The sequence below is a fragment of the Mya arenaria genome, chromosome 2 (genome assembly GCF_026914265.1).
Source record: "Mya arenaria isolate MELC-2E11 chromosome 2, ASM2691426v1".
NCBI classification, from domain to species: Eukaryota; Metazoa; Mollusca; class Bivalvia; order Myida; family Myidae; genus Mya; species Mya arenaria.
In genome coordinates this window covers 68662476-68768287 of record NC_069123.1, presented here as the reverse complement: position 1 = coordinate 68768287, position 105812 = coordinate 68662476, and the positions used below count along the sequence as shown (strand labels likewise).

Below are 105812 nucleotides of genomic sequence, written 5' to 3'. Positions count from 1 at the left end.
ATACAGGCTCAATCTTACTACACAATTAAAAGTAAATAACAAAAATATGACACTAAGATCATTTCAATTTACGACCTGGATTAGGCCTCAGAGCTCAGTTTCATTCCATGATTTCAGTCATTACTTCCCAAAAATTTGAATTCATAGGAACATAGAAATGGTAAAAAGGTGCTGTATTTGTTATCTCAACCTTGTTTTTAATCTAAATATTGGCTTAAGTTCAATTTACACAAAAATATCGCAAATTCATCAAAATATGATACTAGGACATTTCCACTTACAGCTTTTAAAGTGGAATTTAACTATTCAATAGAGTTACTGGTTTCTATCTGAACATGGTTTCTTCATCAACAGAAAGAAGAAGAATTTGTGGACAAGGGACCCCACAAACATATAGCACCAAACAATACAATGGTAGGTGTAATAAATCCTGGGAGAGTAAGCAGGACATCATATATTCTACAAATAACCACCTCATATTTAACTCTGGTTCAAACGACTAAATGTACAACAGAAATAAGTGAACTTAAGCGAGCACTTGCAGCATTGAAGCCTTTAAGACTTTCAAAGCTGACTCACAAACTACGATCAAGCACGGATAGAAAATGATGGTAGAATGCTACATGTAAAGTTTGCTGTTGTAGTTGACTCCAACTTGACTTGGAGAGATAGCACATGGATAGCTGTTCCATTCTCCTTCCTTATCTAGGTAATCAGGTTTTGTCCTGTTTTTCAATGCTAGGGTAACTGCTTGGCCTCACAAACTTGTCACCTGAGGACCGCCTCTGAAAAAATATTTTCATTCAATTTTGCATCATGGTTCATAATACTTGAAGTAATTTGAACTTGTTTTTCAAAATTTTACTACTGATTTTCATTTTAAAGTGTTTGATTCCTTTTTATTTAAAAAAAAACATGTATGCAGCTACCTATCTTATGAAAAGTTAAGCCTTTCACAATAATGTATCAAAAAAAATACTGATATTAAATTTATTATTAATCATATAACATAATAATAAAAATCAGAAATAGGAAGTTATTTTTTAAAGATGGAACAAGAATTTCATAAATCAGATGTGACACCTGTTGGGAGTGCATATCACATTTAAGTACAGGTCACTATGACCTACTGACCCCAAATCAATAGACATTATCTACTGACCGTGGTCAATATACAAACCAAAATCACACAACAAGTCATTCTATGTTATTGATCAGAAACGTAAATGTGACGCCACCCAACAATTTGACAAAATAATCCCTATATGTCTGCCATGCAGCTGACAAAAAGAAATAGTTACGAGCAAGACATAAAGTGGAAAACAGATAACTTCGCTCTTTATACATATATACTATTACAGAGATACTAAGACTCTTTTCATGCTATATATGCCTTTAATTTTACCTTTTCTTTTCAAAGATGATGTATTCTACCAATTGTAAAATAAAAAGTTAAAAATGTTTTTGTATAAAAGCTTAAAATTACTATAAAATTCATTATTTGATGAACAAGACAATCTGCAAATGATACATAAAGATAGCTTAATTAAGTTTACCTTTAAGTTTTAATTAGCTAACTGATGTACATAATTATAATCCACTGCTGATAACTTAAATGCTAATGTATTTCATGGAGTATGACTGGCACAAGAGTACCGAGGGATGTAATGTTTAATGAAATGCCAATGTTTATCTCTTTATTTTTTATTAAAAAATCAGGTCGTAATAAATAATTTTAAAAGTCAGAGTTATGGACCTTGCTACACAAATGTGTTTTGTCAACAGTACCATGTGTGACTTGAGCTTTTTGGCTGGTTACATAACTTGTCAAAGATATAATGCCCATACACATACATCTGACCAAATTTGGTGATGATTGGACAAAGGCTTCTTAAATTATTGATTGGACAATATATAGGACACCGAAGGCATAAATACTAATCAATACTGAGACACAGATTAGATAGACAGTCACACTATTCATATCCTATAATTGACTCCTGCCATATCATTTCAAAATCAAACCATGAATAAACTAGAAGCACCTTCATTAAAGAAACTTCTGCCAAATAATTTTAAAATCCAACCTAATATGGACCAGTCACAAACTATTATCAGAAGGGCAAAACATACTATGTTCAAAAGGTTGCTGTGACCTTGACCTTGATGGTATGGACATGGATCTTGTGTGCGTCACATCCTCATGCTATGGTGGTCAATTCTGCCAAATGATTTTAAAATCCGAACAGGAAAGAGAAAGATATGGACAAGACAGAAATGGACAAACAAAAATGGGACGGATGGATATAACAACGTCCATTGATTCCTAAATATTCCTATAATGATTCCTATAGCCCCACTTCACTTTGTGAACTGGGGTATAAAAATAGCTTTTATCAATTAATGATTGATATCATACAATAATGCAGAAACTGTTTGACATGAAGCTTGACTACAAACCTGTGGCCCAGAGCTGTGCTGCATGGGTACATGTCCGTGTACAGGCGGTGAAGTGCCATATCCTGGTGGGTGGAATGCAGACCGGCTATTGCTACAGCTTGACTCTCCTGTGTTACGACGCATCGGACTTGGTGGATTGAATATTGCCGGCATCCCAGATGCTGTGAAACAAACACAAGATTTGTAATAAAGATGTTAATTTATGTTCTTATTAATGAGACCGTCATTTCATTTCTGATACAGAGACATAAAAAAGACTACCAAATAAATGTGAAAACTAGACACCAAATGGTGACAGGTCGAGCCCTTTGAAAGAGCCATTGACAGAGACATAATACTCTTCCATGCAATTGCATCAAAGAAGATCATTTCAGCCTTTGACCTCCAACCCTGACTTTTGAGGTCAATCTTTGACCACTATGTGTAACCTTAACCTTTCAGGTGCGACCTGGGTCTTATGCATGACACCCCTCCTCATCATGGTGAACCTTCATGGTAAGTTTTTTGAAAATCCTATTATGCTTGGTCAAGATTAACCTTGGGCAAATTCATTGTTGTGACAACTATTTCTGGCTCGCAAATGTGGGTTTGACAATAAAAGTATATCTCTCAGATTTATGACTTGCTTAAAAAATATTTTACATCTCTTGCAGCTGGTGTTATATTACTCATAACTATTAAGTAATCCATGCCTTCATTGTATTACATAGTTCTGGAAAAAAATGAATAAACATGTACCTGGAGACAGTGGTCGTGACGAGTTAGGTGAGATGTATGGTATGGGGCTGGAGACAGTGCGGGGCCGCATATGGCTGCTTCCCGAACTGGGGCCGCCGTAGCCAGACGAAGATGCGCTACCACGCTCATGTCATGCTGCTTTGTCATCTCGTTGAAGTGCCTGTACGAGAAAATCAAGTTTACATGATGAAGATGATGACAACAACAATGACAACAATGACTGAGATTAAGATGATGATTTTGACCATAAGGAGCATAACTTCTCAAGAATGTTAGTTTGTAATCAAAGTAAAATTTGTCCTGAACTTTATGGTGTTAACATGTGTACCAAAAATTCTTTAAATCTATTGACCCTGTCATAAGTTATTGTCCTGACAACTTGTTAAGGGTTTTAAAAGGGGACATAACTCAGTAAGAAATTGTGAAACTTGACCTGAATTACATGGTGTTAAACACATGTACAAAAATATTTAAATGCTTCAACTCTGATGACCGGTTATTGTTCGGACACTGCATATGTGGGGAAAATCTGAGTTGAAAAAAGGTCAGAACTTTTTTAAAAATCATTGGTTTGTAGCCTAAGATAAACTTGACCTGTTTTTAATGGCGTTGAACATGTGTACCAAAAATCATTTATAGTCATCAACCCTACTATCAGTAATTGTTCGTACAACACATTTTCTTAATTGAAAATCAACCATAACTCAATAAAAAGTTAGTGGTTTGTAACCAAAGTCAATCTTATGCTGTACTATATGGTGGTGAACATGTACACCAAAATTATTGTCCAATGACCATATTTTTGTCAAATTAACAGTTGAAAAGGGGCCATATACCCCCAAAACTTATCAAGTGCGCTAAGCACTGTCCTAACCAGACAACTAGTAATTTTTGAGTATTTAAAAAGTAGAATCCATGCTCTGGCAGTTTTCTCTCACAAAATAATGAGTATTGATCTATATAAACTATCCATCGAAGCAAATTCACTTGTAACAAATCAAAATATTTCAGAATCAATTTACACCATCCCATGTTTTTTTAGTAAAAGGCTACTTTCACAAATTTACATTTCACAAAATACTTATATAAGTGTAGAATAAAAGATGAAGCCATTAGCTGCAATCGAACCTCTTTCCTAAAATCAGGCAATTTGGTAAAAGCTTTGGAAAATGATGTTGCACTGCTAATATAAGGACATCATACAACTTTACCATACACATGTTGTCCAAAATACAGTCAATTCAATAAAAGTTCATGTTGTAAAACTTAACGGGATGTAAGAGTACAGGTATATCATACCACCATTATTTACTAATGAGACATTAGATGTTCAGTGTTTAGAAATGTTATTTGTGAAGGGTAAGAGCAAAAAAATCCAAGTGACATACAAATTTCATCAACTTAAAACATTAAAACATCCACCCAACAACATTTACCTTTCATCATCCATTTCAAGTGAGGACTCACTCTCTGACAGGTGTCTACACAGACTCTCCCTTCTCTCCATCTCCATCTGTAGTTTACGCTGTAGACGTAGGTTCTCTTCCCGGATGTGCCGCTCTTCCTGGGCATAGTGGGCCATTTTCTCCTCATCTGGAAACAGTGGTACAGGTTGACAATCATACTAAAGTTGCAATCAATAATTACAATACTCTAGATTGGGACTTAGATATTTGAAGTGCTAGCCAAAATCTTGAATTAAAATTAAAGCAGAAATAAACATGTATGATTGGCTTGAAACACTAAAGGAGCCATAGGTGATAATGGTAATTGGGAGGTCTAACATAAAATGATATACTAACCGTAAATGCCTGGATCAAACAGACTTAACACACATGCATAACAAATCTTCAACAATGACATCACTGTCAAGCCCAAATACAAGAAAACGTAAACAACCAGACTTAAGTCCTGAATCTAAAACTGCATCAAACCTTGCTCAGTGTGTACATTATACTGGTTTCAAATTCAAAACCATACTTGTACTAAGATCATATAATAACATACGCTCATGTTGTGCTGATTGCAACATCCTGCGGAGGCGGGCCACCTCCCCACGGAGTCCTTCAATGTGGGAGGAAAGATTCTCTGCGGTGTCCCCATTATTGATGTCTCGTGGAGACGGGGGCTCGGTCACAGGCTGCTCCAGCTTCTCCTGTAGCAACCTAGAGAAGACAGACTTTAGTAAGAACCAAAAAAACAGACTTAACGAAGAAATTCACATCCATCAAAACCATCAACTACATGTACCATCAATATTGATGTAATTACTTTCCATTTTTAATAATACCTAAGGACATGCATTTGAAATCTTACCATCAATCTAAATAATCTAAGGCTATGGAAATATCACAATTCTTTGAAAAGAACATCTTTCTTTTTGCCAAATGTTAACAGCATCTGTAACTGATATTAAGAAGAGCCCCAACCTTTTCTCAGCCTCCAGTTTGTCCATACGTTTCCACAGGCGGTTGACGAGTGATTCCTGCTCCTGTTCAAGGGCATTCTCAAGCTCAATCTTCTCACGACGTAACTGGAAATACATAAATTAAATATAACTTATAAAAAACTCAGTGATTTTCATGATTTCTCGCATAAAAATCGTCTTAATCACATTAAAAAAACATTAATGTGAGATTTCTGCTTGCTTGCAGTTTGTGTATTTTGTGCCTTTTTGCTTGTTGTTTTTATCAAGTTTCAGCAGCCTAGTTGCCTATGGCCTTTATCAATGTTCATAATATTTAAGTGTTGCGACTATGGAATGCTGGTGATTATTGATATTGCTCATCAAGTGTTTTTTTGCGACAAGGATTAGGACTGTTTATGCGGGTTTCAATCTGCATTTAATAAGCCTCTACAATATCAGTAGTGTTCTGAAAACCTCACAAAATGTCAGTCCAGTCAGTGTTTTTTTCATTCATAACTTATTAAAAATCTCACTGAAATTAAAATTCTCTCACCAATTTTGGACAAAAGGGAGTAATTTTCTCATTGAAAGTCAGTCACATAACAATGATGTTATGATTACTTTTTTTAATGTTCATATTCATTTAACAGTCTGTAAATGAAAGCATAGAAGTCTATAAGATACATGAAAATGGAAAAACATAGAAGATTACTTCTGTTCTAGTTAAACAAATTTCTCCTCTTCAAATGTGAATGCGCAATTTATCTAGATTTACAAAATGACAAGTTGTAGGTCAAGAAATGGTTAGCCCTACTGACTGCAAAACACTTCTGCTACCCAGCAAGCCCTACCTGTTCAAGTGTTGCCTGTTTGGTTACGGTGTCTCTCTCCAGCTTTTCTATCTTCCTCATGAGTTTGTTCACCTGGTACTCTTGTTCCTTCTCCAAAGTCTGCTCCAACTCTACCTTCTCATGACGCAGCTGTTATACAGGTGACACGTACAGTCATGTTCATGCAAGCAGCGATATAAAATGTTTCATGTTTTGAAAATTGTTACTACTGATTTTGCAAATAAACTTAGCAAAGCGAACTCATCACTCAGCCTATAAAAGCATGCTCATAATGCCCATTTGAAACAAAGACAATATCTATTTCTACTGCTGACTAAAGTAATTGGAACAGTAAGTTTTGGCACTTCAAAGACAGTAATTGAAGGCTGATAATTTGATGTGAAACCAATGCAAACTGATCATAATTATATGGATATCAGGTGTATGAGCCCATTCCTTGACCTATGAATAAGTTCCACATTGAAACTTTAAAGAATATGCTCAAGGCCATCCTTAAAAAATTGTATGTTTGCTGTAACGCTACCCATCATTTTTACAGTGAGTAGGTAGGTAGGGATTATTTTTTTTCCCATTGTGTGCCTTAAATTACTCAGTAAATAAGTTTCTTATCATTTCAGATTGCTTGACACTTCATTTTGGACAGACCTCATCCATTAATCCATTATCATGTAGTACAGTGTGATGACTATCATCAGACATGTCTCATTCCATCATCCTCATTTGAAAGACAACACAGTTCTGGATACTTTTTTATTCATGTCAGAATATCCTATCTATTAAAATGCCCGAGTTGTCTGCAAATTGATTTTTTCTACATAATTAGATTCTGTCTTGTACTTTGTATTCTGAAACAATTAAAAATGCCAGGCGAATAATAAATGACTGCCGGGAGTGATCCCCGCCTTAATAAATGAATATACCTATCGAATCAGGGTATATCGAGGCGCATATCTAACGATAAAAATTCCCTAGCCTGAATCTGCCGAATCAATACAGATGGTACTAGCCAAGCTCTTTATGTATGTAATTCAATATAAAACCAATATTAAAGACTAACTTTTTTTGTCTGGAATCAAGTATAAAACATACCATTGAACCTGGGTTTATCCGTTGGAATTTTTGAAGGTTTTTTTAAGATAGGATCAGTCCTCATCAAGATATCAAATGCATTGGCTTGAAGTGCTGGTGCAGAAGCTGAACACTGTTCTTCCTGTTGTGGTGTAGTTTTAATTGTGATCGTGACATACTTCAGAGTCTTGTCAAAGTCATATAAGACACTTATTTTATCGTAAGTATCTGGACTGAATTGTGTAGGATTTTCCAGATTCGAGGACACCTGCACGGACGCAATTTTCTCAAAATGTTCATCTATTTCAGGGTCATTTTCAGTTTAAGCGGAAAAGACATCAAACCAGGACTCGTTTGTGCTGAATTTTCTAATGGAGTTTCGAGCATGGAATATGGTTTCAGGCCCCTTTTTCTCGATAACTGTAACCGCAAAGGTTACACGCTCGCCTTCGTCGGCCATTTTGTCGATAAAAACAAAAGTCAACCGCATGACGTAATATAAATGAGCCGAAGGAAAATAATGAGCGGAAAGAAAATATAATGAGCGGAAAGATTATTTTCCGTACGCTCGGAGATGCGAAAAAAAAAATCGTCCTGGAGGGCCTAAAAAAAAGTTGAGTCGCGGTAATTTCGTGAGTCGGTCGCGTTACAGCAAACATTCATTTTTTTAAGGATGGCCCAATTGCTAATGGTGGCACTACGCTTTCTTCGGTGCGGGGTGATACAGGAATCCAGTGGATTTCACGTGAAATCCACTCAAAACGTGAAATCCACTCAGAACTCAGTTATTTTAATTAATAATTTATTTATTTTTGTATACATATTAGAAAGTGCCTCATGAAGGGTTTATATTTCAAATTTTATTGAAATTGGTCAAAAAATAAAGAAGTTAGAGCAATTTTTCATTTTTTTCCAAAAATAGATCGGAAATCAAAGTGAAATCCAGATTCCGATAAGTGAAATCCACTCATTACTCATTATTTTAATAAATAATTTTCTGTTTTTGTATATTTATTAGAAAGTGCCTCATAAAGGGTTTATATTTCAAATTTTATTAAAATTGGTCAAAAAATGAAGAAGTTAGAGCAATTTTTCGAAAATAGATCGGAAATCGAGGTGAAATCCAGTTTTCGAGAAGTGAAATCCACTCACAACTCATTAATTTTAATAAATAATTTTCTGTTTTTGCATATTTATTAGAAAGTGCATCATAAAGGGTTTTTATTTCAAATTTTATTGAAATTGGTCAAAAAATGAAGAAGTTAGAGCAATTTTTCGAAAATAGATCGGAAATCGATGTGAAATCCAGTTTTCGAGAAGTGAAATCCACCCTCAACTCAGTTTTATTAATTAGAATTTTTTATGTTTTGTATACATTTTGGAAAGTGCCTAATGAAGGGTTTATATTTCAAATTTTATTGAAATATATCAAGAAATGAAGAAGAAAGAGCAATTTTTCGGAAATCGAAGTGAAATCCACATTTTGGCAAGTGAAATCCACTTTTTCAGACGTGAAATCCACCCACAACTCATTTATTTTTAACAAATTAATTTTTCTGTAGAACAAATAATTGAAAGGGCTTCATAATGGGTTTATATTTCAAATTTTATCCAAATTGATCCAAAAATAAGAAAGTTGTAGACCTATTTTGAAAAAAGATCGGAAATCGAAGTGAAATCCACATTTTGACAAGTGAAATCCACTTTTTCAGACGTGAAATCCACTCATAACTAATTTATTTTTAACAATTTTTTTGTTGAACAAATATTGAAAAGGCATTATCATCGGTTTATATTTAAAATTTAAATGGAATTGGTCCAAAAATGAAGAAGTTTGATAAATATATTTAAAATTAAAAATAAATGAGTTGTTAGTGGATTTCACGTCTGAAAAAGTGGATTTCACTTGCCAAAATGTGGATTTCACTTCGATTTCCGAAAAATTGCTCTTACTTCTTCATTTCTTGATATATTTCAATAAAATTTGAAATATAAACCCTTCATTAGGCACTTTCCAAAATGTATACAAAACATAAAAAATTCTAATTAATAAAACTGAGTTGAGGGTGGATTTCACTTCTCGAAAACTGGATTTCACATCGATTTCCGATCTATTTTCGAAAAATTGCTCTAACTTCTTCATTTTTTGACCAATTTCAATAAAATTTGAAATATAAACCCTTTATGATGCACTTTCTAATAAATATACAAAAACAGAAAATTATTTATTAAAATTAATGAGTTGTGAGTGGATTTCACTTCTCGAAAACTGGATTTCACCTCGATTTCCGATCTATTTTCGAAAAATTGCTCTAACTTCTTCATTTTTTGACCAATTTTAATAAAATTTGAAATATAAACCCTTTATGAGGCACTTTCTAATAAATATACAAAAACAGAAAATTATTTATTAAAATAATGAGTAATGAGTGGATTTCACTTATCGGAATCTGGATTTCACTTCGATTTCCGATCTATTTTTGGAAAAAAATGAAAAATTGCTCTAACTTCTTTATTTTTTGACCAATTTCAATAAAATTTGAAATATAAACCCTTCATGAGGCACTTTCTAATATGTATACAAAAAAAAAATATTAATTAAAATAACTGAGTTCTGAGTGGATTTCACGTTTTGAGTGGATTTCACGTGAAATCCACTGGATTCCTGTATCACCCCGCACCCCGCTTTCTTTGATGCGTGCAGTAGATTAACAGGCTATAGATGTTGCACTTAATTCGAATATTTTAGGGGTGAATCAAAAGCAACAATCGTTTAATGCACCAGAACCTTCAAACACTACAATAATTTCATTTGCAAAATTTTTTATCAGTATAAGGTGCTTTTGATAGTGCACAAGCCACATGGTAACAGATGCTAAACCTGATTAAGACCAGCTCTTTCAATATTCATTGAACATTACAATATTCAGACTAGAAAAAAAATAATTACATGTACTACCTACCTATGACATATCAGTTGACAGGGTAAAATTAAATGTACAAAAACATTTATTGTCTAATAGATTGATACCTGAAGAAGTTTCCTGGAAAGGTCATTTGTAAGAAATTCTTCTTCCTGTTCATAGTTCATGGCTAGAGATTCCTTTTCTTTTTTGAGTAGTTGTATTTTCTTCAGCAATGTGTTGCTGATAAATTCCTCTTCTTGCTCTGCACGAGCTTGCTGAAATAATAATTGAACAAAATGTAATGGAAGACCTGAGACAAAACTCTATTGATGTCCTTACTTTCTGCAGATCAATTTCTTAAGAAACTTCTGTATGTCCAATATTTACAAAACCAAAGCAAAAACAGGATAACCACATAAAGATTTTAGATTATTTAAAAAAAAAAAATGCAGTACCAAAGAAATTGCGACGTACCAACAGGAAGTTGACCCAAGTTTGAAGTGTATATCTTAGTGTTAAAATGCGACTTACAAAATGGTTTTTCAGACTTTTAGTGATTTTTTTTTATCATTTTGCATTCTCTCAACATGGAACATTAGCATACTCAACAAAATAGTATTCTTATCTTCAATAATATTAACTATTTTGTTCAACTTTGTGTCAGTAAAATTTCTCTTGTAATCAATAAATAAATAATGATTGACCCATTTAAATTTTAGCCCAGCATAAGAAATATATTTTATTTATCAAAACATGTAGACCAAGTAAGATCACAAAAGAATTGGTAGCAACACAAACACTTGCCACAAAGTTATACTAGATTTTGAAAGGTCATCCCACTGGTGCATTGTGTAGTTAAACTTGATAGTTATGTATTCCTTTCATACAATATCAATTCTAATAATTACAGCTACATGTAAGTGCATGTGCGCAATATTTAATTTGTTGATCAGGAATTAAAAAAAAAAAATTTCATTGTTTTAGTATGAATTAATTTAACAAATAATGTATAACAAACACTAGTATTGCCGCTACATAATAAACATTACTAAAGTTGATATACTCAGATATACTTTGTGTTAAATACATGTACATAGCCCTCATGCTAAAAAAATCATAAGGCCTAAAAAGAAGAATTCATTCAATAAAATATCGTCATATTCTTTAACCCTTTAGCACATAGGCAAGTGGCCAGATTACACCTCCCAGTCAATAGCCATCATAGATGTACTGATAAGCAGTCCTATCTGTATAGGCCCTTTTTAGGGGTATTGAAAAGGAGAGAAATTAACAGTACCATGATCTTTAAATCAATATTACTTGCAATAATTGCGGCCAAATTTTTTTATGTGAACTTATTTTTTACAGATAATTAAATTATCTAATAAATGGTGTCAATGATGAAATATTAAATTATTTTGTTTCATCTATAAATGCATTTCGAAGATGGACATGTACCATTACTTTAAAATGTCATAATTTCATGCAATCAAGGGTTTAAAAGACGCTTGGATCGATCTAAATTTTATTACCCCTGCCATAAAAAAGACCCATCTGGATAAAAAAGCCAATAATTGATGTTCTAGTGTATAATACATAGAGATATGGCAGGAATATCCTGTGTCATCCAGCAGATTGATCAAGTCCATGGTGTCTGTTTTACTTTATGACCCTCCTCATAAAATGTTGTCAAAAAGAAATCTGAGACCGTTATTTTTTCTGTATGAATAGTGATCATGATCATCCAGACACTTGCAAATTTGACAGACGACAAAGGTTAACCTGAACTATTTTACGGCTGGAACCATGCTGGACATGTATCAGCTTCACAGCAAGTTTATTCATTATTTTCTCAGCTACACATCATTTCTATTGTTTTAATTCAAACTTTAATCTTTAAATAATTATAATCTTTATTTATTTAAATGCTTAAGTGATCTGACGTAATATATTTGATGATTTATGCATCAATAAATTTGGGGAATTCTCGGGGATTTTCAATTCACGGCTCGTGGTCTTACGTCATAATTGGATATCACACCTGTGATTGGCAGTATAAATAAATACTTCCGTAATTTTGTGAGACAATATTTGTCATGGAAATTCAATATCTTTAATGCAGAGCTTTACCTTTATAAACTTCCGGGATATTGTTTACAAAAAGAAAGATGCAAAATTGAAATATTAAATTGACCCTTTGGCCATATGTTTGTAAATCAGCTAATGGGCAATGTCGGCCATACTAGTATATATGTGCTAAAGGGTTAATAAAATAAAAAAAATATATACTTATACAGTTCATATATATGTGTACAATTACTGGAATATTAATGGGAAACTAGACTTTGATTTGTCATAATGGCAATGCAAGAATGTTAATACATGTATGTAAGTGGTAAAGAATTTGGAGCCACACTTTGAAGTGGTCAGGGTAAAACAATGAGTGCTCTTCAGGGCTCGACATTAACCACTGCCCGATTGCCCGGGGCAAGTAATTTTTGCAGACGGGCAGTAGTTTTTAGAATCTACCTGCCCGATCGGGCAGTAACAAAAAAAAACTTGTCATAGTGGCGACTTTTCGGGTAAAAAATAGTAGTCCGTACTCTCCTTCTTTGAGAGTATTTATCAAACCGAAACTAATGCACTCATTGGTTGTTGACTCGAAAAATCGGGTCAAACGGAGCTCCTCTGACATTTTCATTCGAAACTACGATGGCGAAGACTGCCGAATATTTTCCGATAGAGCTCGAGTAGATCCGTTGGCCAATCGCGTGAGCTGCACCAAATCCATATAGCTAGCATTCCAGTTAATGCCCTCACAATGTACACAAATGGTGTTTTGACAGTCGACACTGTCAAGTTTTTTTAATGTTTCAAACGAAAAAAGGCTAAGTCATCCGAGAAAAAGACCAGCTATGAAAATAAACCAAAACGCCGCTGGGTCGAGTCTTGGGGGAACAATTTTCCTGGACTCAGACACAGCGAGAATGGTCATTTTGGCTATTTTTCGGATTGCTCCAATTTTCGGATGCTCGGTTTTGGAACTTTACGATTTCACTTTACATTGCGATAAATTGTAATTTACTTCTAAATAAATGTAAGATTACAAGGCTAAGATAATAAGAGGTTGACTGTTCGTTCTTATAATTCAATTTTATTTCATCCTTAATAATTTGAATGTATGTGCTATTAGTTACAAATTTCATGACAACATTTATTTCAAATACAGCAAGCCCTGATGTGCAGGTTGAATCTGGAAATGGGTTTTGATGTGAAGTATAACAACAAAATGAGCCCCCAAAAATTGGGCAAGTAAAAAATCCATTCGGGCAAGTGAAAATGGCTAGGTGGTTGCCCGAAGGACGGGCAAGTGAAAATGGCTAGGTGGTTGCCCGAAGGACAACCAAGTATTAGAATAAGCGTCAAGCCCTGCTCTTACAAAAAAAAAATGTGCTGATTTTAATTGGCTTCAACTATTCAGGCTTGCTACTACTCCGATTGGTTGCACCTTGTAGAGGTAGTTCATATTGTGACAAACATGTGACAATGACTGAAGTTGTGATATGTACATACTCAAGTATTGTTATCAGTTAAATATAGATATGACTCACAAAAGGATGCATGAACATGTGTGACACACAAGTGACAACGATCACATCTAAACACCAATCATTCGACATGACAGTCTGTTGAAAATGTAGACAATTAATTTAACTTTAAAAGTATTTATACTTTATTTTCATTTGGTATACCAAAATCAAATAACAGACTCTTACAATGTTCACACTCATTTTTTTCAGCTCCTGTTTTTCCTCCGCGAGTTGCTTGCATTTTAGTTTGTACGTTTCCAACTCAACTTTTAACACTCGATTTTCTTGCTGCAGTGATTCAACACGCTTCTTCAGCTGCTCTGTCTGAGACTGGGCCGAGGTTTTAGCAATAGTTCCCCCGTCTAAAGAGCTCGTATCGCTCTCCAACTCGCTCGCGCTGTCCGCCATTGCAAATTGTAAACAATGTGTATGAGGCGCTTTATCGAATACATAAACAATGTGTAGTCCAGAATGTATTCTTCTGAATATACATTTTTTCTATCAGTATTTAACTGATATTGTATATTTTCATGATTGATATAAAATATCTTTGGTTGTTTAATACTAAATTACTTTGGTTTTAAATTCGTACGTGCGGCCTGGAGGTTAAAGGGTAAGGGTCAAGGCTGTGACCCTGTCGTGTGGACAAAGATTACTTCACCAACGATTCTCTGTAATTAACCATGGCAGAAGGCGATGTCGAGCAAACTGTGAGTTTATTGCGTTAGTGTATACTCTAATCTGTCAGGTTTTATCATTGTCAATTTGATGTTCGGAGGGATGTATGCTAAAATCAATGTTTATAAAATTTGACGATTTTCGGATGAATCCCTTTTCGGACAACAGTATTGTCGTTTAAATTCACTTAGAAATGCTTTGAAAATGATGTTGGAATAATTCATCCTTCTTAACATTAAAAATAAAGATAAAATAAATTAAGACCATTATTTAAAGTTGCCATTGATTGCAACAGTGGACTGACTGTTGACATTCTTTTGCTACATGTATACTATATACATATGTGGTACATGTGTCTATCATTCAATGTATGCTGTGTTGCATGTAAATTTGTTTACAGGAAGGTGTGTGCGCATGCGTCAGACTACTAACACCTTTCTTCTACCTCTCTCTGCAAATCGTGTTAAAACATTATTTTTGGCTATATCTATAGCGGATTTTCAGTGGATTTGAGTTTATATATAAATATTATTTCTAGTTTCACTCATAGTTTTGCTTGCTGTGCAGTTTCCTGCAGTTTTCAGGTATTTTACATAGTTGTCATTATCCCCCTCGAAACGGCCTTGACCTCTGACAGCTTCCGGTGTGTAAAATCAAAACGTAAACAAAGATGAAAACCGGCATTCTGGTGAGTTGTTTACTCTTTGCAGTTGTCGCAGTTCTCACAAGTAAAAGATGTATCTGCTGTCAAATTGCTTCCGAGAATATATTCAGTCAAAGACCGCTATAACCCAGATAATTCATTTGCAAGTGGCATGGTAGTTGTTGGCCTAAAAACTAGATTTAAATTCTACATGCAACCTATTAAACCACATAAGGACAAATCTTTGCTATACCTCACAATTCTGCTCCTTTCTCTTGCCAGCGATATTGAATCGAACCCTGGCCCTGATTTCCCCTGTGGTACCTGTGGTGCAGAGGTTCTGGACTCTGACCCAGCTGTAGAATGTGACAAGTGTGGACTATGGTTTCACATCCAGTGCCAAAACCTAGAACACTCATGGTACCAGGACTTAATCCACACTGATGCTTCTTTTGCTTGGACATGCACAGTGTGCGATAATTCAAACCACTCTATCACATCCAGTATCTTATCAATCTCTTCGACAAACAGCTTTTCAGCCCTGTCTCATGAAAATACGCCTCTAAATCAAAAATCAGAAACTCAAAACCCACACATCAAAAGATTTGCTTCTAAACTAAAATTTCTATTGGTAAATTGCCAGTCAATTGTTAAGAAGAAACATGAATTCCATAACCTTCTTTCAGACCAAAACCCAGATATTGTGGCCGGTACTGAGTCATGGCTTACTGCTGACCATTATTCCTCTGAAATTTTTCCTGAAAGTCTTGGGTATACAGTATTCAGACGGGATAGAAAATCAGGCAAGGGAGGTGGGGTCTTTATCCTTGTAAAAAACAACTTAATCCCATCAGTTCAACCAAATCTGAATACAAACTGTGAAATCCTCTGGATCAAACTTGAAATCACAGGTAGCAAACCAATTTATATATCTAGCTTCTACAAGCCACATGAACTTGATATTGATAGTATTTATGAATTGGAAAAATCCTTATTGCTTGCTCAAAAACTTAAAGGTCAGAAGATCATACTTGGAGACTTCAACTTGCCAAAACTATCTTGGGACACAGAAAATAACCCAATTTTACAAGCAGGTTACAACCATGCTGTATATGACAAGTTCCTTGACATTTTAAGTGACTTTAATCTAACACAAATGGTTAATGAGTACACACGAGAAGGAAATATCCTAGATCTCTTACTACTCTCCAATCCGACCTTAGTACAATCAGTAAACATTATATCTGGAATCTCAGATCATGATATTGTTTCTGCTAGCATTAGTGCACGTCCGACTTCTCTTAAACAAAAACCTAGAGTATGTAGCGTTTACAGCAAAGCTAACTGGCCTGAATTCAGGAAATATTTCTCTACAGTTAAAGTTGACATCCTTCATAATCATGAACAAATATCTGTTGAGGAGCTTTGGCAGAGGTTCAAAAGTGCAATATCTACAGGGATAGCAACCTATATCCCTATCAAGCATATACGACCTAAAAGATCACTTCCCTGGATTAATAAATCCATTAGAAAGCTATTGCGTAAACGGGACAAACTATATCAAAAAGTCAAACAAAATAAAACAAACCACCAAATATGGAAACAGTTTAAGAAATTGAAATGTACTATAAAGATTCAAATTAAGCAGTCATATGACCGATACCTTGAAAATATATTGGATATCTCAAACTGTGAAAAATTGGAACCTGGAGTTCAGAGCAAATTCTCTACTAAAAAGCTGTACAATCTAATAAAGAACTCCAAGCAAGACTCACAAGTATCTTCCCCACTTATGGATAGTACAACTGCACTTTGAAAACAGACAACACTGACAAGGCTAACATCCTCAACAAACAGTTCCAATCTGTTTTCTCTCCAGCTTCCCCATTGTCTCTAAAACAGTTATGTCTTCAAAACCTCCGTCGCCTAAACCCCCTGCAGTTTTGTAAGTACACCCCCATGAAGGACATAGTTGTTGACAAAAATGGGGTTCTAAAACTTCTCAAAAACCTTAACACTGGGAAGGCCTCTGGCCCTGACCTCCTTAAACCTGTTGTCTTAAAAGAACTAAGCCATGAAATTGCTGATGTTGTGTCAGTCTTATTCCAAAAGTCCTTGTCTTCTGGAAAAATCCCATCTGATTGGACTTCTGCATTTGTTTGCCCTCTTTTTAAGAAAGGAGACATCACTGACCCAGCAAATTACCGCCCAATTTCTTTGACCTGTATCTTATGCAAAACTCTCGAACATATAGTTGCGTCTGCCCTATCTTCTCACTTTACAGAAAACAAAATTCTTTACGACCTCCAGCATGGGTTCCGAGAACGGCGTTCTTGTGAAACGCAGCTTCTTCAATTGACAGACTTTCTTGTTAATAATCTGGCAAAAGGGAAACAGACAGATCTGATATTGCTAGACTTTTCGAAAGCTTTCGATAAAGTTAACCATCTTAAACTTCTATATACACTTCAGGAACATGGTGTTTCATCCCAGATTCTTAATTGGACTAGATCTTTTCTTATTGGTAGAAACCAAACAGTTGTCCTAGAGGGCGATCAATCTAGAGCAGTACCAGTCACTTCAGGTGTGCCCCAAGGCTCTGTCCTTGGGCCCCTCTGCTTCCTGATCTATATAAATACACTTCCCCTTACAGTACAATCCCAAATACGACTTTTTGCCGATGATACGGCAGTTTATCTTACAATAAATTCACTGTCTGACTCTCAAATGCTTCAGGAAGATCTGGCATGTATGGAACAATGGGAGAGAGATTGGGACATGGAGTTCAACCCCTCTAAATGTCAAGTACTCCACATCACCAAAAACAAAAAAGTCATTAAGCACAATTACATACTCCATGGTCAAACACTCCAATCTGTCCCCTGTGCAAAATATCTCGGCTTAGACCTTTCATCAGATATTTCATACAACTCCCACATTACAAGAATAACAGCAACAGCCAATAAGACCTTGGGCTTTCTTAAGCGTAACATTACCACAAGAAATGAATCTGTGAAAGCTATGGCTTACAAAACCCTAGTTCGCCCGCAAGTTGAATATGCATCAACAGTCTGGAGCCCCTACACACAGTCAAATAAAAATAAAATCGAAATGGTCCAGCGAAGAGCCATCCGCTGGGTTAAATACAACTATTCCCCTCTTGCAAGTGTTACTGAGATGCAAAACAGCCTTGGCTGGCGGTCACTCGAATATCGCAGAAATGACATGCGGCTCATCATGTTCTTCAAAATCTTACACAACATCGTGGCCATTAACCTTCCACCCTATATCCAGAAGCCTGTCAGACTTAGCCGGCACGTTCATCCCCATAGCTTTCAGCAAATCCAAGTCCAATCCGATTATCACAAGTGGTCCTTTTACCCCCATAGCATAGTTCTTTGGAATAGCCTGCCCGTCAATGTAGCAACTCTGCCAGCAACAGAACTTGATAGGTTCAAACAGGCAGTGTCAAGCTTACAATATTAGTTTTACGTACTATCATATTTTACTTTTTAAAAATGTTCTCACGACTAACATGTTTTAACCATGACTGGATTTTGTTTTTCTATTCCATGTCTCACAATGTTATCTTTTATTTCTTTCTTTCACTTTACTAACAGTCCGACGCGCACCTGCCAGTAATACTCGAAAGAGGGGTTCGGCAGTATTCAAAGATAGCATATAAAGCCCCTGTCACACCTAGCTGCATTGTCACTCGATTGCACAGCGTTAAATTTCCTAGAGCGCCGTGAGGTAGCTGGAAAAAATGATATTTTTCATAAATATAGCAATGTCTTGGCGTTCTCGGCGACCTTGGCGTTTCTACTGAATTCCATCAGTTCTTGATTCTTCCATTTGTTCTTGAACAATTTGAGACCATGCTGCAACCATCTGCCTTTGTCTAGCCATGGTCAAACCCAAGAATTCTATGCCTTTGAACCCACCTCTGTCGTCATCTCTGATTGAGATCCAAAGCGTCTGCATCATCCGGGATATGCTGGACCTACATGTAGGCAAGCAGTAGCCTAACTTGCTGTTGCACATCAGTAATGGTGAAATGAATGCTTATTTGTATTTATATACTTTATTCACTATTTGGTTGGTTTGTTGCCATATACTCTATTCACTATTTGGTTATTCACTATTTGGTTGGTTCGTCGCCATGCGAATGCCGATTGACCCAGTAGAAGAGCATAAGGAGCACAATAATCGCCAAGGCTGCTCCATAAAATTGTTGCAAGAGCGCAGTAAAAAAATAAAACTCATTGTAAGCGCCTTTAGATGCGTCCCATAAGCGCGATAGGGAGTGTGACAGGGGCTTAAATGAGGAGAAAAATTCAGTATATTTTGTACAAATATAAGTATGAGTATAAAAGTTTAAAGTTAATTCTATGATTATGAGGGTGTAATAAAACTATGACACCAGAAATTGATCTGATTTTGTCTGATATTTACTACCAGCTTTTAAACCTAAATGTACATTCAGACAGATTATATTTATGTGGGGATACACTTGTATGATTTCAAATAAAGAATTGTCATGATAAATTTAAAAAAGTATAGAATTGTGTTTATACTTTGTGTTTTTTTTTTCAGTTTTGGGAGTGGTTTGTGGCATACAGGAGTCCATCTGACATTAAGAAACATCACCCCGATTTCTTGACAATGGAGCTTTGCTGCTTTGCTTGCACATTTCTGACATTCCTACATGGTATGCTACAAAAATGTGGAGATATTTTTAGCATATTTTCTTGTAAAATACAGTACAATGAATGGTACCATTATTATTGCTCAAGGTTAAGTGCAATATAAAAATGCGATGAGAATATGTTGACTGTTGTGTTTATTTCCCATGTAATTTTCACCATATGACCTACATTTTGCTTCTGGTGCTTTATTGAAATGTAACATTGGATTATATTTGGATTAAATTGCCATTTGGAACAGCAAGTCAATCTAAATATAATTTCACTTTGTCCTCAGACTTGAACCATTTCATTGTAAAAATGGTAATGCACCAATCATTTGTAACCACGGCCCCCCAGGATAGGGGTGGGGAGCAGGGAATGAGGATGTCCACGGGGCATTTGGGGGGTATTTTACCAGCAGTTTGTCCATTTAATATGGGATTGGCTGGACCGCAAGTCAAAGTCCCTGCATATCCCCAGACCGAGGGGGTGGGTGGGGTGGGGGCGTGGTTACAATTGGCTGGTGCACAACATAAACACAATGCCAAAAGAAAATGCAATGACATAATTTAATTTTGTTTCTGGTATGACATCATTGGGTTGAAGTTTTGCGTGGTTTTCGTATTAAAAAGCAATGAAATTATGTTTTTGTAAAATTATAAGCATGAAAGAAAAAAATGTTTGTTTCAGTGTAAGACTGAAAATATACATGTATATTACCTTGTGAACACCAAAAGTAAACATTTCACCTGTGGCAAAGCCTTGAAAACTCATTTTCTAACTATTTACATATGTTTGTATTATATTTTTGGCAGCCCAGCGTGTGGGTGGTAGGTTCAAGTATCTTTGGGTCGGGGTGATACTGCATGGCCTGTTTGTTGAGATGGTAAGTTACTGGATGCCGGACATTGACAGCTTCTGGCACGCTCAGGGAATCTTCACTTTCCTCGGAAAGCGCCTACCTCTCTACATTGTCTGCATTTGTAAGTATTTACAACAAAATCTAGTACCGAAGTGAAAGGTATTTTCTTCATGTACATGCGTATGCTTTAATGTGTTAATATATTTTCCCAGTAACAAAATGAATCAGATTAATTTATTGTTGAGTCAAAAGAATGAACCTCATGTACAATTTGCTTTTACATAAAGACCTATACAATATAAATGTATATTCTTCTGCTGACAGGTTTAAAACAAATTAATTCAAAGTTTTCAGAGGCTCGTTACTTATAACACTCTTGGAACTTGATTATGATATTTTGTCTTTCAGATGCAGTATTCATTTACACAGCTAGTGTGGTAGTTGCCCATTCAGGCATGAAGTGGTGGGCCCTGCCACCAGCAGGTGACTATCTTTCAAATGTTTTAAATAAACCCATAATAATTATATTGGGTCATCCAATTCTTTTTTCCGACTGTTATTGTTTATATTGTGTAGAATATTAGCATTCCCCTTGTCTGTTGTGTAGGGAAAACATGCTATTGTAGGAATTTCAAGAGGTAACAGTTAGTTTCATTGAGATTTTAACTTGTTAAATTAGTGTTTTGCCGCATTAACTAATAACTATTAACTATTGCGAGTTCAATCTAATGGAATTGATTGTTAAGTAAAATGTGTATTTAGAAACAAAGTGACTTAGTGTGGTTTTTCGCATTGCCCACTGTCAGGCGTCAGGCAACAATTGCTTCTAATGATATCTCGTCCTAAACCAGATAACCAATTTAGATGAAACTTCACTGGGATGTTCCTTGGATGCTGCCCTTTCAAAATTGTTCAAAGAAATGAAATTCATGCAGAATGTTATGTTCTCTTCAAGTTTGTTCAAATGATGCCTCTAGGGTAAAAACTGGCCCCACCTCAGTTTCTTACACACTTAAATAGGAAAATGTTGGAAAAAATTCTTTTCTGAGATTGCTAGGCCAAGACCTTTGATATTTTGTATGTAGCATGATAGGGTGATCCTGAACCTGATCCTGAAGTTTGATTGAATATTGCCCCTGGGTTCAAAACTGGCAATGACCTGGAGTACCGTACACAAGTTTCCTATAGATTTTTAAAACAAATATCAGTGTTGTCCTTTGATTACCTTCATTGTGACCTTTTGACTTACTCTTTTTTGTAGCTTCAACACTAAAATTTGGACCATTTGCACAATTTGCAAATAAATGTCAATGTAGTCCTCAGATGAGCTATACTGTGAACTTTAAGCCTACTTTCGTATTTTTGAAACTACAGCAGTGAAATTTAGATCATGTGTTCAGTTTTGAAAACAAATATCAAAGTTGTGCTTGGATGTCCTTAAACACCTCAACTTTTGAAATTACTTGATTATGTTAAACTTCTTATTGTATTGCCATTAACCAATAAATTCAGTCATTCTTATAAAAATTAAATGTTTAAAACTTTCTTTCAGGTGAGCAATTTAAGGCCGTCCTGGCCCTCTTGTTTTGTGTACTTGTTATTAAATTGGTTATTAAAGCATTTTTGAATAGATGAAACGAACATGGATAATCCATATAAATATTGAAATACTTGTTAGTTTGAAGTACATAACAATTAATTGTTTTATATAACACAGTTGGCTTGACCGTGGTGATGCTGGACTTGCCGTATGACATCCTCGGCATCAAAAACCTGTTCTGGACTTGGCATGACACTGACCCTAACATCTATGATCGTCACTACTGGGTGCCGTGGACCAGCTACTACTTCCATGCTACCTTCGCTTGTGGCTTCACTGCTGTGTTCCATCTCAGTCACAAAATCTTTGCCCCGGACAAGGAGACCTATCAGTATGCTGGGTAAGGCATTTGTGGAGTGCTGTAGGTTCTATTGTTTGAAAATATTATTAAAAGATATTTGTTTTTAGTTTGACTCTTCGTGCAATGAGAAAACCGCACTGATGATTAAGTACTTAATAAACTTCTTAATTTCATTCATAAAAACATTCATTTTGATATTTGAATTGTGAAAATGAAAGCATTTTTATTCAGTTGAACTGTGAATTTAAAATAAATTTTCTTTTAAAAGTTTCAAGAAAAGAAATTTTTCTTACTCTTGAAAGTTGAAACTGTTCAAATGTTCATGTCATTACAGATTATTTTTTCAATATCATTTTGATGTTTAAACATTTGGTTGAGAATTGTTGATATTTTTATCATAAATGTTAGTTTATTTCCTTTGTATTTCCAGTGTATGTCGGGAGACACTTTGCATGTTGTTGGCAGCCATGTTTGGGTTCCCTCTGGGTGTTATACAGTTTGTGTTTATCTACCATCCCCTGCATGACACGTACGGTATACACACGGAGGTGTGCGTCATGCTGCTCGTCGTTGTGTTCGGCCTGATTGTGTGGATGGGAGACAGGAATGGTCACAGGGCAGAGACATTCAAGAGAAGTAGGTGGAAAACAATGGGACATTTCATTAAGAATTATAGGAGAGGTTTTCTACAGTACAGAACTTCTCCCATGCAAGATTTTAAATCATACTATGCTTTCATGTGGTAAAATGGGTTGAGATGGAGATTTGTCTCCAGTATTTTCGTGATAATGAGGCTTTCAAAATTAGTTTAATCTATAATCTAAATACATCCCTTAAGCTTATAATAAAACAGTTTGTTATTTGTGGATATTTCTTTCCAAATCCCTCTCTAGATTGATATCTAGGTATTTACTGTCAGTCAGTCAGTTATGATTTACATAACAAGCATGAAGACAAGCATGTGCACCCTTCTGCCTTCATAAAATAAAATAAAAACTTAAGATAATTAAATAGTTTTGTTTGTTCTATTGGACCCTATACAATGTGCACTTATTTGGTAAGCACCCTGTCATTTTTAAAAACTAGCTAGAACAATTGAAATGTATCTACACTTTATAATCTTTATTTCAGGATGGTTCTTGGATGAGATAATGACTGAGGTGATTCTACATTACACCTTCTTCCTCTACCTGGTGTTCACATCAAAGCCGGAAAACAATGTGGTTACCGGCCTACATGAACCTGTGGGGCCATGTAATGAGACGAATGCTGTGCAGACTCCATTTGGAGCGGTAGGGATTTCAATTCTTGGTTTTTAGCCTAACTATTCAAAGGATAAAGAGAGCTATACTACATGCCCTAGCGACTGCCTCACACCTTTTTTGATGTTTTGGATGTAATCATCTTGAAGTCTTTATCTCAGCAAATACCTCATGTATTGCATTGAAACTTAAGATGTTTGTTTCCTACATTTACATCAATGAAGTTAGATAACAAGATTTTGAATATAATGTAAATTATGGGCCTTTATTATTTGGCTTAGAAATTCTAATATTAAGGTTTTTTGAGCACACATAGATTAATATCTCAGCAACTACTTGATGTATTGCATTTAGACTTTATACAACAGTATTTAACAATCCAATTTACTTGAATCAACAAATTAGTTAACTCTATTATATTTGCATATGATGCAAATAATGGCCCTATATTATTTGACTTAAAATTTCAGGTTAAGGTTTTGCATTTTACCAAATTTAAGTCAATATCTCAGCAAAAACATTGTGTATTGCATTGAAACTTTAGACATGTGTTTCCAACTATCAAACCTACTTAATAAGCCAAGTAAGATAACTCTTTCTTGCATATAATGCAAATTATGGCCCTTTATTATTGGACTTTGAAATTCTAGTTAAGGTTTTGCATGTAACCACATTGAATTCAATATCAAATATACTATTAAGCTGATGCTTACTTGGATTTTTCGTGAAAATGATAGAGACAGCTCATTTTAGCGAAATAGAATAACATTTTGTTGTAAACAATTAAATGAAATTTGAATCCATGGCAACCGAAAGGAAAATCATCTTCTCAGAAACCTCTGAACCGATTTCAAGTAATTTCTCAAAAATGCCCAAAAGTGGCTCTGTATCAAATTCCTTCAAACCATATTGATTCTTAAAAAAACTTGGCCGCCAAGGTGCGGGCTACTTCTCACCATATGTCTACATGTTCTAGTCTATGTAAAACTTTGAAAACCTTCTCCTCAGAATCCTGATTTTAAAATAATTTAGCAGAAATGTTCCTAGGGTGACCTTTTTATCAAATTTCTTCACCCCCTCTTCTTTTAAATGTGTTAGATATGAACCTACAAGATTTATTCCATCTGCAGATTCTATCCAAGAAGAAGTACCTGTGTTTGGAGAACTATGATGAGGCCGTGTTTGACTTCCATTGTGTGGATGAGAAACCAGCCCCAGGCTCCCACTGGTACACAATCTGCGGCACCCCATATCAAAACCACATGGAGTATATCGTGGTCGTGTGTGCAGTGTGTCTCCTCGGCCTCGTGTGGTGCCTGACCAACCTGCGTTCCACGGGGCTCCCAGGGCACAAACACCACAGGGGACCTCACATCAAACATGACTGAGGAAGGAGATGGCTCTATATGCAATAGTTCCCATTATGTCATGTTAACAGCATTGCAGTGCTTTGTTAAAATGGAACGATTTCTATGTAATGTGTGCTAGGAAGATTGAATGGCGGTTGCCCTAGTATAACAGTGTGAGTGATAGTGTGTTAGGATTAATACTTGAAGTAAACAATAATGTGCTCAAAGAGTTTTCCTACCTTTTTTTTGTACTCATTTATTTGTATTTTTATTGTGTATTTAAACTAGTCATTGAATGGTCTTTGAATTAATGTTTGAGTGACTATTAATGAAATAATGAAAACAGCCATCAATCCTTTATTTTTTATTATGATGCTGATTGTTTACAGAAGAAAAAATAGAGAAAGAAAATCAGTGATACTTTTTTTATGATATATTTGAGTGTTTTACAACATAGGAAATAAAGCACATTTTTATATTCAAGTATTATCCACTTTGATAGTTGCCATTTGTGAGTTATTTTATGTCCTTTTTACAAGATGAATGTTATAAGACACATGGTTTGTAGGTTACATGATATGGGATATATTGGGCAAAGGAAACAATATCGGGTAAGAGCGAAGCCTGAATCAGAATATGGTTTCCAGCACCTCGTATATCCCATATCGGGTCACCTACTAACCCCGTAACGTATCACATCAACAAGGTATTGACATGTTTAAATGTTTCATTTATTCATCGGAATATTCTTCAGAATCGGAATATATAGACGCCATTTTGGTACGATATAGATTTGGTGACCCAATATAAAAAAATATGGGGTCACCACGGGACCAGTTCTAGACCAATGGCAATGCATCATTTAGGTTGGAGGCGTGATGTAAATAAACATGTGTGCTATCAAATGTTAATAAGGCCATAACAAATGGGGGTAACATTTGTTTATCATGGACATATTTTTCACCATAATTCTCAAGTAAAAACTGTCAATCAAAATGATCATCATGTTTTGACACATATTAATGCTCAAAAATGCTTTTTTGTAATGCAATGTTGATTCAAATGACATTTGTTGATTTTGGGAAGACACTAAAACTATAAATTGCCTGCCAATATTCTTTATATTTGCTTAGAACTATATGTGAAAAGGAGAATAAAGCTTGAATATATTATATAACTCCTTTTTTCACTTACTGGCACTGTTTTCATCTTTATTTTAATCAGTGCTTCCAATGTTCAAAAAATGAAATTGGTGTGGCTCATTCCACTGATCTCCACTTAGCTTAGGAGTGTAATGAATGTTTCAAATTGATTTTATAACTGTTAAATTTGTGTGCATGTATAATTTTATTTATGTAAGCACTTTTTACGTCAAACCAGTGTCATTTTCTATTATCAAATATTTATTAATAGGCTTTCTGTGACATTACTTTTTAATGCAATGAAAAAAATTTTTTTTTTTTTTAAATGTATTAATTTGTATGTAGCTTTTTATGTCAACTATGTGCCAAATCAATTAAATAGGAGTATAAATGTAATTGTTTGGAGGGAATGGCTTTAATCCGGAATTCAATCTTTACTGTATGGGTTTTTCCAGGATTCCCACAAGCGTGAGGGGAACGAACAAAACTATGCTCTACTGTTCATGGAGAAAATAAAAAACATCTGTTCAAAAGTTTGGAATGTAATCATGCTGAATTTGAACAATTCATGGAGTAAAATCAAAAAGATTTTGTGTTAAACTTCCATTGTTTATTGCATTGAGGGGTGAGAGTGGTCTAGGGGTGAGAGTGGTCTAGTGGTACAGGTGTCCGCCTCTCATCCAAGAGGTTGTGGGTTCGATCCCCACTAGGGGTACTTTCTCATGGCCTCTCAAAAAGGACACCGTACTGGTTTCTGCCCAGGAAACGGACTCGGGAGTGATCTTATAAGCTATCAGCTTTCGTCTCAATCGAGCTAAAATAAATTAGTATAAACCAAACTTGCATTGAATTGATAATATAAGAAAACTGCAAACCTCCTCTCCCCAAACCTCCTGAGCATGGACAACCCATGGGATCCCATTGTATTGATAATTCCGGTTTAAATCCCTTATAAGTACAGTCTGTTATAAACAAGACTAGCTAGTTTAGGGTTCCTCAAAACAATTCGTTATAAATATTGTTTATTCTAAATTACTAATTTATTTATAATAGATATTAAAGTTAAGAATAATAAAGGTATTATTATAATGGTATGCTAGCTATGGTGATATGTATATACAGAGCCAGTTTGTATGATATGTCTAATAAATAGGTGGAAGTTACAGATGTGCCTTGAAATAATTTACAATTACTTATTATATAATTATAGATGTAATTATTATTACCTGATTTCAAATACAAATATATATGTGAATATTTTATGTTTGAGTAGCAGGATTGCTTTGTCATTCTTAACATACTTAAACCATAGTCACACCATTTAATACTATTTATTCAGATTTACATTGCCCTCCTGTACTTTCTGTACAAAAATAATATTAATCATTTCCATAAACGTCTCTCAGTAATAAACCAATGCAGTAATATTGTCCATATAAGGTTTCATTGGAATTGCCAGTTTGACGTAAGTGATAGGAGAGTCTTTAGTTAAGTGATATCCCAGTAATATCCCTGTCAGTAACATTTTCAATAGTTTTGGCCTATTGTTTCGTGAAAAAGATTTATGTTTTATTACCTTATTTTAAACCACCCAACATTACTTAGGTTTCCAACGTTTTGGAGTAAGGAACCAGTCAGGAAGCAGATACATCCGAAGTTAGTGGTGTATTATTATGACTTATTTACTTAAGACCATGGTCAAGATATATTTTGCAAACTGATATTGGAACAAGTTAAAGACTTGCTGCATAACGGCTCATAGAAGGTATTCATTAGCCAAAAAAAGGTCAACAAAAATGCTTTGTTATAAAGACTAGTATAGAAAACTAGGTCAATTTAAAGAGAAAAAAATACTAGTTAACACTATCGAAGTAATTTGATAATTGTATTATCGTGTCACAGTTTTACAAAAATTGGTTAACTTAAATTACAAGTAATATTGACTGATGTTAATTAATTCAAATTGGAGGCATATTGTATTGTGTAGTAATGCTTCTGTTAGCTATTGAAAAGTATATCTTTTGGAAAGGTTATTTAAAGTGTTTTAATTCAATTCAGCGTATACTACATATAGGGTTGCCACGATACGCCAATACCGTATCGCGATACAAGAGCAGCGTATCGCGATACGTACCGCGATATTTTTATGTATTAATAATATTGTTTCGAATTGGAACATTTTTATTCAAAACAGCAAACTGCTTAAACAATTTATAGATATGATATCATATGCTGACTAGAACATATCTAACTAAAAACAAATGAACCAAACACAACAATAAAACCATCACGGAGTTCAAAACTTCTATATCATTTCACTCTTTAATTAGAAATATGTAAACAATTAACACTAAGACCACACATAGTAATTAGACTGTCTCAAGTCCTTCGTTACTTAGTCACATTTCTGACAGTTGTTCTTACAACAGAGTAACATGTCTACAAGATCTGAAGCTAGGCAAGATCTCTGGGCGGTAACTATATCTCCCGCTGTGCTTATTGTTTATCATAACGTAACTATAATGAAACACAATTATTAACTGTTACGTTTAAAAACAACACTATAAACTGTACGAAAACACAAAATTGATCGGTAACAAATTGATCGGTACGGTGAACGGCGATCCGGAGACATCCAAATTATGAAAAGACCGATAAGTTTTGAAAATTGAATTTTAATGGAAAAAAACCGGTACGCTAATGTTGTACCGCGGTACGATTTTTTTTGGCTTCGTACCGCGATATACCGGTATACCGGTATATCGTGGCAGCCCTAACTACATACATTATCATCAATGGATGTTAAGCATGCAAAATTAATCGCAGGAAGATAATGAACCACATGTTGTACGTAGAGTCTATTTTTGTTTTCATTAATTAAACAAGTGATAAATAAATAATTTTTCATCAGTACATGTACATAAACTGCTTTTCTTTGGTTGTCTTTTGTGCGAAGAAAAAAGGTCGACGTCGGCAGAATCGTGATGAAACTGAACAGAACCGGGCATTTATTAGGCATAAACCATAAACGTGTCCATAGCGCCCCCCCCCCCCGACCCCCCCCCCAAAAAAAAAAAAAAACAAAAAACAAACAAACAAACAAAAAAACAAACAAAAAAACATATAATATAAATTCACAGTAAATATTACAATGTGGTAATGATTTGTTTGATTACATAAAAAGATGTACATAATTACATAAGATTAACTTGCATCTATCAAGATGTAGCATTTTTTTACATTTTCAGTGTCGAAATAAGCATACTTCGCATGTTTTCGAATCAAAGATGTATTCTCAGAGCACTTCACAAACTACATTTTTGCTGAACTAACCAGTGGCGATATTATAAAAGTACACACATATTTTTAATATCAGTTTAAAATGGGCATACACGAATTAAAAGGTGTTCATTTTCAATCATATTCAGATTACAATTGACACATTTTATCATATCTAGGTATATTCCTAAATCGTCCTTTTTCCATATATCCATACCAATTTTGCACATGCTGGTCGTATAAGCATTCTATAACTTTTGACTTAGTAATCAGCATGATATCAAGTTAATTGAATCCAAAATCCAAGATCATTCAACCTTTTTTTAACATTCGAACATTAATCTCGGCCAATACAAAATAATCAGTTCAAGCTGTTCACATGAAACTTGGTTGACATGTTACAAAAACCAATATACACAACGCTGGCTCAGGAAATCCCTTTGATGGTCTGAAAAGGCTAGGCGAATCTCTAACCTTATAGGTTACCCAAAAATCTTTGAAGATATTCGCATGAAACTTAAGTTAGAAGTGACAATAACTTAATGTGTTGTAATGCCCATGTAAACTCGCTCATGTTTGGCGCTAAACATAATTATCCCGGCAATTCACCTGAAAGAACTTACTAGTGAATTATGATTTTTAATCTATGATACCGAAAATGCAGCAAAAAAAAATACAATTGGAAAAACAGTATAAAATAACCCTGGTTGTAGTGGGGACCGAACCAACGCCGGTAAGGCCAAGAACCTCCTTAGAAAGCTATGCTTTATCCACTCACCAACAGAGACTCTTACTCAGCAGATGGGTTGCATCACATGATAATCTCAATCAACCAAGATACAGTATTTTGTTGAATAGCGTTATAAACGTTTTTCAAAATCATTGACTTTAAAGACAACATTTGTTGAAGGGATCCAGTGCTACAGTCCAGCATCGGTCCAGTATTACAGTCCGGCATCGTCCAGTATAACAGCCTGGCATCGGTCCAGTATTACAGTCCAGCATCGATCCAGTATTACAGTCCAGCATTGGTCCAGTATTACAGTCCAGCATCGTTCCAGTATTACAGTCCAGCATCGGTCCAGTATTACAGTCCAGTATCGATCCAGTATTACAGTCCAGCAATGGTCCAGTATTACAGTCCAGCATCGGTCCAGTATTACAGTCCAGCATCGGTCCAGTATTACAGTCCAGCATCGGTCCAGTGTTACAGTCCAGCATTGGTCTAGTATTACAGTCCAACATCGGTCCAGTATTTCAGTCCAGCATTGGTCCAGTAATACAGTCCAGCATCGTTCCAGTATTACAGTCCATCATCGGTCCAGTCATTGGTCCAGTATTACAGTCCAGCATCGGTCCAGTATTACAGTCCAGCATTGGTCTAGTATTACAGTCCAGCATCGGTCCAGTATTACAGTCCAGCATCGGTCCAGTCATCGGTATTACAATCCAGCATTGGTCTAGTATTACAGTCCAGCATCGGTCGAGTATTACAGTCAAGCATTGGTCCAGTATTACAGTTCAGCATCGGTCCAGTATTACAGTCCGGCATCGGTCCAGTCATCGGTCCAGTATTACAGTCCAGCATCGGTCCAGTATTACAGTCCAGCATTGGTCTAGTATTACAGTCCAGCATCGGTCCAGTATTACAGTCCAGCATCGGTCCAGTCATCGGTCCAGCATTACAGTCCGGCATTGGTCTAGTATTACAGTCCAGCATCGGTCGAGTATTACAGTCAAGCATTGGTCCAGTATTACAGTTCAGCATCGTTCCAGTATTACAGTCCGGCATCGGTCCAGTCATCGGTCCAGTATTACAGTCCGGCATCGGTCCAGTATGACAGTCCAGCATCGGTCCAGTATTACAGTCAGGCATCGGTCCAGTATTACAGTCCAGCATCGGTCCAGTCATCGGTCCAGTATAACAGTCCAGCATCGGTCCAGTATTACAGTCCATCATCGGTCCAGTCATTGGTCCAGTATTACAGTCCAGCATCGGTCCAGTATTACAGTCCAGCATTGGTCTAGTATTACAGTCCAGCATCGGTCCAGTATTACAGTCCAGCATCGGTCCAGTCATCGGTCCAGCATTACAGTCCGGCATTGCTCTAGTATTACAGTCCAGCATCGGTCGAGTATTACAGTCAAGCATTGGTCCAGTATTACAGTTCAGCATCGTTCCAGTATTACAGTCCGGCATCGGTCCAGTCATCGGTCCAGTATTACAGTCCGGCATCGGTCCAGTATGACAGTCCAGCATCGGTCCAGTATTACAGTCAGGCATCGGTCCAGTATTACAGTCCAGCATCGGTCCAGTCATCGGTCCAGTATTACAGTCCAGCATCGGTCCAGTATTACAGTCCAGCATCGGTCCAGTATTACAGTCCAGCATCGGTCCAGTCATCGGTCCAGTATTACAATCCAGCATTGGTCTAGTATTACAGTCCAGCATCGGTCGAGTATTACAGTCAAGCATTGGTCCAGTATTACAGTTCAGCATCGTTCCAGTATTACAGTCCGGCATCGGTCCAGTCATCGGTCCAGTATTACAGTCCGGCATCGGTCCAGTATGACAGTCCAGCATCGGTCCAGTATTACAGTCAGGCATCGGTCCAGTATTACAGTCCAGCATCGGTCCAGTCATCGGTCCAGTATTACAGTCCAGCATCGGTCCAGTATTACAGTCCAGCATTGGTCCAGTATTACAGTCCAGCATCGTTCCAGTATTACAGTCCGGCATCGGTCCAGTCATCGGTCCAGCATTACAGTCCGGCATCGGTCCAGTCATCGGTCCAGCATTACAGTCCGGCATTGGTCTAGTATTACAGTCCAGCATCGGTCGAGTATTACAGTCAAGCATTGGTCCAGTATTACAGTTCAGCATCGTTCCAGTATTACAGTCCGGCATCGGTCCAGTATTACAGTCAGGCATCGGTCCAGTATTACAGTCACTGGCATCAGTCGAACGAAAGTTTATTCAATAAAAGGCCGTCTAGCCCATAATACATGTTACAATGCAAATCAAATATAACAAAATACATATATGTCTAGTGCTAAAGACCAGCACCATTCCAGTGCTCCAAGAGAACGGAGCATGCTGTTACCGTGACGGTAATAAATGATGGCATCCAAGAGAACGAAGTATGTTGTTATGGTGACGGTAATAAATGATGGCATCCAAGAGAACGAAGTATGTTGTTATGGTGACGGTAATAAATGATGGCATCCAAGAGAACGAAGAACGTTGTTACGGTGACGGTAATAAATGATGGCATCCAAGAGAACGAAGAACGTTGTTACGGTGACGGGGATAAATGATGGCATCCAAGAGATCGGAGTACGTTGTTACGGTGACGGAGAATAAAAATGATGGCATTCAAGAGAACGGAGTACGTTGTTACGGTGACAGTGATTAATGATGGCATCCAAGAGAACGGAGTACGTTGTTACGGTGACGGAGAATAAAAATGATGGCATTCAAGAGAACGAAGTACGTTGTAACGGTGACGGGGATAAATGATGACATTCAAGAGAACGGAGTACGTTGTTACGGTGACGGGGATAAATGATGGCATCCAAGAGAACGAAGTACGTGTAACCGTGACGGGATTAATGATGGCATCCAAGAGAACGAAGTACGTTGTTATGGTGACGGTAATAAATGATGGCATCCAAGAGAACGAAGTACGTTGTTACCGTGACGGAGATAGTTGATGGCACCCAAGAGAACGAAGTACGTTGTTACCGTGACGGGAATTATTGATGGCATCAAAGAGAATGGAGTACGTTTTACGGTGAAGGTGATTAAAATGATGGAATCCAAGAGAACGAAGAACGTTGTTACGCTGACGGAGATTAAAAATGATGGCATCCAAGAGAACGGAGTACGTTGTTACGTTGACGGAGATTAAAAATGATGGCATACAAGAGAACGGAGTATGTTGTTACGGTGACGGAGAATAAAAATGATGGCATCCAAGAGAACGGATTACGTTGTTACGGTGACGGGGATAAATGATGGCATACAAGCGAACGGAGTATGTTGCTACGGTGATTAATGATGGCATACAAGAGAATGATGTACGTTGTTACGGTGACGGCAATATATGATGGCATCCAAGAGAATGAAGTTTGTTATTATCGTGACGGTGAAAACTAACAATAAATACGCGCCAACAGAATAATGTTCTTTTCATCATTTAGCCGTATTGGCCTATCCAGCACGTGTTAACGTCTAAAAAAGTACAAAATAACTTTTATTTGTTTGGGATAAAAGGGTTCACAAATAAATTAGATGTATAGAAAGATATCTTGAAGCCAAATCAAGAATGCAATTAAATGCAATTATTTCGAGTTCGCATGCAATGCTATCCCATAAACACTTTTTCAAACAACATTTGATAGCTCCCTCCGTTAATTAAAATCACAACTGATGGCGCATTTGCACAGCTATTACACGGAATGCTTTATCATGTGTCTTTTCAGGGACGTTGTGAATTTGTAAACATATAAATCTTTAATGCCCTTTTAGGCGCTTCCAACATATATAAGACAGCTCTCACACTCACCAAACCTATATGTTCAGCTACCTTATCGACTGCACAGATCTTGTTCACCACTTCAAACAACTACCAAGGGGAAGGATATGTAAGTTTGTTTGTTTGTTTTTGTCTGAAATATGATAATACATTAAACATGAATTTTGATAAGAGATATCGCTCTGAAACTGAAACTGAAACTATAAACATATAAATATGTGTGTGCGTGTGTGTTTGCGTGTGCGTGAGTGTGTGAGTGTGTCATACGAGAAAGTCATGCATGTAAAACTGCAACTTATCCATGAAGACGTCCTAGTTAACTGCAACAACATGCGAACTGTCTTCAAGCCTTTACCATCCTTAAATTGTGTATGTATTTAGTTAATTCATTTTCTTTTCAGAAGATGGCAACAATAGTTGCCCTTGTTTTGTGCCAGTTCTTTGCTGCCTTTAACAGCGCACCAACTACCTCTACCGATATCATGGAGGAATATATGGACAAAGTTCTTATGGTCGATCCGGCAGAAGTTCATAACCCACTTATTAACCACCACACGTTCACTTATCTCCTTGATACGGAACCCTGTTCTGACTCTGTATTTACTCTAGTTTTGGTCAAAACCGCACCGCAACACTTCGTAGAAAGGAAGGAAATAAGAAACACCTGGGGATCGGTTAAGAACCACAAAGGAAGGAACATATTATCACGTTTTATTGTTGGAAAGGATAGATATGCCACCAACGACTTGAATGAAGAACTATTTAAAGAAAGTGCCCAATATGGCGACATTATTCAAGGTGACTTTGTCGACAGTGTTAAGAATCAGACATACAAAAGCATTATGGGGTTGTCTTGGTTGAAACAAAACTGTAAATACGCGCAGTATACTCTTTTCACAAACGACAAAACGTTGGTGGATCCATTCCATTTAATTGAATTCCTTCTCGCACGTGAACAGAACCAAACACAAGACTTTCTGTATTGTTCAACTTTCTACGACCATGGACCGTCTAGAAATCCAGCTGATGAATTCTTTGTAACAAAGAATGACTACCCGTATGACAAATTTCCTCCACACTGTGAGGGTTTTGCTTACATTATATCTTCTGAAACTGCGTCCAAATTGTTAGACGCAACAAAATTGGTATCATATCTTTGGCTAGACGACGTTTATGTAACTGGGTTTTTACCATTAAAGGCAAACATTACCCATACGGATATGGTGAACACTCACAGTTATAATCTCATGCAGCAAGAACATATTGACCACGATATGGACACTTCAATGTTTCTGTTTGCAAAACATAATGCATTAAGAACGAACTGGGGTGAGGCTTGGAGTAGAATTATAGTTAACCATAAAAAGAGGTAGCATGCATCAAGGGAGTTCGCTGTACTATTAAGCATACTGAACCATCCCAACCAGTTTGATGTTGATGCAAAATATTTATGGATAACAAAATACAATGTATAACTTTCTTAATAAATATCTCATACATATTTCATGTCTTTGAAGTGCTTTTAAGGTGTTTATGTAAATAAAACAGACGCTTTCAGAATGTTTTGTTGCTGTACGGTTTTATTGGGACCTAATATATGGAGGTGCTTTTTTCTGGTTCTGACTGTCCGGTTTATTCATTCATGACCACAATATATGTTATGATCTTCTAAAGTAGAGTCACGCATAACAAAAGGCAGGACACATACAAACATACACAAATTTAGCGGTAGCACAAAAGGGTTGTTTCATGGTCTTGGAACGCTCAGCAAAACCATTTTAGGCCAAAAAAACGGAATTTTTACATCACACCTAGCGAAACACCGTACCACTTGGCGTAACTTTTTGCTTGAGCATTTTGGTCATCTATTTTTCAACGTTTACATCTATCTGAATCGATACTGTGTTTTAGCTCGTTGATAAGATAGCCAAACTATTGTAATAATTAGCGAACACTCCCAAATATTACAATACCTAGCAACCTCTCCTAAATAATGCAACAACTAATGCCCTCTCCCAAATACTGCAACAACTAACGAACGCTCCCAAATATTGCAACAACTAACGACCTCTCCAAAACACTTCATCAATTAACGCCCTCTCCCAAATACTGCATCAACTAACGAACGCTCCAAAATACTGAAACAACTAACGACCTCTCCAAAATACTGCATCATCTAACGCCCTCTCCTTAATACTGCAGCAACTAACGACCTCTCCAAAATATTGCAGTAACTAACGACCTCTTCAAAATATTGCAACAACTAATTACCTCTCCTAATATTGCAACAACTAACGACCTCTCCAAAATATTGCCACAACTTACGACCTCTCCAAAATATTGCCACAACTTACGACCTCTCCAAAATATTGCAACAACTAACGACCTCTCCTAATATTGCCACAACTTACGACCTCTCCAAAATACTGCAACAACTTACGACCTCTCCAAAATATTGACACAACTAACGACCTCTCCAAAATATTGCAACAACTAACGACCTCTCCAAAATATTTGCAACAACTTACGACCTCTCCAAAGTATTGCAACAACTATCGACCTCTCCCAAATACTGCATCAACTATCGACCTCTCCCAAACACTTTGCATCATTTAATGACTTCTCCCAAATACTGCAACAACCTACAACCTCTCTCCAAAAATGCAACAACTAACGACCTCTCCCCCAAAATGCAACAACTAACGACCTCTCCCAAAAATGCAACATTTAACGAGCTTTTCCAATTACCGCAACACCATCTCTTTTAAATGTTACAACAAATAACAACCCCTCACATATATTGCAATAATTAGCGATCCCTCTTTATTACTGATACAGCTAACGACCTCTCTCAAATGCTGCAACAACTAACAACCTCTCCCAAATACTGCAACAACTTACGACCTCTCCCAAATATTTCAACAACTAACGACTTCTCTTTTGAAGAAATCGGCATTCTCTTTACGAGGTCCAGAATTTTACTGCTACAACTATACTGTTTGACAAATATTGGATTGAAGAAAAAAAAAATTTGAAGACGCGGTACATGTGTATCCTTGGTTACAGTTTACATCTGCAAGTCAATCTTTGCAGCATGCCGTCTTCAGTTTTTAAGTTTTATAATGTTTCTAGAGTTCAACATATTTAACCAACTCATATGATATGCATAATCATGCCTAGAAATCTGCTTCACATGATCAGTATACTTTTTGACTTAAAGTAGTTTCTAATATCCGGAATAACCCCAACATGGACTCGAACTCTATGTTTGCCTTCCTGTTCAGATACAATATATTTGTCATACATATTGTATGTGCCTTTTTGTATCTCGCTATACTGAATAGACACATATTTAAATTAAATATCGATTCGGAAGGATGGAGGTGATATAGAAAACAACAACAGCATAACAGTAAGGTTGTGTGTATAACCGAACCTTATACGTGACGAGTAAATGGTCACACCTGTCAGTAGAACAAATAGATTATGGGTCAAACTATTATCTCAGTTTTGTGGTCAGGACTAGTTGTGTCCATAGAAGTCTCTTAGGCCAGAAGATCAAGGTCATTATCATAAGCACACTCAATTATTAATGCAAGATAATTTCGTACTGGACTAAAATAACTAAGCACTATGACACACCTTATTTCAGAACAATCACATACATAAAACCTTCACGATATACAGAGATTTGATTAATCAAATAACATTTAATGAATATTGACCAATCAATACTAATTTTGCTAACTTTGAAGACGCCTAATAATTATTATATTAGCCTAAGCAGGCAATTTCTTAAGTCCCTTATTGCAGGAACTTGCTGAGCTCAGTTTTTTTCTCTTTATAATTTGCGGTATAATAACTTATTTTAAACATTTTGAGACTTAAAAGTTAACTTATATTTATGATTATTACACTACACTATACATGTACCAATTTTTATATGTCAAATTCAAATTCAATATGTATTTTGGCTAATTGAAATAAGCTACTTATTCCTGTTAAATTAATGAAGTTTCGAGAAATCGGGGCCATATGTTCAAATAAACGCATATGTACATGCGAATTTGATGGCCCATTTAATGGTTATACATTTGAAGTAATACATAATAATAATAATAATAATAATAAATAAATGTTTTATTTTTCATATAAGTACCATGGTTAAAACGGAAATTATAATATTATATAAAAAAAAAATAAAGAGAAGGAAAAAACGGTTAACGTTAGTATTGGCTAGATTCGAACTCAGGACCTTTTGGTCGCTAAATCTGCAAGTAAGTTCCAGGGGCCAGTTTCACTAAGAAAAATTAGACGAGACTATATTCCCGCCTAAAATCCCTTAAACCAATCAGACTGTTATAATAACAATCCAATCAGGCGGTCGAACATTCTTAGCTAAGTTGCGACATAAGTTCATATGTGGAATCAGGCGGTCCTGTTTACACACGCTATCCAGTAATCAATCCACATATGTCCAGTAGAAAATGATAGGTTCTCATTCGATAAATTGGGAGGTTTAAATAAAGGGTTAAGCCTGACTTCAATGATCTCAAATCTGTATACACGTGGCAAATGGCCGTACGTCGATTTTTTATGTTGGCCAATGTACAAAAAATATTTAGCAAATTAATGAAACTATGGCAGTAAGGACATGTTCTTTGTTTTATTTCAATTTCCATATAATGAACCTTCTCGATAAGTCGTGGTACTAGAAGTATCTACAAAGCAATCTAATATTGATATATATGTACTAGGAATGTTTGTTGTAGTATATTGTTGTGTGTCGGACGTATTTGTATGGCTTCGGTCCCTGAGGGTTTACACATGATCTTGGTACAAGGTAAGACTATTGGGCTAGTCCCTGTTGTTTTTATTGTTTTAATACAAGTATCTTGAATATAGATACAGACGTTTAGGGTTTTCAATACTCATACAGTACTTGATATCATTAGAACGTTCAAACGCTCTTTTGAATATACTGCTGTGTGTTTGAAAGATTTACCAAAATGGTTAAATTATACCTGTGTTTTGAGCCCATATTGTGTTATATGTACTTGAAAATAAATTCTACCATACGGGCAATATGCAATTATCAATGTATTTTTAGAAATTTAAAAAAACGGGCGAAGATAAAATGCCTGGATGGAACTTCTTTTAATGGTCACCATTATAGCATATCAACGAATTATTAACAGGAACTGGCCATTGGTTTTCCGGTTTTAGATCAAACACCTTGGTCACTTCTTACTACGTGTTCAGATGGGCTACGAACTATTTTTTTTCTCTTGGGTGGACGTAGAAAAGGAACAACGAATATATAAGTAATGTTTTAAATACAGCAGTCAAACACATGCATGTGTGTATGAAACCTAGGCTGTACGAAGGTGTGTATAATCATTGAAAAAGCAACAACCAAACCTACACCAGGACTGAAGGGTTACACGTGTCAGGTTTAACATTAACATTAACTCTGTTTTACGGTCAAGTCTATTAGAATGATAGAAGCCTTTTTACATGGTCACAAACGTCATCATTAGCATACTTCTGGTCGTGATAAAACTATGACCTTTTCTCCAAACATAATTTTATGTAATAATAATAATAATAATAATAATAATAATAATAATATAGTTACTAGAACAGTAACCGAGGTGAATATCATGATTACAATGCATGAGGTAGTGTTGTCTTCAAGTTTCATTTTTTTCATGCACGCTTCAAGTCAAGCTACTTTGATCACAATTGGGAAACTAAAACAATAAACCATTTGAACGATAGGATTTTAGATCTGTCTTTCAACTACACAGCTTTGGTTTTAGATTTTTCGTATACGAAATATTCTAATGCATAGAAAATTCTATGAAAAAAGAGGATTTTGTTTCCCGATCGAGAACAGAGAATGAGAAATCCCTTTGTTTCTCGGTCGTGCAATTTCCTCCAATTCTGGTATAAAAATAAGTAAAATTTATATTTCTTGAGTGAAAACATAAATGGACAGTATATTTTTACATGAGAAAAGAAATAACACGAACAAATGTCAGTGTTCGAAGTTACAATCGGGTTAAATAAAAGTGAAACACGGACAAGCACAGAGCACATACAGTGGTGGGCATTTTATCACTTTTTATGAAGAGATTTAATATCATCCCATGCCCTGTCCCAATTTGGCCTCATGCTGTCATATTTAGCAAGCAAAAACAAAGAAGACTGAACTATTTTTGAAAGATTGTCAGTATCTAATAATTTATATGAATGACCACTCTCCATATTCGTGTGTGTTATCCGTGCTTGGATAGCCGCAAGTCCTGTTAGATAGACATCGTCAATCCAGTATATCTTTACGGTTTCTGTTGCTTCATATAGCTTTTTACTGACATCGTAGGACATGATGTACGCAAATCCTTCGCAATAAGGTGGATACTTAGAGTAGGGATATTCAGTCATTGGAACAAACCACTTATCATCAGAGCGTCGTATTGGGCCTTGGTTCCTAAAAGTTGAGCAATAAAGGAAATCCTCGATATCACCATCAGGCGACCTTTGCAACAGGTAGTCCACAAGATGATACGTGTCAATAAGTGTGTCATCGTCAACTTTGAGCACAAACTTTGTGTGGTTGCAAAACTTGTGAACCCAGTCGAGTCCCATCACGGTTTTATATGTTAGGTTTCTGTATGAATCTAAGAAATTACCCTGTATGATATCGACGTATTGCTTACTTTCACTTTCAATGTGTGATTGCAGCTTGTCATCCTCGGTCTGAGCAATAGCAAAGAGAGTCACAACCGTAGCTCCGGAGTGAAATCTAACAGATCCCCATGTGTTCCGTATTTGCATTCTTTCCGAGGGTTTGTCTGGAGCGCTGTTAACCAAAATAACAGCGAGGACATTTCCGTTGCAGGCGTATTTATTGTTCAGAGTATATTCGTACTTGTGTAAATTTACATAGACATCTTGCAAGTCATCTCTCACAGTATCAGAAATATAGTATCGATAACTGTCTCTAGAATTCAATTCCTCGGGAGTCCTCTCCTTCAAGTCAGACTTTGTTTTGTTAGAAATGTTCGGAAGGTTTCGCGTAAAGCTTACAGCGTCGTCTTTTGCCTGGTCTGTAAAATGTTTTGACTGGAACGTATATTTCCTTTGAAACGAAGCAAAGTTGCTTGATATCCTTTTGATTTTCGCAAGGCTCTTATCTTTTTCTAATTGTCTCAAATGCTCCTCATGTCTTATGTGTCCTTCCCAAGTGAAGTATATTGTTTTTTGTACCAGGAAGATTAGGACCACTGCACACAGTAGCACCCCTACTTTTGGTCTGCAAGACATTGTCAGAGTTCTTCTCACTGAAATAAAATAAAAATCGTCAGTCTTCTACCATAAACATATCTGTTTTAAAATATATTAATGCAAACTTTGAATAAAAGACAAAAACAACCTGTTTACAAGTTCTTTAGATTTTGCAATTCGTCTCATTTGTATAAAAATATTCAGTTTGCAAACCATTTCCGTATATATTCAGGAAACGTGTTTTAAATAATATTTGCAAAGCATGGTTTTACCGTAAGTACTTACATGTCATCTGGAATTAAAGTGTAGACATTCCACAGCACGCAAAACAAGCATATGTCCACTACATCTTAACATACTGGTTGTATATTCCAAAGATATTTATCCATATACTCTGTCTTATCTGAGTGCCAAGTTTCAATGATTCTTACGTAGTTCCATCAGGTCGCTTTTATCATCTGTCGACTAACAACCATCAGGGAGAAGGGGCGGTTACAAATTATCGACATTATAACGGATTGTAGAGTCTATACGCCTAAATCATTGCTTAACCACGACATAACGTTTTGCATTGATTTTACTGCATTAATTAATCTTAAGAAACAGTCTTAATCGATATGCACAATGTATATGCGCTGATAATTTAACTCGAATACGTTAAAATTTAAAGATGCACTATTATTCCCAAATAAGATTTAACATATTTAATAAAATTGTTTTAATTAAAAAAGGATGAACAAATGTCGAAAACAATGGTTCTAAAGACGGATACCAGTTTAATTTGAAAGAATTGTACAGAAAACACGGTATTTCTACCTTATGAAACAATAGTAGATCATAGTAAATCTATTAGCACTCACCAGGCATTTAATATTTTAGCGTTTTCAGCTATTAAATACACGGTTATAATATTGTTATTAGTAGTTAATATTTTTTCCATAAATGCATTATTTAGGAAGTGGTCTAAGAATATCACTCAAAATTTATTTTTTTGTTATACATGTGTATGTATTGATTATGAATAAGAGTGTCACTTTAAAAATAAATGGTAAACACCAAATCATACTATTATTATTATTATTATTATTATTATTATTATTATTATCATTATTATTATTATTATTATTATTATTATTAGAAATAATAACAACAACAACTACAACAACAAAAGCAACAACAAGAGCAATAATAATAATGATAGATGTTCACATTTAGTACTATCGGAACAATCAAAATTGCATAAAACACTGTAACTTTGGAACAACCCTTTCATTCTGCACCATATCAGGACCAACGAATCGCTGTTAACGGCACCCCGGACAAGGTGATTTCCACACGGGTTGGCTAGAACGCTGTAATGATACCGATCACGCGAATGCCAAATTAAGTATTCATTACAAATAAAAGCTCCACGATTCGAGACCTTCTGATAAAAAATGTATATCTTCTTTACATTCAAAGAAAACAACAACACAACAATACCATATGGACAGAGAAACGATACATACACAACTTATAATATATATGTTTATATGAGGTCATATGGAATATGTATATAACATTAACATTCTACTTTTATATATTGCGTTGTGTTGAAAAAAATATTTTTCAGTAGATTTTATATTTACTTGGCCATAAATACGTTTTGAAGATACATATTTTTTCACAATTACCTTTTAATTGTGTTAAAATAAATAATATAAATTTGTTATCATCTGGAACGGAATACAACTTTTCATTATGCTTTACAAAATAAATTTGTTTTCAAATCGTGTTAGAAAAAGATATACATATATTGATATATATGTAAATGTATTTGTATGACAGAATGAATGAATAACAACGTGTCGTACATACATAATATACACTGCTAACGCCAGTCACAGACCTTGTTACTTGAAAGTAATGCATGATCAATTACATGTGATGTTATTTTGATATGTATGTTTTCTTTTTACAATATATGAAATGCCATATGTAACAAATAAGTTCTTACAAAATTGTTATATAAGAGTGTTGTACTTTTATGTCATCTGTTTAGTAGACAATATGGAAGTGTAATACACACATTCCATTTGATAAGTGTTCCCTGAAAACAAAATTCAAAATTTCCATTTGAAACGCAATATGTTGACGCATCGCTTGAATCAGGCACCAATTTAAGAGCGTTTACATTGTTATACACGAGATTAAGCTTTTTGTTGTAGCTGCCATCGTCCCGTGCTACTTCCTACCTGAAATGGACATGAATGTGAATATTTCATGGGTTAATTAGGTGGAGTTTTATAATTACACAGAATGCCCTCTCTATAGTCATGAAAAGGACCCAAATAGTTAGCCTATAGTAGAACATGATTTGAGCATTGACGTCTCTATCAACGAATCTATAATTTATCTGTGGTCCAATAACTGTGGCATTCAAGAAGCATTACCTGACGCAAGATATCATTGTATGAAAGGTGACGATGACCTAAGTGCACATGGGTGATTCCAAGATTTCGCGTTAGAAGGAGCAACCATAAATTCAAGAACCAAACAGTACATTTGTAATTTTAAATATGGGCATAGGGGGATGAGGGTCTGGGTGACCTTCACTAATATGTTGGCTAATAACAGTCTGCAATGATGAATTTGGTGTATTTTTCTCCCTCAGATATTGATTTTTATAACTTCTCTGACAATATTAAGACGGGGTGGTGGCCTCCACCACACATACACACAAACACTAAATCCGCTAGTGGTGCAATGTTAACTTAAAATATATTTCTAGACTCGCCCATACCTGGTACTGCTTTATGCACAAACTACGGAAACATGCACCACGATGAAGCTTATAAATATTTTAGTAGGGTGCTTTGTGGAAACGAGGTTGACTGTGTTTACGCAGACACACCCTACACGAGGGTTAGGAGTGTACAATTGAGAGGATTTGTTAATAAGTTGTGATTTTTTGGTCTTTGCGAGATATAAGTTAAGAAAAAAATGCTATTTAATACGGTGTCCCGTTAGGGTCAGCGCGGTTTCGCGCTATCGTTCTAAGGGCGAAATCGCGAAAACACGATACCTTGACGCGAAAACACGATGCAATAAAGCGAAAACACGATAAGAGATCGCGAAAACACGATGCGAAAAATATCGCGTTATCGCGCTATTAATATCGTGTTTTCGCGTTTTCGCCCTACTGACCGCGAAGGCGAAAATACGAAAACACGATGGAGACAAAGCGTAACACACACTGAAACATAGATAACTTTTCTTTTACTACACCATTTTAAATGAAACAAAGGGCAGTCTATGCCTTTGAGGAGTCCCGCATTTGCTTTATTATCGGAGTTTGATATGGTAATAAGTTTCATCAAACATTTCGACAAACCTGTTTCCAAAATCATGTTTTGACAGTACTCCTTCAGACTGTTGTGGAAAGGTTTGTCGAAGTGTTATAAGAAACTAATCAATTCTGGACCGAAGGCAGGGCTCTATAAGCGGCGAAGATTGCGCTTTGTTTCATTAAAAATGGTGAAGATCTTTGTTTAAAATCTTCATTCGAAGCATAAAAAATGCCTTCCGACGTAGCATTATGATGTAATTTATCACGTGGTATACTCACACTGATGTCGGCAGAAATAAATCCACGTTCTGTACATGTAGGCGATGCGTGGACCCTGCAATTTTGGACCGGGCCAATATCTGTCTATATTCTTAAAAATTTATGTCAAAACCCTGCTGGGTTAAAAAAAAAATAAATATGCACTTTGTACTGTATTATACAGTACAAAATGCATATTTAAAAAAATACTTTTTCAATATTTTTTCACATATTCGGTATTAGAATTTTTAGTGAGGAATTATAAGATTTTTTTTGATTTAAAAAAAAAAATGTTTTGAGTTTGAAAATCCGGTGCCAGTGGTTCAGATTAGGTTAGTAAAAGAAGTTTGATAACTCCCTTCAATGGCGAGACAGTGTTCATTCTGACTGACAGCCTACATGGTTGAACTGTTTCAGGGTAGGGCAGGCCACTATGTTGGGTGGGAAGTTGTTCCAATGGAAGACAGCTCTTGTGAAGAATGGGATTTTATAGTTGTCTGTGGTAGCAGATACAAATCTGTAAGAGGAGCTGTGATATATATAGTGTTTGGAAGGGTCTGTCATTGCGATAAGGTAGCCCCCAGAGATGGGAATGGCAATATAGTTCATGTGTTATTTTGTACATAATAGAGTGCCTATTATCTATTCTTCTATGATCAAGTTACGCCACTGTTGAGACTGCATCATGTCTGTGACACTTGATCCATAATCATAATTGGCCCATCAGGCACCCATTCATGAGACAGATTCAAGTTGGTAGTTTATAGTGAGTATCAGTGAAAGGACACCAAACTATTCAAGCAGGACCTTTCTGCCGACTGGGCCGTTTGGCCCCATACCGCCCCAGAATAAACAGTTTCCCCCATTTTCTATTTTATTGTACGAAACGAAAAGTAACATAGGGTACCAGTTTACAACAAGACAAAAGATTTGGTTCGAATTGAGTGAGTGCGGATTGTACCTTACTGTACACCACGTGGTTTTGTTTACAAACAAAACATGGGATTCGACAAAAAGAAGAAAAAGTTAAGAAAAAAGAACAGACAGACTAAATCTACGATAGTTTTTGATGAAAAGGCTAGAAAGTGGGTATTTCCAGATTCTTAACTTCACTTTTTCGGACATAAATTTCTTCCCTAATTGTTTTATATGTGAATTGACTAGTACCTGGATAACATCTGTTTTCGGACAGCATAAACAACCTGGTCCCTGCGCATATAATACTATTGCGAACATTTACAGCATTTGCATAATGATTAGAGGATTTTTCTTTTACAGGTACACGTTATTCATTTTAATATTTTTTTACGTTGATTTTGACATTTCAGGGACTATCTGACTGGTTTTAGGAAAAGAAAAGATGAAAGAAGGAAGAAGGCGCAGGAACAAGTTCAAAGAATGATTAAAGAAGATAGAAAACTTTTAAAGCAAAAGGTGATTTCTTTTTTGACAGTAATGTCACAGATTGAAGAAAGCAACGTTTAGGGTTTCCCTGAACCTAGTCCATATAAACAGCCGCTTCAGAGTCTTTGAAGATTTTTTATTTGGCGACTCTACGCGTCCATATCGCACTTGTTGTTTTCCTAGCCAAGAATGACAGGTCCCAGTGCTAAGCATATTTAGCGGAAAGATAACGGGCACCTGCTGGATGGTTTAAAAATGGCGATGCTTTATTGACAAAAGTCGATCTGAATTAAACTTATTATTTGTGTTTCATTAAAAACTTTTGTGTAATAAGTAAAAGGTATTGGCTAAAATAATTAAAGTGTTATTCAACAGTAAAGTGTTTAGTATTAAGGAGGTTCAGTTCAAGAATATATTTGACATTGATATGAAATAGTCGACTTGTGGCATTTAGGGAACATAATGAATATCCAAATGTTAAAAAAGTTACCTAAATGCGCATTATTGTGGCTACCCTGAACCAAACATTATGTACCAAGGACCGGGGGTATACTGGGGATAGCCGGGGAAATGGGCCGTGTTTTTATCCCTCCAGTGCCGCGTGCATGCGGTGGTTTTGTCGCGCCCAAAATAACGGGGACTGGTCCCTGGGGTGTGGAGGCATTTGGCAGCGATTTAGCCAGTAGTTTGTTCCAGCAGGATGGGGATTTTACCTTTGGCTGGACTGAAAGCCAAAGTCTCGCTATTCCCCAAACCTTGGAAAGCTATGGTTACAATTGACTGATGCATTAAGTAAACCTGCCATTCACAGCTGCAACCACTCATTTTTAAACCTGGGAGGATAAGGGTGCCAAGTGTGGTGTTCGAACACACAACCGCCGGAACAATAGCACAGTGTTCTTACCAAATAAGTTCACTGAGAGGCTGGTTATTACCCACACACTCTACAAACTGCAAATCATTATAAGTAGTAACACTAAATCAGTGAAAGCATGTAACATGCAGGAAATGTCTATAAGTGGTCAAATTCTGTCCATGAAGTTGTTGCCTCTGTACTGCATTAGTTACACAATTATGGCACAAATGGAGGACCACACAAGCACAGCTGCCAATGTTGTTTTTTTGGGTTTTTTTAATGACGTGCATTATTTAGTGAATGCAGTTTCCATCTATTTCATATCTATGTATCAGAACAATTCAGAGACTGAGTGAGTTACAAGGAGATTTTAGTGAATATCTTTGCTATTTAACAAATCTATACTTACCTTGAAGTTTGTTCTTTCACGTGCCCATTGTAAAGCACTGACACATGGGACTCAACTTTCCTGGGTTTTTACTAGTATGAAGTTGTTTGCTACAGAAGACCTCTCTCATGCCAAGTGCCTTGGGAATTGAGCCTGGGACCTTCCATGCACTTCCACTAGTAGGCACTACAGTATCAGGGTGGTTTATGCATCTAATGGGCCCCAACACACCATAATAAACTTGCTGACAAACTAAAGTCTCTACCAATAAATACTATCTTGAAACTGTGGACTGGTGCCTGAGTTTTAAACAGTTTGAACTTACCCAATAAGTTATGGTGATACTTCTGATCTTTTTGACAATAATAGTTTTTTTTATAATTTTGCTGGTTGCTATTTACATTCATCAAATTAATGATTTTAATCAACATAAAATCTAACACACTAAATTTTGCTTAAAAAACACTGGCATAGTATGTCAAGCCAGAAGACATTTTATCAATGATTAACTTGCGGACTTGTGCTAATTAGAACACTGATTGATTTGTAAAAACAACACCAAATTCCCAATACAATGGGTACTGTATGGGTAGTTTCCCCAAAATACCTCCTTCCAAAAAATGATTATTTTTATTATACCAATGAAATGCTTTAGTGAGGCAGTATATCATGATATGGGCTACAGTTAGTATCCTCATATTATTAAATTAAATAGAGGATAATTGTTTGTTTCAGTGTAAGATCATAATATCTTTCACCAAGTGAGCACCGTGATGTTCACAAGGTTTCTTACACTGAAACAAACAATTTTTTTATATGCCTGAAATTGGCATTAAAGGTAATTTAATTACACATATTTAGAAAAATAGGCCAATTTGTATGTGCACATAATGTAATTTTGGAAATAATGGCGTTGAAATTGTGTCCCAGCCTTGTGTGCGCGGACTTTGATTTGAAACTGAGAACAGACTTAAATTTCAAAAGACAAATATCCAATCGATATTTTCAATGATTGAAGCTATGAAATATCAATTTTATTTCACAGAAAAATCTCTATAAACCACTTGAAAACTTCCTGCAGCTTAAAAACCCCAATCTATTGCAACTAGTTCTTGACTCTTCTTTTACAGATGAAGGAGTTTGAAACGGTGAAGACTCGGTACCAGCAGTTGCCCACAGATCTTGAGCTGATTGCGGAGAGACAAGTGACAGAACTGCCAAACCATACAGTCACCATCACAGACATTTCTGATATTGACCTTGCTGGACATGCTGGAACAAGGCTTGGACTAAACCAGGTAAAATGATTCATGTCAGACATCTCTGATTCAATCTTGCTGGGCATGCTGGCACAAGGCTTGGACTTAACCAGGTAAAATGATTCCTGTCAGACATCTCTGATATTGACCATGCTGGGCATGCTGGCACAAGGCTTGGACTTAACCAGGTAAAATGATTCATGTCAGACATCTCTGATATTGACCATGCTGGGCATGCTGGCACAAGGCTTGGACTTAACCAGGTAAAATGATTCATGTCAGATATCTCTGATATTGACCATGCTGGGCATGCTGGCACAAGGCTTGGACTTAACCAGGTAAAATGATTCATGTCAGACATCTCTGATATTGACCATGCTGGGCATGCTGGCACAAGGCTTGGACTTAACCAGGTAAAATGATTCCTGTCAGACATCTCTGATATTGACCATGCTGGACATGCTGGCACAAGGCTTGGACTAAACCATGTAAAATGATTCCTGTCAGACATCTCTGATATTGACCATGCTGGGCATGCTGGCACAAGGCTTGGACTTAACCAGGTAAAATGATTCATGTCAGACATCTCTGATATTGACCATGCTGGGCATGCTGGCACAAGGCTTGGACTTAACCAGGTAAAATGATTCCTGTCAGACATCTCTGATTCAATCTTGCTGGGCATGCTGGAACAAGGCTTGGACTAAACCAGGTAAAATTATTCCTGTCAGACATCTCTGATTCAATCTTGCTGGGCATGCTGGCACAATGCTTGGACTTAACCAGGTAAAATGATTCATGTCAGACATCTCTGATTCAATCTTGCTGGGCATGCTGGCACAAGGCTTGGACTTAACCAGGTAAAATGATTCCTGTCAGACATCTCTGATTCAATCTTGCTGGGCATGCTGGCACAAGGCTTGGACTAAACCAGGTAAAATGATTCCTGTCAGACATCTCTGATTCAATCTTGCTGGGCATGCTGGCACAAGGCTTGGACTAAACCAGGTAAAATGATTCATGTCAGACATCTCTGATTCAATCTTGCTGGACATGCTGGCACAAGGCTTGGACTAAACCAGGTAAAATGATTCCTGTCAGACATCTCTGATATTGACCATGCTGGGCATGCTGGCACAAGGCTTGGACTTAACCAGGTAAAATGATTCATGTCAGACATCTCTGATATTGACCATGCTGGGCATGCTGGCACAAGGCTTGGACTTAACCATGTAAAATGATTCCTGTCAGACATCTCTGATATTGACCATGCTGGGCATGCTGGCACAAGGCTTGGACTTAACCAGGTAAAATGATTCATGTCAGACATCTCTGATATTGACCATGCTGGGCATGCTGGCACAAGGCTTGGACTTAACCATGTAAAATGATTCCTGTCAGACATCTCTGATTCAATCTTGCTGGGCATGCTGGCACAAGGCTTGGACTAAACCAGGTAAAATGATTCCTGTCAGACATCTCTGATATTGACCATGCTGGGCATGCTGGCACAAGGCTTGGACTAAACCATGTAAAATGATTCCTGTCAGACATCTCTGATATTGACCATGCTGGGCATGCTGGCACAAGGCTTGGACTTAACCATGTAAAATGATTCCTGTCAGACATCTCTGATTCAATCTTGCTGGGCATGCTGGCACAAGGCTTGGACTTAACCAGGTAAAATGATTCCTGTCAGACATCTCTGATATTGACCATGCTGGGCATGCTGGCACAAGGCTTGGACTTAACCAGGTAAAATGATTCTTGTCAGACATCTCTGATTCAATCTTGCTGGACATGCTGGCACAAGGCTTGGACTTAACCAGGTAAAATGATTCCTGTCAGACATCTCTGATTCAATCTTGCTGGACATGCTGGCACAAGGCTTGGACTTAACCAGACTGGACATGCTGGGACAAGGCTTGGACTTAACCAGGCTGGACATGCTGGCACAAGGCTTGGACTTAACCAGGCTGGACATGCTGGCACAAGGCTTGAACTTAACCAGGCTGGACATGCTGGCACAAGGCTTGGACTTAACCAGGCTGGACATGCTGGCACAAGGCTTGGACTTAACCAGGCTGGACATGCTGGCACAAGGCTTGGACTTAATCAGGTGAAATGATTCCTGTCAGACATCTCTGATATTGACCTGGCTGGGCATGCTGGCACAAGGCATGGACTTAATCAGGTAAAATGATTCCTGTCAGACATCTCTGATATTGACCTGGTTGGACATGCTGGCACTAAGCTTGGACTAAACCAGGCTGGACATGCTGGCACAAGGCTCGGACTTAACAAGGGCTGGCACAGGTAAAATAAGTCATGATGCCTTAACCATGTGTTACAAAGTTTTTATTTTTTCCTTGACTTTCATGCTTGCTAAATATACAGTGCCATTTATTTACACTTTTTTCCAAGATCATGATTGTAATAGCAACATGTAAGTCAATATTGGCAACTTGAAACAGTGGTAGCAGTACAATTGGTTGAGTTGCTTATCCCCCAAGACAGTTGAGACAAAAGTTTGCCAAGTACCAGTAGACAGCGCAGTAGCAAACTCACAGAAAGTGAGACTGAGTCTGTGTCTTTTTAAACAAAAATTGTAAAGAAGATTTGAAGCTCGAAACAATTAATCCGAGTCCAGCCTCAGATTTAAACTGTTTGTAACCACTGCCCAAGGCTAATTAATTCAAAGTCTTATTGTAATGGCTGTTTCAGGTGCTTGATTCAGGCAGTGAACACAATGATAGTGAGCCTGAGGAGGAGAAGCCAGTCTCTCTAAATAAACATGACAAGGCTCTCAAGTAAGTAGGGAGTAAAATATTAGTTATGTTATAAGAATAAAGGCAAGGTGAGGCGAAGCATTATGTATCTGTCATTGAGCCATGATGAAATTTTACATAAAGATCACTGTTGATCAAATTGCCCTTTAATAGTGGAGAATCTCAGAAATATGGCAAGTGTAACCAAGTGACCATGTTTTATAAATATTGAACTGGAATGCTTAAGTTTGATTACAGTGTCAATCAACAGTTCAGTCTGCCAGGTTAATGCCATATATGCAGTAAAATGATCTTATATTAAACTTAGATAATTAATGTTGTGTCATACGATCAAAGTGCAGTAGTTCTAAATTGCGGGCAAAAATTGGGATTGTATGTTATTTCTGCTTAAAAAGGCAGTTGTTTCTTTAATACCATAATATGCATGTGTTATATTTTTTCAGGAGCATCAAGACCAAGATTTTCAAAACATCAAAACACGTAAAAAAGAAGTCACAGAAAAAGACGACAAAGACATTGTCTAAGAAGGAAAGGCACAAGAAAACTTTCCAAAATTAACATCCTAGTTTTCAAAATGTTGACATTAAAATCAGTAAAACTTATTTTTCACCTAATTTAAATAAAACGGAAACAACACCTCTGTATGGCCTTGACAATTAAGTCCTTCACCTTTAAAGTCCCATAGCTTTGAAGGCCCTTAAGCGGTGTTTTTTTGTGTATTCAAATGTAAATACTTTTGTGAAAATTTCTTAAAACATATCAAGGTTATAAGTTAAGACTTGAATATAGTTTTCTAAATTTAATTTTAACAACTGTAAATAAAAAAAAAACATCTGCCAGCGGCATTATTCAAAATGGTGGTACTCTTGGTTGGCATTTTAGGACTTTATGCCACAGTGCACACTTAATTGAGAGGGTTTTTAGTACTTTTTGCTATTAGGTAGTTGGATAATGAGAGGCTTTCATGTGGCCCATCTCGGCCGCCTGTTCATTTATGTTTTTACTGAATATGAAAACATGCACTTGTCAAAGCTTTAAGGTACATTGTCGAAACATGTGCTCTGCAGGTCATCTCGGTGGTTCAAGCATTTGGGTCAAGTTTATCATAAATCTTTCAATTGTGTGAGAAGTAATGAAAGGTGTATATAAAATGACTGTCAGACCTGGCAGGTACATGGCTGGATCATGTAGGTGTTGAAAAGTCAAATCAAAGTCCTTCATTCAGTTGAGGAGTTGAGGTTGTTTCCTGAGATCTGTCCAATAGTCACTTTCTTGGCTTTGAACTTCTTAGGTTTTAGGTTTTAATTCAATCATTATTGTTCACATTTTTTTCAAATGAAAATTTAGATATATAATGTAAATAGCATCTAGGAAAGGACTTACAAACTGTTTTGTTTTTATGCCCCCGAAGGTGGGCATATTAAAATCGCACCGTCCGTCCGTCCATCCGTCCGTCCGGCTCTGTTACTTTCCCTTGTATGGACAGATTTTAAAATAACTTGCCACATGTGTTCCACATACCAAGACAACGTGTCGCGTGCAAGACCCGTGTCCCTACCTCAAAGGTCATGGTCACACTTAGTGTTTATTCACAATGGAGTGCTGCATATAAGGACATAGAGTATAGGTTGTCGTGTCCGGGCTGTAACTTTCCCTTGTATGGACAGATTTTAAAATAACTTGCCACATGTGTTCCGCATACCAAGACGACGTGTCGCGTGCAAGACCCGTGTCCCTACCTCAAAGGTCAAGGTCACACTTAGTGTTTATTCACAATGGAGTGCTGTATATGAGGACATAGAGTATGGGTTGTCGTGTCCGGGCTGTAACTTTCTCTTGTATGGACAGATTTTAAAATAACTTGCCACATGTGTTCCACATACCAAGACGACGTGTCGCCTGCAAGACCCGTTTCCTTACCTCCAAGGTCAAGGTCACACATAGTGTTTATTCACAATGGAGTGCTGCATATAAGGAGATAGAGTATAGGTTGTCATGTCCGGGCTGTAACTTTCCCTTGTATGGACAGATTTTAAAATAACTTGCTAAATATGTTCCTCATACCAAGACGACGTGTCGCGTGCAAAACCCGTGTCCCTACCTCAAAGATCAAGGTCACACTTAGTGGTTATTCACAATGGAGTGCTGCATATAAGGACATAGAGTATAGGTTGTCGTGTCCGGGCTGTAACTTTCTCTTGTATGGGAAGATTTTAAAATAACTTGCCACATGTGTTCCACATACGAAGACGAACTGTCTCGTGCAAGACCCGTGTCCCTACCTCAAAGGTCAAGGTCACACTTAGTGTTTATTTACAATGGAGTGCTGCATATAAGGACATAGAGTATAGGTTGTCGTGTCCGGGCTGTAACTTTCCCTTGTATGGACAGATTTTAAAATAACTTGCCACATGTATTCCACATACCAAGACAACGTGTCGCGTGCAAGACCCGTGTCCCTGCCTCAAAGGTCAAGGTCACACTTAGTGTTTATTCACAATGGAGTGCTGCATATAAGGACATAGAGTATAGGTTGTCGTGTCCGGGCTGTAACTTTCCCTTGTATGGACAGATTTTAAAATAATTTGCCACATGTGTTCCACATACCAAGATGACGTGTCACGTGCAAGACCCGTGTCCCTACCTCAAAGGTCAAGGTCACACTTAGTGGTTATTCACAATGGAGTGCTGCATATAAGGACATAGAGTATAGGTTGTCGTGTCCGGGCTGTAACTTTCTGTTGTATGGACAGATTTTGAAATAACTTGCCACATGTGTTCCACATACCAAGACGACGTGTCGCGTGCAAGACCCGTGTCCCTGCCTCAAAGGTCAAGGTCACACATAGTGTTTATTCACAATGGAGTGCTGCATATAAGGACATAGAGTACAGGTTGTTGTGTCCGAGCTGTAACTTTCCCTTGTATGGAAAGATTTTAATATAACTTGCCACATGTGTTCCACATACCAAGACAACGTGTCGCGTGCAAGACCCGTGTCCCTGCCTCAAAGGTCAAGGTCACACATAGTGTTTATTCACAATAGAGTGCTGCATATAAGGACATAGAGTATAGGTTGTCGTGTCCGGGCTGTAACTTTCCCTTGTATGGACAGATTTTAAAATAACTTGCCACATGTGTTCCACATACCAAGACGACGTGTCGCGTGCAAGACCAGTGTCCCTGCCTCAAAGGTCAAGGTCACACTTAGTGTTTATTCACAATGGAGTGCTGCATATAAGGACATAGAGTATAGGTTGTCGTGTCAGGGCTGTAACTTTCCCTTGTATGGACAGATTTTAAAATCACTTGCTACATGTGTTCCACATACGAAGACGACGTGTCGCGTGCAAGACCCATGTCCCTACCTCTGAGGTGAAAGATACACTAAGTGTTTATTCACAAGGGAATTCTGAATATAAGGACATAACAGTGTAGGTTGTCAAGTATGGGTGGTATTTTTTTATGTTCAGAGGCAATTTAAAATAACTTGCCATATTTATTTGACACGTAAAGGCAAGATCAACTTTTCATGTACTGACCTTGTTCGTAGGTCAATGTCACATTCGGGGGCATTCGTCACATACTGTGACAGCTCTTGTTAATACTGCCCTATTCTAGTTAAACCGTTAATTATGCCTCTCAAATTTCTATCAATATTTGATCACTGTTTCGAGACTAGTTTTCAGTAATTCTGGATCATTTGTTTTATAACTTCCTTTCTTGTATTTTCGCACTGCTGACATGGCATACTTTCAACGCACCGCTTGGTACATTTTTCACAGTGAAAATTTAAAAAGGCAGAAATTGGCAACCATTGTATATAGACAAGGATTCAGCAACTGGATGTGTTGCTTGTTGTGACCACCAATAATTGTTGAGGTAATGTCACAATAGCTGACCTTTATTGATTGTAAAAGCTCAAATGTACTAAAACCGATTTACAGAAAAAATTATAAGAGTCTTAACTGCCTTTGACCAATGGGTGTAACAAAGATATGATACTATGCATAGTCATTCAAAAATAAATGATTGGAAGTGCCTGTAATTCTTGTTCGGTTCAAAATTACCGTTTACCCTAGAATAAATAAGGGTTATGTACCGACCATGACCAGTGTGCAAACTATACACATTGAGTGGTTCAAGTCATTGTTAGAAACACTAGAAATCTGATTGGGACCATGAACCTGTCAAGTTGAAATGTGTGCATCACATGCTTGACCAACAGAATAAATGATATATGGCCTTGACACATACTTTGTTACCAAGCAGTGGTGTTCACCTTGAGAATAGAACATACATTGTTGTGAAATTCCTTCATTGATAACAGTAAAGAGCCCAGACATTACACAGCTAGAACAAAATTTAATTCAATATTGTACTACATTTCCCTACACTTTTATCAGAATGGTTACAATTCAGCACAGCTTAACCATCAATTCCTTGCTGGCTGATAAATATCAATTTTACTTACACTGCAAGGTGGTTATTGAATATTTCCATTGACAGCATGGTACAAAACAGTGATGGCACCCGCAACACTCTTCATTGAAACTAAAACCTCATGGTGCACTGTGCTTGTATATAACTTTAATAACTCTGGTTGTAGGTGCAGTAACAACTTATTCAGTAACTCGTTTTTGCTTGTTGAAAATAACACATGACAAGGATGTATTTATATTTTATTGTACACATGGCAGCAATGATCAGAGTATGTACAATGTCAGCATACAAGCTTGTAACAGAACTGTTACTTTCCACATAAGAGAATATAGAGGTTAGCTGGGGAAAAGCTATTTCATTGGTCAAAAATTCAATCATGCAATCATGTAAAATATGCAAGTACTATTTGATGAAAAGCAACACTGTCACAAAAATATTTCATCTCTAAAAATTCTAAACAAAACACCGCTCTAAAATCAACACCAATAAAAACAGTGCGAGTGTTTGTGTGTATATGATAAGTCTGCTGTAAAAAAGCAGGTTATTTCATCTTTAAAAGCAAAGCATTGATTTTAACATGGAAAGGTCACTACATTATACCAAATAATTATATACCAGGAATCTCATGGTGCAAATCTGTGAAAAACTTGACAGAACACTTTTAAATCCCTTCTCAGTATCTGCATAAGTATGTTAAGCTTTCACCAGCAAACTAAATACATTTAACTAGCTCTGGATTTGTTTTTCAATAATTAATCACATCTGTCCCCACAAATCAATGAATATGAGGTTTCCATGGAAGTCATTTACATACCGGTACTATTTACAAGTATACATGAAGGATCCCACTTATCAAGAAAAATGTGACAAAATATCGAAAGATCGCAAATATCAGTTTTATTGTTATGATGTTAGACATAATTTATGTTTCAATTTTAAAATTCAAATGAACTTTATCATATATGATCAGTAAAACCATTTACGGTATCTTGAAATGCAGTTCTTCACTTCCTAGTATGATAGATTTGTTAAAAAAAAATCTTATCAATCCTAGTGTTGGATACACTGGTTGAGAAGTTGGAATCAAAGTGTTAAGCTAACAACGTAATCAAAGTGCAACTTGCAAACGATAGAGATAGGTATTTGGGGGGGGGGGGGGGGGGGGGGGTATACGTCACTAAAAAGGTACTAGTTTATCATATATGTTCTGATTTAAGTTGCTAAAATAAAAACCAGTTTCTTCCTTACAATGTTTTAATTCAAAACCCTGTGTCATGGAAATCTTAGTAATAAAGTTTTTTGTTTTTTTTATTTTATTTAACTTGGAATATTTAGGTGATGCTGATAGGCATATTTTCAAATTAAGCAATCATTTTCTGTATTAAAAACAGTATCAAATAAACATAAAAACTTCCTTTTGTTGCAAAATTTTATGATTATATTATATCGATATAAATCTGTTTGAAAGTATATATACTTGTCAATATATTTAAAAATAACCATAAAAATCTACAATAGATTGACCAATGAATCTACAACATTTTGTTCATGAAATCTACAAAAGCTAGTTTTTGTATATGGTAGACGTACATTATGAATAAGTCAGGTTATGTTATATCCTACACAAATACAGGTCATAAAGAAATCATACATACTTCATGAAGTTCAACTATTATGTTACATCAAATTTTAATATAAAACACACAATCATAACAAGAACACTAACAGAATATTATTAAGCACTTAATCTGTCAATGTAAGACACAACATGACCTTCAACTTTATATCTTAGGAGACCAGCTTTTAGCTAAAAATTGAACTCGGATAGCAACACAATCAAAATTAGGAAAAATGATATAAAGTTTGAAGGTCATATGGATACAAGACAAACAGTCAACTATGCATATTTTTCAATCTCCTTTGATCAATATTTAAACATATTTGAAATAGTCTTATATCTATGTAGACTTTCATTTCTTTAAAGACCCACACTTGCCTGATACTCATTTTTTTTTTACTATTTCTTCACAGCTGCCGAGACAGGAGAAGGTCTCACCCGAAATGAATGCAAAAACAATACCGGTACCCTAATTAAGGACAAGTTACATTCAATCCTCCACACAATTATTTCTTTAGTGAATGTTTTGAAAAATAAGCACAGCCAACTGTTTTGAAATCTGCACAGATGTCCAAGAAAACACAGTACAGATCTTTGCTATCAGACATATCACATCAATGGCTAAATATCATCTAAAATTATGATTGTTTGATTATGTATGTCCAAAAAACATACACTAAAATATTTATGGTTACTTGTTAATGATTTTAAGGAAGTCCTTTCACCAAATACAATGTCAACATAATAATATGTGCCATGGTCAGCAACTAGATTCCTACAGAGGAACACGGGTTCATGAAAAATATAGATATTTATCCATTTGCAAAAAATAGTTGTATATTAATTATTGACATTCATTTTCTTTCTGAAACACACCGCAATCCGAATAAAAAAAATATGTTTAAAAATTAGAAAATGATTGTTCCTCCACAGGATTTATTTTGCTGAGAACATCACCTCTAAACAGGATGGACACAATGAACATTGAATGAATCTAAAGTATTATGCTGCTGATCTAGCCACTGCATGGCTCACATTTATATAATGGTTTTGGAGTCATTAGAAATAAGTTCTAAAGATTATAAAAAATCTTCTCGATTATTATCTGTCTGAGAGCACACTAGATGATTTTAAGAAAACAGGAAATAAACACAACGATTTTTGTGAAACCCTTTCTAGTCAACATATGGAAAACATGATTGTACATTTGTAAAATCATCATCAATTTTGAATGTCTTTGGTAGAAAAGTCATACAATTACATTAAAACAGCTGCGACACATGGTTTTGTGTCTAAGACATGCATCATCCGATTTTCTTATTTCATTTGCTATACAGATTATTTCAGAAAGTAGTGATGAAAAATATTCGAGGGTATATTCAAAATCAACCAAAGGTGTGTACTTAATTTGACATGACATCACAAATAAAGAGGTATAGTGAAACAGCAAACATTATTATGTCATCAATACACAAACTGGCTTATGCTTTTAGTGTTTGATATGACTTGGAATCTTTATAAAGCATAAATTAGAAATGTTTTAGGCTTCAGTTTATATTTTAAACAATCAGGTCATTGGTCATTAAGGATATATGGCTGTTATTGTTTTTGAATCCTAAAGAAAATGATGCGATTTAATATTTTTCATTCAAAGAAAGAAGTTTTTAAGTAATTATTACACATTAAAATAATATTTCATTTACATTTTGTATTAGAGTCTGGAGGCTCAAAATCGTATGTCGCGGCTCAAATATACTATTAAAAGCAAGGATTTTAAAGTTCAATATATGTATTGGAACATATTAGAGTTTCAATAGAACAGTAGGATAGATGAGCTTTATCTGCACACAGAATAACAATGAATATTACTGTGTTGTATTATCCCGTTATACTTGGTATCGGCAAGAGATGGTGAATACAATTAAGTCTCTATCATTTTCACCATCCCTGCTCCTATGGTAACACAGTGCAAATTGAGACTGTCGCATCAAAGAGGTCCTACAGAAAACTGAGCAGCCTAAGAAGAAACCAAAGCCTTACATTAATGGACTCGCTAGGCAAAGGAAGCCATATGGACACCTTCAGTGTCAGCTCTTGTCCAGATCTACAGACATTGGCCCTCCTTGTAGGAAATATCTAGACCTAACAGTTTATAGCAAATTTCAGTAACAAAATAAATTATCTTATTAAGATCACTTAAAAAATCAGTCTGAAAGAAAAAGTCGACCAGGAATCAATCCTTTTGTAATTTTTTCATCACTATTTCATTATAAAATTTTCTTATAGAAAATATATATTTATTACAATAACAATAAAACCAAGTCTTTATGCCTTCTGTGTTAAATAGAATTCACATATCTTTCACATAATTAGCAGGGAAAAGTCCAGCTTCCTTTGTTCGCGCGTTGGTTCCCTTCCACCAGTGTTTATCCACCTCGTCTTCCACCAAAACTTCATCGCCTTTCTTCAGATACACTTCCCCAGGCTCCTGTGGCGTGAAGTCGTACATCGCTGTAACCTTTTTCTGCAACGAAATACACACAAGCATTTATTATAAATGCCTAAGGAAGAAGTCATTAAGTATTGGAAGCAATACAATAGTCCCCTACCAGTTTTAATGGCAGTTAAAAATAATCTGAAATCACTTGCATGAATATGCTTAACATTTTATATCGGTATTTCGACCACAACTGTATTCCCAGCACCTAAACAAGCAGCTGTTTGCTGTAGTTCATAATATGTACAAGCTCCTAGTTGCCCTCTTACCACATACTCAAATTCATAGTACTAGCTTGCATTATCTTTGTGATATCGGAGAATGCAGTTTTACCAGACAGATGAACAGACATTCACACCATTTCTATTGCCATTGCAACCATATAATTGTCCGACCTAACAACTTAATCAATGTGCATAATTTTCTTATTTCCCTCTATCCACATACCAAGTTTCATGAACATAGCTTTAATACTTTTGAGTAATGCGCAAAGCCCACATCCAGCAGTGTTTGACACTTATTTGTTCACAGGGATCCTGAAGGGGACACCAAGAGTAAAATCAAGTATCCTTTCCTGGAAAAAGGTGTACCTTAAATGTTTTCGTCAATTTGTGAAAAAATATGTCCCTTCAAAGTTCTTGTCAAGGTGTGATTTTGTCTATGTGTTTGACCCTTTTCAGGCAGTCGGAGGCAAGTATTTCTCTTTTAGGATTATTTAAGCAAGCTCTAAAGCTGTTACACATAAAAAGAAAAAATATGTAGAAAAAGTGTATAGGGTCACAAAATAAGACTAATCACAGGGATACATACATGATTGTTTCAAGACACTAAATAGAGAATAACATGCTTCTAGCACTTGTTATATGAGTGACTGATATGCTATGGGTATGAATCATGTGTATGAAGTGATTTGAGTGCGAATCGCGTGTATGAAGTGATTTGAGTGCGAATCATGTGAATGAAATGAATTGAGTGCACTCATGTGTATGAAATGAATTGAGTGCGAATCGTGTGTATGAAGTGATTTGAGTGCGAATCGTGTGTATGAAGTGATTTGAGTGCGAATCAGGTGTATGAATTGAATTGAGTGCAAATCATGTGTATGAATTGAATTTGAGTGCGAATCGTGTGTATGAATTGATTTGAGTGCGAATCGTGTGTATGAAATGATTTGAGTGCGAATCGTGTGTATGAAATGATTTGAGTGCGAATCGTGTGTATGTAATGATTTGAGTGCGAATCGTGTGTATGTAATGATTTGAGTGCGAATCGTGTGTATGAAGTGATTTGAGTGCGAATCGTGTGTATGTAATGATTTGAGTGCGAATCGTGTGTATGAAATGATTTGAGTGCGAATCGTGTGTATGAAATGATTTGAGTGCGAATCGTGTGTATATAATGATTTGAGTGCGAATCATGTGTATGAAATGATTTGAGTGCGAATCATGTGTATGTAATGATTTGAGTGCGAATCATGTGTATGTAATGATTTGAGTGCGAATCATGTGTATGTAATGATTTGAGTGCGAATCATGTGTATGTAATGATTTGAGTGCGAATCATGTGTATATAATGATTTGAGTGCGAATCATGTGTATGTAATGATTTGAGTGCGAATCATGTGTATGAAATGATTTGAGTGCGAATCATGTGTATGTAATGATTTGAGTGCGAATCATGTGTATGAAATGATTTGAGTGCGAATCATGTGTATGTAATGATTTGAGTGCGAATCATGTGTATGTAATGACTTGAGTGCGAATCATGTGTATGTAATGACTTGAGTGCGAATCATGTGTATGTAATGACTTGAGTGCGAATCAGATGTATGAAATGACTTGAGTGCGAATCAGGTGTATGAAATGACTTGAGTGCGAATCATGTGTATGAAATGACTTGAGTGCGAATCAGGTGTATGAAATGACTTGAGTGCGAATCATGTGTATGTAATGACTTGAGTGCGAATCATGTGTATGTAATGACTTGAGTGCGAATCATGTGTATGTAATGACTTGAGTGCGAATCATGTGTATGAAATGACTTGAGTGCGAATCAGGTGTATGAAATGATTTGAGTGCAAATTAGGTGAATGAAATGCATAAGTATGCAACAGTTTTTTTTTTTTACATGCACTGGAAACTATTTTGGTTGTTTTAAATTGTAAAAAATCTAGTATATGGTGAATACGCAAACCAATTTCGTCTACGCAGACTGGTTTGGAATCCGTTGTCCAACACACTTGCTCACAGTTAAATATGTTTGTTGCATTATTCAGGGTTCAACACTAACTTTATTTCCAAGGGATCCCTTTGAACATTTCATTGCTACATGTTAGTACATAAAAACAATTATCATGTTAGAACAGCTCTCCAATTCTGTAGCTTAGTACTTTTAAAGCATTCACAATGAAAGCACATCAGTATGAAACAAGAGAATAAAATGCTTTGAGAAGGAATCATGGTTTGAACATTGAACAGTGTTGCATTGTTTGCATTTCTTGGCAATTTCATAAATAATAAAGGGGATTGAGACGTTTAAATCACTGGTGTGTTTTCGGATTTATTTTCGTCCAAATAATAAATATCTAAATTCCCATTGTGTAAAACAAAAATAAACCAAAAGACGACTTGAAAAACCATCAGTGTACACTATAGGACTTCTTGTGCTAACCAATCCAAAAATATGATCATTTTTTGAATTATGAACTGATTTTTGTGACTTTGCTTTTCAATCTTTCTGTTGAAAAATTATGGTGTCCTGTCAGGACACCTGAGATTAAAGGTTCTGAAATTTGGTGTCCTGCGGATCCCAGGACACTGTTAATGTTGAACGCAGCATTTTTATTGTTATGGTATCCAACCCACAAAGATGTGAATTTGAGATGCATGGAGACCCGATATTATTTTGGTATCATTTGAAAGGTTTTGCGATTAAAAAGGAAATTTTAGAAAATTATCGAACAAAAACCAAAAATGTTGGCCTTCGAAGATTGCAAAATGGGTTTTTCCATCAAAATTTGGTTGCAAAAATAAGCTAAATATATCCACTGTATTATTTATATGTAATTTATTCTGCATATTTATAATCAGCAAGCCAATACATTTTTGAATGCTGCCAAATTAATATGAGGTCACCAGATATCACAACTATACATCAGGTTAACGGAGCTATCAGAAAACTAGCTTTTAGTGGGTTGGATTACATAAGTTTTAGTAAAGAAAAACATTTTTTTGGCTTATATAAAACTTTGTGCAAGAAAATTATAGTGTCCCGACAGGATACCTGACTTGGAAGTTCTGGTATTCCTCTTTGAAATTTGGTGTCATCGGGATCCCGGGACCCCGTTAGTGGTGAACGCTGCAATTAAAGTGTTTTCATTGCAATAGAAACCATATTTCTATGTCCGACTAAAAATTCAAATGTCTTACATATTACTCTTTTCAATGCCTTCTATCCAACATTCATGATTGAAGCACACTTATGAATTATGCCAAGATCCACTTCATGTGTGAAATTCACAAGGAGTTTATTGCCATAGCAACAACATGTTTTGTCTACTGAATAAAATAAATTGACCCATATACTACCATTATGCACTCTATCCACTTATTAAATTTCGTGAACAAAGTTTTAATACCTTTGAGTTATGTCTATATCCAGTAACAGTATTTTTGTAACAACCATGTGGTAAGACATATTTTTTGTCAATGAAATCAGTATCAATCTCCTTTATGTCCACTTACAAACTTTATTAACCTAGCATTAATACTTCTTGAGATATTTCAGGATCAAATCAAGAAGTGGTTTTTCACTATTTTTGTTAACATAGCAACCACATTTTTTGTACCGTATCCAACATGGTGCACAATCTCCTTATTGCCCTCTATCCACATTCCACATACCAAGTTTAATGAATGTAGCTTAAATACTTTTTCAGAAATAGCATAATCTGGTTTTTCATGATCAAGGGTAACCGAGGTAAAACGGGTAGGGAACTTTAAAAAAAATAGTGAAGTATACTAAAGCTACCAGTACATGTATGTAAGTGATTCAACAAGAGAACCACAGACGGAAAGCTTGACTGTCTCAATCAGTTTGCAAGTCATGGGTGAATTGAAAGAAACAATCATAGCCCTCTAATCCTATAATCTATCTATATCATAAATTCTCGTTTGGTTATTTACAGTGCTAAACACATGAATGTCGTAATATAATGAGCACATTTTTTATCTATAACATACTGTCAAGAGTTATCAGAAATTTATATAAAGACATTATTTCATGCAATGCCATTGTATTATTATAAATATACTTCAACCAAGCCTAATGGGAAATCCCCATTCAAGTCAAAGGAGGAAGATAATTACTGAATCATGATGCCCTTTAAACATTACAAGTTCAATGCAATATGCAAACACTACCTGTATAAAGAGGGTTGGAAGAAAAATACAAAAATGAGCGACACAAAAGTTCCCCTTTGTTATAATTGCAATCAGAAAAACATGTCTGAACAAGAACTTATAGGAATAATTGTTATTTTTCAGTTGTATGTGTGAGAGAAATTTAATTAATTTCAAATATGACTGCTATATGATTATCATTTATGAACTACATCTGCTTCATTATCATTGTTTATCTACAAGATATGGACTATCTACTGCAATGCTGACTTGAAAATATAAATGAGCGACATTACAGAATCTAATGTTTAGTTTGGTTTAGTTTATTCTGTTTATCCTCCAAATGTGAAGAGAAGTATAGTTTATATACACATACACAAATATATACAATACAATACAAAGTATAGACATAGAAAAATAACAACAAAAGACTTGTCATTTTATAGAGCCATTGGCGCCTATGTTAAATGTTGATGCCCACAGACCCCGTGTAATTTTGGTATCAAAGGCTAGTGCTTGCTGATTTCTATATCAAAAATATATGTCTGAAAATGATTCACAGATCAAGTTATAGCAGAATAAATCTTTACTTTCTATTTCAACTTAAATCAGAGTGGCATGTTGTGCAATATTTCAAGGCCAAAAAAGCTGGTATAGTGTTAACATATTCATTCTCAACACTTAAAACTCCTATGAAATGATATCAAAATAATACCATGCATCAAACATTTACAATATTATACATTGGATAGCATTATGATCCTTCAATCATTAAATACCCCAAAATATGAATTAAATATAATGCTTCCTTGTTTAATGTATATATATCTTTTGCAATGCTGACTTAACCTGACTCTGAAAGTATAAATATATGACATGAAATTATACCATTATGATCATTCATTTAGTTAATACCCTGAAAGTATAGAAATGAAGAATAAAACAACCGCCACACTATGCACATATATCTAGACAGTTAACAGTGAAATAAGGGATGTCCATGCTTGATAACATTCATGCATAATGTCCTTAACAGGTACGGTATGTGAAGTGGTTTCACTAGGAGCAAAAATATTTACCAGACATGATAGCCCTGTACTCTGATCCCCCTAGGTGACAAATGACAAATAAAAACAAAATAAGCAAGGAACTACAACAGATCAAGGTAATTTGAGTGTACACTCACACTAAAGCTGCAGTAAATGAGTGGGAGCTTTTTGTTAGAGCTTTATTTTGGAATATTTTTTTAGATTTTTAAGACTGAAAAAAGCATCCATTATTTTTTTTTCATTACTGTAAAGAATAATTTCAGTTAAAATTTCAATAACTGATTGCAATTCAAGGGCCGTAACTCTCTGGAAAGAATAAAGCAATACAACATGATGAAGATATTATACTAATTAACACTGGGACCATACACAGCTGTTGCTTATGGTTAGACAGTCTACATAGGCAATTTGCTCCGATTTTGACAACTCAGGTTTTACTGGAGATCATGCAGTTAATGGAATTCATCTTAAATATTATAGGCATAAACAATGTAACCAAGTTTTTTTAGGCTGAATAAGAAATGTGGAAAACTTGGTCAATGCTCTGTACACAAAGGACCATAATATTTCCCATGAAATGACGGGCGTTTAAAAAGAGAACAAAATAAAACAGTTGTATTCATGCTATTTCTACATAACTTAAATGCAGAAACAAAGGAAAGATAAATATTCTAGTTAAATAAACACTATGCTTTTCAATCTTTTGAGGCAAAATTAACCTAGATAGTTTGTTAAATATTACATGTAAATAAAGTAAAATCACCTGTGCAGCCAAGTTCTTCATATCCCTTAGTGTTATGCTCTGTCCTCGACTGACTGAGGCTCGCCGATGGTATTCTATTAACTCATTTATGGAGTTAAACTTCACTACCCATAGGAAATATTTGCCAGCTCCATCTCGGAGAATTTTAAAATGTTGAACTCCATCTTGAAATCTGAAAAAAAATAAAAATTATCAACTGACTTCTTTAGTATAAACTTTTAACATTTATATTTTGTGATAACATCTAAGAGAATTGTCCTACTTAAAATACTCCGGCTAGTATACATGTAGGTCTATGTGAAAGGAGCAAGCGTAAAGGTAGATAATATAATTTCCAGCTTTTAATAAAACATACTAGCATTCAAATTGCCATAAATGGAACATCTCAGTGGTTTCTACAAAATAAAGAACTACATGTAGTGTTGGGAACCATTCTAACATTTACTTTCTATTATCAAATGTTAAATGTTTAATGATCAATTAATAATCATAAATGTTTATGCATGTACAAACATCTCCAAGATTGCATTAAGGATTCGTTAATTTATCATTACATAGTTTCTGAATGGTCTGTTATGTTACATGAATTCATCTAGCATTTGTAAATTATATAAGAAACACATTGAAGTTAGAGGAAATGTTTTGTTTTGAAAGATTTCAGCGAAACAGAAATGGTCTAAAATCATAAAAAGTCTCCTCTTACAGAACTACCGTCAACAATCGATTATGATGAACTCCCCCAGTTGACAATGACAATGGAAGTCACTGAATACATACCATGTGTGTACTAGCAAAGTGAACATGAGACAGTGTACTAATACATACCATGTGTGTACTAGCATAGTGAACATGAGACACTGAATACATACCATGTGTGTACTAGCACAGTGAACATGAGACACTGAATACATACCATGTGTGTACTAGCACAGTGAACATGAGACAGTATACTAAGTTTCTTGTTTATGTCTTCAAACATTTTTTTTTTTCTGCGGTAAAAAAAAACAGAATAATCTATTGTTAAGCTTGGTGATTTTTTTCCAGACCATTCTCATTAAGATTTTGTTCTAATAATGCAATTATGAATTAAATACAGTGGAAAACTATCAATAAAAAAACGCCTTAAAGTGTTTCATCTACATGAGATAATGATAAAATTCCTGTACTGTACTGCATTTCAATGCATTTCCTTGTTACTACAGATATTTTTTATCTCATTTCCTTTACAGTTTTCAAAACATACTGTACCACACTTGATGTAGACTACTTCATCGAAATATTTATAGTGCATACTTGTGATAAAATATACATGTTTTAGGCTGTGATAACAAACTTCTACTCTGAAAAGAGCTTGTAGTACATTTGTAAGATATAATTGACAATGACACGTAAACTTTTTTTATCGATTAGAAACAAGGAAGAAACTTGCTGCATAAACTTTTCTAAAGTTGCATGTGCAATAGCACAATTGTTCAAATAAATCAATTGCATGAAAAGTGACTACTTAAAGAAGTGGGTGGAGTGGGGTAAAACCAAACTTACAATATCATGATAAATGTAATAGGACATGATTATTCTACAAAATTCATGCAAATAGCTACATATTAGAATACACTGATATAAATGCAAACATTATGGCAAATTTAATTGTTTCTGTATTCAAACAGTAGAAACATTTAAAAGCTGTGTTAATTATTTCACTACTTCTAATTGTATACAGAATGATGCGCTCTAACTCCCAAATAAGCAATACCACAATTAATACAATTGTTTTAATTTATTGATGGATGGATTAAAGATGAATAAATATCGAAAACAGTGGTTCTTATGAAGGATACTGTGTTTAATTTGAAAGAAATGTGCAGAAAACATGGTATTTCTACCTTATGAGACAATTGTTGATCACTGTTAATCTTTTAGGACCCACCAGTCATATAATATCTGTGTGTTTTTCGGTAATTAAATAATTGTTACAATCTTGTTATCAGTCATTAATATTTTCCATAAATGCAACTAAAATTGAGCATGCAGAATGTTTGAAATGTTAGTATTTAATCTTTGATTTTCCATATTATTATACAAATAAACATGTACAGGAAGTTTGTTAAATGTTAATGAGTCAAAATATATCAGACAGGGAATAACATGAAAACAGTCCTTAAACCACTCACACATATAAGCCTCTACTATAGATCACCCCCTGGTTTGCAAGCCTTAATGCAGAGAGAGGAGAGGGAGAGAGAGAGAATGATGTAGGGGGAGGTCTGGCTTCTGTTACCATAGCAACAGGCAGCTGCACTTACTTGACAGAGAGGGAGAACTCCCCGGGCTGACTTTCACAGCCACGAACGAGAAACGCCCCGTCCGGGTGTGCAAATTTCCCACCACTCTTTTCCAAAAGAAAACTCTCTGCATCTTGGCGTTTGATATTCCCTTTAAACCACCTAAATATAGTGATAATGCAAGTAGTCTTTGCAAAAAGATTTTTGTGCTTTTTGTGACATGTTTTTGTAGTGTGCACATGCAAAATATGAGAAGGCATAATTATCCAGACAGCTCAACCTATTACAGCACATTAATAAACATGAATGACTGGGCCAAAACTGGTTTGCTCATCTTCTGTTTGCATGTACACACTGTGGGTCAGGGTTAACTTGTCTAGGCTAGAGGGAATGAGACGACACCCATCACTACACCGGGACTTACTTGACGGACATAGAAAAATCGCCTGGTGCACTCTCACTGTTCCGGACTAGAAATGCTCCATCCGGATGAATAAACTGTCCATTATGATTTTTTTGTAACAATAATTCCTCAGCTTCGTTTCTTTTCATGCGGCCATAAAACCAGCTAAAAGATACAAAGTCCAGTTAGTATGAGACTGACGACATCTGCAGGTTCTTGGGCAAAGGGGAGACCATAGCTACCAATAAACAACATTTCACAGAAACACAACAGCTGCAATAAAATAACATAATTACCAAACAATTTGTCGCTTATGATCTGGTATTTTAGTTCATTTAAATACCCAGTTGCATTCATTCATTCAAGATTTAACAAACAAAGCATGTGCCAGATGACTCTGAATACATACATATATACACTATTACACGTACACTTATGATAAACAAGTGAAGATGTCAACAGATAACTGTATGTTGGAAAAGATAGGTGTGTTACAATGGCTTCCTTACAAAATGATAATTTGTTATCTTTTTAGCATGTTACCTGACCAATATCCTTGATATTTTCAGTTTTAGTCTCTGTATCTTCACTCGAAAATAAAAACAAGAGTGACAGAGAGCAACCACCAACGCTCATATGATGATTCTGCTTATCCAGCATGAGTGCTGCATAACTAAACAATAATTGATGCCAGAGTTATGGGCCTTAATATACCAGTTCCCATGCTTCTGCAACATACAAACCAAGTTTTATTTGAATGTCTAAAATGTTTCTTCTAGTAATAGCCTGTATGAAAATGCCAATGACACCATGGCTATGAGAAAACCATGACATGTTGTGTTTTTTTTAAAAGGCAGCCACAAAATCAAGAATAAATGCCACAAAAAACCTAAAAATATTATTAAAAGTGAATCTGTCAAATGCTAAGTTAATAATTAAATTCATTTATATCTTACTCATGTGGCTTCAGGTCTATGTAGTTATTTGGTATATATCCTTCGCGTCCATTGAACTCTGCTTTATACCAGTTTTGGTCATCTTCTCGACTCAATATCTGTAAAACAGACCAAACCATTCAAACACAGAGACATTCATGAATCTGCCTGTTCAAACCCATAGTTTTCCTGACTATCCCATCTGTAATACTATTGACAATTTATTAAATACATAGTAATACAACCTATCTCTAATTTTAATAAGCATTTACATGATAAGTAAAATGTAATTGTTAATCAGCTTGGAAAACAAGATCACGATGTCATTTATCACCACCATGTAACAACTGGGGCCAAGATTATGAATAGTCTCAAGTCATAGTTTAGACTCAAGACTCAAAATTGCAATCTTTGTAACTTTTATTCTAGCATAACTCTATGTATTATAAATAAATCATATTATTAGTTGAATGTTTTACTATTAATATCTGGATTAAAGATGAGTTTTTATTCCTTCCCCAAAATGCGTGTCTGAGCCTGAGTCACACTCAACTTAAAGGGGTTTCTAAATTTGTTGAATATGTGTGCGACTTTTAACCATTTGTGATATTTTCACACCAATTGCTGAAGATGTCAATTTATTTGATGAATGACAGATTAATCGGCAGGCAACAGTCTGGAGATAAAGAGATAAAGAGAGCATGTGCCCAACATGGAAATATACTTTAAACCCAAGACCTCTGTGTCTTAATTTTCCAGGGAACCTGAAGGGGCACCAACAGTTGAAATCAAATGTCCCTCCTTGAAATCAGGTGTACCCCTCACAGATTGTTTGTGAATATCGCCTTGATATCTTCTTAACTTCAATGAGTTTGTGGGACATTCCTGTTTTACCAAGAATATCACAAGTATGGCGTAGAAGCGCTCTTTACTTACATGTATATACTTTATTATTTTAGTGTCTTACTGCACAAAATGTTCAGAGTGATAATTATATGAACAAAATTCTACTAGTACAAGAGTTAGTTGTTTGCATGCCTTGGGGGATTTATCCTTGTTTTGGTTGTTTGAGAGGCTTAAAATTCTATATATGAAGATCTGTTTTCATTCATAACATATTATTATTATTAATTACAAATAAATCAATTGCAAATCCACTTCATCTACATATATTCAAAAACGGAAGTTGACTATCTTTAACTTCCTGTGCTAAATTATCCTGACATAAAAGTGTGTTTTCCATTGGGAAATACTGTCTACTTGTAATTTTCAAAGCTACAGTGGCTTAAATATGCTTTAAAATGTGCCAATTACGATATTCAATTGTACAGTGAGTTGCAATGTTAAGAATCAATTTACAACTGTTTCAGGAACAACCATTTTGATCAAAATGAAGATGGCTTCCAAATCAGTGTACCGGGATGTGATGTGATTCAGGTGAAGGGCTGAAACCATTTGGTGATGCATAACTGACTTTTAAAGGGGCAAGTCACCAGATTGTCTCAATAGCAGCAAATATATTATTTTAACAAAACAAGCCTATAATTGTCAATAAGATCTAGTATGAGGCAATTAAAACATTCTTATACTAATTAAATTGATATTTTGTCGCCATGATGAATTACATCATATGCTATGTCGGAAGGCAACATTTTGCTTAAATTGAAGACTTAAAACAAAGATAACTTTTCTTTTACTACACCATTTTAAATGAAATAAAGGGCAGTCTTTGTCGCTTACAGAGCCCCACCTACGTTTTATTACCAGAGTTTGGTAAGGTGATTAGTTTCATCAAACACTTTGACAAACCTGTTTCGAAAATAATGTTTTTACAAAGCTCATTTAGACGGCCGTTTTGTGAAAAGGTTTGTTTAAGTGTTTTAAGAAACTTAACTCTTAATCAAACTTTGGTGAAAGACCAAATGCAGGGCTCTGTAAGTTTTGTAGACTGCGCTATGTTTCATTTAAAATAGTGAAGAAATAGTGAAGTTATCTTTAATTAAAGTCTTCAAAATATTGCTCTCCGATGTAGCATTAAATTTATGACCCAATTTATCACGTGATATACACATTCTGGTCATGTTTGTAGTGTAGAGCAGATTGAACATAAAAATGCCTAAATGCTTTAACCGTGGCAGTGCATTGTTTGTGAAACCAAGATTCCACATAAGGTTCCAAATGCAATTGCATTTGCTTATTATTCCATACTTTAAATTAGTCTTTCAAGTGACTGATACTCCATGCTTGTGATTTAATTGAGTTTCTACATAAAACAAGAGATGTTTGTCAAACATTATGCCCCCCTGAGGGCCATGTTGTCAGGATTATATGGACAATTGAATGAAATATGCATGGACCGAAATGACAGCTGGTCTGTCACTGACATTGGATGCCGTTGAGACAGTTTTAAGATTATGACCATTCAAAGTGTGAGGAAAGAGTGTGTTAGGACCATGACCTTTTAGGAGTCATCAGCTTGTCACAAAAAATCTAAATGTCAAGTTTGAGGGCCATGGATGCAGGCATTGACAAGTTATCACACAGACAAGATTTTTTCGTTCAAGGTCACTATGACCTTGACCTTTGACCCTATGGCCACTAAAATCATAAGGAGTCATGTACAGATCAGACGCAACATCAAGTCAAGTTTGAGAGCCATGAGTGCAGGCATTGCCGATTTATCACTCGAAACATTTTCGCATTCAAGGTCACTGTAAACTTGACCTTTGACTCGATGACTCCTAAAATCAAAAAGGGTCATCTTCTGGTCAGGCCCATCTTCCATGTCAAGTTTGATGATCATAGGTTCAGGCATTGTTGAGATATCACTGGGAGAAAATTTGTTGATTTTTTGTGTTAAGTGTTACTGTGACCTTGACCTTGGCCCGATGACCCCCAAAGTCAAGAGGGGTCATATACTGGTCAGGCCCACCCTTCATGTCAATTTTGATGACCATAGGTCCAGGAATTGTCGGGTTTACTTTCAAGGTCACTGTGACCTTGACCTTTGACCCCTTAAATCAATATAGGTCATGTACTGGTCAGGCTCAACTTCCAAGTCAAGTTTGAGGGCCATGGGTGCAGGCATTGTTGAGTTATCATTCGGACAACCTTTTACCATTCAAGATCACTGTGACCTTGACCTTTGGCCCGATGACCCCCAAAAACAATAGGGGTCATCTACTGGTCAGGCCCAACCTCCATGTCAAGTATGAGGGCCATGGGTGCAGGCTATGTCAAGTTATCACTAGAACAACCTTTTACCATTCAAGATCACTGTGACCTTAACCTTTGGCCCAATGACCCCCAAAGCCATAGGGGTCATGTACTGGTCAGGCCCAACCTCCATGTCAAGTATGAGGGCCATGGGTGCAGGCATTGTCCAGTTATTACACGGACAACCTTTTCCCATTCAGGGTCAATGTGACCTTGACCTTTTGCCCAATGACCCCCAAAACCTATAGGGGTCATTTACTGGTCAGGCCCAACTTCCATATCAAGTTTGATGACCATAGGTCTAGGCATTGTTGAGTTATCACTCGGACAAGCTTTAAAATGATTTACCATTACAGGTCACTGTGACCTTGACCTTTGACCCGATGAGCCCTTAAATCAATAGGGGTCATCTACTGGTCAGGCCCAACCTTCATGTCAAGTTTGGTGACCATACGTCCAGGAATTGTTGAGTTACCACTCGGACAAGCTTTGGTCTACCGACGGACCGACCGACTGACCGACCGACTGACCGACCGACCGACATGCCTGTGCAAAGCAATATACCCCTCTTCTTCGAAGGGGGGCATAATTAATTCATGAGCACGAATACACCATTTTTAGATGTTTATGTAAAATTGTTTTACTATTACATGTTTTTTGGTTCCTATCTTACTTAATGCCAAACATCTATGGTCCCCCAGGTGGACACCTTACTTGGGGTTTCTAAGTCCCTCAATGAAATATTGGTCATGGTGCACAAAAAATGAATCAAGAACATAAAATGGGTTTAAATATTCTATAAAACAAGAGCTGTCACTCAGTCAGTGTGCTGGAGTATTACCCTGCATTTAAGTTTAAGATTGCAAAGTTTGATGAACTATGCATGGATCACTGCAAAATGAGATTACATGCAAACCCTTCACCAGAATTTCTAAGTAAAACAATTATATAGGGGCAAAATTTGCATTATATGTAAGAAAGAGACTAATAGAGTTATAAATCACACTTGATTTTATTAAGTATTCAATACAATACACTATTTACTTATATATTTTCACTAAATAGAGTTATCTAACTTGGTTATTCAAGTAGGTTGGATGGTTGAGTTCCATTGTGTAAAGTCTCAATGCAATACATGAAGAAATTGATATATCAACCTATAAGAACTTAAGTGACAAACCTTAACCAGAATTTCTTATTTAATAATAAAAGCAATAATATGCCTTATATGCAAGTTTATAAGAATTCGCATTATATGCAAGGTTTTAGCTATCTTCCATGGCAGAGAGGGCAAGTTAAGTTCATCCCAATTGAGCGTAGGGTGTTTTGCGGAAAAAAGGGTTACCAAGTTTCCACAGAACACCCTGCGCGAGGGTTGGGATGAACCTATCTTACAGGTGCCAGGGCTTTTTCTGCCCATTTTGGGGAAAAATACCCTAGACATTTTGGGAAAACTTGCGTCGCGAAATATGCAGAAATTTGAAATTTTTACAGTCTCCTGCGAATGAGGATATTATTAAATATTAGTTTCTTTTCCCTTACAAAAGACATGAAAAGGCTGAAATATGTTCTTAGGAGAGTGCAGCATTATTCCTTGAATGCAACTTTTTGATAGTGCCATTTGAAGCGAGAAATACTGTAAGTAATTTGGATTTTAAATATTGCCACAGTATATGGTTTCCAGGATGCTACAAATGACAATCTTTAACAAGGGAGGTAATTGTGTGAAGACAATAATAGGGGACTTCCATACTGGTACTTTTTTATCTTTGCCCTGGTCAAGTATTCCAGTATGGCCCAATCTACTTAACAGAGATGGCAGAAATGGTTATTTAACTTGATTAATGCAGTAGGTTGAATAATTGGAAAGATACTGAATTAAATGTGGCTACATGTAAAACCTTAACCACAATCAAAAGTTGAATAATAAGGGGCCATAATTTGCATTTAATGCAAAAAAAAAGAGTTAAATAACTTGGTTATTAAAGGTAGCTGGATGATTGAGTATCTTTGTATAAAGTCTCAATGCAATACACCATGTATTTGCTAAGATATTAACCTTATGTCCTATGTGTGATTACATGAAAAACCTTCACCAGAATTTCTACATATCTTAAGTTTCAATGTTTGCTGAAATAATAACTTAAGGTGCATACATGCATAACCTTAACCAAGGTCTGGCACAGACGCTAAGGTGAGTATAGCTCTTCTTAATCTTCGAATAGTCGAGGTTAAAAGTTATTATAATGGATATTTTGACTAATAATTAGATCTAAAAACAAACTTATTTAAAATATACCATCATTTACAAGCAATAATGCAAAGTGCAAGATAGTTTTTAAATGAACTTTGTATTTATACTAGTAAAACATCATTGAATATTTAATTAAGACTGAGGGATCATTAGATACCTAATTCTTATGAAAAGTCAGAAAATGCATCATTTTGCAAAAAGAAATTCTGTAGCAAACTCTTTGAATATCCTCATTCTAAAGTATTCCTGGAAGGAGGTGGGCCCAGATTGGGATCAAACCCCCAACTGCTAGAACACTATAGCACAATGCTCTAACTAACTGAGCTAACCGGGTGGCTGGATCTTACTCACACACACTAAACTACTCCCCACTTAACCTTACAGGCCGTTCCAGACCCAGTCACTCTTGCCTTGTACTTCTGACATGAGTAAAGTAATCATTGGAGGAAAAGTTTACTAAGTGTGGCATTGGAACACTAGCATGATGCTCCAATGCACCAGTCAATTGTTACCACTGCCCCCCCCTAGATCTGAGGTTAAAGCCGGGGAAATGGGCTGTGTTTTAACCTTCCTGGAGGCCCTGCAGTGCCAGGTGAATGCAGTGGTTTTGTCTTCACGCCAAAACCAGCGGGGAATGGGCCTTACCTAAGGTCCCTGGGGTGTGGGGCATTTGGTGGCAATTTTACCAGCAGTTCGTCTCCACAGGGTTAGGATTTTATCAGGGCTTGGCTGGACCGAAAGTCAAAGTCCCTGCTATTCCCCAGACCTTGTGGGGGAGGGGGGGGGGGGTCAAATTGAGCAAATTGAGACTGGTGCATAACTAAGCTAACCAGGGACAGCTGGTTTTTACCCACACACACTACAGGTCTATTCAAAATATAAAATTTAGAAGGCAAAATACAAAATATACCCATATCAATCTAAATATACACTCTCTTATTATACTTTTGAATAAGATGTATTTTAGTCTTAAATACCTCACTCTAAATGAACAAATGAGTAACTGTCATTTCCTGTATGAGGTTTTTCATAAATAAAAGTCTCAAATAGGAACTGTTAATAAAACAAATGATGCAAGAAAATGGTGAATTTGAAGGATAACAATCCATAAGGCATATGGTATTATATCGAATAAAAACAAGCTGAATTCAGATTCTGGGTTTTTTTGGAATAAAAACAGGAAGTTCATTTGAGGATCATTGACATGTATATTAGTAGATTGTTTCAACAAAGAAAACCTCAAAATTATCCCACATAATTACGTCAAATACGAAGTAGAAGTAATGTAAATACTTAAACATAAATGACCTTTAAAACATCTCCTTTAGCAAAGCTTAATTCGTCATCAGCTGTAGCATTAAATTCATGTTTGGCCGTGGCCTCCATGTTGGTTTTGGGCAGTCTAGTAAATATTCATCCGCATGAAAACAAATTAAATCCTGAATGAACACCGACACTCTTTAACTAAATATTTATTCTTTACAATAATTCTACAACAATTCAGCAAAATAACTGGATATAATTTTATTTTTATCCACACTCAAGATTTCATTGAACTATTTCCACACTAAAAATAGTTCTTATTTTGGTACTCATAATAATATTTTGTGTAGGAAATGCAAACTAGGTACAAGTCGATACTTTCAAAGGCCAAGTCTGAAAAATGATCGGGAGCTTACAGCTTTTTCATTTTAAAAAGCATTTTGAAGAAAATACGAAAACTAATTTATGCTAACACACCAAAATATTGGCATCGCATTGTGTCACAACAACACAGCTTTGTCTGGACAACTCCCCTGATACTTTACTGGTTTATAATAAATCAAACTGATCAGGTGTACTGCCCTCCTTGCCATTCCCCTTCTATACTTCAGTACTGACTTTGCCATTTCAATTGCCAGAACTATAAACTTAAGTACCTGTCCCTTTTCTTAGTGTTCTAAAGTTTATTAAAGTTTGCCTGCCTTTATTTGGCTGCATTATGCTGTAACGTGCGACGTCAAAGACGCAACAAATCCCTTCAGAGGGTGTCTTTATATACACTAAATTCTCTATCCACACAGAGCATATTACCAGCCAAGTAAACATACGTACTATGAACTTACTTTCGTCTATAACGGAATGTTATACCATGAACGCAAATCCGCCGCCTACAGCGGACCGTTATACTATGAACGCACATCCGCCGCTTACAGCGGACAGTTACACTATGCACGCACATCCGCCGCCTACAGCGGACCGTTACAATGCCCCGCGGCCTGTCCCATCACAATTGTAGTGTAACATTAAGACTACACTTAATAATCTTTCATTTTATTTATAGTCCCATTTGAGAAAATTTAGCAATAAAATGATGTCCTGCTGTGTCCATTTCACGACTCGTCTAGCTGGGCACACCTGTCACACAGAAACGAACAAAACCCTACCAATTTCGTCTGTCTACTCAAAATTCTATTAACGGCAATTGTTTTTTTAATGCAATCAACACACATTAATTATAAATGCAAGCATACTTATTGAAAATATACTTTATCATATATTTTTTAAATTAAAACAATAGCATTATTAATTTTGCCGTCCTATTCTTGAAATAATACTTTCAACATCTCTCTTGCTGTGATATTGTTTAATGGCACGAGGATCAGACTAACGCTCTCCTGGTTAAATACCACCATTTGGAACATCCACGATGTTTTATCAGACGAAAAACTCAGTAATGAATCTTTTTCAATTCATTTCACAACAATGCAGTTATATATATCATAAATAAATCATTATAACCAATGTACCGATGTTGACAACTATCGAGAGTACTAAAACTTACCTTTGTGATCGGTCTAGTATAAGCTGCTGTTTTAGATGACCGTTCTATACCCAAAGAATCAAATCTGTTTACCTATTGTCCAGTTGGTTGCCCATTGGAACAAAAGCAGTTCATGCATATTTTTAGACGGAATTAAAAATAAATTCCAACCTTATGGGATTTTTGACGGTTTAAAGAATGGGTAATTTTACTACAAGAACAACTAAAATGAAGGAACTCGGTTGATGAACTTCGTCAAACACTTATTCTTGATTTTGAACAACTAAATAACATCTACTCGCTCACGTCGGTATATGAGGGCAGAAAGTTCTAGTTTTCGTAAACGGTCCTCAGAGGTATGCTTTATTAGGAATAATTCTGTGCAATCTTTTTTTACTAGTTCTATGGCAACAATGTCTTTTTGAGCCATGACAACCAAAAAATGGATTGAAAAAGAACATATAAACTGAATCAGTCAGTAATTCTAGCGTCTATTATACCAGATGCATAATAATAAAAGAATAATACCGTTCAAGTAATTTCTATGAATCTAAATTAACTGCATATGAAATGTTTTCTTCAAAATACACAAATGGCAATTTCTAATGAAACTTATTGTTTTTTTCTGCATCTCAGTTTTTATGTAGAGTGCACGTAATGGTATGGTGTCCCGCATCGTATCTGTCAAAAAATGGACACCAATACTGTTCTATTACCAAGGAAACAGACTCTTACGTAAGTGTATAAAATGTAAGCTTTAGTCAAAATCGAGCTGTTATCATATATTATAATAATATACTTTTTGTCCATACAAACTAGTACAGCAGTTTTATCAGACTCAGCTGTAAGAATCAGTTCTGACAGCCTAGAATGGATTTATTGTAATAAGCAGCTCCACCCCTGATGAACTTTTTAAACACCCGATCTTATGACGGAACCTAGAATGGTATATTATGGAAATTTCTTGTTGTCCGTTCGTCCTTCTATTCGTCTTTCCGTTAGTTTCAACCTAAACACGCCTGAGCTCAAAGATCCCTTGTTTCAGAATAAGGTTGGTCATTACAAATAGATGCCCCCTATTGAAATGTATTATTAAAGTCACAATGACTTATATATATGTAGCAAAAATGATTTGCGATCAATAACTAAAAAAAAATGAGCACAGCTTCTATATTACTAGAAAGTTTACCATGGCATATACATTTAGATGAATTACATTTACGTGACCTTGATCAATAAAATGTTTTGGTCAATAAAATGGAAACAACTCTAAATTTCACAAGGAGATAAGTCCTGACAATAAGGTGTCCCCTATTACCTGATTTCGAAGTCAAAAGGTGAAGGTCAAAACGACCATTAGCAAGAGAATTCTTCCGAGCAATAATTTAAAGTGATGTGGCTCAGGTGGCATGTTCTAAAACCTGACCCAGCATTTTTTGTTGGGCCAGGCCGTGCCAGATTTTATTTGACACCACGCCTATAGCGATAAGGATAGGCCTACAGTTTCACGTTGCCCTTAAGTAAGGCCCCTCCGACAAGTACACAGAAGCAGATGATATTGATATAGAAGTAATACCTTAAAATCTGATAAAAAAATGCATGCTACGTGGTAAAACATTGCAATAAAAGCACCTATAACATTAAATTATTACATAATTATTAATGTCTAAACTTTGGTATATTTTTTATTTCTAAACAACATCGGAATTTTGTTACAGTAGACAGGCAGTCTCTATTTTAAAACTCAAATTTAGAGAAACAAAACATGTATGAATTTCCTTTACGAAAATAAGATCTACGTTTGTAGATCAAATGTCAAAACACAATGGATTTTGTTGTTTTTCTTCCTTTCTCCATTATTTAAGAATCACCTCTTTTATACAAGTTTAATGTACAAGTATTAAAATTGATATAACTACCTTAATGTTTACATCAATGAACTAATGTTCATATTAAATGAAATGCAACACTGTTCTAAGAAGCAACATAGAAGTTAGAATTTATCTAAGTCATCATAAATGACAATTTGTTATTTGCAAAGATGATTATTTTTTATCTGTACGTATATTCCTTTTTTGTGACCAGTAGACATATGATATTAGTGGGGGGTTTCTAAACTTAATAAAAAAAGTAACGCAAATCAACTGAATTGTCTTTTCATTAACAGTATGTCAAAAACAACAACTCAAAAGCGAATGTATATGTTTCGGATTTAAATCTTTACACACTAGAATGAAACAAATTTCAAAATATATGTACAAATAAATGGCAAGATCTCGTCAATATTATACACTAATAGTCATAATGATAGTTCTTGTTTGAAGACTTACGGAAAATATACGTATAATAAGTACTGATGCATTAAGACATATGGAGGGTTAAAATAGTCTACTGAAAGGTTTTTCTGTTATCAAACAAATACAAAAGAAAAATGCATAAATTGCGCAAAATGCCAGTATTTCGGATTTCCAGTATTCAGTTAAGAGAAACATGTTTTGCGTCAAATATATAAAAAACAACGTAACTGCACTACTGTTGAGCAGTGCAGATTGTCGATGGCCATGGCGGATAGCAACGGGCAACTGATAAGCCCCACCTAATCTGGACGCTGATTGGTAAGTTGGGTATCGACTGGCTAGTTTGACCGACAGGTCGCGTCATGTTAATCACAAAATTGTCAGTTGATTTAGTTTAGTTTAATTTAAATCAGTAAAACACCAGTAAAATACAAATAGTTTTTAAAAAGATGCAATACAAATAAACTATCAATTACATATTTATCTACCAAAGCTTAGGATAATTTGTATTATAAAATGATATTATGAATGTTTTATTGACAATGTTGTTGATAATATATATTATGTATGTCTGTATAAAGTGAAAACACCTGGTTAGGCAATTAATGCTCCCCTGCATGGTTTTGAATGATAATTTAAGTTACCGTCAAATCGTATAGGTAACAGTTAAAGACATACGAAAACCTTATGACCGGATTAATACTCTCAGTCATTTAAATGGGCATCATATTTTTTTTAATTAAATTGCGCTGTTATACAATTTCAGTCCAATATGATGTTCCTTTCACACTCTTGACAGCTTTATAAAAAAGTAAGTGAATATTATATTAAACATGTAGTTTAATTTCTAAATAAATGTTTATCATTGTGTCACAGTCAAAGCTTGTACTCTTAATATGTATAAAATCTGGCCTGGCCTGGCCTGGCCTGGCCCTGCATGGCCCAATTCAAAATGTTGAGTGAGCAGGCCAGACCAGGTCAGGTCTTAAAATATGCCTGCACATGTTCCCTTTATTTCAGAAGACGATTGGCCTAAGTAAATGCTCCATACAGATTTTGGATTCAAAAGGTTGACCTGTTAATTTTGTTTCACTACATGTACATTTAAAATAGCGATAGGAAACTTATAGGAATAAGCTCGTTTCGAATTGTTTGTCACAGACTTCTATTGCTCCGCCTTGTGGTAAACTCTGGGTAAGTACCATCTTACATTTTTTTAAATCCATATTAATGAAGGGTGATAATTCGCCCCATTTCAAGTACGCCTTTTATCAGATTATAACGGTCTTGAAATGACCGTTCTTATTCATCAAAGGTTTCATAAAGATAAATATGTGGCACACGAAGTTCATTGTATATCATCCCTCTGCTGTACGAGAATGCCATATTCTTTGGAAATGTTTCAAAATGAGAAAACAGATTTTCATGAAACTTGTTAAATGACAGTACAATAAGAAACTAGTCAGAACTTTTTTTAAAGAATCAACAATTTTGACAGGGCAAATATCATTTCAGATACTTAGGGGAGGTCACTGATAACGACTCGAGAATAAGAATCTTTGGATAACTAAAGATCTGTTGTCTGCTTTACTTACCTCATAATCGCTGAGAAGGTTGTTTCGCTCATTTCAAGCGCTTACGGCTAAAGATGTTAGATGGTTGTACCGTGTGCAAAAGTTGACAGCTGAGTAGGAAATAAGTTTTATGGAGTGAATTATTCCAATACAATACAAGGATTTATATGAAGTGTTACCGTTAAACAAATTGAAAATGTCGATTTTGACTTTAGAGGCTAAACTAGAGAGACAGGACTCTTCAACGCCATGGGGTTTTCGAATGCAGGGAGGAAAGGACTTCAGTAGTCCAATCACGATTGCCCGTGTATGGAAATTTCTACTTTCACTTTCATGCATGGATTGTCTGATTGCCGCATGCTAGAATGAAGATTACATGTCATGGAGGGTGGATACTTTTTTGTATTTTACAATGATAAACAAGATGCAATCAGTGTTATATAAATATGTAGTATATCTCCATATATGATATATAGTCCAAATAATTGTACGTTGACAGATATTTTTTAGATTTTTGATATGGCAAATCCTTCACGTACAAATTGTTTAGTATCAAAAGTGGGTAGTTGTTCAGATCAGAATTCCGGGTTAAAGCATATAGCGTCTATAAAATATCATAGAAACAAGAAATATTACCAGATAATGTTATTTTACATTAGTTCCAAACACAAAAAATAAATATCCAACTTATAATTATGAGTTTGACAGCTTTTCTTCATTTCATTCTGTCAAAACATTACGATATATACATGAAGGGCACCTGCAAGGCTTCAGGGCACAGTTTTAAATCGCTCGGAACATTTCAGCCATGGCTGAGTTGTTACAATTGTGTTCCCCTTCGCATAATTGTTTTCTGTGTCAGTCAACTTTCGTTTTATTGGAAAGGTAAACAACTTGTTTTAATGCATTAAATGCTTGTTTAGTGCAAAATAACATTTCACTTACATGGTAAAATATGAATATAACTCTTTATGATCAATTTTAACCATAAAATACTTCACTTAAAACAATTTCAATATTTTTAAAACACCCCCGTTTTTTGCACATTCCCGTTTAGACGTTAGGGATTGGAAGAATCCCGTATAACACGTCTATTATTTTGGACTAATATGACATATTGATATTGAGTTTCATTGAGAAAGAACTGTCACATTGAATACTTTCTTGATTTGACTGCCTTAATCGGTAATTGTGCGTTACTGATTGTAAAAACAAAGGTCCTCTCTTGTAACAGATAGAAATTATCAACTGTAAAATATAGTATTGGAGAAATTCCAGCACTTAATTTGATACTGAACTGTTGGCATATAATGCTATTGACCGACACCTGTTATGATGTAACAAATAGGTCAAAATAAATTTAATATATATTATAGATGAATCTGAACTCAGCTCATTTTGTGCTTGTATATATTTGACAACAATTATATCCCTACATAGGTTCACATGAAACTTCTTACAACTGCAGTAACAGAATTTCACAGAAACCAAAAGCAGGGGTGTAGCTCGGGCCAATTTTAATGTTACCCACCTGCAGCAGTATCTTTAGGCCTCTGAAACCTTTGCCCTCCCAATTTAGCTGATTTGCAGATACCTTCTATTTATTCGTACATACAAGTCAGGCATGTTACAATTTCCAAGGCCGAATAAGAATGTTGAAGTTAACTCAAATTTTGATGACAATGAAGGGTAATACAGCAGCTCTTTGAGATGTAGATTCAATTTGCTTAAACAGGTATTCAGCATATCCTCTTCTCGCATATTGGCAACCTGAACGTCTGCATCATGTAACAGTATTGAATGAAAATAGTACAGGTAAATGAGGTATGCTGATGCCAGCAAAGAGATATAAGTTATTTTAAAAGAATTATATGATTTATTCTTGTATGTGTGTTTCACTCTAGCTCCTACATATTGCATAATATATCTAGTTTGTAGGTTTGTATGTTATTTAGAGAACATTAATTATTAGTACCGGTAGGTCAAATGATGATTTAAAAGTATGATCTGTTTTCCGTATTATCCATTTTTAATAAATAATATAACATGAGATCAATTAAAAGTATGAGAACATACAGCACAGTGTATGTAAATGACTTGGCACTGCCTCAAAAAGACAGAAAAGAAAACAAATTGGGAAAGTATTGTACCAAGAAATTTACTGTTTACAGTGTATTTATATAAAAAAGTTAATAAAGCAGTTATGATGCATTTCCTAGACAATTCGATCACTGTGTCTGTCCAATGTTTTTCCTGTCAACTAACTGTTTGTAGTCCTTCATATTACAAGTATTACATAATGCAACACTTAGGATCAGTTGGTTCTGGTGTAGCATTTTAGAAGACTATATATATATATATATGCCAGTGTTTTCATATAAATATTGCGAGAGCAAGGTCAGATTTGTTTTAAATAACAGCCATCATTTATTTTTTGTACATCATAACCTGCTACAATATACTGGTCATGTTTGTTTTTCTGCTTGTATAAATGAAATCATCCACATTTAGCTGTATTTAATTGTTTCCATTGTTTCAGGTGAATCCTGGAAGTTTAGCCGCTAAATGTGGGCTTCAACAAGGAGACATAATACTGAAGATTGGCAGCAAGTCTAGTGATACGCTCAAACACAAAGATGCACAAGATGCCATCGTATCCTATGGCAACAAACTAGACCTTCTTCTGCAGAGGTAGAGCTATTTTGATTTGATTTGTTTCTTACAAGTACATGAAAAAAATAGTATTCATAATATTATATCTTAATCTCACTAAAGATATTATCAAATTAAGGGTAAAAGGCAGGTCTTGAAAGAATGGAAATTTAAAATGAGTTATATTAAGATGTGTAATTTTCACAATCAAACTAAAGATATTTCCAATTAAGGGTCATTTAGCAGGTCATGAAAGATTTGAAATGTTATGAGTAATACACCAGTCAATTGTAACCTTGCCTGGTCTGGTGAATAGCGGGGACTGCATTCACTCGGCACTGGGGGGGCCACCTGGGAATTGAAACATGGCCCTTCTTACCCACTATCTCTGGTATACCCCCCCAGAATCTGATCAAACTCATGACATTAATTATTTTACATATATATATATATATATATAATATTGTTTCTGTATACATGTGTTATTTTATAATGTAGTTTTGGGTTTAAGGATATTACTTTGCTTTTTATATATCATGTATATCATTACAACATGTCTGAATTGTTCAGATAGTTATGAATTATTTACACACAAGCCTTAAACTCATTGCCTTTAAGTCATACAGAAAGATCAGCCACACCCCTTTTTAATGAATTTCGATCGGTTTTTTATGATCAATGATTCAATCTATTTTGAGATTATGAGTGTCGCATACCTCTGTTATGATAGGTACATGTAAGTGCAGTGGGCTTTAACTACACGCTCTTAAGTGTCTTATCAAATGATTAGAAGAGGCTTGTTTTGAACATATGTCACTTGTGACCCAATTTTCATGTGCATTTGAATTTGAAAGTAGTCTGTAAACAGATAGTGTTAGTATTGAATTGGGTGAAAACTATTTGAGGATGGGTTTCATTTCATTAATTAATTATTAATTATTGCATTTAATATGTTTAGTTGGTTTTACATAACAAAAGTGTTAGTCATGAGCTCATGGCCATGTAAACCTTTACTCTGAAGGCTGAAATATATCCTGTCGTGATTTGTGTGATTAAATAGTTTCACCAAACAATGTCAATATTGTGTAGACCCAAGAAAAAAGCGTTGTTGCGCCCAAGTTTGATTTAACATTTGCAAATGATTTTTATCTGTTAAGCTCACTGCTGAAAGCCAGTACTTGTGGTGTGTTAATCATAGAAGAATACATGTATATTTACATTGTTTGTGAAATCATTGAAGTACACCATTTTTCTAATGAATTATCTATTTTACAGTACACTTAGCCTAGTGTTCACAACGTTAAACCTTGATGTATCATTTTAAGCAATGTAGTGATGCAAAGCGTTATCCTTTGGTAGAGGTCTCCCAAGCTTGAAATCACAGCCTGCTAAATTTGGTTGTATCTGAGCATAACGTCATGTGAACTATTATTATTATTTTGCATATAAAAATGACACTTTAATCACATGGACTCAAATGCAATATTATGAAAACTGTCACAGGCATGTTTAGTTTTATTCATGGTTTTACATACCAGTACTGAGTAACCTAAACTGTTACTTTTTTGCAGAAAGAAAGAGCAGAACAAATCACTTAATGAATTGAAACAAACAGATATCCTTATTATGTATCTGTTAGATATCTGACATGAAGTAGCATTTTAATGATTAAGAAAGAGGCATGGAGCCTTCATAATCATTTAAATGAGTGGATGAGTGGCAGTAGGCGGACCTTTAAAAACCCGCGAAAGTTAAAATTCTTAATGATTCAGCCTAGTTCTTAATTTCATTGGCTGAAAATTTAGTCTATATTCTAAAGATTGTTATATGATATCCATCCTGTATTTATTTTGTAATTAAATTTCTTTGCCCTGTAATAGAATACGAGAAAAGAAGAAGACACAAAATGGTTTTGGGTAAGTGAGTGTACCGTGGTAGGAGTATCCGGAATGTTTGAACTGTTTTTAGTTTCCTATCATAGATATTAGGAGAGAGAAGTTTTTGTTGTAGAAAATAATGGATGGCATTTTAATGGATATGTTGATGTTTGCAGATTTCAAGAAACAAATTTTGGCAAATTCTCAAAGATTTTAAAATAAACTTCATTGGAAATTTAAAATAAATTTTGCTTGACTATCACTTTGTCACTTGCCAAATTTTTTGTAGATAAGATTTATAAAATAGCTGAAGGGTAGAGTTGGGATACCTTTACTTATTTTTTTTTATTTATGTTTTCTGTGCATGCAATAATCAGATGTGTTCTTTTTGTTTTTTCATGTGCATTTATAATGTATTTAATATAAATGTGATACTATATTTATACTATACTATATTTATGACCATCATTTTAAGTGACTTCAGTATATATTTTCTCATAGGTATGACTACCACATGAGTCATAGGTAAGTTGGCATGGTATTTGCCGTACTGTGGAGCAGAGTTTTCGCAGATGAAATTGAGCCCTCCTTTCCACATTGACATGTGCCGTTCTCAACCCATATCCATTGTCATGTATGAAGGACACAATTGAAAAACTGGTATATATTTCCTGATTGCCATGGAAACTGAAGAACAAGTACTGTATTTCATTGTAATGTTATCAGCTTCGTGATTTCATATTTCCTTATTGATAATGATAAGTAAGACATGGCATTTCAATCTGCTTAGGCTAAGTGTACTGGTTACCAGAGCCATGATTACAAACAGTCTCAAGAGTGAGTTCAGACTCAGGTGGCAAAACACCAAATCATCATTTCATTGTAATTTTTTATTGTGACTTTTTGTAACACCAATGGAATAAAGAGATTCTTGGAGATTTAATGTACATGCTTTTCTGGTGCTGAGTCTAGACTCAAACTTAAGACTGTTCGTAATCATGTGCCCAGGTATCGGTGATGGTAGAAGTTGTCTGTTCAACTCTCAGCATACACCTTTCATATTCTTCTGAATCACATTGATTGAAACAAGCAACTTTAATTGAGGAAACTAAGGATTTACCAGTATACCATGTGCCCACCTTCGTTTACTTTACAATCTCATATAGATAGTTAATGCACAGGGTTTTGTTTTTGCACTGTGATCCCAATTCTACCCTTCATTGTTTTATTGATAATTGATATGTAAAAAGCATGAATGCATTTGAATTGTGTGTACTTGAAAGCATGTTTGCAAGATATTTGTGGTTATAAAATTGTATGTGATGTTTTAAGGTATTTTTGATTTAAGAGTCATGACTGCTGCTTAGCAATGGGTGATAAGACCGATTAACATTCTTCATAGGTTGTATACTTTATATTATAATAATGTTCTGAATGTATTAACATGAACCTGTTGTCTCAGTTATTCTCTTCTGATGCAAGAAACAACTACTGATCATTTATTGCTGTAATAAAGAAGAGCCTGAATTCATAATTTTTATTTGAATGTAAAATGTTTTTTTCGATATCTATTGCGCTTCGATGTTTATATACAGGTGGGAAGCCCATTGCCAGAGACGAGAACTTGCTTGCCATAAAATTCATTGCAAGTTATTTTTGTTTTCCCAATCACAAGTATGCTATTTGAGCTGCTTGCCAAAAATATTTTTTTGGAATTGTAAGACAGTTTGCTGTGGTATGTTTACATGGTTGATCTGAGGTTAAATGTGAAGAACTTTCTCTTACATGTACATGATTTTTTTGCAGACAGACACTTTTGCTGAATTCTGAGTTTCGTACACAGCTCACCCAAAAATCCGTTGACTGCTTCTGAAACTGGTTTTAAACTTTGACAGTATACTGTTTAATAGACACATTTTGTTAACAATGTGTTCATATGCAAAGTAGCCAACCACAGTTTGCTACTGGTCAGTGATGCTATAAAATAAACTTATCAATTACTGCTTGGCGATGACCATATGAACTGTTACGTCTTGCCAACCTGTCTATAGCAGAAAAACAAAATCATGGTTCACATTTTGTACTTGATATACAGAATTCTATTCCAGAAGTAATAATAGTTGTGTGATTTATTATGTCTGTAATGATATTGTTTCTGTACTATTAATATGAGTTTTCTAATTGCAAATCACATTAACATCAATAGAAAACTGCTGAGGCAGCAATAATGTAGCTGGCACAGCAGAAAGAATCATTATTGGCAAGATATTGATCAGGCGTGCATTGAAAATCTGCAGAAAACGGTTTCACTTTTATAAGATTGCAGGGGCTTTGGAAGTTCTTCTTTGTCTTTTTTTAACTAGAGTTTATGAATGTTTGATTGATGACAATTACTGTAGATCTTGAATGCCTTAATAATAGTCAACAATTTTCACATTAAGAATTCATACTCCTGTAAATGGTCTTGATTTGAAGGCTATTTCTTCTAGTCCTGTTGGAACATTTGAAGCTTTACACCTTATGTTTCACATAATTAAGAGGGCCTGAAATCTGCAATTCTGTCTAGCCCTTTATGATTCAGCAGCTATTATAGATGGTAAACCAGTTATTAGTCTCCTGTTGTGTAGTATGATTGTGTCAATATGATTCCCCCTGTTCAATCTCACAGGTACTGGTAACATGCATTGTTTGTGTATGGAAATAATTTGGCACATATGTTTTAACTTATCTAATCTGAGAACAGCATTCCACAGAGGTAGCACCATCACCTACACGCCTTGGGGAAGAGATAGTAGATGTTAGCCTAGCCTTGAGGGGGAACTAAATCTGTCCTGATTGACTTTGAACATATTGAACAGGACAGCAGCCAGTGCTCAAGACCAGGGTCACCAAAATGTATGATGGTCAGCAGCAGGGCTTCCAAAAGTTTGAAATCTCAACAGGGCCCTTCGACCGCTTAGAATAAGGACATGACTAGGTCACTTATCAGGAATTTTATGGCTTTCATGGATTAACTATCACATCTTTTAAGGATAATGACTTCATAGAAAAAGTGTGAAAATTGTTTACATGAGAAAAAAAGACATCTCTTTGATGTAATAAAAACAGCCCAGTCAATTGAAGTTATTGTGGGTATCGCCCATTAAGGATGTCCCCTGATATTTTGGAATGTGTGAAAGACAATGGTAAATAACTTTTGCAAATATTTTAAGTTCAGTTTCACTTATTCATAACTTTAAGTTTTAAATCATGTCAAGCCACTCTGATGTAAGGTACAGAGGTGTGCCTCCAGATGCCTGCTGTCATGATGGATCATTGTTTGATGAATGTTGGTGTAACTTTGTTTTCTAATATAGCGATCTTTGGTTGTTAATAACCCAGATGCACTTAATGCATCATGGTTGGTGAGTATCTTAGATCTTCAGTATGTTTACAGTTATGTTGGTCAGATATGTTACCATTTCTAGGAAATGATTTGCACATTGCTATCAATATCATATCTGATTATGAAGTAAATGTCTTGCACATGCACATTCAGTGCATCAGGAAATTTCTCTGATTGGCAATGAATCAAATGACCTTTGTTAAATCAGAGGGCAGTTACATAGAGCAAAAAAATAGGAAGTTGTCATAGTAAAGACCTCTGCATTAGCCAGTTTGTAATGTTATGCCACATCGTATAATAATATCAGTGGTGACTTTTACAGCTTGTCCATTATTACTCATAAGACGGCTGTGAAATGAAGAAACTGTTTATTTTCTGCATTCAGCAAATAGCATGTCAGAATCAATTAAAATCAAGTTTCTATAAATTCAGTTCACTGACAATCTACTGCTAAATGGCTATTTAGCACAAATTCTTAAAGCAAACATTTTCATTATCTGCTTCCATTTTTCGTATCACTTGGATACTTTGGATATAAAAGCTTCCGAAAGTATTCTTATTTAGAATTTAAATTTCAATCTCTAGCTTTAAAAGTTACATTCTTTAGATATGATAGTGGGCTTAACAGGTTTAAGAATGGTATTTGTAGCTTTCACAGTGGGTATTTTGATAACATACCAGGTCAGGTTGGGTTCAGGAAACATAATGATGTTTTCTGGGTAATTTTAGAATATTCTGAAATATTGACATCTCTTAACATATTGAACAAACCTAAATCAATCTTTTTGAGATGATTTCATTGGTTGGTAGCATATTTATCCCAGGTATGCGTTAGAAAGACTGTTTTCAAAGTTTTCTGCACTGTTATGCAAAATAATGATTGCGCTACACAGGAGGTCATATACTTTATTATGATCAGATTTCCATTTCTAATTGCTGCGAAACAAAATCTAAGCTTAAATTCTTAAGTTTAAATAAAATGTATGTTGTAATGGATTCCTGTCATGTACATGTACTATAATAATAATGTTATTTCAGTAGGGTAAGAGTGATGTAGGTGTTTGCCTTTCTACCATGAGGTTGTGGGTTTCAGCTCTTCCATGGGCACATTTTCTTGGCCTCTGAAAGTGGACACAGAACAGGAGTTGGGTACCAAAGAAATAGGCTCAACAGGGATGCATGCATATCTGAGTTCTAGCTGTCTGCAAGCTGCAAGCTTAAATAAAAAGAAGTGTAAACTAATTCTTTTAAATGGAAACACTCTGTATGGCATATGTGTAATTAGTATTTTATGGCAGTTTGAACACCTAAGGCTGAGGTATACAATTTTCACCATAGATAATAATCTTAGATAACTACTTCTCTGTAATGTACCCAGGTCTTGTATGAAATTCCAGCCTACCATGAAGGCATTGTAGCTGCCTGAAGTAACTACAACATTCCTCTCTCTCTCTGCCATATAACTTACCTGGAAAATATATCACTTTGGTGCAAAACTATGGTATTTGGTTCAGATTTGTTTGAAAGTTAGCCTATTTATGAATTATCTCTGCACTCCCACATTAGCAGTTCTGGGTACAATATTGTTGGCAAGGGTGTTGTGGAGATGTTTAACAGCTGAACATGAAGGTGAAATCTGGTCATGTTTTTGATGTATTGATGGGGAGATGTTCAGTAGTCTGTTCCACTGTTGGGAGGCCTTTCTTGTTTTGAGATTTTGGACCAAGCACTGTCCTATTGGTTTTTTCTAGCCTTTTTAAGACCTTCATAAAATGGGTTATTTGTTAAACTTACTGCTAGTCAATAGCGGTATATTATGGTATCATTTGTATTTACCACTCTTAAATTTGCCGAAATTGTAACTGTATATATTTTATGCCATGTTAAATGTTTGCTTGATGAGATTCAATCTATTGCAGTCAATTTTGGTGACTTCTTTCATTATCCAACTGACCTGACATGGAGACTTGATATCAGATACTTTATCTATGGATATAATTAAATATTGCATAAACCATCATATTACCAACAAATACCAACCTGTCTTTAATAGTTATACTACAATAGGTGACTATTGTGTATATCTTAGCCTTTGTCTGACTGGTAATAATGAAATGTTTTGAAAAACCTTCCAACCTTCTAAAGATAATCAGTTTGTTCTTCACTGATTTCTACGGTGAAGATACTAACTGACATATGCAAGACATTCAGACATTTAGAAGACTCTCAAAAAGTTGTTTTGACTGTATGCCTTTGCATGAGAGTTTGTTTTAAAAAGCATGTCCGTGGTATAGACTATAATGGTTTGTTTTCAGTTGAAAAGTTGACTCACAATCAATTTCCTTTCATACATGAAACATATCTGACTCACTTGATAAATGTTGAGGGTGTGTTTGTATAAAATATAGACGTTTTGAATTTCACACTTAAATGGCTTAAATAAAAGATACCCACACGTTTTTTAAACCACCTTTTTTTCCTAACTTGCATGACTAATACTTTTTGAGGTTTTTTTTGAAGACTTGATAGATAAATATATATTTAAAACATCTGATGAAAATCATTCCTTTGTTACCCTATGAATACATTGCCAAAAGCACTTAATTTGTTTTTATAAATCCACAGTATTAACTACTCTGAAGGTCTCTCAGGCTCCCTCTCTGTCAAAGATCCATTGTCCATTTTTATTACATCTTGTCACAATGATGACAGGTATGTATAAATGTGTAAAAACCTGCAAACCAAAACATTATGATTCTTTCTGTGAATTTAATGATGAGTTTCCTTATTTTTTCCAGAGGTGGAGGTCCTACAGCTCAGAGTTATGACACGTTCGCGGCCCCAACCATTAGCTCTTACGGATCTGGAGGCCCGCCCACCGGCCAGCAAAACCAGGTTGGAGCAGATCTTGCACATGTAACCATATGTGATGCATAGTGTCAGTGCACAGTGTCAGTCAGCGAAATTACACTTTCGGATGAACAGGCCCGAATTGGAATTCCCGAAAGTCTGGCATCTACATTTTTAACAAACCCTGCTATATAAAACCTAATTTTAGCAAGCATGGACTTTTTTACCAGTGCAGGGCTTGATAGCTTGTGTTAATTCCAACCACTGTAGTGTTAAGCTTAGAAATCAATCGATTGATAATTGTTAAAACTTTTATCAGAATTGTGTTAACCTCCTTATGATTTCACTTTATATCTTAGTTTCAATGGAGTGCACAAGGCATTTGTACCACTTTGGATCAAAAAGATTAACATGTATTTGGTATACTTTCTCAATATTTCAGGTGTACAATGCCGCACCTAAGCCATTCAACTCAGCTCCAAGCAAGCCAGCACCGTACAACCCAGGCGCTGTTGACAACATTTCCAAGGCCACAGCCACTATCAATCTAAGGTAGTCTTCAGTTTATAAACAGTACCGTAATGACAGACTTCAGAATGCAAATTTAAATGAGGGTATTATTCACAATTCTTCGTATTGAAATATATAGTTCCCCTCTCATCAGGCTACTGTGGGACGTTTAATGCATACTGTTAACAAAAACAAAGTTAAATTGTTTACAAAATATGGATGTAGCACTTTTCAGTAAGATAGATCATATACAGATTACTTATTCTGACAACTAGTAATGAGTCTTGAATGGCGAGTTTCAGTGTTGATTCTGTATGTGTTTCCAGTCAGCCTAGTTACTCCAAGTACCAGGAGGTGGAGGAGCCCGCGGGTCAGCCTTCACACCAGTCTCGCTCCTTCAAGTTCCTCCAGAACACTCTTGACAGTGGCCAGGGTGAGTCATTAGACCGTGAGGCTTTGACCAGCCTTTAAACTCAAGCGTCAATAACCCTTGGGTCCAAAAGTGTCAAAATCAAGACATAGATCAATGATGAAGGTCTATTTAGAATTATTAACCGGAGAATTTGGGTGAAATGGAACATTTGTGGAGACATCCATGATGGGACCCAGCGTATGGTCTGGTATGCTCATAATTAGGTCTGGTATGTTCATGATTAGGTCTGGTATGCTCATGATTAGGTCTGATATGTTCATGATTAGGTCTGGTATGCTCATAATTAGGTCTAGTATGTTCATGATTAGATCTGGTATGCTCATGATTAGGTCTGGTATGCTCATGATTAGGTCTGGTATGCTCATGATTAGGTCTGGTATGCTCATGATTAGGTCTGGTATGTTCATGATTAGGTCTGGTATGCTCATGATTAGGTCTGGTATGTTCATGATTAGGTCTGGTATGCTCATGATTAGGTCTGATATGTTCATGATTAGGTCTCGTATGTTCATGATTAGGTCTGTCTGGAAGGCTGCCGCTCCTCAGACGATCCGGCTAAGTCTCTTTCTAATCTCAGACAGTTACTACTTGGACTGAGGAATGACTTTATATTTCTTGTCTGATTTAATAACAAGAAAAAAGCACAAACCTCACTGTTCACTGTTGTTCCCCTGTTTTCATGGCATCATAAAATTTGGCAAGACAATAAAATACCTCAGAATGAATATGAATGTGTTACACATACATGACATGTAGAAAAAAAAGCACAAGTGTGGCATTTTGTATCAAGCTTTCTTAACTGTAAGAAACTCAATGAGAAAAGTTGGGGACTGTTACCTTTTCAATCGGAGGAGTCCTCAATCAGTTAATGTTAAGAAAACTACTTATTTCTCGCCAGTTTTTTTATTTTTTTTTATTTTTACTGCCTGTGCCTGTGCAAATTGGGAAGAAAAGTTGACTTTGGGAAAATACAAAATCAGGCCAAAATAGCTATTATAATGGTAAATATTCATACTCTAACTTTTTTATGCATACATCATGCTTTGAAAGAGTAAGTTTTGTCAAGATTTTGTTCATATTTAAAAAAAAATCTTTCTTTTTTTATTCTACATTAATCAAATTTTGCAAAAAATATGAACTTTTGGTGAAAAATGGACATTTTTTCGCAAGGGGTAACAGCTTTTAGAAGGCAGTAACTTGCACCAAAAAATTACTGCTTGCTATGATTGTATGACAATTATGGTCAGATTACTTATTTCCTTTAGATAAATAACACCTTCAATCTTCATTCCTTATTCACTTCCAGTTATGGGGTGAATATTTGTTATCTATGGTGTTAACCCAAGATATCTTTAAAGTTGTGGGTAGCAATGAGCTGTTAATGAACATTTATCAGATAATAAATGCCCTTCCATCAATAAACTAATCTAATTACTGTCTTAATTGTTTGTCTGTAAGGGTAATTTAAAGGTCAGACAGCATTAATTAATGTAGTGATTGGAAAAGGATGAGGAGAAGTAGATCAATGTTGCCTTATGAAGATATGTTTAATAGTCTATAAAACATTATAGACATTTAGAAAACCTAACAGAGCAAGTCAACTGTGTAGAAAATAACTTGGTTTGAATATGCTATGTCAAATTGTTGTGATATACTAAACATATCGTAAATGACTGGGTATTAGACGCACTTTTTTCCCTCAGATTTTGATGCAAAAAAATGCCTGCGTATAATACCCAGTAACAATTTTTTGAACTTTTTTTCTGAGGTCAATTTCAAGCGAGAGTTTGTTTAGATTTATGTAGAAAGGGATGTTACTCGCGTCATATTGATCGAGTATATACGGGTTAAAACGGCAGTTGAAGATCGGGATACGGTATATCGTAAGACGTTTATAATTTCAACAAAAATATTTTTCGATTCAAGTTACCGTAATTCACCTAAGAGTTCGGACACTCTAAATATTTGGACACACATAATTATTTCCCAAAATAATTTATTTTGCGTACCTAATTTTTAGGACACCCAAAGGACATCAATCATTATTTTCATAGTTACCAAGTTTCACAGACGAAGATTATTGATTTTTATCTTTACAATGCCTGGCTAGATTACCTAACCGTATACACCACTGTGACAATTTAATTAGTTACTACCCATCCTAAACGATTTATTGCCTGTTGAAAAGGAAGTGTGATATATTAATTTGAGGATTAAACAAACAACAATGGCAATCAAGGGATTAAGAAAACATCGACATGGCATGTTTGTAAAACGATCTGCCAATAAGCTTTCAAACTTGTACCACACTTATAGACTCTATGAAGCAATAATCGTACAGTTATACATTAATCCTGCATAGCAATGTCCATGCTCTCCACGAGATCCTCGTGGGTATAACTGTAAGTTATGTGACGTCACACAGTGTGACTCTTTGATCTGAAGCCGATAGAATGTGTTTATTCAGTTCAGTGCATGTATAAAATGGTGTTTTAATTAACTTCATGAAGGATTTACACTTATAGGCGTAATAAATAAGTTTATGACCATTGATTACTACGGATAAATTAATAAGTGGTAAAAAGCAAACATGAAGAAAAAAGGCAGGTTAAACAAACATGGAAATAAAATGTAAAAATGATAATTTTCTATGTATTCGGAGAGCGAAAAAAATAATTAATTTATGGTGTCCGAACTCTTGTGAATTACGGTATTCAATATTATTTTGAATAATAAATTGAATTAAACAATAATCAAACTTTATATATAAAAAAACAAAGATGGGCACTGTCAAAATAGTTTTTGCATAACATAACTTTTCATTCTCGACAGTATGGTTTTAAAGATAACCATCGCCATTTTCACGAAAAAAAAATTTTTGTCACTGTCAACAAACATGGTGGCTGAAAATGCCGGACGATTTTGACATTTTTTCTATGCGTCTTTTAACCAAAAACATAGATTAAAAGTTTTTTTTCTCGGATTTTTCACAGATTTTTTTCCCTGCGTCTAATACCCCCTATCGTCTTATACCCAGTCATTTACGGTAACCTTATTTCGCTTGTGACCTGCATACATATAATGAAATTGTAACTCTAAATATTAAATTGAAAATTAAGCTATCAGCTCAATATTCTGAGTTTAAGATCTATTTTTGCGTAAAGAGACAAGTGAAATGTTTTTAGCTAAAGAAATTGAGTGTAATGGAATCAAGTTTAATAGACAATAATATTGTCCAGATAGTGTCTCAGCTGGTATGTGTTTAAAGTAAGACTCGTATTTAAAATCAATACATACACATGTATCACACGCATAATTTTTGAGTGATAAACCTAAAAAACTTACTAAATAATGCATTGATTTATAGAAAATAATAATAACTGATAACAAGATTGTAACCATGCATTTAATACCTGGAAACACACAAATATTAGATGATTGGTAAGTGCAAAAAGATTTAAAGTGATTAGCTTTCATCTTATAAGGTAGAAATACCATGTTTTCTAAACTTTTCTTCAAAGTAAGCACAGTATCCTTCATAAGAACCACTGTTTTCGATATTTATTCATTCTTTTTGGTAAATTAAAACAAATGTATTTGGGAGTATGAGTGCATCTTTAAGAAATAAAGAGCTTCCTTACAGAGCCACCATCAGCCCTGCGCCCCACAGTTGACCTTCGACGGAGCCCCTCCCCTAACACTATGGTAGGGGCAGGCACCAAGGGCGGGGTGGTGAAACAGTTCAACTCTCCCTCAGGGCTCTACTCAGCCACCAGCGTACAAACACAGATGAATATACCTGCCAACAATGACAATGGGTAATTGTCACCTGGGATACTGAGCACCTGTTGTTTATGTTCCTCAACAGGAAGTGATGTCATACTTACTCCAAATTCACTTCATCAAAACCTGGCCAAAAGTTTTTAAATGTCTGATAATGGTCAGTCTTACCATATTGTTTTTACAATTGCCTTTTAATTTCTAGTCTGTAATTCAATTTGAAGCCTTTGGAGAGAGTATGACATTACAAAATATTAATGAACAAGCACTATTTATATGAATAACCATCTAAATTGAGTATTAATTAATTGTTACAGAGCCCCCACAGAGCAGCCCAAATGCTCCATGGAAGAGGTAAAAAGCATGGAGTTATCTCCCTCCAGTGCTCTATTCATTGAAGAGTTGTGTCCCTTAGCGTAGTTCAGAACAAAGTTCTTCTTTATGTTCCATAGTTTTCTCGAAATTGCATGAAGTTTTGAGTATATTCTGCAATTTTATTGTAGTTTGCATGGATTTCTGCAGCATTTAAAATTTCCTCCTTATTTTTTATTAATATCAATAATTATAACAGAAGTACTTATTTTAAGGTAACTATTTTAAGGTTTTGATTCCCTTGGATAACTGAGTACCTGTAATGCCAAAATTTCAATGTGGAGAATATATTCAAAAAAAGTTTTAGGTAAAAAAGTGTTATATTGCAGCTGTAAGACTTATAGAGTAAATATGATTTATTACATATGATAGTATAAGAACATTCTATATTAATTTTATATTATATGTACCATGTATCATTTATATTCAGGATCTTTCTACCATCATATTCAATAGTCTATATTACATAGAACAAAACTGTATTGTAGACCCTTACATAAATGTAGGATATAATGCAGGTGTTTTGTAAAAGATTCTTTTTACAGGTATTTCACCATTAATCATATTGTCACAATTAAAAGTCTAAAATAACAAGTTACACCCTATAACCCCCTTTAATATCCCTGCATGTTATATAACTGCATGTTCGAGTTACTTGTTTTTACAGGACAAATGGACAACAACAGGGTGAGGAAGTTCAATATGATGCTCAGGGTAAACGTTTGTACCGCCCGTCAGAAACATTTAAGCTCGTGCGTGAACAGGAGCATCCAGAGGAAAAATCCACGGACGAAAAACCGCAGGAAGTTAAACAAACACGCACAATTAAAGTTTTAGAAAAACAACTGGGGTAATTGTCTTTAACTCTTAGTTACTCATACTGTGTAACCAGAGCTGATAAGAGAGGGCTGAACTCTTGCTCTATTATAAGGACTTTAATTTATCAATATAAATTTTGCTAAAAGTTTGAGAAGAGGGTCTGTTGACGTCACATGCAATTTCTTATAACACACATTCAGTTTTGGCAATGAGTTCTTTTGAATAGCAATCTGAATAAACAACAAATGGCAGAGTTCTGTTCACGGGTTAAGTACAGAGGTTAGCTTTCATGTACGGTGGATTGATTAAAAAAAAAAAGATCATTATATTTTAATACATCTAGTATCATTAAATGTAGTAGAAACATTTTCCGCTATTTGGCCTTTGCAGAGAATCGTATAAGCCTTGTTCTGAAGCCCACTTCACACCAGGTCAAAATGCTAACACTACTGGGGCTGAGCCTGTATTGTATTCCCCTTCTGAAACTTTCCAACTTGTGCATGAAAAAGAATACCAACGGTACAAGGCTGTTATACAGTCTCCTGAGCAGTCCACTACTTTTAAAGCAATTGAACGCCAGTTATGGTAACAGACATTGGCTAGAAGGGCAGAAGGCTGAAATATTTGGCTAATAGTATACAGAAATGCACTTCTTTTGGTTCCAAGCAGAAGTTCAATCTACGTACAGAATGATGAAAATGCATGTAGTATTGTGTGCATTCACATCTGTTTTGCATGCATAAACATTGAAATGTTATTAAATTCACAGTCCACTGAGTTTAATCATGTTTGAATGCATTTCTGTATGAATTCGTTGTGAAATCTTTCTGATTTAAGCGCGCAGTCTGTGTTTAATATTTGGAGGTTTCACATAAAAGTGATGTTGTTTTTTTTTGCTTTTACCATATTTGTTTCAATAGATGTGCAGTGTGTTTATCAAATTTTACCGTATGGGCTAATTCTAAATGAGTAAAGATTTTATGTAAACTTACTATAATAAAGTTTGGAAGTGGGTTATATGAAAGAAATCAGGCAGTGAGCTTGATATAAAATATTGGAAGGTATGATGTTTACAGCAGAAAAAGATGCATTTTTACTGGCAATCAGTCTTGTTAGGCAACGTTCAATTCCCAGACCCACACAAAATGCCTGCGCTACTATTTAATAGGGCATGTGCATCTATAAAGACAAATATGGTATACTGGCTGAGCTGTGTTGCTAAATTGTTGCTTTTTTACTTGTTTATGACATTTATATAGAAACAACAGTGAGGGATGTTTTTGATGCTGTCTTCTGTTTTGTTGTCTAGCAATAAAAGGGCGGAGCAATTTGGCCTAATCATGTGATTAATGTATGACAGGACCTTGTTAAGCCTGTTCATAGTTATATATATATATATATCTAATGTTAAATTATTAAAACAAAAGATGGTTTTAAAGATGAAGAGCTTAAATTAAATCAGTTATTTTCTATCAATCTATTATTGATTCTTTGATTTGTTATCAGGGCTTGCATGATCACTGGTAAAGTTAATGTATTATTATTAATGGCCAGAAGTTAGTCATTCAAAAATAGACAACAAAACTTGCTTCATGTCACTTAGATGAGTCTATTATACCAATTAGATTTCATGTTTAAACAATGCTATTTTGCAAATTAATTTTATAGTAGAGACAAACCTAAGATATTGTAAATACTTTTCCTGTGGATTTCATGAAAATTAGGTACCAGCTATACTCATTTTTAATGATTTTTTTATATGATATATTGTATTAAATGCTTGTTTGATTCACAAAATAATTTTGTAGCATTTTGTAAGTCAAACAAGCCAGACTGTTAACATAATTGTTTCATATTACAGTGAGGGATCTGCCCCAGCCCCGGCCCCTGCAAAGGCCCCTGCAAAGGCCCCTCCAGGTAATGTTTATTTCTAATTTTTTACAAAACAATAAAAGGAATCAAATTATAGAAAGTTTGAAAATTTATCTTTTTGCAAAATAACAAAAGTTTAAAGGGATCTTGAAACATTTTTATGGCAAAGTTTAAAATAAAAACTGACTATAAACATAACTTTTAACACGTTGACACGCTTAAAAATTGGAATAAAATCAAAACACTTAGACACATATTCATAATTATTGCTTACATGCCTTCTTACTATTTATCCAGCTCCCAAGCCTGGAGTGTGGGCACCAGGCCAAGGTGCCCCAGCGGCCCCTCCTGCTCCACCTGCCAAGGCTTTCAACCCCTCAGCTGCCCCACCTTTTACCCCAGCAGCTGCCCCACCTGCATCGCGCCCCCAGGCCCCTAAAGCTCCCCCCTCAAAACCTACGGGTGTGGGGGCTATGAGGGGTAAGATTGGGGACGCTGTGGTGAAGACAGGGGCAGACGCTGGCAGGGTGCCCATATGCCATTCCTGTGGTGGACCCATTAGGTAGGGGGTAGAGGAAATTTGATCAAATTATTTTAGTTACATACATGATATCCTTAGTGTGTTTGTCTGTACTGATAGCTCATGTCATATTGAATAATTATATCAGATTATAAATATTAAAGAGTAATTAACGTTAAACCTATTGCCTGATTAACCCTTTTTTGGCATTGTATTATTGTTTAAAGTGTAATTGTTATGCATGGTAATTATCATACTTAATCAAGGCGCTACCACCTTTCAGAGGGCCATTCGTGACTGCGATGGGTAAGAGTTGGTGCCCAGATCACTTCATCTGTGCCAACCCTCGCTGCGGCAACAAGCTGATGAATATGGGCTTTGTCGAGGAAGGTGGATTTATCTACTGCGAGAAGGACTACGAGCTTTACTTTGCCCCACACTGTGCCAAGTGTGACGCCGCTATTGTCGGGGTAAGGGAGCCATTATTAAAAGAAAAGTGCATTAGTAGCTGACACCACCATGACTTGGGTAACCATGACACATCGTTGTGCTGCTAGGTTGTCATCACATGCTTTTCTCTGTTATTGAACTATTCCTTTTACTAAAAATAGTTTGAAAGGTTTTACTGAGGTCTGGGACTCATTGTTTAACTTACCAAACATGCTTTACCTGTCCTTACAGTATTGACCTGGATAATTATTTATGTCAATACTTATTTGGTATTCATTTGATGGTTGCCCCTCTTCCAGGAGTGTGTGAATGCGCTGAACAAGCAGTACCACCCCGCGTGCTTCCTGTGCTTCAAGTGCAAGCAGCCGATTGGAGGGACACAGTTCCACCTGGAGGATGGACACCCATACTGCGAGAATGGTATGAGATTTTGGAATGAGGGGGATACTGGGGTGTGTCACTTGTGGAGTGGTAAGGAGGGGTAAGAGTGGTGTTGTTCTTTTCTTATAAGTTGGATCAGGGTAGTAGGAGAATGGTTGGTGATGAGTATGATAATAATGAAATGAGGGGTCACTGGGGATCTTACTATTCAGTATTAAGGTTGTATTGTCAAGAACTGTACAGTTGGGCCTGTTAAATGGGTGTTTTTTACCAATAGTCCTAATGCTGTACTTTTATATAGAATAAACTTGTACTTGTTGGAGTATTTAATGGATGATAGTGTAGAAATAAAGAATTAAGAATGATATGATTAGAATAATAAGTGATTATGAATGTCTTCAAATACCATTTAAATAACAGAAACTTCAGATATATAAAAATCAATCTGACTTAAGAAATACTCTGTTGTTATAATGTATAGTTATTATAATATATAGGGCTGAAGTCAAGCTCGTACATCAGCAAGCCTTTTAACATGTTTACCACTTATTCAGACTGGCGCCAGATGTACCAGACTATGTGCACATCCTGCAACTTCCCCATTGAGCCCGGCGATAAGTGGGTCGAGGCAATGAACAACAACTACCACTCGGAGTGCTTCAACTGCTCTGTAAGTACACTTTAGCAGTCACATGGCTACTACTTTTGATGCTTGGCTAGTTCCATTTCCAAAACTACTCTGTTACTGGTACATGCATTAGTGGAGCTTTTGGGGAAAAATCAACAGAAAGTTTAAATAATTATTAGTTTGTACATGTAGGTCTGTGGGATAATCGTTGTTTATTGTTGACGTAGTCTTTGTTTTAATTCTTAAGTAAAAAGTATTTATTTATCATCAATTAATATTATTTGTTATATTTTTTCAGACTTGCCAGGTGAATTTGGAGGGTCAGGCATTCTATGCAAAGTCTGGAAAGCCGTACTGCAAAAAGCACGCCAGTTAAACGTGGCATATCTAGTGGTGTTTAACCTAGGAATCTTCAAGTTGTGTGTAGCCTTCTTTACCTTAGTGCAAGACCTTCCTACCCATGTATGCAAACAATTACATGTGTTAAAATATTGAAAAATATAACAATTGAGTAATTGTTATATGTTTTGATGATCAATTAATCTTATGAAATGCCATAAAGTAGGAATTAGGATTGATTTCGTTTAAGACTTAAATGAAAAAAAAAGTAAGTTTTGATATTTTAATTAATTGTAAATACCCGTTACAAAACAAAAAATGAATTAGATCACGCTTCAATCTTACAGTTGTTAAAACTAAGTATTGTCAGACTGACACTGATAAAAGGAATGCGTGTTGATGATGGGGATATTACTTGATGTACAGAAGCTAGAGTAGGGCAAGTGTAATGTGTTCATAACGCTAGATTTACCACAGTGCTCCTCAAAACTATTGAGTGCTACTAGAAAAGGAAAATAATTCTGGCTTATAGAAAATCAACTGCACCTTACTGCATGTTTTTAGACTTGCATGTACTTTAACCGGCATTGTTTATATCACTTAAGGGAAAATTGTAGAATTTTACTATGCCATTCATGGTTATTATGCATAAATAGAAAATTGTATATGTGACTGCGCAAGAACATAGTGGTAAATCTTATGAAGCCTTCAGTCGGTGTAATAATGACTCGTGTTCACATATATTGCATTTTGTTAGCTACACCTTAATTATCATTCTAGCATTTATATGTTGTAGCATTATTATGCTTCAATAAGTGTTATCATGTAATTATTTATGTAGGCATTGCCCAATGGTTTTCTTGTGTAAACATTTGATGTGCATATTTTTAAACTAGTATTTATTGTAACCTCCTTTGCTATAGTCATTTGATGTTTTTACACGTTTTAGGTCATGGGGTTGATTGAATACAGCATAATTTTTGTACAATTAAGAATATATTATACCTTTTATAACCTTGATTATTATTACACAATCAGATGTTGATCATTTTCTGTATGGACTTTTTATACATTCGTTTGTGATACGTTTTGATAAATGCTTTTGAAATAGGCCATTGATTCTTACCGCACATTATGGCTCATTCAAATCATGCAGTGTTAGAATCTGGCATCAGCTATCTATGAATGTGCCTTTTAGAATATTTTATACCACGCTATATCCAATCTTCATATCCTCGATATTCACGATAAAAACATTGCAAGCCATCACGAAACTGTATGTGTATCCTAAAAAATCACCTAAATACGTGGGAATGTTTGTTTTTTGTTTTAATTTATACATGTAGATAACATAGGGTATTGCAATGTACAGAAATGTTGTATTTATGTCATTGTATACATGTAAACATGAAATATACCATTGCTTTACTTTGTTTTACTGTTGTTATATTATATACGTGAACACATTTGGATAAATGTTAGTGCTAGGATTGGTAATGTTTGAACAATTGATGGGACATACCACATTTCTTAATTCTGCATATCAAGAGCCAGTGCCTTTAATAAAAACGTGAATCTCAATGTTGGTAAAGCCGTGTTCATGACTCGATTACAATCAAGCCTTTGTTATTTTGCTTTGATATTATACGTTATATAACACCATAGGAAATATTACTCGACAGCAGCAATGAAATTTCAATTTTGTTTATGGATGTTTTTCTATGCAATTGAACAAACATGTAACACCATTTGGTAACATTAGCCTCTGCGTAAATTGAAATGTGCTTTTTATTAACTTATTGATTCTAATACAATTTTGTTACTTGTTATCTATCTATTAAAACTTGGACATCTTTAATGATTGTTAATGTGCTGTATGATTTTGAGTTTTGTTATGCTTCCATAAATAGTTGACCTTGGATTGATGTAACAATAATAAACTTTAAAATAAAATTATCATACTTTGTGCTTTCTCCATCCTTTCCTTCTTTCATGTTTTCAACTTTCATCTCTACAAGTGGCTTTTGAGGAATTTTCTCTCACAGAATGCTTCATTTTAACCTCAAACACTTCAGCAATCTCATAGCTTCAAGATAGAACTAGATTCTGGATTCACATTTTACATTAAGTAGTAATAATGTCAGATGTCTTATCATTCAGACTATGGTATTGACTTAGGCTTTTATTTTTCTGTCCCAATTTTTATAGATATTGAAATGCGGTCACACACAAGGAAGCAGTGGCTCTAAGACTGACTGGCTCTAACTCCTTAGCTTCAAATAGTGTGATTTTCAAAGTCCCCTTATGCATGAAAGATATGAATTAGTTCCCTGTCAACAAAGTTTGAAGGAGAGTATATTGGAGTTGAAAATATATATAAGAAAGATATGATATCTGTTGGTCAGTTGGTTGATCTGTTGGCGGGAGTTAGTAGAGCAAACTTCTTTACACAGATTTAGGGTTGTTAGTCGGATAC

General features: G+C 35.5%; 6 protein-coding genes across 15 annotated transcripts; 3 read left to right on the top strand and 3 right to left on the bottom strand.

Moving 5' to 3' along the window:
* Positions 1-70: 70 nt before the first annotated feature.
* LOC128246414 (coiled-coil domain-containing protein 6-like) lies at positions 71-14429 on the bottom strand. Its single transcript, XM_052964606.1, is given in 10 exon segments — positions 71-785; positions 2461-2621; positions 3199-3319; positions 3322-3358; positions 4635-4791; positions 5206-5363; positions 5628-5731; positions 6457-6585; positions 10556-10705; positions 14207-14429. Coding segments are annotated over 10 exon segments (1311 nt in total). The 5' UTR covers position 14429; the 3' UTR covers positions 71-713.
* A 192-nt stretch (positions 14430-14621) lies between these two features.
* Positions 14622-27710, top strand: LOC128222985 (uncharacterized). The gene is made up of 8 exons (XM_052932208.1): positions 14622-14730; positions 19938-20052; positions 20845-21012; positions 21300-21374; positions 22609-22831; positions 23223-23428; positions 23924-24084; positions 25185-27710. Exons 1-8 carry the CDS (start codon positions 14704-14706, stop codon positions 25440-25442), a joined length of 1233 nt encoding a protein of 410 aa, XP_052788168.1. The 5' UTR covers positions 14622-14703; the 3' UTR covers positions 25443-27710.
* Positions 27711-40476: 12766 nt separating this feature from the next.
* Positions 40477-42024, bottom strand: LOC128243205 (beta-1,3-galactosyltransferase 1-like). Its single transcript, XM_052960811.1, has 2 exons — positions 41938-42024; positions 40477-41708 (listed from the first exon to the last, which is right to left on the bottom strand). The coding sequence occupies exons 1-2, from the start codon at positions 41942-41944 to the stop codon at positions 40483-40485; spliced, it is 1233 nt and encodes a 410-aa protein (XP_052816771.1). The 5' UTR covers positions 41945-42024; the 3' UTR covers positions 40477-40482.
* Positions 42025-46169: 4145 nt separating this feature from the next.
* LOC128217970 (nucleolar protein 12-like) lies at positions 46170-52574 on the top strand. The gene is made up of 5 exons (XM_052925455.1): positions 46170-46323; positions 46567-46672; positions 49017-49184; positions 51870-51955; positions 52378-52574. Exons 1-5 carry the CDS (start codon positions 46238-46240, stop codon positions 52490-52492), a joined length of 561 nt encoding a protein of 186 aa, XP_052781415.1. The 5' UTR covers positions 46170-46237; the 3' UTR covers positions 52493-52574.
* Positions 52575-56599: 4025 nt separating this feature from the next.
* LOC128203012 (growth factor receptor-bound protein 2-like) lies at positions 56600-77391 on the bottom strand. Of its 5 annotated transcripts, none has more exons than XM_052904255.1 (7): positions 77103-77391; positions 70346-70443; positions 69411-69554; positions 66705-66876; positions 65972-66001; positions 63775-63849; positions 56600-60519 (listed from the first exon to the last, which is right to left on the bottom strand). In XM_052904255.1, exons 1-7 carry the CDS (start codon positions 77178-77180, stop codon positions 60346-60348), a joined length of 771 nt encoding a protein of 256 aa, XP_052760215.1. In that variant the 5' UTR covers positions 77181-77391; the 3' UTR covers positions 56600-60345. The 5 variants fall into 5 exon arrangements, with proteins under 5 accessions (XP_052760215.1, XP_052760221.1, XP_052760226.1 ...); XM_052904261.1 differs by lacking the exon at positions 69411-69554 and adding an exon at positions 69008-69148 and having other exon boundaries at positions 77103-77388; XM_052904266.1 differs by lacking the exon at positions 65972-66001.
* A 5099-nt stretch (positions 77392-82490) lies between these two features.
* Positions 82491-105302, top strand: LOC128206063 (PDZ and LIM domain protein 7-like). 6 transcript variants are annotated; one of them, XM_052908208.1, is made up of 14 exons: positions 82491-82775; positions 85008-85159; positions 87499-87522; positions 93181-93277; positions 93675-93784; positions 94069-94175; positions 97819-97993; positions 98995-99177; positions 101008-101063; positions 101316-101580; positions 101822-102008; positions 102288-102408; positions 102924-103039; positions 103296-105302. In XM_052908208.1, the coding sequence occupies exons 1-14, from the start codon at positions 82665-82667 to the stop codon at positions 103371-103373; spliced, it is 1782 nt and encodes a 593-aa protein (XP_052764168.1). In that variant the 5' UTR covers positions 82491-82664; the 3' UTR covers positions 103374-105302. The 6 variants fall into 6 exon arrangements, with proteins under 6 accessions (XP_052764168.1, XP_052764185.1, XP_052764159.1 ...); XM_052908225.1 differs by lacking the exons at positions 87499-87522; positions 97819-97993 and adding exons at positions 87001-87036; positions 98273-98309; XM_052908199.1 differs by lacking the exon at positions 87499-87522 and adding an exon at positions 87001-87036.
* The last annotated feature ends 510 nt before the right edge of the window (positions 105303-105812 follow it).

Bases quoted from the DNA above. Each gene is read 5' to 3' on its own strand.
- LOC128222985 (XM_052932208.1), top strand. From the start codon at position 14,704: ATGGCAGAAGGCGATGTCGAGCAAACT. The intron at 20,053-20,844 runs GTATGCTACAAA...TATTTTTGGCAG, and splicing joins ATTTCTGACATTCCTACATG to CCCAGCGTGTGGGTGGTAGG. The intron at 21,375-22,608 runs GTGACTATCTTT...TATATAACACAG, and splicing joins GTGGGCCCTGCCACCAGCAG to TTGGCTTGACCGTGGTGATG.
- LOC128217970 (XM_052925455.1), top strand. From the start codon at position 46,238: ATGGGATTCGACAAAAAGAAGAAAAAGTTAAGAAAAAAGAACAGACAG. The intron at 46,673-49,016 runs GTGATTTCTTTT...CTTCTTTTACAG, and splicing joins GAAAACTTTTAAAGCAAAAG to ATGAAGGAGTTTGAAACGGT. The intron at 51,956-52,377 runs GTAAGTAGGGAG...ATATTTTTTCAG, and splicing joins AAACATGACAAGGCTCTCAA to GAGCATCAAGACCAAGATTT.
- LOC128203012 (XM_052904255.1), bottom strand. From the start codon at position 77,180: ATGGAGGCCACGGCCAAACATGAATTTAATGCTACAGCTGATGACGAA. The intron at 69,555-70,345 runs GTAAGATATAAA...TGTATCTTTTAG, and splicing joins ATAGACCTGAAGCCACATGA to CTGGTTTTATGGCCGCATGA. The intron at 63,850-65,971 runs GTAAATATTTTT...CTTTAATTGCAG, and splicing joins GTACAGGGCTATCATGTCTG to CGTTCACCACTAACGGGGTC.
- LOC128206063 (XM_052908199.1), top strand. From the start codon at position 82,665: ATGTCGATTTTGACTTTAGAGGCTAAACTAGAGAGACAGGACTCTTCA. The intron at 93,278-93,674 runs GTTGGAGCAGAT...TCAATATTTCAG, and splicing joins CCACCGGCCAGCAAAACCAG to GTGTACAATGCCGCACCTAA. The intron at 97,994-98,994 runs GTAATTGTCACC...TTGTTTTTACAG, and splicing joins CCTGCCAACAATGACAATGG to GACAAATGGACAACAACAGG.